This window comes from Ornithorhynchus anatinus, chromosome 18 (assembly GCF_004115215.2).
Source record: "Ornithorhynchus anatinus isolate Pmale09 chromosome 18, mOrnAna1.pri.v4, whole genome shotgun sequence".
Classification (NCBI taxonomy): Eukaryota; Metazoa; Chordata; class Mammalia; order Monotremata; family Ornithorhynchidae; genus Ornithorhynchus; species Ornithorhynchus anatinus.
The window spans coordinates 27,633,807-27,776,757 of record NC_041745.1 but is presented as its reverse complement, the minus strand read 5'-3'; the positions used below and the strand labels follow the sequence as shown (position 1 = coordinate 27,776,757).

The window sequence follows — 142,951 nt, the reverse complement described above, 5'->3', positions numbered from 1 at the left end:
TCCCTCTTAGGCTGTGCGCCCCATATGGGACAGAGACTTTGATTTGATTATCTTGTATCCACACCAGTGTTTAGCAAAGTGCTTGGAACATTATAATAATAATAATAATAATGGCGATGGTTAAGCACATACTATGAGCCAAGCACTGTTCTAAGCCCGGGGTAGATACAAGTTAATTAGCTTTAGACACAGTCCCACATGGGGCTCACACATTTAATCCCCAATTTACAGATGAGGTAACTGAGGCCCAGAGAAGCGACATGACTTGCCCAAGGTCACAAAGCAGACATGAGGCAGAATCAGAATTAGAACCCAGGTTCTATTGACTCCCGTGCTCGCTCCACTAAGCCACATGGTAAGTACGTAACACATTCCACAATTATTAGTAGTCTTTCAGAGAAAGAGAGGGAGAAAAGGAGAGGGAGAAATCGAGAGATAGCATGAGAGAGGCAGAGAAGAAAGGTGACAGAAGCAACCCTGTAAGGGATCAAACAGGCAGAGGAAGTGAGGAAGAGGAGTCCAGGGAGCACTAAAGCCAGGATTTCAGTCCCGCGGAGTTGGCCATTCTTCTCTTACATCCTAAAATCCCACGCTTAGTTACTTCACAGCACTTACTTTCAACCTGCTAAATGCCACTAAATCTTAAAAGTAAACCTCTGATTATGGAATTTCTTTTGATGTCAAAAATGTGGGGATTTAAAAAATATAATTATTCTTACCCTAAGATTTTAATTGTCATCTTCTCCTACTCCTTCCCTCCTCCTCTAACTCTTCCTCATCTTCAAACACCTCCTCCTTTTACCTCTCCTACTCCTTCTCATCCTATTCTTCTTCCTCCTCCTCCTCCACCTCTACCTCATCTTCCTCCTCCTCCTCCTCCTTTTTTTTCCTTTAATGCAAGAATTGCTCCCCTGGTACCTCAGGCAGTACAGTGCTCTACAGATAGTAATCGCTTAATAAATATGATTGAATCAATGTAGAGCAGGAGAAGCAGCGTGGCCTAATGGATAGAGCACGGGTTGGGAGTCAGAAAGTTATGGGTTCTAGTCCCAGCTCTGTCACTTGTGTGCTGTGTGACCTTGGGCAAGTCATTCGACTTCTCTGAGCCTGTTCCCTTATCTGTAAAATGCTCCATATGGGACATGGACTTTAACCAATCCGATTAACTCGTATTTACCCCAGGCCAGTGCTGGGCATGCAGTGTTTAACAAATGCCATAAAAAAAAAAGATGGTAGAGTTGGCATTAAAACTCAGCTTCTCTGGTTCCCAGGCCTGCGATTCAGCCACTAGGACATGCTTCTTCCCAGTTTCCTATGCTGCTCAAAAAAAAAACAACGATTGATTGATAGATTGCTGAACTTGTGTGTTGGGCTTCTTTGTTGTTAAAGGACTCCAGGAAAAGAGATGCCCTGGCCAAATGCCAGCCTGTGTGGTCTAGTGGAAAGAGCATATGACTGGCAGCAAGGAGATCTGGATTCTAATCACTGTTCTGCCATTCGCCTGATGTGTGACCATGGACAAGTTGCTTACCTTCTCTGCGTCTCACTTTCCTAACCTGTAAAATGGCGTTAAATACCTGATCTTCTTTTCTCCTCAGACTGTGACTCTGGGACTGTGCCTGAATGATTATACCTACCCAGTGTGAAGATCAGTGTGGCTTAGTGGAAAGAGCACAAGCTTGGGAATCAGGGGACCTGCGTTCTAATCCCGAACCCACCGCTTGCCTGCTGTGTGACCCTGGACAAGTCGCTTCATTTCTCTGGGCCTCAGTTTGTAAAAGGGGGATAAAATACCTATTCTCCCTTATGTAGAAAGGAAACCGTATCCTACCTGATTATTTTCTAACTACCCCGGTGCTTAATACAGTTCTTGTCATTTAGTTAGCTCTTAACCAATGCGACTATTATTATTATTAGTCTTACACACAGGGTGTGGCAAAGAGTAAGCACTTAATAAATACCACTACAACCATAAACACAGCAAGGGTTTTGCTCTTAGGGTGGTGCGAGAGGGGAAGGCGGGTTTTCTCAGCTACCGTGGAGGGAATAGTAGCAGTAAGCACTTAACAAATACCACGATTATCCTTATTATGGTTATTTCCCTCCTCTTTATCGGCAAGTGTCATCACAGTCACCTCAGCAAAGACCGGGGCCATGTCTGGAAAGGAGTTTATGGGGAGTTCTGATGTCCTGGCTCCCGAGGTCTGGTCTGTCCGGAGGCCATGGCCAGAGGCTGCGAACCGAGACTGATGGCTACTAGCCATGGTGGTGGAGAAGATGGCGGTTGTGGGAGAGAAGCAGCGTTGCCTAGTGGAAAGAGCAAAAAACCGGGGAGTCAGAAGGACCTGGGTTCCAGTCCCGTCTCCACCGCTTGTCCTCTGAGTAACCCTGGGCAATTCGCCTAACCTGTCTGTGCCTCAGCCACCTCATCTGTAATAATAATTATTATTATTATGGTATTTGTCAAGCCCTTACTGTGCGTCAGGCACTGTTGTAAGCGCTGGGGTGATACAAGCAGATCGGGGTGGACACAGTCCATGTCCCAAGTTGGGCTCACAATCTCAATCCCCGTTTTACGGATGAGGTAACTGAGGTCCAGAGAATAATAATAATAATGTTGGTATTTCTTAAGCACTGACTATGTGCAGAGCACTGTTCTAAGCGCTGGGGTAGATACAGGGTGATCAGGTTGTCCCACGTGAGGCTCACGGTCTTCATCCCCATTCTACAGATGAGGTAACTGAGGCACAGAGAAGTGAAGTGACTTGCCCACAGTCACATAGCTGTCAAGTGGCAGAGCCAGGATTCGAACTCAGGATTCAAACGCCTAACCTCTCTACCTCAGCCACCTCATCTGTAATAATAATAATAATAATAATAATAATGATTATTATGGTATTTGTTAAGCCCTTACTGTGCATCAGGCACTGTTCTAAGCACTGGGGTGATACAAGTAAATCAGGGTGGACACAGTTCATGTCCCAAATTGGGCTCACAATCTCAATCCCCGTCTTACGGATGAGGTAACTGAGGTCCAGAGAAGTGAAGTGATTTGCCCTAGAACATACAGGAGACCAGTGGCGGATCCGGGATTAGAACCCACGATCTTTCTGCGAATGCGGGATTAGAACCCACGATCTTCTGACTTTCAGGTCTGTGTTCTGTCCACTGTGTCATGCCGCTTCTTTAATGGAGCCCAAGACTGTGAACCCCAAATGGGACATGGACAAACCTGATCAGACTGTATCTACCCCAGTGCTCAGACAGTGCCTGACACATGTCTACTGTGTGACCTTGGGTAAGTCCCTTCTCTTCTCTGTGCCTCAGTTTCCTCAACTGTAAAGTGGGGATTAAAGTCCTGTTCTACCTCCTATTGAGACTGTGAGCCCCATGAAGGACAGGGATTGTATACTACCTGATTAACTTGTATCTACCTCAAAGCTTAGAACAGTGCTTGACACATAGTAAGTGCTTAACAAATACCATAAAAAAAGTCAACGAAGACTCTGCTGATAACCTTATCCTCAGTTCATATTCTTACACTCTGTTGCTTCGCCTATCTCTAATTTATTTTAATGTCATAGTAATAGTATTTATTAAGCACTTACTCCGTGCAGAACACTGTACGAAGTGCTGGGAAAGAGTACACAGGTGGGAATTAGACATGGACCTTGAAGGGCTCACAGTTTTTCAATGTCTACCTCTCCCCCTAGCTCGTAAGCTCCTTGAGGGCCAGGATTGTGCCTAGCAACTCCATAGTGCCCAGCGCTTAGAACAGTGCTTGGCACATAGTAAGTGCTTAACAAATTCCATCATTTCTATTATCCTGTCCTCTCCCAAGTACTTAATACGGGGCTCTGCACACAGAAAGTGCTCAATATGGTCAGAGGTTCGAGGTCAGAGGTTCGAATCCCAGCTCTGCCACTTGTCAGCTGTGTGACCGTGGGCAAGTCACTTCACTTCTCTGTGCCTCAGTGACCTCATCTGTAAAATGGGGATGAAGACTGTGAGCCTCACGTGGGACAACCCGATGACCCTGTATCTACCCCAGCGCTTAGAACCGTGCTCTGCACATAGTAAGCGCTTAACAAATACCAACATTATTAAATACTATTAATTGGATTGATGGAGACGATTTGCCAAGGAAGACATCCATCCTTGTTTCTGGTAGCCTTCCTCTAAGGATAATCCTCTGCATTATAATAATAATGTTGGTATTTGTTAAGCGCTTACTATGTGCCGAGCACTGTTCTAAGCGCTGGGGTAGACATAGGGGAATCAGGTTGTCCCACGTGGGGCTCACAGTCTTAATCCCCATTTTACAGATGAGGGAACTGAGGCACAGAGAAGTTAAGTGACTTGCCCACAGTCACACAGCCGACAAGTGGCAGAGCTGGGATTCGAACTCATGAGCCCTGACTCCAAAGCCCGTGCTCTTTCCACTGAGCCACGCTGCTTCGTGCTAGCCAGATGCAAAGTGACAAATGGGAAATGAGGCTCAGCCTCAGATTTAACTGAGGTTTCACGGCCCATAAAGGAAGATTTGGGAATTGCAGGGAACGGCACTGAATCTCGGATTTCCAAAGCCAGTTTTCGTGTGCTCTGCTGTCCTCCACTGGGCACTCGCATAATCACTAAACTTCCTTTCCGTAGCTTCTGGTCCTGAAGACCCCTTGACTTTTCAGGCTGCAAGGTGATATTTGAAAAACTGTGGCAGTGATGAGCTGCCGTGGTAGAAAGGGGAGTCCCAACTGCCATCAGTCATTCAATGAGCACTCTCTGCGTGCTGGACACTAACAACAAATAATAACTTTGGGATTTGTTAAGCACTCACTATGTGCCGAGCGCTGTTCTAAGCTCTGGGGGTAGATGCAAGTTAATCAGGTTGGACACAGTCCCTGTCCCAAACGAGGTTCACGTTCTTCATCCCCATTTAACAGATGAGGTAACTGAGGCTCAGAGAAGTGAAGCGACTTGCCCGAGGTCACCCAGCAGACACGCGGCAGAGCCGGGATTAGAACCCAGGTCCTTCTGATCTCCAGACCTATGCTCCTTCTGCTTCTCAGACACTAAAACAGTCACCCAGCAGACATGCGGCAGAGCCGGGATTAGAACCCAGCTCCTTCTGATCTCCAGGCCTAGGCTCCGTCTGCTTCTCAGACACTAAAAGAAGCATATACTAAGACACTGTACTAAGCACTCCTCCCCTGAACCTGTGAACCCAGTTCCTTGCTGGGACCCAACGGGAGATGAATTGGGGTGTGTTTGGTGGCAGGATGATTGCTGAACTATGAGGGGGGAGGAAGCGAAAAGCCCAAGAACAATCAATCGACCATCAATAGAATGTATTGAACACTTACTCTGTGCGGAGGGTTCCTGGGAGAAAATGATAGAGTTAGCAGACATGATCCCTGCCCTCAAGGAGTTGACAGTCTAACAAGAGAGGCGAACCCTAAATTACAGGTTGGGGGAAGCAATGGAATACAAAGGTATGTGGACCCGTGTCCGACCTGATTATCTTGGGTTGACTGCAGAGTCAGAGAAGCAGCGTGGCCTAGTCGATAGAGCCCGGGTCTGGGAGTCAGAAGGACCTGGGTTCTAATCCCGGCTTCGCCACTTGTCTGCCGGGTGGACTTGGGCAAGTCTGTTCCTCAGTTTCCTCAACTATAAAATGTTCACCCTCCTGCTTAGAATGTGAGCCCCATGTGGGACAGGGACTTTGTCCAACCTAATTAATTTGTATCTACCCCAGTGCTCAGGACAGTGTTTGACACATAGTAAGCGTTTAATGAATACCATAAAAAAAAGTAAACAGTAAATGGGGGAGAGAGCTGACCGGATACCTTAAAGCCTGCTCGATGAGGACGGCAAACTGAAACTAAAACCCAGCCCAGTTCCTCAGGGCTCCTTCCCTCAGTTTAGAAATGGCTGGGCAGGCTTCAGATATCTGGCTTACCAATGGGGGTACAGCCCAGCTCCCCCCTAAGTGGCGGAGCCGGGATTAGAACCCAGGTCCTTTTGACTCCCAGACCCGTGCTCTCCCCACTAGCCTACAGTAACGCTAAGCTGCTCACTACATGAGTCTGAGCCGATAACCTCGTGTCTACCCCAGTGCCTGGCACATAGTAAGCACTTACAAATACAATAATAATAACAATAATGATGATACTAATAATTAAACCGTACTTAAACTCCGTGGAATAATGGTTGGTACTGCTGGGGAGGGAACAACGAGGAGCTAATAAATGCTGGAAAAAGAGACGATGGAGTCATTTGGCAAGAGACATCTTTCACTGCAGGACCCTCCCCCTCCTCCCCCAGCCCACCCTGCAATGCCCCAGGAAGAGAGGCAGACAAGAGGCAGCCAGAACTCTGGCTACCCCTCCCGCCCCTAAAAGCTGAGCAGAAACTCATGCCAAGAATGTGCCCTTTTCACCTGGTCTCGACTTTTCTTTCCTGTTTCTCAGAATTAGGGGAGATCCTGCCTTATTTTGCCCAAGGGCCATTTTTTTTTAAAGTGCAGATGAGCCAGACCCCAGATTTATTTTCATCAGCAAGTGAGCACCTGACCGGGGATTGAGCTGACCCCAGAAACAGCATCTCACCTCCTGGAGCCTCAGGGAGGCTAGCGTTTGGGAAGATAGAATGCTCCGATCCTGGGAAAAGGGCTCCCAGGGAGGGGCTGGAAGGGCCCGGGGTGGTGGTGGATGAGCCTGTAACCTGAGGCCCTAGACTCCAGTGGGGAGGGATCCCCCCTTCCCCCCCCCCGCAAGGACCCCAGGGCTGTGTTTGTTGGACACGGCTCAGGGGGCCCAGACAAAAGGGTTCCAGGATCACGGAGGCCATCATCCATCTCCATCTGCCCCAGTACTTCCTTAAACCCAAGCCAAATGGGAACCCTCACCCTGTCAGCCCACCCTGCCCCTCCAGGAACACCTGAGAGCCTCTTCCACTCTCAGACAGACTGGCTTTCAGGCCATTCATCATGGGCCGGGCGGGACCACCACCAGGCCCCCCCGCGACACCACGCATTTGTCTTGTCCCAACCCGAGCCGGTGAAGCATCCGGCCCGCCCGGCCCGAATGGGGCCCGACGGGACACTTTTGGCTTGCAAGGTGACCTCCGGGACTCTACCCCTGCAGGAAAGCAATCCCCCGTGGCACACCAGCTTCTGATCCCAGTGGGAACCTCGACGCCCACTTTGGGGGGCTGGGGGGAAGGGGAATGGGAGACCTGTTCTAAGTGCCGGGGTAGATATTAGTTATTAGATATTAGTTAATCAGGTCGGACACAGGCCCCGACCCACACAGGGCTCAAAGTCTAAAAGGGAAGAACAGGTATTGAATCCCCACCCTTACAGTTGAGGAAACGGAGGCACGGGGAAGTTAAGTACTTTGTATTTACCCCAGTGCTTAGAGCAGTGCTTGGCACACAGTAAGCACTTAACAAACATCATCATCATTATTATCATTATCATTCATTCATCCAATCTTATTCATTGAGCGCTTACTGTGTGCAGAATACTGAACTAAGTGCTTGGAAAATACAATTCAGCAGCAAATAGAGACAATCCCTGCCCACAATGGGCTCACCGTCTATTATTCAGCCCCATTTTACAGATGAGGTAACTGAGACACAGAGAGGTTAAATGACTTGCCCAGGGTCACACAGCAGTCACGTGGCAGAGCTGGGATTAGAACCCAGGCCCGTGCTCTATCCACTAGGCCACGCTGCTTCCTTGTGAGAGACTCAAAACCACCAAGGCTCTTTGTGCCAGAATCTGGTAGCGATCAGCTCTGAGGCTATGTATAGCTGCTGATGGACATCTGTTTGACCGGGTGAAATGACTTAATAATGTTGGTATTTGTTAAGCGCTTACTATGTGCAGAGCACTGTTCTAAGCGCTGGAGTACATACAGGATCATCAGGTTGTCCCACTTGGGGCTCACGGTCTTAATCTCCATTTTACAGATGCAGTAACTGAGGCCCAGAGGAGTTAAGTGACTCGCCCACAGGCACACAGCTGACAAGTGGCAGAGCCGGGATTCGAACCCAGGACCCCTGACTCACTTTCTCACTTTCCACTTAGCCACGCTGCTTCCCTAGCTATTTTACGCGTCTAGTGGTTTTGCACAGAAGGCCCTCACTTCCCCATCACTCACTAGCACGTGCCACATTTTTTTCACTTGTGGAGGAATCTTTAAATTATATATCAGGAATTACTTATTCAGATAAATGTCCATCTCCTCCTCTAGACTGTAAGCTCACTCTGGGCAGGGGATGTTTCTGCTAATTCTGTTGGACTCTCCCAAGTGCTTACTACAGTGCTCTGCACAGAGTAAGCGCTCAGTAAAATATCAGTGATTGATTGAAAGCGAGACCACTTCAGTGCGAAGCGAAGACTGACCTGCCCCTCCCCGCCCACCTTGAGGAAGGACTGGGCATGCTGGAGATTGTTCTCCCCAGACGAGCTCCCCAGCTTCCTCAGGTGTGGCTCATTTCCAGATTTCCTTTACGGCCCTCTCTGTGGCGTAGGTTTTGCGGGTTCTCGGAGCAACCGATCGGGCCGGGAAACCACAGCTAATTTTCTGTGGCGTCTCCGAGAGACTGCGAACCACAGCGGAAATGCAGAAAACCCACCGATCTGGAAATCACGGCTCCCTCCTGTGGGCCTGAAAGTCGGCTCTGGAAAAAGAGCTCCAGAAGTGGTGGCTAAAAATCAGAGGGCCGAGGGCTGGAGAGAATCGGGGAGTTGGGATTTTAGCAAACAACCAGCTCGGGTTTCTGGAAAGGAAACACTGATGTCACCTAGGGAGACAGAGTGACACTGAGGTCAGAAGGCAGGTTGAATTCTTAAGCCCTTCATCACTCTAGTAAAAAATACCCTTTTAGGGTTTCTTTCTTCTAAAGATTCCCCGGTTTTCTACCTTAAAGAAAGAGCCAAAGCAGGCCTGTGAGGCGGGTCAGTGTCATTCCTGACTTTCAGACTGGTAAACACAGGCTGAGAAGAGTCAGCAAGAAATGCTCTCTGCACACATTAAAAGCTCAATAAATAGCATTGATTGATTAATTGATAGATGGGAAATTGGAGAATATAGAATATAGGACCCAGTAACACTCAGGGAATTCAGTCAGAGTTAACTTTTTTTTTATTTACTGGTATCTGTTAAGCACTTATGATGTACCAGGCCCTGTACTAAGCACTGGGGTAGATAAAGCTAATCAGGTTGGATCCCATCCATGCCCCACGTGGGGCTAACAGTCTTTATCCCCGTTTTATAAATGAGGTTACTGAGGCCCAGAGAAGTGAAGTCATTTGTCCAAGGTCACACAGCAGACAAGTGGAAGAGTTGGGATTAAAACCCAGGCCCTTCTGACTCCCAGGCCCGAACTCTACCCGCTAGGCCCTGCTGCTTCTCAACCCCCATTTTGCAGATGAGGATCAGAGAATTGAAGTGATCCGCCCAAGGCCACAAAGCAGCAGACAAGCGGTGGAGACGGGGTTAGAACCCAGGTCCTTCCGATTCCCAGGCCTGTGCTCTAACCACTAGGCCACGCTGCTTCTCGTGGGCTAGACTTCCCAGACAGGGGACCGCCCAACCTCAAATGGGAATACTCTACCGGGATCCCGGGGCAAGGAAAGAACACGGGGGAAAACCGAATCGCATTTCTGGACTGTTATTCCCGATGACTCCCTTCGGCCACAGGACGGGATGTCCGTTCTCTGCGCCGGGCCAGCGCCTCTATCGCGTCGCGCAATATTTGGGTCCAGTTATCCCCTCTCTGCAGAATCGTAGCCCGGGTCTCCATGGTCTCCAAGGCTTTGATCTCCGGTGGGATCTCGGGAAGGAGCTCGGCCCTGAGGACGGCATCCTGGAACTTGACTGCAGAGGCGGGGGCCAAGCAACACCTGGGAATGCTGACGGGGGCGGGGGGGGCAGAGACACAGAGACCGAGAGAGACGGAGACCGAGAGACAGGCAGGGAGAAAGAGCCAAAGGGAGAGCGGTTGGAGAGAGGAAAAAGACAACGTTAGGATATGTGAAAATAAGGGACTTGGATGGTTCTTTGTCCTTACTTCGGCTCTTTAAACAAGCACAGTCTCCCAGTCTGAAATAAGACAGTGGCATCAGCCTCCTTGCTGATCTCCCTGCCTCCTGTCTCTCTCCACTCCAGTCCAAATTTCACCCTGCTGCCCGGATCATTTTTCTCCAGAAACGTTCAGGCCAGGTTTCCCCACTCCTTAAGAACCTCCATTGGTTGTCCAACCACCTCTGCATCAGACAAAAACTCCTCACCATTGACTTTTAGACACTCAGTCACCTCATCCCCTTCGACCTCACCTCGCTGCTCTCCTACTACAACCCAGCCCACTCACTTCGCTCTTCTAATGCTAACCTTCTCACTGTGCCTCCATCTCGTCTATCCCGCCGCCAACCTCTCACCCATGTCCTACCTCTGGCCTGGAACGCCCTCCCTTCTCATATCCAACGAACGATTACTCGCCCCCCACCTCAAAGCCTTATCAAAGGCACATCTCCTCCAAGAGGCCTTCCCTGACTAAGCCTTCCTCTCCTCCCACTCCCTTCTGTGTCATCCTGACTTGCTCCCTTTATTCATCCCACTCCCAGCCCCATAGCAGTTATGCCCATATCTGTAATTTATCTACTTATATTAATGTCTGTCTCCCCCTCTACACTGTAAGCTCATTGTGGGAAGGGAATGTGTCTGTTTACTGTTGTATTATACTCTCCCAAATGCTTAGTTCGGTGCTCCGCACACAGTAAGCGTTCAATAAAAACGAATGAATGAACGAAAGTAAGCATGTCGATAAAAATGGGGAAAATCACTCATCCTGCCAATAGTGAACTTCTTCAGGCTGGGGATGCTTCCTGCCTTTAGGTCGTCCTCTCCCAATAGGAAAGGCTGGGAGGTGTGCCAAGCAATAAGATCAGTGCTTTGCACACAGTAAGCGCTCAATAAATAAGACTGAATGAAGTGTGCCGGGTAACTGCCCCCATCTTTCAGAAGAGGTTGCTCATTATGGGCACGGAACGTGTCTGCTAATTTCTCTTGTACTGTACTCTTCCAAGCACTTAGAAAGTGCTCTGCACAGAGTAAGTACTCAATAAATACCACTGATTGATTGATTGAAGTAGTTAGGTGATTTTTCTGAGGTCTCCTAGAGAATCTGGCGAAACTCCCTAAAGCTTGTGGATCCCTGGCTAATGTCCTTGCAACTTCAGCTCCTGGACTTCCAAAATTAGTCACGTTCCCTCTCCTCCCTACCCCACTATTTGACAAGAAAAGTCATTGCCTGAGGTGGCTTGAGCCCTGGGATCAATCTACGGTATTTACTGAGTGCTTACTGTTCACAGAACCCTACGCTAAGCACTTAGCAGAGTAGGCCCCTTCCCTGCCCACAGGAAAGGATGCCCCTCTCCTCTCTACCCCACCATTTGACATAATTTATTTAATTCTATTAAAGTTTGTCTCCCTCTCTAGACTGTAAACTCATTATGGGCAGGGAATGTGTCCGATTACTGTCATATCATACTCTCCCAAGCGCTAAGTACAGTGCTCTCACACAGTCAGCGTTCAATAAATACGAATGACTGGCTTCAGTGCTGGGAGCAATCAACCAGTGGTATTTACTGAGTGCTTACTGTGGGCAGGAAAGGGGTACTAAGCGCTTAGAAGAGTATAATATATCAGTGTGGGTGGACATGTTCGCTGTGCACATGAAGAGATGCCCTTCTCCTCCCTCCCCCACCATTTGACACGAGAAGCCACTGCCTGAGGTGGTTTTAGTGCTGCGATCCATCAGTGGTATTTACTGAGCGCTCACTATGGGCAAGACACTGTACTAAGTGCTTGGAAGAGTATAATATATCAGCATTGGTAGACATGTTATTAAGCAGCGTGGCTCAGTGGAAAGAGCCCGGGCTTGGGAGTCAGAGGTCATGAGTTCGAATCCCGGCTCTGCCACTTGTCAGCTGTGTGATCGTGGGCAAGTCACTTCACTTCCCTGGGCCTCAGTTACCTCATCTGGAAAATGGGGATTAAGACTGTGAGCCTCACATGGGACAACCTGATTACCCTGTATCTACCCCAGTGCTTAGAACACTGCTCTGCACATAGTAAACGCTTAACAAATACCAACATTATTATTATTATTATTATGGTATTTGTTAAGCGCTTACTATATGCCAGGCACTGTACTAAGCACTGGGGTGGATACAAGCAAATCAGGTTGGACACAATCCCTGCCCCACATGGGGTTCCCAGTATCGATCCCCATTTTACAGATGAGATAACTGAGGCACAGAGAAATGAAGCGAGTATGCCCAAGGTCACGCAGCAGACAAGTGGCAGAGACGGGATTAGAACCCATGACCTCCTGACTCCCAGGTCCGTGCTCTAGCCACTACACCACGCTCCCCACGTGAAGAGATGCCCCCTTCCTCCCTACCCCACCATCTAAGAGAGGTTCAGCGCTGTGATCAACCAGAGACTGCTTGATCTGATCGCAATGTGACAACCCACACCGGGCACAAGATAAGCGCTTAGCAAATGGCATTATTATTATGGAAAAGGAAATGGGCCCACGGAGGGAAAGGGAGTTGGATGGCCCGACCCTCTCACCTGGGCTGCCGTGCCTCAGATTGCTTGTAGTGGTAGAAAACGGCCACCGCAGAGTGAGGACACAGCAGGTAGCGGTTCTCCTCCCAGCAGCGTTGCATGGTGTGTACGATCTCCTCATCCGAAACCGACCGTGAGCTTATCATTTCTGAAATCTGAAATGTGTCAGGGTGAAGGAGGGAAGATCCCGGAAAAAGAGCAGCAGCGTGACTGGTAGAAGGAGCACAAGACTGGGAGTGATGACTTGAGTTCATTCATTCAATCGTATTTATTGACCGCCTACTGTGTGGAGAGCACTCTACTAAGCGCTTATCAAAATCTGGCTCTGCCCCTATGCCTGCTGTGTGACCTTGAGCAAGTCACTTAACTTCTCTGGGCCTCATCTGTAAAATGGGGATTAAATATTTGTTCTTCTTCCCTTTCCCCCATGTGGGAAGGGGACTGTGTCTTAGATTGTACCATATCTCCCTTAATGCCTGGCACATAGTAGGACAGGGAATATGTTGGATAATTCTGTTATATTGTACTATCCTAAGTGCTTAGTACACTGCTCTGCCCATAAGTGCTCAATAAATATCACTGATTATTATCATTATTTTTCTCATTACAAAATTTAATGGACAGGTCCCCAGAACACTGAGTTAACCATGGGGAGAAAAACTGCTTCTTACAGCTGCTCTCCCTTTCCTAGAGAGCATATTTATTGATATTATTGTTGATAATAATAATAATAATGGCATTTGTTAACCACTTACTTTGTGCCAGGTACTAAGCGCTGGAGTGGAAACAAGCAAATCAGGTTGGACACAGTTCCTGTCCCACATAGGGATCACAGTCTTAATCTCCATTATGCAGATGAGGTAACTGAGGCACAGAGAAGTAAAATGACCTGCCCAAGGCCACACCACAGACAAGTGGCGGAGCTGGGATTAGAAACCATTAGAACTTCTGACTCCCAGGCCCGTGCTCTGTCCACGAGGCTACGCTGCTTCCCTATTTATTTTATCCCTTGCATTTCTCACTTCTCTTTAAAAGATTCAGCCAAAGGCCCAATGGTACTCACCTTGTCTCCTTCCCTCCCTTCCTCCCTCCCTCTCTCTCTTCCTCTCTCTCTTTCTCTCCCTCTTTCTTTCTCTCTTCCTCTCTGTGCAGAGCACTGTACTAAGCACTTGGAAAGTACAATCGGGCAACAAAAAGAGACGATCCCTACCCAACAACGGGCTTCCTCACCCCCGATCCTAGTGACAGGCATTACTAGTCACATCACCATCCTCCCAGCCCTAAAGGGCAAAGGAACTCAAAGCCAATCTCAATCACTAACAAATGCTCAACTTGCCTGCTGTGTGACCTTGGACAAGTCACTTAACTTCTCTGGGCCTCAGTTCCCTCATCTGTAAAATGGGGATTCAATCCCCGTTCTCCCCTTCTACTTAGATTGTGAGTCCCATGTGAGACTTGATGATCTTGTATCTACCCCAGCGCTTAGTACAGTGCATGGCACATACTAAGCTCTTAACAAATACCACAATCATTATTTCTCCCAAGATTTGGGCCAGAATTAGCAACTCCATAAACTGAGGTCTTCTGTTTGCAGCTATTAATATTTTTCACTATCATCTAGTGAAGCTGCTCTATCCTAGCAGATAGAGCATGGGTGCTTAGTACGGTGCTCTGCACACAGTAAGAGTTCAGTAAATACTACTGATTGATTGACAGGCCACGCTCCTTCTCTTAATGAATGGGCTTGGCTCCCCATTCACCATCCCCGTGACAGGCTTGGTGACAACTGTCTAAATAGACTGACTGACCTCCCGATGCAAGATTTCTGGCAATTTCACCCTCTTGGTCTTGTCAAACTTCTCCATCAAGGCGTTGATCAAAGTGCTGTCAGAGTCCGACAACAACCAGAAAATCCTCTCCATGTTGTAGGGCACCTGGAAGAGAAAAGGGGGACCAAGGTTGTCTTGGACGTGGTGCGGCGTAAAAATGGTCCGTGGATGAAAGCCCCAGTGATAATAATAATAATAATCGGGGTATTTGTTCAGCGATTACTATGGGGGAAGCAGTGGGGTAGATTCAATCAGTTCAGAACCAGTTCCTGACGCACATGGAGCTCACAGTCTAAGGGGGAGGGAGAACAGGTATTTAGTCCCCATTTTTTAGGTGAGGAAACTAAGGCACAGAGAAGATCATGCAGCAGCCAGGATTCCTGACTTCCAGGGTCAGGCTCTTTCCACAAGGCTGTGTTGCTTCCCTTTTTGAGGATTCAGGGCTGGGGCCAGGGGCTGGCTTTTTCTGTTTTCCTAATACTATCTGTAAAGCCCTTACCACGCGCCAGGTACTATAATAAACACTGCGGTATCTATAAGATTAGGTTGGACAGAGTCCCTGCCCCACATGGAGCTCGCAGTCTTAATCCCCATTTGACAGAGGAGGTAACAGAGTCACAGAGAAGTTAAAAATGACTTGACCAAGGTCACACAGCAGACAAGTGGCCCTCAGCCGTGGTATCTGCCAGCGTCACCCAGGGATTGTCTAGATCAGACCGGAAAGCGGCACGGGAAGCAGCATGGCTCGGTGGAAAGAGCACGGGCCTGGGAATCGGAGAACCTGGGTCCTAATCCCGGCTCTGCCCCCTACCTGCTGTGTGAGCCTTGGGCAAGTCACTTAACTTCGGTGTGTGTCAGTTTTCTTATCTGTAAAATGGGGATTAAGTCCTACTCCCTCCTACTTCAGACTAAGAGCCCCATGTGGGACGGGGACTGTGGTCAACCTGCATATCTCGTATCTCTCCCAGCGCTTAGGACGGTGCTTGGCACATGGCAAGCACTTATTAAAACATCTTGCAAATACAGGGTGGCCCAAGAAGAAGAGGCCTCATTTTGGTTTTGGGGGCTGCTTAATTGTCAGCTACCTAATAAAGCCCAAACCTACTCTACGAACGAATGTGAGGGGGTAAAATTACCTGGCTTTTAAAAACTTGTTGAAACCAATTTCCATCAGCTCAAACTGCAGCTCGGGTGTGTTCAGAGAAGCAGCGTGGCTCAGTGGAAAGAGCCCGGGCTTAGGAGTCAGAGGTCATGGGTTCTAATCCCGGCTCTGCCACCTGTCAGCTGTGTGACTTTGGGCAAGTCACTTCACTTCTCGGTGCCTCAGTTATCTCATCTGTAAAATGGGGATTAAGACTGTGAGCCCCACGTGGGACAACCTGATTAACCTGTACCTACCCCAGCGCTTAGAACAGTGCTCGGCACATAGTAAGCGCATAACAAATACCAACATTATCATTTATGGACCGTCGTGACCTCAAAATCCCTCTCGCCTCCCCAAGAGCTAATGCTTATTAAGGAAATGATTTCTGAGGCTACTAACTAAACTCCGGAGAGTGAGGGAATGGACCACACATGCACGTATACACACACACACGCATGTGCGCCTACCTGAATGTCCATGGCGGACGCCAGCGTCGGCTTAACGCTGTCCGAGAGCGAGAAATCTCCTCTCTCGATGGTCCTGTGGATGATGTCGTTGTCGTTCGCCACCGCGACCAGGCGGAGGGGCAGGCCCATCCTCTGGGCAAGGCACCCGGCTGAAAATAAAAATAATAATTATTGTGGTATTTGGTCAGCGCTTACTCTGTGCCAAGCTCTGTACTAAGCACCGGAGTAAATGCGAGTTAATCGGGTTAGGCACGGCCCCTGTCCCACGTGGGGCTCACAGTCCGAATGACAGCAGGAACTGAAACCCCATTTTGTGGATAATAATAATAATTACGGTATTTGTTAAGCGTTCACTGTGTGCCAGGCACAAACTATAGTGCCGGCGTGAATGCAAGCAAATCGGGTAGGATAGAGTCCCGGTCCCACGTGGGGCTCACGGTCTCAATCCCCATTTTACAGACGAAGTAACTGAGGCCCAGAGCAGTGACTTCCCAAGGTCACACAGCAGACAAGTGGCGGAGCCGGGATTAGAACCCACGACCTCGTGACTCCCAGGCCCGTGCTCCACCCGCTAGGCCGCACATTTCCGAGCGGGCCTCGACCGGGGGCCGGAGCTCGGGAAGGCGCTCTGGACCTGCAAGGTTGCCGGCGGCTCCCGTTGGCACGACGATCTCCACTGGAGGCCGGGGGCGGGTGGTACCCGCGGTGCCCGGGGATGGCAGGCAGCGGAAGTAGGCGTAGAAGTAGTGCGCCATCTGCACCAGGATCCTCGACCAGTTGATTGAATTCAGGCTCATCAGATGATGCGTCCTGGCAAAGTCTCCGTCCGCAAATACCTCCCTGATGGGCTCGTCCAGCTCGTCGCTGTTTCCCTCCACTGTCGGGGGAGGAGAGTCAGTCCGTTGGACTTACTGAGCACTTACTGCGTGCACAGCGCTGGGGAGAGTAATAATAATAATAATGATGGTATTTGTTAAGCGCTTACTGTGTGCCACGCACCGTTCTAAGCGCTAGGGTAGAAACAAGGTAATCAGGAGGTCCCGCGTGGGGCTCACAGTCTTACTCGCCATTTTACAGATGAGGTAATGGAGGCACAGAGAAGTTGAGTGACTTGTCCAAAGTCACACAGCTAACAAGTGGCAGAGACGGGATTAGAACCCACAACCTCTGACTCCCAAGCCCGGGCTCGTTCCACGGAGCCAGGCGGCTTCTCGATTCCTTGTCCACAGGGAGCTTGCAGTCTAGAAGGGGGGATGGACATTAATAGAAAGAAATTGCAGATATGGACATAACTGCTGGGGGGCTGGGAGAGGGGAGTGCAACTCCCAGTAGCTATAATAACCAGATGGTCTGCTGCTCGAGGGCAGGGATCGTGTCTAACCGCGCCGTAACTCTCCAAGTGCTCAGTACAGTGCTCTGCACACTCTAACTACACAATGAATACCACTGCCCCCAACGGCTGGCTCAGCTTGACCTAGTGACTAGAGCCCAGGCCTGGGAGTCAGAAGGACCTGGGTTCTAATCGCGTCTGCCTCACACCTCTCCAGCCATTTCGTTCGTTCATTCGTACTTAGTGAGCGCTTACTGTGGGCAGAGCACTGTACTAAGCGCTTGGAAAGTACAGTTCGGCAACAGATAGAGACGATCCCTACCCAACAATGGGCTCACAGCCTAGAACGGGGGAGACAGACAACAAAACTAAACAAGTAACCAGGTATTAATAGCATCAATGTAAATAAATAGAATTATAGATATATATACACATCATTAATAAAATAAATAGAATAATCGATACGTACAAATATACAGAAGTGCTGTGGGGCGGGGGTGGGTGTAGAGCAGAGGGAGGAGTCCGGGCGATGGGGAGGGGAAGAGAAGCAGAGGAAAAGGGGGCCTTAGTCTGAGCTCAAAACCCACCCCTCCACTCACCCCCAGGGTCTCTCTGCAAACAGTGTGGCCTAGTGGATGGAGCACGGGCCCGGGAGTCGAAGGACCCGAGTTCTAATCCCGACGCTGCCACTTCTCTGCTGTGTGACCTTGGCAAGTCACTTCACTTCTCTGTGCCTCAGTTCCCTCATCTGAAAAATGGGGATTAAGGCTGTGACTGTGGAGGACCTGGACAGTGTCCAACTTGATTAGCTCGTATCCCCGTGCTTAGTAGAGTGCCTGGCACTTGATAAGCGCTTAACGAATGCCTTAAAAAAAAAAGCACACCTACCCACAAACACATGGACATTGTCCTCCAGCACAGTGGTCATCTGCAGTTCCTGTATCTGAGAGCAGTACCCCTTGGGAAGCAAAACTAGGATGTCCATGTTCTTTTCCCCTCGCACGCTCTCGATGGCTGAACTCCCTGTGTCCCCAGAAGTCCCTGAATGGGAGAAAAGAGAAAACCTCAGCCCCATCACACCTGAAAGGGTCAGAGAAATACCACATGGAAAGACCAAGAGAGCAAGATGTAGCCAGTCTTTCTGCTGGGAATGGGTAGGAAACATGTCTGTGCCCTGCACCCAGTGAGCGCTCAATAAATACCACTGATGAGGATGAACGGTCCGGGGTGTCCAACTGCCCTCACAGGAGCCTGGGAAAAGCCTGGGGCTGGCTGAGCTTGGATCCAGAGTCACACCTCAGGACCACCCTGCGATCTCTAAGTGCTTAATACAGTGAGTTGCACACAGTAAGTGCTCAGTAAATACTACTGAATGAATGAACCTATGCCCAGTCATGTCATCTCCCATCTGGCCTGTGGCTGGATCAATACAATAGGCAAACTGCAGGACTTTAAAAAAAAAAATGTACTCAGAAAGTCAGTTTTTTGAATCTGTGACCATCTGAGGTTTTTTTTTTTTTTTTACAAAGACTAGATCAGCTTCTAGCAAAAAATTAATTGAACAAGTACATCTGAGCAAGCTCACTTCACCGATTTTCAATTATCCAATTGGGGGTAGGGTATATGTTCTCTGGACATTCTCCCAACCCACCTGCCACTCACCAGGAACCACCATTCAAGAGAGTGATTTATTGAATGGTCAAGTGCCTTTTGTTTTTGTTTTTTTTACCATTTAAGCCTATGCACTTGTTCATTTATTCCAACTCATTCATTCCATCACATTTATTGACAGCTTACTGTGTGCAGAACACTGTACTAAATGCTTGGGAGAGTACAATATGACAAACATTCCCTGACCACAACGAGTTTACAGTCCAGAGGTGGGGAAGCAGACATTAATACAAATAAATGAATTACAGATATGTACTTAAGTTTCGTGGGGGTAGGAGGGGGGAAGAACAAAGGGAGCAAATCAGGGCAACGCAGAAGGGAGTGGGAGAAGAGGAAAGGTGGGGGTTAGTCAGGGAAGGCCTCCTGGAGGAGATGTGTCCTCAATAAGTCTTTGAAAGGGGGGAGAGTAATTGCCTGTCAGATCTGAGGAGGGAGGGATAACATGTTTGTCATCTAGGTCTGCTGATCTCCCTCTTATTTTATTATCTCTGGGGACAGTCTCCTCTTCTTTCACTTCCTCCTCCCTTTCCCTTCTCACCCCACGTGGATCTGTACCCTTTAAAAACTTGATTTTCACCCCTCCCTCATCCCACAGCACTTTTGTGCATATTCATAATTTATCTTAATGTCTGCCTCCCACTGTAGGATTGTAAGCTCCCTGTGGGCAGGGAATGCCTCTGACTCCTCAGCCCATGCTCTTTCCACTAAGGCACGCTGCTTCTCTATTGTTTTAAGCACTAGGGTGGAAACAAACAAATCGGGTTGGACCACAGCCCCTGTCCCACGTGGGGCTCACAATCACGAGCATCCTTTTACAGATGAGGTAACTGAGGCGCAGGAGAGTGAAGTGACTTGTCCAGGGTCACAAAGCAGACAAGTGGAGGAGCCGAGATCAGAACCCACGACCTTCTGACTCCCAGGACCGTGCTCTATCCACTACGCCATGCTGCCGGCCATCGGCTAGCCACTCCAGAGTTCCCGGCTTTCTCTTTTTCCCCGGCAACCCACCCACGACAATGGTGACGTGTTTCTGCCGCTTCTCCAAGAAGTACTGCAGGAACTGGCCAGTGCAAGACAAGGCCAGGTCCTTAAAGGCGTAGGTGACTCCGTGCCACAGTTCCAACACATTCAGCCCATCCTTCATCCTGGACAGATGGACGACGTCCCGGTGCCGGAACCTGCTGAAGGCTCGGTCAATCAGGCCTGGTGGAGAGGGGCGGAAAACGGCATCGTTTCACCTCTAGACACAAAGCTCGTTGGGGGCTCGGTGTTCTATTGTACTTTCCCAAGCTTTCGGTACAGTGCTCTGCACCCGGTAAGGGCTCAATAAATACCATTGGTGGTTCGATTGATTCTGACATTTACCAACAGAAAATTGGGGGCTCTCCCTGACAAAAAGAGAAGCGGTGTGGCCTAGTGGAAGAAGCAATGAAAGAATGAAAGAAATGCACCTCCATCGTCCCTATCCTAAAAAAAACACCATTCTCTGACCCACTACATCATCCATCTATCGCCCCATCTTCCTCCTTCCATTTAATCAATCGATGGTATTTATTGAGTGTTTACTAGGTGTGGGGCAGTGTACTAAGAACTTGGGAGAGTACAAAGCAATAGAGTTGGTAGATACGTCCCTTAACAACAACAAACTCACATCCCGTCCAAACTCTTCGACTGGGTCGTATACATCTAGTGCTTCTTCCTTTTCCAATCTGGCTTCCGCCTCCTTTCCTCCACTGAGATCCCACTCTCCCAGATCACCGACGAACTCCTTCTCACCAAATCTAACAGCCTCTAATTAATTGCTTATGCCATTTGTTAACTGCTTATCACATGCCAGGCGCTGTTCTAAGCGTTGGGGTAGATTCAAGGTAATCGGGTTTTGGGCAGTCCCTGTCCCATCTAAGGCTCACGGTCTTAATCCCCATTTTACGGATGAGGGAACTGAGACACAGAAAAATGAAGTGACTTGCCTGAGGTCACAGAGCAGACAAGTGGCGGAGCTGGGACTAGAACCCATGATCTTCTGACTCCCAGGCCCGTGTTCTCTCCGCTAGGCCACACCGCTTCTCTACACTGCCCTAAACCTCCTTGACTGTTCCGATACCTTCAACAATGTGGACTATCCCCTTCTCTTGGAAACACTATTCTTGATTTTCCTGCCACAGTTCTCTCTTGGTTCTCCTTTCAGCTCTCTGGCTGATTCTTCTCAGACTCCTGGCTGGCTCTTTTTCTACCTTCCACCTCCTATTCGTCCCGCAAGGCTCCGTTCTGGGTCACCCCTTCTTTTTTTCCAATATGCCTTCACTCCCTTGGGGAGCTCAGCTTCCCACCTCGCTTCCACTTCCACCTCTGTGCGCATTGTGACTCCAGCAGGGTGGAGTGGAAGAGTGCAGGCCTGGGAGTCAGAAAACCTATTCTAATCCCATCTTTGTCTGTTGTGTGACCTCGGGCAAATCACTTGATTTCTCAGTGCCTCAGTCACCTCATCTGTAAAATGGGGATTAAGACTGTGAGCCCCATGTGGTGCATGGACTGTGTCCAACCTGATTAGCTTGTATCTACCCTGCACGTAGTAAGTGCTTAATAAATACCATAAAGAGAAAATTTAACTCTCCAAGTCTGTCATCTCCCCTCTGCAATTCTGCATTTCCTCTTGCCTCCAGAACATCTCTACATGGGTGACTTGCTGGCAACTCAAGCTCACAATGCCCCAAGCTGAACTCCTCATCTTCCCTCCCAGATTCTTTTTTATTTTGTTTATTTTTATGGTATTTGTTAAGCACTTACTATATGCCAGGCACTGTGCTAAGGGCTGGGTTAGATACAAGATAACCAGGTTGGACACAGTCCCTGACTCACATGAGGCTCATAGTTTAAGTTGGTGGCAAGAGGATTTCATTTCCATTTTAGAGATGAGGTAACTGAAGCCCAGAGAAGTTATTTGTCCAACCAATTCAAGCGCTTAATACAGTGCTCTTTATATAGTAAGTGCTCAATAAATACCATTGATTGATTGAATTAGAACCCAGGTCCCCTGACTCTCAGGTCCATGCTCTTCCACTGGGCCACGCTGCTTCCCGGCTCTAGTGCTCACTGTGTGCTGGGACCGTGTTAAGCGCTTGGAAAAGTGTTCATTCACTCAATCGCATTTATTGAGCGCTTACTGTGTGCAAAGCACTGTAACAAGCGCTTGGGAGAGTACACTATAACAATAACGATACGACAAAAAACAGACCCATTCTCTGCCCACTATGAGTTTGAGTCATAGTCAGAGTTCATGGGTTCGAATCCCGACTCCGCCGCTTGCCAGCTGTGTGACTTTGGGCAAGTCACTTAACTTCTCTGTGCCTCAGTTATCTCATCTGTAAAATGGGGATTAAAACTGTGAACCCCACGTGGGACAACCTGATCACCTTGTTTCCCCCAGCGCTTAGAACAGTGCTTTGCACATAGTAAGCGCTTAACAAATACCACCATTTATTTACCCTCGATCCCAAAACTCTTATGAACGTAACAAAATCGGAGGGAAGAGGATTTAATCCCCATTTTAGAGATGAGGTGACTGGGGTCCAGAGAAGCGACTTGTCCAAGCAGCTCAAGTGCTTAGTACAGCACTCGACGCACAAGAGCCTAACAAATACCCCCCATTATTGTTCCCGTTAGCCTTAATAAATGCAATTAACCGATCGACCGATGACGCTACTCTCCGCGGACCACAAGCCCGCTGAAGGCAGATCCCAATTCTCGCAGCGGGTCGAACGGGGGGCGGGGGGGGGGGGGAGTTTTAGACTCACGGTTCAAGTCTTCCCTGGGAATGAGCTCTGGAGTTATGAATAGCGAGCACAGCTCCTTCACCAGCCCGGGGTACGGGAGGACGCTCCATCTCCTCAGCGTGTCCTCGTCCAGCCGGGGGATCTCCGCGGGCACGAACAGGCCTCCGTCGGGGGCGTAGCCGGAGAACAAGGCCCCCTCAAAGTCGACGCTGGGGGTCAGACCCCGGGTGCTGACGTACCTCATGGTCCCGGCAGGCCCAGAGAGCCGACGGGCTGGGGAAAGCCATACGGAAAAACCAGCCGACTCGCACATTCATTCGTTCGATCGCTTTTATCGAGCGCTTACTGTGCGCGCAGCGCTGTACTAAGCGCTTGGGAGAGCACATGCAGCAATAAAGAGGGTCCTTGCCCACAGTGAGCCCGCAGCAGCCTGGCTTAGCGGCAAGACCGCGGGGCTTGGGAGTCGGGGGTCGTGGGTTCTAATTCCGGCTCTGCCACTTGTCAGCTCTGCGACAAGTCATTTGGCTTCTCCGTGCCTCAGTTGTCCCATCTGTAAAATGGGGGTTAAGATCGTGAGCCCCACCTGGGACAACCTGATAACCTCGCCTCTCCCCCAGCGCTTAGAATACTGCTTGGCACATAGTAAGCGCTTAACCAATACCATCACTATTATTTACCGGGAGGGGGGCGGAAATTAGAGAATTCTGCACCCCGACTTAAAGGCGGAAAATTAACCAACGCCAGTTGGGAGTGTGGGGCGCAAATCTACCAATGCAAGTTGGGTGTTTGGTGGGCACTGGTGGTTAACGAGCCCGAGACTTGGCCTCCTCCTCCAATTAGCTCCTCAACTACAGCCCCCCATCCCCACGCTGGCTGCCGTTTCCAAAGCGACGGCTTGGACGGAGTGACGGAGATCTCTGCCCTGGACGTGCTCACCATCTAACGGGTCGGGGCCGGTCACCTCTATTTCCCGGATGGGGGACACCGAGGCCCGGGGCAGACAGGGGTGCCGAAGACCCGCCCAGGAGTTGCAGATGGTCTTTTGAGGATCCTTAAAATCCAACTCTTTTTCATCTGTAAAATGAGAAGCAACGGCAAGATTTCTGTGGGCGAGGTTTCTGGCCCTTTGGGGAAGGATTGGTGGGGTGGGGGGCTGGGGAGGAGGCCGAGGGCGGGCTCAGGGGCTCTTCTGGGGGTGAGGCGGTGCTGGGGGAAGTCAGGGGGTGGGGTGAGGGGCTCTCCTGGGGGTGGGGGTCTGGGGGGGGGAGTCAGGGCGAGGGTCTCGGTGGGGGCTGGGGCTCCCCAGGATCTGGGGGAGGGGCTCTCCTGGGGGTGGGGCAGTGCCGGGGGTGGGTGAGGGTCTGGGGGTGGGGTTAGGGACTGGGGGGTGGTGAGGGGCTCTCCTGGGGGTGGGGCAGTCCTGGGGTCAGGGGGAGGGTCTTGGGGGGGGCCTGGGGCACCCCTAGGTCTGGGGGCGGGGTGAGGGTCTGGAGGGGGGCGGTCTGGGACTCCCCAGGGTCTGGGGGGGGCAGGGGCTCTCCTGGGGGTGGGGCAGTGCTGGGGGGGAGGGACTGGGGGTGGGATGGGAGTCTTGGGGGGGGTCTGGGGCTCCCCAGGGTCTGGGGCGGGGTGAGGGGCTCTCCTGGGGGTGGGGCAGTGCTGGGGTCAGGGGGAGGGTCTTGGGGGGGGTCTGGGGCACCCCTAGGTCTGGGGGCGGGGTGAGGGTCTGGGGGGGGCGGTCTGGGACTCCCCAGGGTCTGGGGGGGGGGTGAGGGGCTCTCCTGGGGGGGGGGGTGAGGGTCTGGGGGTGAGGAGGGTCTGGGGGTGAGGAGGGTCTGGGGCTCCCCAGGGTCCTGGGGGCGGGATGAAGGTCTTGAGGGGGGTCTGAGGCTCCCCAGGGTCTGGTGGGGGGGGTGAGGGACTCCCCTGGGGGGGGGCGGGGACCAGGGCTGGGGCTGCCCTGGGGGCGGGGGGGGTCCCCATTTAGCAAAAGACCCCCAATCCTCCGGTCCCCCCCGCCCCTCCGCTGCCCCCCGCTCTGGTCCGTCCCGCCCCCTCCCTGCACCTGGGCCGGAGCGGGGCTCCCGATCCGCGATCCGCGCTCCGCCTTCCGCCCTCCGCCCTCCGCCCTCCGCCTCCAGGCTCCGGATCCGCGATCCGCGCTCCGGGCTCCGGGCTCCGGGCTCCGCCTCCGCACCCGCCCGCTCCCTACCGCCCCCAGCGGCCAGACCCCGCACCCGCCTCCGCACCCGCCCGCTCCCTACCGCCCCCAGCGGCCAGACCCCGCACCCGCCTCCGCACCCGCCCGCTCCCTACCGCCCCCAGCGGCCAGACCCCGCACCCGCCTCCGCACCCGCCCGCTCCCTACCGCCCCCAGCGGCCAGACCCCGCACCCGCCTCCGCACCCGCCCGCTCCCTACCGCCCCCAGCGGCCAGGCCCCGCACCCGCCCACCTCCCTCCCGCCCAGAACCCCGAATCCGGAGCCCGGAGCCTGAGCTAACAATAATAACGTTGGCATTTGTTAAGCGATTACTAGGCGCAGAGCACTGTTCTAAGCGCTGGGGGAGATCCAGGGTCATCAGGTTGTCCCACGTGAGGCTCCCAGTCTTCATCCCCATTTTCCAGATGAGGTCACTGAGGCCCAGAGAAGTGAAGTGACTTGCCCACAGTCACCCAGCTGACGAGGGGCAGAGCCCGGATTCGAACCCATGGACTCCGACTCCCAAGCCCGGGCTCTTTCCACTGAGCCATGCTGCTTCCTAATGATGATAATAATAATAATTAAGAATAAGAAGAAAGCATGGGTCAGTGGAAAGAGCCCGGGCTTGGGAGTCAGAGGCCATGACTTCAAATCCCCACTCCGCCACTTGTCTGCTGTGTGACCTTGGATAAATCACTTCACTTCTCTGTGCCCGTCACCTCATCTGTAAAATGGGGCGCGAGACTCCCGTGTTTAGAACAGCGATTGGCACATAGTAGGCGCTTAACAAATGCCTTGTTATTATTATTATTATTAATGATATTTGTTAAAAGTGCTTACTCTATGACAAGAACTGTTCTAAGCATTGGGGTCGATACAAGTTAATCATTCATTCATTCAATCGTATTTATTGAGCCCTTACTGTTCATTCATTCATTCAATAGTATTTATTGAGCACTTACTGTGTGCGGAGCACTGTACTAAGTGCTTGGAAAGTACAACACAGCAATAGAGAGAGATAATCCCTGTCCACACTGGGCTCACTGGAGGGATCCGGACCTGGGGCTTCTAATGGTGAGGGGGAAAGAGATTGGGGTGTCCCCCACCTCCTCACTGAGAGACACCCCTGGATCCACCCCAGAGCTTAGTACAGCACCTGGCACCATAGTAAGCACTTAACAAATACCATCCTCATCATTATTAGTATTAAGAGGACCACCGCTGTCTCAGGAAAGAGAGAGGGAACCTATGGGGCCGCAGAACTCCCCACCCAATGCCCCAGAGGACCCATCCCGCCACAAAACGTGACCCACATGGGGCTCATGTCCTAATCTCCATTTTACAGATGAGGTAACTGAGGCAAAGACAAATTAAGTGACTCGCCTAAAGTCACACAGCAGACAAGTGACAGAGCGGGGATTAGAAGCCGTGACCTTTTGACTCCCAGACCCCTGCTCTATCCACTGCGCCATGTTGCTTCTCCTCAGAGCCCAGAACCCTGAGACCCAAACCGGCCCAGACCTGCTGGATTAGTGCGAGGGTCAGGGCAGTACCCGTGAAAGATTCTACAGGATTTCACTTGGAAATCCGAGTTGGAAAAGAAAAGGGGAAGCAAGAGGAATAGAAAGTGCGAGTCGTGGTGGAGAGAAGGCAGAAAGAAATAGCATGTTCTTGCTATTTTTCATCCTGGCACACTCTGCCTAATCCTTCCTTTCCAAGAAGCTCCCACTCTTTGCTTTGTCTTCTTCTTCTCCTTCTCTTTCATCTTCCCCTTCTGTTTCTCCTTCTCCCTCTCCTCCTCTTACTTCCCCTCTCATCCTTCCCTTCCTTCTCCACTTTCTCTTCCCCCTTTTCTACTTTCTTCCCCTCCTCCTCCCACCTACCTTCTTCTCCTCCCATCTCCTCCTCCCTCTCCTCTTCCCTTTTCTCCTTCCCCTCTTCCTCCTTCTCCTCTTCCCCCCCCTTCCATCCTCTCCTTATTCCTTCGATCCCCTTCCCCCCTACCCTCTTCCTCCTCCTTAAATACTCCTCCTCCCCCTCCTCCCTCTTCTCTCCATCCTCTCCCCATTCCTTCAATCCTCCTCTCCCTCCACCTTAATGTTTGCTGAGGACCCATTTGTGTATGGCCCTGATTACAGAACACCGAGGATTACAGACTACAGATTAAGCAGGGTTCTTGCTTAACTATAAAAGAAAGTCAAACCTATAATGCAGCCAATTTACTCACTCGATCTCATCTATCTTGCTGCCGACCTCCCCGCCCCGCATCCTTCCCTTGGTCTGGAACTCTCTCCCTCTTCATAATAACAGACAATTACTCTTGCTCCCGACTTCAAAGCTTTATTGAAGGTCCATCTCCTCCAAGAGGCCTTCCCTGACTAAGCCTTCCTTTCCTCTTCTCCCACTCCCTTCTGTGTCACCCTTGCACTAGGATTTGCTCCCTTTATTCACCCTTCCCTCAGCCCCAAAGCACATATCAGTAATTTATTTATTTCGTCCGTCTCCCTCTCAAGAAAGTGAGCTCGCTGTGGGCAGGAAAAGCGTCTGCAAAGTCTGTTGTACTGCACTCTCCCAAGCACTTAGTACAGTGCTTTGCACACAATAAAGACGATCGATCCGTTGAATATAACCCCAACCCATTAAATGTACTAACCGTTCAAGAGTGTCCCGAGGGAGACGGCCGGACTGGAAATCAAGTTTGGGTTATTGTCTGTTTTTTATTAATGAGAGAAGACTTCCTGAAGCAGGGACTCTGGAGCTGGGATTCCAGAGGGCAGAGTGAGAAGCCATGCAAGACAACCTGAGCAAAGATTCAGAAGAGGCCAAAGAGGCAAGGTTTACAAGGGAAAACAAGATTGAGAAGAGAGAAGGATTAGCCATTAGTGGGGAAAGAGCCAGCAGCTGACGCAATCACGGTTGTACAGGGAGTCTGGAGGAGGGGCGGGAGAGACGGAGGGAGAAAGGAAAGAAGGGAGGGAGGAATGGAAGCAGGGAGGGAAGGAGGAAGGCACATTGAAGGCACATCTCCTCCAAAAGGCCTTCCCTGACTATGACCCCTTTTCCTCTTCTCCCACTCCCTTCTGCGACACCCTGACTTGTTCCCTTTAATTCATCCCCCCTCTCAGCCCCACAGCACCGATTTACCTATCCGGAACTTATTTATTTGTACTGATGTCTGTCTCCCCCATCTAGACTGTAAGCTCACTGTGGGCAGGGAATGTGTCTGTTCATCGTGACATCGGACTCTCCCAAGCACTTAGTACAGTGATTTGCACAGAGCAAGCACTCGATCGATACAACTGAATGAGTGGATGAGTGAAAAGACGGGCGGAATCGGCTCAGATTTACTTCGTAGCGTGAGATGGTGGAAGCAGCCAGCGTGTCAACCTGCTCTCTGGCTCCCGTGGTCCCACCTGGCATTTGCCCGGCCCGGGAAACGTCGGCACTGGGCTCCTTCTGGGTGCATCCAGGCCCACCTGCACTGTGAGCCGGCCAAGGACAGCAGCATGGCCTAGCGCACAGGCCTGGGCCTGGGCCACTTGTCTGCTGTGTGATCTTGGGCAGATCTATTCACTTCTATGTGCCTCACTTACCTCGTCTGTGAAATGGAGATTAAAACTGGGGAATGGGAAATAAAATTGTAAAATGGGGAATAAAATGGAAATTAAAACCGTGAGCCCCGTGTGAGACTGTGTCCAAACTGATTACGCTAGTGCTAAGTCTAGTTGCCTGGCACACAGTAAGTGCTTAAAAAATACCACAAAAAAAGGAGGGCCAGAGGGTCATGTCTAATTCCCAAATAGGTATTCTCTCCCAGAGCTTAGCCTACCTTGAGTCCAAGGGGCTTTCCCCAATTAAGCCCTTTTATCCCTGACTCCCTCTCTCTTCTGCATCATCTGTGAAATTGGACGGGCACCATTTGGGCGTTTGGTATTCACTCTACTCTCAGCCCCAGAGCACTTAAGTCTTATCTCATGCTGCGGAGGCGTCTCTGACCCATAGAGACGCCGTGGACCCATTCTGTCCCAGAACGCCCACCTCCACCTGCAATCGTTCTGGTAGTGGATCCAGCGAGTTTTCTTGGTCGAAATACAAAAATGGTTTACCATCGCCTCCTTCCACACGGTAAAATTGAAGTCCCGCCCTCGACTCTCTCCCATGCGGCTGCTGCCCAGCACAGGTGAGTTTTGTACACATCTATAATTTCTTTATATCAATGCCCGTCTCCCCCTCTAGACTGGAAGCTCGCTGTGGGCAGGGACCGTGTCTACCAACGCTGTTGAACTCTCCCAAGCGCTTAGTACAGTGCTCTGCACACAGTAAGCAGTCAATAAACAGCATTAATTGATCGAGTGATTGTTCCGCACACAAAAGGTGCCTAATAAATACTATTACTTCTACTACTTGCTGCCGCCATTTGGGGAATTTGCTAAACTCTAAGTCCCCTGAGGGCGGGGATCCTTTTTACAAACTCTATTGTACTGTACCCTTCCAGATGCTTAGTACAGGGCTCTGTACAGAGTAAGCGCTCAGTAAATACCAGCGATTGACTGATCTGCACAGAAAGCCAAGCAGGATTGATTACTAGTGACAGGTCACATTGGATTTCCCCCCCTTGATCTGCCTGGAAATTGTGGCAAAGATCCTTGGTAATGTAGGCACCTCTGAGGGGGAGAGAGCAGCTAGTTAACAAGTAGGGGTAGAAGACGAGCTTCCACTAAGGTCACGTGAGCCTTTGCCGAGCAGAGAGGACTTTGGTTTTCAAACCCACGAAGAAATCCTAAGTCAGCATGGTGACGAGAGATATTGACCTTCAAGCTTGCCTGGGCAGAGATGTAATGTGCTGCTATTATCATTATTATATTTGTTAAGCACTTGTTATGTGTCAAGCACTGTCCTAAGTACTGGGCTAGATACAAGTTAATCAAGAAGAAGTTCGGCCTTGTGGAGAGAGGAGAGAGAACGGGCCAAGGACTCAGAAGGACCCGGGTTTTAATCTCATCTCTGCCACCTGTCCCCTGCGTGACCTTGGGCAAGTCGGTTCACTTCTCTGTGCCTCAGTTACCTCATCTGTAAAATGGGGATTAAGACCGGGAGCACCATGTGAGACGCTGTGTCCCGCTTGATTAACTCGTACCGACCCCAGCGCTTTGAATAGTGTCTGGCACAGAGTAAGCACTTATCAAATACCATTAAAAATAAAAGGCAAGAAACCCCAAACTCTTTACCACCGGCTTTAAAACACTCCATCGGCGCTCTCCCTCCTATTTTACACTGCTGATCTCCTACTATAACTTACTTCACACATTTCACTCCTCTACCCTACTGTAACCCACCTCTCATTCTACCTCAATCTCATCTTTCTCACCACTGACCCCTTGCCCACATCCTCCCTCTGGCCTGGAGGTCTCCCCTCCCCACCCCGCCTTCATACCCGACAGACCACTCTTCCCCCACTTCAAAGCCTTATTAAAATCACATCTTCTCCAAGGGGTCTTCCTGGAGTAGGCCTCCCTTCTTCTTTAATGTCTGTTTCTCCCTTTAGTTTGTAAGATCCTTGTGGGCAGGGATCACGTTTACTTACTCCAACATATTACACTCTCCCAAGTGCTTAGTAGAGTCCTCTGCATACAGTAAGTTCTCAATAAATATCTGCGATTGATTGTAAAATGGAAATTCATTACCAATTCCCCATTCTACTTAGATTGTGAGCCCCATGTCCTACCTGATTATCTTATATCTACTCCAGCGCTTAGTACAGTTCTCAGCACATAGCATTTAACAAATACTATGGTTATTCTAATGCAAACTAGATCCAAGATCATGACCTATCTGAGGCCGCATTTCCAAGACCTAGGAGGTTGGATCATAGTACTAACAGTGCTTCAACATTTAAAACAGTGCCTCAGTGCTTAGAACAGTGCCCGGCACATAGTAAGCACTTAACAGATACCATAATTATTATTGGAAAGGCCCCAACTGATGAAGGGGGGAAGAGTAAGCATTAGATCCAGCCTGGGTTTCCCAAACCCAGAGAAGCAGCCAAAGAAGCAGTGTGGTCTAGTGGATAAAGCACAGGCCTGGGAGTCAGAAGGACCTGGGTTCTAATCCCGGTGTCACCACTTACCTGCTGTGTGACCATGGGCAAGTCGCTTCACTTCTCTGTGCCTCAGTTACCTCATTTGGAAGGGACTAAGACTGTGAGCCCTATGTGGAACAGGGACTGTGTCCAATCTGATTAGCTTTTATCTTCCCCCTCTAGAAAGTAAACTCAAGGACGGTGAATGTGTCTATTATATTGTTATAGCACACTTTTCCAAGTGCCTAGTACAGTGCTCTGCACATAGTAAGTGCTCGATAAATACGACTGACTGACTACCCCCGTGCTTAAAATAGTGGCTGGCACATAATGAATGCTTAACAAATACCCTTAAAAAAAAGAAGGAAGACCTAAGAAGAGACCTGTCATTCAAGGGTGAAGACCCAATTTGCCTGGCAGAGACCCGTTTTTATCTTTTATCAAATAAGGACAAGCAGCAAAGCTAATGCCAGCCTTCAACCCAGCAGCCTCCTTATTTATTCATTCAATAGTATTTATTGAGCGCTTACTATGTGCAGAGCACCGTACTAAGCGCTTGGAATGTACAAATCGGTAACAGATAGAGACAGTCCCTGCCCTTTGACGGGCTTACAGTCTAATCAATAACCACCTGCCTCTTGGGCACAAAGATAAATTAACTTGGATATTCAATTTATTTATTCTGATTCCACTCCTTGTAAATATTAAACTTGTCTCTCCTGTAAGCGTGGACGTTTCTTGTGAACAGGAAATATCTGATGCTAATAATAAAAACTGGCATTTATTCGGTCCTCTCTGTGTCATGTGCCGTAGTTGATTCAGATTATCAACACTAATAATAATGATATTTGTTAAGCACCTACTGGGTCAAGCACCGTTCTAAGCGCTGGAGTAGATGAAAGTTAATCAGGTTGGAAGCAGTCCCTGTTCCACAGGGGGCTCACAATCCAAGTGAGAGGAAGAATAACTATTGGACCCCATTTTACAGATGAGGAAACTGAGGCACAGAGAAGTGAAGTGACACAGCACACAAGGGGTGAAGCTGAGATTAGAACCCAGGTTCCCCGACTCAAGGGCCCGTATTCTTTCCACTAGACCACACTGCTTCTCTAATCAGATCGGAAAAAGTCCCTGTCCCACACGGGATACAGCAAGTGTGAGAATCCAACGAATTACAAGCTGCTGTGGCTCCCTCAGTGACTGGGCAATCTTCTTTGAGCATGTATTCCACCAGTGATAAGCGTTCTTTTTCAAACCACCCATGAACTGCTTCATTCAATCCTCCTCGGATTGGCTCAAACCTGGTATCACTAAGTAATGATAATCAAAATTGCGGTATTTGTTAAGCACTTACTGTGTACTAGGCACTGTACTAACTGCTGGGGTGGATACAAGCAAATCGGGTTGGACACAGTCCCCGACCCCCCAGGGGCTCTCAGTCTCAATCCCCATTTTACAGATGAGGTAACTGAGGCCCAGAGCAGTGAAGGGATTAATCAACCTAATATGGTGAATCTGAAACGGTAGAAATTCATAGCTGGCGTAAGTGTTGTTGTACATAAATGGGATGACTTCCAATCCTGGAAGGTTTGGTCATTTTTAAATGCATCATAACTGTTTTCTTTTTTCCCTGAGACTTTCCTTACCTCTCCTCTATGAAGAACTCAGCATTTCCTTGAGCGAGCTCGCTTTATGCAGCCCTCACCTCAAAACCGAGGTTAGGAGATTAAATTTGGAAGTTGATGTGGAAGATTGATAGCAGAAATTAAACAAGGTTTCCCGAACACTGCAATATGTACCAGCAGGAGGCAGTGATTAACGGTTCCTTTACTATTGTATCCTTTGAAATTGCAGAAAAAGAGAAATAAATAACAAGAAACACCTGCCGCGTGCATTATCGTATCTGATTCATAAACATTAAAGTTGAATTAACCGTCCCCATTTTAAATTATTTAAACCTGATTTTTACCTGGGTTAAAATGAAACCTTAGTTAAATATTTTCTAACCCCCTGACTCCCTGCCCCACAAATACTTTGTCTATTTGTGCATCACCCCAGACAGTCTGGCTTTGCGGTAGAGTTCTATATTTACTTGAATAATTTCCCCTTTTATTGCATATTTTTTGCATCCCCCAAACAGGGGAGGGGTTATTGTGGGGGGAAATAACTCTAGGAATAAGGGCAGCAGGAGAAAAAGGAGAAAAAAGGGGGGGGAGTAAAAAGAGGTAGAAGGAAGAGAAAGTTGAGGCCATTTGAGACAGCAACTCTCACTTCCCCTTCTAGACTATAAACTCACTGTGGGCAGGGGACGTGGCTACCAACTCTGTTGTATTCTATCCCTCTCCCAAGTGCTTAGTACAGTGCTCTGCACACAGTAAGTGCTCAAGAAGTACCACTGATTGCTGATTACTTCTATTGCACTGTCCCACAGGCACTTTAAGTCCTAAGAAAATTACAAAAGGTAACCTTCTCTCGTCTCTGTGCCCTAGAGTTCACACAACTCCACGCGACTTTCTGCCTCATTCACTCATTTTGACCCTACTCTTCTTCCATGCCTGGTGTGCACTAAAAACGGTGCTCACAAAAATAATCTATTTACTTTTCAAAAATCCAGTGCGTGGGGGCGAACTGTGCAGTGGAAGCAATTACCTGACTAAATAGGGTATTCCTTCTTCTTCCCCTCATTGAACAAACTCCTTCCTCGGAAGCACTAGGCCAGGCCGCTTCTCAGTGTGCAGTGGAAGACGTATACTTATATTCTTTTGAAACCCACCGACCGGCTACTGGTTTTTACAGGAAAATGATGTTCCTGGGGACCTGAGGAGGCTCTCAGCTTTAATGATCTTAGTTGAGACCAGTCAAGCTAGCTAGAATAAGCTCTGAGAAGCAGAGAGCCCTAGTGGAACGAACATGGACACTTATGTCCATATCTCTAAATTATTTCTTTATATTAGTATCTGTCTTCCTCTATAGACTGCAGATGTACTGTGGTCAGGGAACCTGTTTACCAACTCTGTTGCACTGTACTCTCCCAAGCACTTGGATCAGTGCTGTGCACATAGTAAGTGCTCGATAAATACCACTGATTAAAAATAGTAGTGATAACAATAGTTATATTTAGTAAGCACCTACTTTGTGCCAACTACTGTGTGAAGCTCTGGGATAGATACAAGATAATTAGAACCCACACAGTCTCTATACCATGCAGGGTTTGCAGTCATAAAGTCTGGGGAATGGACAACTTATACCCCTTTTATAAGAGAGGAAACTGAGGCAAAGAAAGATTAAATAACTTTCCCATATACCAGGCAAGTGGCGGAGCAGGGATTAGAATTCCGGGTTCCACTGACTTAATAGATCAATCGATCAGTGGTATTTATTGAGCAGTTACTGTGCGAGAAGCTGCATGGCCTTGTGGATAGACCATGGGTCTGGGAGTCAGAAGTATTGGGTTCTAATTCTGACTCTGCCACTTGTCTGCTGTGAGACCTTGGGCCAGTCACTTCATTTCTCTGTAACTCAGTTACCCTGTTTATAAAATGTGGATGAAGACTGTGAACCCACTGTTGGACAGGGACTGCGTCCAACCCAATTTGCTTGTAGCCATCCCAAAGCTTAGTACATTTCTGGGCACATAGTAAGTGCTTAAGAAACACCACAGTTATTATTGTTACAAAGCACTTGGGCAAATACAATAGAATTGGTAGGCACCATCCCTGCCCACAAGGAATTTACATTCTCCAGAGAGGAGTAAGCGTGTCCCAATCCGACGCTTTCCACTAGGCCCAGTTGTCTCCTTGGGTGATTGGTTGATGGACATATGTTTCCTAAGGAAAAGAATGCTGGGCCTTGGGGGAAGACTGAAGAAGGAAACTGTAAAGTGGGACAGAATGGCAGGAAGAAGGGCCAGCTGAGCGTGTGATGTCAGCGGGAGCTATTTATCTGCCAGTACTGCAACAGGCATCTGCCAGCAGAGAATCAGACCCGTCTAGCAGTACAGAATAAAAGCCACGCAACGTGCCAAAGTTCATGAATTTCACAGCGTTCACCTTTGGCATGGCTAATATCTGGGCACATTATAAAATTATTATGCAATGACATGAGCAGAGATAAGATTTTACCGTCACGGATCTGTTTTATCGCCCGATAGATCGTTGTGCCGTGCCACGCCACAAGGAGACCCTTGGCAGGCGATGAGCCCTATGATTGGCAGGTTTGTGCCCATTTGGGCGGGCAGAATTTCCAGTAGAAAGATGTTTCACAGTCCCTCCAGCTCCTTTTTCTTTTCCCCTCCTGCTCTCCTTCCTTGGATCGAGGAGGAAAGATGAATATCCAACCGAAGGAACCAGGTCGGCGGCAGACAGGCATTAGACAGTCCTCCGACTTGACAGGGATGAGTTCTTGACCAACCTTCGTGGGAAACATATTCCCAAGCCCTGCTGAGAAGCTTGGGGAGAACAAGCCACCAGATCCAAGTCGAGGAATGATATACCTGCTACAAAGATTCCCCCTTCAGTACCAAAGTGAATGAAATTCCCAAGCGGGCAGGATGTTCGTGGCCACAGAATCCCTAACACGGGGATCAAAATTTCAACTGAGCAATAGCTGTTGATTGCTCTTCAGAAGTGGCCGCTCGTGCTTAGAAGAAATTTTCCGCCCTTCTTCAACCATGCCCGTGCATAGACCTGACCTAGATGCTTTCTCTAGTTTACCCACAATACCAGGAGATTCGCTCCCTGCTCACACGATAAGTGAAATGACTTCCTTTTCTTGATCATGAAACCCGGTCCTCTGTCTCCCCCAGGCCTCCAATGGTTGTCAGTCCACATCCACATCAAGCAACAACTCTTGCCCATCGTCTCTAAGGAACTCAGTCAGCTCTCTCCCCGCTAATAACTGTGGTATTTGTTAAGCGTTTACTGAGAACTGTACTAAACCACTGGGACTAAGATAATCTTATCCTCTCTGCATCTCAGTCCACACATTTCTCTCTTTTATTGCTAACCGTCCCTTACTCTGGTCTCTTTCGCCTTCAACCTCTTGCTTACACCTTTCCTTCTACCAAGAACTCCCTCCCTCTTCATATCTAGCAAACAATTACTTTTTCCCAACTTCAAAATCATTCTAAAATCATATCTCCTCCAGGAAGACTTCCCCGCCTAATCCCTCTTCTCCCCATCCTATTTCCTCCCCTTCAGCATCACCCATGCACTGGGTCCTTGACCCCCTAAGCATTTAGATATTCCCTCCCCTTCACCGTAGCACTTAAGTACAGATCTTTAAACTTTGTCGCTTTCCCTACCTGAAATGTGTCGGCTTTTGCCACTAGATTGTAAATTCCAGGGATTACAGGAAGGGCAGGGATGGTGTCTACTAACTCTCCAAGAGTTTATTACAGGGCTCTGCACGGACTAAGTGCTCAAAGATTGAGAATGTGAGGCCCACATGGGACAGGGACTGGGTTCAACCCGATTTACTTGTATTAACCCCAGCGCTTAGTAGAGTACTTGGCACATAGTAAGCACTTAATAAATACCACAAACCCCCAACCTGCTTCAGAGTCATTGAGTTCCCTTGTCAGCTCCCTGTAAAAATGGATGCCCTATAATAATAATGGTATTTGTAGAGCGCTTACTATGTGTCAAGCACTGAATTAAGTGATTTGAGCTTCAGAACTCAGTAGGAGAAACTATGTCGGAGGAAGGCTGGGTGCTGCCAGCCTGATGTCCACGTAAATACTGTACATCAAGGCATCTGGAGTTTGATCCGTTGACAAGCAGCTTGGCCCAGTGGATAGAACAGGGGCTTGAGAGTCAGAAGGACCTGGGTTCCAATCCCGGCTCTACCACTTGTCTGCTTTGGGCAAGTCACTTCACTTCTCTGGGCCTCAGTTACCTCATCTGTAAAATGGAATTAAGACCATGAGCCCCATGTGGGACAGGGACTGTGTCCAACCCAGTTTGCTTGTATCCGTCCCAGTGCTTAGTACAGGGCTTGGCGCTTCGTAAGTGCTTAAGAGATAATAATAATGTTGGTATTTGTTAAGCGCTTACTATGTGCAGAGTACTGTTCCAAGCGCTGGGGTAGATACAGGGTAATCGGGTTGTCCCATATGAGGCTCACAGTCTTAATCCTCATTTTACAGATAAGATAACTGAGTCACAGAGAAGTTAAGTGACTTACCCACGGTCACACAGCGGACAAGTGGCAGAGCCGGGATTCGAACCCATGACCTCTGACTCCCAAGCCCGGGCTCTTTCCACTAAGCTATGCTGCTTCTCTAGATGCCACAGTGTTATAGGGAAGAGACCAGAGGAGAACTGAATTAATGATCTCTTGAATCTGGCCCCAATCACTCAATATCCAGTCTGTTATTTTCAGCCACCAGTCAGTCAGTCGACTGTATTTATTGAGTACTTACCATGTGCAAGAGCACTTTATTAAGTGCCTGGGAAAGTACCATACAATAACAGACACATTCCTTGCCCACAATGAGCCTACCAAGGTTGACCTGATCACTTCAAATATTCATCTGCTCTTACCAGTCAAAAATGAAAGTCCCACCCCCTCCTCCACTCTCACTAGAATGAAGATTCCTTTCCCCTAAACTCTTCCCCGTCAAAAATAAATAAATCCCTGGATCAATATTCTCTGTGACACAGTGGCATTCAATTTCTCCTTGGCGTTTTTCAGGCTATCCCCAGCTTACTCTTCTCCTCACAGACAGACCAGCCGAGCTTCTTGCTCAATCCATGGCTTCTGCCCAAGGTCACCCAGGTCAACAGTAACGGAAACAGGATTAGATCCGAAAGCATCACATCACCAGTTTGTTACTTCGCTCACCAAGTTACAAGGGGGTGAAAAAACTCGCCAGCCCTCGGTGACCCGACTTCAGAACCCAGCTCGCCAACTGCCGTGCTCAGGATTCTCTCAGAGAGAACACGAGACTAGGTCCCGGCTCTGCCACCTGCCTGCTGTGTGACCTTGGGCAAGTCACCTCACTTCTCTGAGCTTCAGTTACCTCATCTGTAAAATGGAGATTACGACTGTGAGCCCCATGCGGGATATGGATTGCGTCCCACCTGATTAGCTTGTATCTACCCCAGAGTTCAGAATATTCATTCATTCATTCAATAGTATTTATTGAGCGCTTACTATGTGGAGAACACTGTACTAAGCACTTGGAACGTACAATTCGGCAACAGATGGAGACAATCTCTGCCCAGTGACGGGCTCACAGTCTAATCGGGGGAGTCAGATGGACAAAAACAAGACAACGTAATCACAATAAACAGAATCAAGGGACTGTACATCTCATTAACAAAATAAATAGGGGAATAAAAATATATACCAATGAGCGCAGTGCTGAGAAGAGGGGAAGGGAGGGGGGAGGAGCAGAGGGAAAGGGGGCTTAGCTGAGGGGAGGGGAGGGGAAAGGGGGAAGGAGGAGGGAGTTGAGGGTGGAGGGGGAGCAGAGAGGGAGCAGAGGGAGCAGAGGGAAAAGGGGAAGCTCAGTCTGGAAAGGCCTCTTGAAGGAGGTGAGCTCTCAGTAGGGCCTTGAAGAGGGAAAGAGAGTTAGTTTGGCAGAGGTGAGGAGGGAGGGCGTTCCAGGACCGCGGGAGGACGTGGCCCGGGGGTCGCCGGCGGGATAGGCGTGAACGGAGGACGGTGAGGAGGTGGGCGGCGGAGGAGCGGAGCGTGCGGGGTGGGCGGTAGAAAGAGAGGAGGGTGGAGAGGTAGGAGGGGGCGAGGTGATGGAGAGCCTCGAAGCCCAGAGTGAGAAGTTTTTGTTTCTTGTGGAGGTTGATAGGCAACCACTGGAGGTTTTTAAGGAGGGGAGTGACATGCCCAGAGAGTTTCTGCAGCAAGATGATCCGGGCAGCGGAGTGAAGAACAGACTGGAGCGGGGAGAGACAGGAGGAAGGGAGATCCGAGAGGAGGCTGACACAATTATCCAGCAGGGATATCATGAGAGCCCGTACCAGTACGATAGCCGTTTGGATGGAGAGGAAAGGGCAGATCTTGGCGATATTGTAAAGGTGAAACCGGCAGGCATTGGTGATGAATTGGATGTGTGGGGTGAATGAGAGAACAGTGCCTGCCACTTAGTAAGCGCTGAATAGATACCATAAAAATATTTGCACTTTGAATGATTTAGTTGGTGCAGATGACTCAGGTCTCCCTCTTAGCATTTGATCTTAATGAATACAAACATCTTGGCGATCAACTCGTACTTCTATCTACACCTAGCATAGATCAGTCGATCAGTGGTATTTATTGAGCTGTTACTGTAAACAGAGCACTGTACTAAGTGTTCCCTTGGGAGCATACAATACAACGGAGTTGATATTCATGCTATTAGTGAACGCACAATGAAGGCACATTATTGAAGCCTTACTAAAGGCACGCCTCCTCCACAAGGCTTTCCCTGACAAAACCCTCCTTTCCTCCTCTCCCTCTCCCTCCTGCGTCCCCTCAGCTTGGTCCCTTCATTCATCCCCCGCTCCCAACCCCACAGCACTTATAAGTATATGGGTAATTCATTTATTTATATTAATGTCTGTCTCCCCCTCTACTGGAAAGAGTATGGGCTTGGGAGTCAGAGGACGTACGTTCTGATCCCGGCTCCGCCACTTGCCTGCTGTGACCTTGGGCAAGTCACTTCACTTCTCTGTGCCTCTGTTCCCTCACCTGAAAAATGAGGATTCAATTTACATCCTCTCTGAGCCCCATGTGGGATCTGATGATCTCGTAGTATCCCAGCACTTAGTACAGTGCTTGGCACACAGTAAGTTCTTAGCAGATACCACAGTTATTATTATTATTACCGCAACCGTTAAGTGCTCAATAAATATGATAGATTGACTGACTATTATTATTATTAGCATCAAGAAATACGCCATACAGAACAGAAGAAGAGGGTGGGTTTTTTTCTCTCCAGGGCAGAGTTTTTCTCTGAGGGGAGCTAAATGTCTGAAGCCACCTCTGGGTGGGATGAGTAGCTACCAATCAACATTTTAGCCACAACCCACATCAGCTATACCAAACCTTTAGCTCTCTCCTGAAACCCCCAGTGCCGCTAGCCCCAGCTTCCTAACCTTATCAATCAGTGGTATTTATTGAGCACTTTCTCCATGCAGAGCACTGTACTAAGAGTTTGGGTGAGCACCACAATGATGGTAGAGAAGATCACTGCCCTCAAAGAGTTTACAGTCTAGCAGAGGAGACAGACATTAAAATTAAATACAGGTTGGGAAAGTGATAAAATAAAAGGATATGGAGGTGGGGCAATCTAAGCGCTTAGGGGTTATGGACTTCAGTAAACAGGGGATGGAGAAGGGAGGGACAATAGGGTGGGGAGACGAGAGGTGAGTCAGGAAAGACTTCCTGGAGGAAATATGATTTTTTAGGAGATTTGGAAGATGGAGAAAGAGGTGGTGTGTCAGATGACCTCGCTAACTATTTTGTCAGGAAAATAGAAACGAACGGGAGTAAACTTTCCACAATTTCTCCCTCACTGTCTTAACACTCTACTGCCCATTTCTCCTCTCCCTTCTTCCCAACTGTCAAAAGCAGACCTATCTTCTGTTGTCTAACTCTTTCTCCTCTACACTCCTATTCCCTCTCATCTCTTAAAATAATCTGCTCCCTCTTTCCGTTAACCGTTAACACCCTCTTTTTTATGGTATTTGTTAAGCGTTCACTACGTGACAGACACTGTACTATGAACTAGGGTGGATTCAAGTTGGACACAGTCCCTGTCCCACATGGGGTTCACAGTCTTAATCCCCATTTTACAGCTGAGGTAACTGAGGCACAGAAAAGTGAAGTGATTTGCTCAAGGTCATAGGGAAGACAAGTGGCAGAGCCAGGATTAGAACACAGGTCCTCCGACTCCCTGCCTTTTGCCCTAGTCGCTTCCCTGCCCACAACAAGCTATCGATCTATTATTGTTATTACTCTCTCAAATCAGACCAACGGTGTCCGTGACCAGAGACGTCACTGAAAATTCTGGGCTTCATCAGGGAGGAGAATGAGCACAAACGAAAGGCGTGTTCCATCTAGGCTCGGAATATCGTGGACCAGGGCAGAGGGTGGCTTCAGTGACCTGAGAGATAGAATAGCTTCTGTAGGAGGATAGAGTGATCATGATTGTATCGTCTTAAAATAGATTCGTTCAAGTGAGTGTAGTGCACCAGATAAAGATATCAGCTTCGAAAACGAGTCTGTCAGCGAAATGTTGCCAGATCCTTGGATAGAGTAACCTAAATAAGTATAAAGTCTGCCCTTGACCTCCATGATGATCGTTGTTATTGTTTTATTGTTATTGATGGTAATGGGCCTTTCAAGGAGAGATGAAGTTCCCCGGGAATATAGCTGAAAGTTACTGGACTTTTCTGGAGGCTGGCAGAGCAGAAGAGAGCAAAAATCCGAAGCTGCACTTAATGCGGTTTTTAGGGGGGTTGTTGGGAGGACCGCAGTTTTAGGAATACAATCGGGGATTTATTCCTGGGTCATGGGGTTTTTCCCAGCCTTCTGTAGTCAGACCCTGACCTCAACCCTAATAAAAATCTCCCTGACGCCACCTAATCTAAGTAAGATAATTGAGAATCAAGGTTCTGCACTAGGGGCTGGGTGATCTCCAGAAAGGGACAGAGGAAAGGGAGCAAGTACAGGCAGCGGTGGCGGTTACGGAGGTTAGGCAATCACCTGTGGAATACGTGTCCTGGCACCCTTGGCCTCCTCCCGCCGATCCAGGCTCCGTGGTCGGGACATCAGCAGGGCATTACCACCTCCCATTCCAAACCCTCGTCTGCCAGTGTCTGCGCCTCTGACCGTGTAAGGCCCTTTGCCCTCTACTTTGGTGAAACGGCCTCTGAGCTCATCACCCACGTCCTCCTTCTGGCCTGGAATTCCCTCTCCCTTCTTATAATCATAATAAACACAATATTTGTTAAGTTCTTATTATGTGCCAAGCACTGTTGTTAGCACTGGGATAGACACAAAGTAATCAGGTGGCCCCGCCCTACATGGGGCTCAAAGTCTTAATCCCCATTTAACAGATGAGGTAATTGAGGCTCAGAGAAATGAAGTGATTTGCCCTAGTCCACACAGCGGACAAGTGGCGGAGCCGGGACTAGAACCCACGACCTTCTGACTTCCAGACCCTTGGTCTATCCATTAGACCGCGGACCACCTATACATATATTTAGAAATTATAAATATCTAGAAATTTTGTTCACATCTATAGATTATAGATGATCAATTATTTATTCATATTCATATCTGTCTCCCCGCTAGACTGTAAGCGCTTTCTGAGCCCGGAACGTCTACCAATTCTGCTGCATTGCACTCTCCCAAATGTCTGCACACATCACTGCAAAAATCACATCTCCTCCAAGAGGCCTTCCCCGACTAAGCCCTCGTTTCTCCTACTCCCTCTCCCTTCTGTGTCACCCTTGCATTTGGATTTGTACCCTTTATTCACCCCACCCTCAACCCCTCAGCACTTAGATGCATATCCGTAATTTATTTAAATGCCTGTCTCCCCCTTAGACTATAAGCTTGCTGTGGGCAGGGAACACGTCTACCAATTCTGCTGTATTGTACTCTCGCAAAAGCTTAGTACAATACTCTGCACTCAGAACTCAAAAAAATGTCACTAATTGATGGATTGATTGATCTCATGAAGGGTTCAGGAGATACATCAATCGATCAATCGGTGGTATTAACTGAGCACTAACTGTGCGTAGAGCACTGTACTAAGTGCTTGGCACTTCATTGAGCTCTTGCCCCTCAGCCTCTTTGCCTCTATTTCCCGCCTACCTTTAATTAATTGTGCTTTGTCTCCCCTGTGAGATTGTAGTGTCAATAGTAATTACTGAACATTTACCGTGTGTAGAGCACTGTACACTGTGTGACCTTAGGCAAGTCACTTAACTTCTCTGGGCCTCAGTTTCTTCAAGGATTAAATCCTACTCCATCCTACTTAGAGGGTGCCATGTGGGAGAGGTACTGTGTCCAACCTGATTAACTTGTATTTACCCCAGTGCTTAGAACAGTGTTTGACACATAGTAAGGGCTTAACAAATGCCATAAATCAAACAAACCAAACCATGATGATGGATTCATTAAGTTTTCATTCTGGGCAGATCACCCTACTAGGCCAAATCAAGAGTCAACCACCAGTAGGTACTGAGTGCTTATTCTGTGCAGAGCTCTAATCGCTTAGAAGAGCCCAATATTATAGAGTTTTTGTAGTCTAGAGGGGAAATCAGACATTAAAATAAATGACAGCTAAGAGAAATGGCAGAGTGGAAGGAGATGTGCACAGATGCTGTTGGCTGAGGGTGGAATGAATATCAAGCGCTTAAGGTGTAAAAATACAAGTATGTAGGCAAAGTATAAGGCCAGATCCTTGCCCTCGAGCTGCGTCCCATCAGAAGGAGGAAAAAAGACACACTCTTTTCTAAGTAGATAGTAAGCCACACGTGGGACAGGGACTGTGTCTAACCTAATTCACTTATATCTACCCCAGCGCTTAGAATAGGGTTTGACACAGAGTAAGTGCTTAAAAAATACCATTAAAAAAAACCCAAAAACTAATTCTAATCTCTTGTAATAAAGTAAATTCGTTGTGGGCAGGGAACGTGTCTATCAACTCTGTTACACTGTACTATCCCTAGCACTTATTTCTAGTGCTCTGTGTGCTGTGAATGCTCAATAAACATGATTGTTTGATAAAGAGTGTTAAAGCAAACAAACAAGGGGCTAGTCTCTTGCTTGGTTTTTTTTTCATCTTCTGCTCTCTGGGGAGCCTCTTCATCAGTGGTCCTATTTATTAAGCGTTTACTCTGTGAAGTTCACTGTACTAAGCGTTTGAGAGAGAACAACAGAGTTGTATTGCCCATAAGGAGCAGGAAAGAGTTTTGGGAACTCTAAACCAGACTAAACTAACTTTTGCCTATGCCTCATTCCTGTAGGTGCAGGGATTTGGTCATGGTGGTGGACAGGGAGGTGAGGAGCAAGGGAATATCCCATCAAGACACACAAACTGAACACTCCTCACTCAGACCGGTCCCTTCTTATGTTTTCACTTTAAGATATTTGTTTTCTGCTTTCTCTTCTGTTTTTATTTTCCACTTGTCTTATTGTCTCGGCATGGGACATCAGAACCAGCACATAAAGGCTGAGCGGGGCAGCATGCCCGAATGGACTGGCTTACTTTTTCTTGGACAGATGTATTATGGAAGTGGAATGGGGAGGTGATATTCTCTTTCCTCTCCTTTGGCTCCTGTAACTAGTTCATATGCCCCACGGGACAGAATCCCTTGATCCCAGATGGTGCCCGCTCCTCCTGCCCCTTTGCCCACTTTCAGCTCAGGCCGAAACCCTTTATTTATCACTAGTTTTGGCACTGGGTCAATCAGAGGATCCAGTGCGCTCGCCCTGACTGACCCAAGAGACTGACAAAGTTCGTTCCCCAAAAAGGAGGTGACAGAAAATAAAATCAGCTTGGATGCCGTTGGCAGATGCCCAATCCAAGAGAATCTTGGCAAGAGCAGGACTTCAAGGGGCAACTCAGTGCGTGCTGACTGTGTGATGCAAGAAACAGTCATTAGCATCAGGTATATTTTATATGGTATTTGTTAAGTGCTTATTATGTGCCAGGCACTGTAGTAATAATTATGGTACTTGTTAAGCGCTTACTATGTGCCAAGCACTCTAGATCCTGGGGTAGATACAAGTTAGTCAAGTTGGACACAGTCCCTCTCCCCCATAGGCTCACACTTTGAATCCCCATTTTACAGATGAGGTAACTGAGGCACAGAGCAGTGCAGTGATTTGCCCAAGGTCTCCTAGCAGACAAGTGGTGGAGTCAGTATTAGAACTTATGACCTTCTGACTCCCAGGCCGGTGCCGTGAGCCATGCTGCTTCTACTAAGCGCTGAGGTGGATACACACTAATCAGGTTGGACACAGTCCCTGTCCCACATGGGGCTCCTCGTCTTAATCCCCATTTTACGATGAGATAACTGAGGCCCAGAGAAGCTAAGTGATTTGCCTAAGACAAATGGTCAAGTTGGGATTAGAACCTAGATCTTCATGAGTCCCATTCCCTTACTCTATCCACTAGGCCATGAAGCTTCATTTTTTGAACTGCATGTGAATATTTACCGGGCAACCATGGCCTAGGGAAAAAAACAAGGGTTTGGGAATCGGAAGGCCTGGGTTCTAGTCCCAGCTCTGCCACTGGCCTGCTGTCCGACCTTGGGCAAGTTGCTTATCCCCTCTGGACTTCCATTTCCTCACCTAAATATGGGGATAAAATGGATTGTGAGCTCAGTGTGGGACAGGGACTGTGTCCGCTCTGATAAACAGATGTCTGATCCAGTATATGGTAAGTGCTTATTCAAAGGCATTATTACTCAATCGAACAATGGTATTTATTAAGCGCTCTGTGCAGAGCAGTGTGCTAAGCACTCAGGAGAGTACACTAGAGTTGGTAGACATGATACCTCCCCCTCAAGGAGTTAATCATCATCATCATCTTCATCACCATCATCCATGCTAAGGAAAGTAACAGTCATACCAGTCAGTGCAGGCAAAAAAATTCAGGGCCTAAAAGAAATCAGTCCACACCTTAAAGAAATCAGGCAGGAGAAAAATGGACTGGGTCCAACCTGACTAGCTTGTATCTACCCCAGCACTTAGTATAGTGCCTGGCACATAAAGCACCTAACAAATACCATAAAAAAAAGAAAAAACCTAGCCCAGGGTGCCTTAATGAAGAATACTTTTAAAAATGGTAGTTGTTAAGCACTTACTCTTCGCTAAGCAGCGTGGCTCAGTGGAAAGAGCACGGGCTTTGGAGTCAGAGCTCATGGGTTCGAATCCCGGCTCGGCCACTCGTCAGCTGTGTGACTTTGGGCAAGTCACTTAACTTCTCGGTGCCTTAGTTACCTCATCTGTAAAAGGGGGATCAAGACTGTGAGCCCCACGTGGGACAACCTGATTCCCCCGTGTCTACCCCAGCGCTTAGAACAGTGCTCGGCATACAGTAAGCGCTTAACAAATACCAACATTATTATTATTAAGCACTGAGATGAATACAAGATATTCAGATTAGACACAGTCCCTGTCCTTCATAAGGCTCTCACAGTCCGAGGAGGAGAGGTAACGAAGCCCCATTTTACAGATGAGGAAATTGCAAACCAGTTAGGTGACTTGCACAAGGGTACACAGCCGGCAGCTAATGGAGCCAGGATAAGAACCCAGATTTTTGAGTCTTGTCCTCTTTCCACTAGGCCACACTGCTGCTTCTTTTTATTTTCAGCTCTTAGCCATCTTCCCTCACTGCTACTTCCATAGAGTTCCTCATCTTAGCGGTGGTACCCGTGCCCGGAGGGTCCTTGCGAGAAATACAAAGTCAAATGAGGGGGCCGGGAACCCCTGAGAGAAACAATCTGGGTTCAGGTGAATTTGAGGTACTCCTGAAAAATGGCCCAGCTGACATCACTGCATTTCCCTGCCTGTTTTGCAGCTCACATTTGACTTGACATGACATATGTTTCTCAGAGTTCAGTATTTTAGGAGGTATTTTAGCCACTAAATACTATGAACTCTAGGGCAATACCTGGCAGCCCCAAAGAACAAGGAGATCCTGGGTCAATGTCCACGTGAGTCCATGGGGGCCAGGCTGAACCTCTGTGGCTCTTACTGGCTCTGAACCGCAACTTTCTGGCTCAGAGCTCAGACTGAGCAAGCAAAATGTCATTTGTAACCAGTTAGGAGAGCAGCAAGAAGAAAGTAGAGGAGCGTTTGTACCTCAATCAATCAAATCAATGGAATTTATTGAGCACTTACTGTGTGCAGAACACTGTACTAAGCATTTGAGAGATATAATGCAACAGAGTTGAGACACTCTTTCCCTGCCCATAAGGAGCGTCAGTTTAGAAGGTGAAATTAAAGGCAGGGAACCTGTCGGCTTATTCTGTTGTGCATTCATTCAGTTGTATTTATTGATCGCTTACTGTGTGCGGAGCGCTATACTAAGCACTTGGGAAAGTACAGTATAGCAATAAAAAGGCAGTCCCTGCTCACAAGGAGCTCACAGTCTAGAGGGACTCTAGTACTGTACTCTCCCAAGCACTTAGTAAGAGCTCAATAAGCATCATTGATTAAAATGGGTTACGGATATGAACATAAGTGTCAAGGGCGAGAGGGTGGGGTGAATAGCAAGTGCTTAAAGGTTACGGATCCAAGTGTCAGAGTGACACAGAGAGGAGAGGAAGTATCCATCACCTGGCCTATAAGTGCTCCTGCCCAAATTTCTTGGGAGTGATTTCTGGGCCTGTCCAGAACCCACCTTCCCAGGATCACCAGTCACCCAAGAATAGCCCTTCCTGCTGCCAGAGAATTGCGGATTTTAGTTATTTTTATTGAGGCTGCAGCAGGGTAACTGTAGAGCTAAACTAATTTTTCTAATTTGCTCTCTACAGAATTGGGGCCCATTCACGCATTCGCTCACAAACCATAATCAACCCATAAAACGTTTCAAAATCGCAAATACGATCGATTGATGGACTGACTGATCGATCTCATGCTAGGCCTCAAGAGGGAGGTTTGTCCACTGAGAAGAGCTCTAGTCAGTGCCTCAGGTTTCTGGGTAGGGGCTTGAGCAATTGGTTGTGTGGAAAGCCCAGAGCGGAACAAACGTTCCTTCCGCCCCGGCGTGATATCAGTCCATAGTTTACAAAAAGGTCACTGACAGTCCACTGACAGTCACTCTCTGTCAATCCCACAGGAACCAAGCTTTGGGGCTTGAACGTCCCCTCGGTCCAAGAACTGACTGAGTCTATGGTTTCAGGCACAAATGAATGTTAATTTTGATGCCGGGTTGGAGCCACCTGGTCTGATCAGTCTTTCTCACCTCATGGGGGTCAAAATGATCTGTTAGAGGTTTAGTGGAAGACATTTTTCTGGATAGGAATGCCCCTTGAACTTTGATTCAGGAATAAGTTTATCTCTTCTTCTGTTTGCTTAGTTAAATAATCATTACCCTGTCACAATTCCACCAAAAAAGATTGATTGATTCTTGAAGTCGGCACTCTTTTCTGTCACCTTGGAAAAGCAGACTAGCCAAACTGAATGGGCTTAAAGTAACCCTGGGATTCCAGGGCTGGGGTGACGTTACCCCAGAGTTGATCTGTCTGTCTGCAAAGGAGACACGTAAGGTCTGTTTAGCTCGGGTATACCAGGGACCCAGATAGTCCGGGATGAAGGAAGACCCTACAGAATCCAGGACCAAGTCATCGGCAACCCCTTAATAATATTAATTGGGTATTTGTCAAGTGCTTACTTTGTGCCAGACACTGTACTGAGCCCCTGAGCCACTGGGGCTTACAGTCTCAATCTCCATTTTACAGGTGAGATAACTGAGGCGCAGAGAAGTGAAGTGATTTGCCCAAGGTCACACAGCAGACAAGTGGAGGAGCCGGGTTTTGAACCCAGGTCCTTCTGACTCCCAAGGCCGTGCTCTATCCACTAGGCCAAGCTGCTTCTCCTTGAGCGGGCAGCATTAGACCAGACACCAGGAGCCCTGGTATTTAGACAAACCAGATCCCAACAGTCTCACTGCTGTGGGTGGCTGCTGCCCTCAGATCTGGCAGCTTTCCAATCAATCATTCGATCACTCGATCGTATTTACTGAGCACTTATTGTGTGCAGAGCACTGAGCACTGTACTAAGCTCTTGGGAAAGTACAATATAATAGAGTTGGTAGGCATGATCCCTGCCTGTAGGGACCTTACATTCTAAACAGGGACATAGACATTAAAATAAATTACAGATAAGCAGGAATATACCAGGATCAGATGACTAAATAAATAACTACATGTACCATTGACTTGCAGTATATAGGTACCTTCATGCTTAGGATGGGCTGGGTTGATTGGAGTGTTGGGAATTATTATTCCTAATTAAAATCAATAATAATAGCGTTTATAAGCACTTACGACGTGTTTGCTACGTGGCAAGTTTTCTATTGGCGAGCCCATTCTCTGTCGTTATGGGTCAGCGATGTTTGTATGCGCTAAGAGTAAAATTGCTTCCAGACCCCTCCCCATCATTCTCCTGGCAGTGAAGTAGAAATGAAGCTGAGGGTGGGGCTTATAACATGCTCTAATGGTGTTAATACACTGAAGCCACCCTTGACTACATTCATTCAATCGTATTTATGGAGAGCTTACTGTGTGCCCATCTGTTCTCAGCATTGCTATCTGATCCTTTCGCCTTAAAGAGTTGGCCTCCTATGGACTTGATTTCTCCATCTGTAAAATGGGGGTAAGTCAGGACTCAGTGCATTATACTCGCTCGGGATTGATCCCGGCTAACAGAGGGCATAATCATAATAATAAATTATATTTTAATAATACATTTTATGATTATGGTATTTATTAAGCTTTTACCCTATGCCAAGCACTGGGGTAGTTACAGGATAATCAAATCAGACACAGGGAAAACAGATATTTAATTCCCATTTTGCAGATGAGGAAACTGAGACACAGAGAAATTAAGTGACTTGTCCAAAGTCACACAGCAGTGAAGTTGTGGAGCCAGGATTAAGACCCAGGTGTCCTGACTTCCACTCCTGTGCACTATCTACTAGACTGAGCTGCCGCTAGAGCAAATACTATGGCTCCACTTCCACACTAGAAGCAGCCATGTCCTTGGATGGCAAAAATATCATTTTTATTTTATTTTATCAATTTAGTTTTCTTGAGGAAACAATTTCAGAAGATTCAGAGTGGAATTGAGTCGGAGGATAGTGGGAGGAAGGGACCCTTGTGATCCTGTTCTATGCGGGGAGGGTGGAGGAACATGGGGTTCTTCCTCAAATTTGGAGACTTCTTGTAGCCCCAGGTTCCTCTGGCACGAAGTGAGGGAGTTGGGTGGCCAAGCCTTTCCCAGCTATTTTGCCTTCACCTGTGATCAACTGTGAGGTCATCCGGGATTTCCCAAGTAGTTGCCATGGACAACTAGGTGACCAGATTCCCCAAACCCTAGGGATAAAAATAGTTGCAAAAGAGTGTTTATATAGTGATTTTCAGAAGCAAAATAAATAGGATAAAGTGACCAGAGTGAGTGGGGGCAAGGTTCTCTGGGGACTAGACTAATCGTCCGAAAATAAGGGAGGGGAGGGAAGGGAAGGAAAAGGCAAGATACGGAAAGACATAGAGAGAGACAGGCGCTCACACTCAGACATCGGAGCCCGAAGCCAAGCCCGAGAAAGTCAGAAACAGGGGCACATGAATGTGTGAAGCAGCGGGGGTCAGCAGAAAGAGCACAGGCCTGGAGCCTGAGGACCTGAGTCCTAAACCCGGCTCTGCCACTTACCTTTGGTCCGACCTCGGCCAAGTCACTTCCCTTCTTTGTGTCTCAGTTTCTTCTTCTGTAAAATGGTAATTCAATATCTACTCTCCCTCCCCCATCGCCTGTGAGCTCCATGTGCAACAGGGCCTGCGTCCGATCTGATTATCTTGTCTTTGCTCCAAAGCTTAGTACAGTGCTTGGCACATAGTAAGTACAGCACTATTATTATTATTAGCAGCTGGGCCCTTCTGACAGTCAGGAAACAGCAGTGTGAATTCAAGAGCCACCAGGGGTGGCCTGGGCTACTCTAACTTATTCCTGCCACTACTTTTTGGCTCCATGTTGCCACTGACTCCTCAGGTAGGGACAAAACAGGTCTGCCGATGCACTAAACTACCAGTTGCTGTGGTTCGCTAAGTTTCTGGGCCACCTTATTTGATGATTTTCCACCAGTTAAAGAGCTGTGCTTTATGGGCCACCATGAGCCATTTCTTTTGATTGGTTCCCCCAGACAGAACCTGAAGGGGTGGGCCCATCTGTCAATCTACCTGTTGAGCTACAACTCCAGAAGGTGTAGGAGGGTTGTTGTTTTTTTCTTGGAACCCAACAACCCTCCAAATAACAAAGCTTTCTATCGGTCCTGGTGAGCTGCCTCACGACAGAATTCCTTTTCAAGTTCTATCCGACAAAGCCGCCCCTGAAATCGGTCCTTTCAGATTCATTATAGAAGTTTTACTGTATATGTCCACTCTCCAGGGTTAGATTGATTCCCAAGTCACCACCCGGGAGTCCACTGAAGAGCGGAAATGCCTTTATTTCAGTCTGCTGTTCTTTGTGGCTCTGAACCACATTTGCCAGTAGCATTCAAGTGGGAGAGCAGCAATAATAATAGTAAAAATAACAATAGTAATAATTGTAATAATAACAGTGGTATTTGGTAAGCACTTCCTCTATGCCAGGCACTATACTGAGCACTGGAGTGGACACAAGGAAATGAGGCTGGACACAGTCCCTGTCCCACATGGGGCTCACACTCTTAATCCCCATTTTACAGATGAGGTAACTGTGGCCCAGAGAAGTGAAGTGTCTTGCCCAAGGTCACACAGCAGACAAGTGTCAGAGCCGGGATTAGAACCCAAGTTCTCCTGACTCCCAGGCCCGTGCTCTATCCGCTAGGCTGCAGTAGAAATAAGGAAACCTCTGTAAACTGCTCGGATTTTCCAAGGGTCCCAGGGGTCCAGTCTGACCCCTCCCATCGCCCTGAACATGCTCCTTTTTTGCCATGGTGACTCCCTATCCCAGCTTGCCATACTCCAACCGGGGGCAGAATGATGGCACCGGACAGCAAGTTTGGCTGGTTCTTGTGCCTCTGTATCATTGAGGAGGGGAGTCGACAGTAACCTTGGTTTCCTCACTTGGGCTGTAACCAGGTGGTCTCGGGGGGAAACTCAGTTAAAATTGGGTCCTCATCAGTCAACTCGCCAGGGTAGGGGACAATCTACACGACCGTTCGGAACCCACGAGAACTGGGAATGTGAGACATGGAGACGTTAACCTACGCGGTCCTCACAAAGGCTTAATACCAATAATAATGATATCTGTTATGTGCTTACTATGTGCCAAGCACCGTTCTAAGCGCTGGGGTAGATACAAGCTAATCAGGTAGTCCCATGTGGGGCTCACAGACTTAATCCCCATTTTACAGATGAGGTAACTGACGCACAGAGAAGTTAAATGACTTGCCCACAGTCACACAGCTGATAAAGTTGGGAGGGAAGGCAGTCTGACAGACTCTGATCCTCCACCTGGTTCCCTCCATCAGGCAATAATCATACAGTAGCCATGATTGTACCAATCAACCTTGGTATATTACTTCAATTATAAAACTCTGCTGAGTTACAGATAAGGCTTCCCTGCATTAAAAAATCATTATAACGACTGACTTCCCCAGTACACTGTAAGCTCCTGTCTGCTTATTCAATCGTGCCTGCTTATTCAATCGTGCTCTCCCATGTATATTTTCCTCAGTACAGTGCTCTGCACAGAGTAAAAAACATTGTTGATGTTAATCCGTCAGTCTGTCAATCTCCGGGACTCGGTTCCTTTAAACACTGACATTTAAATCGGATTGTGTTTAATTATTTCTTTCACATGGAGGTAGAATAGATTGTGAACCCTGTGTGGAACAAAAGTTGTATCTAATCTCATAACCTTGTATCTACCCCATTGCTTTGCCTGTTGCAATGAATGATTTAATTATCATTAAAGCTGAAGGTGGTTATTTGAAATAAAATTCACACAGAGTGGCTACTAAGGGGGAAAGAATTAAATGATGTGAGGACGGTGAGAAAATCAAGAAACTCTAATTGGGGGGCATGAGCAGCGTGGTCTAGAGCCCGGGCCTGGGAGTCAGAAGGACCTGGGTTCTAATCCCAGATCTGCCACTTGTCTTCTGTGTGACCTTGGGCAAGTCACGTCACTTCTCTGGGCCTCGGTTCCCTCATCTGTAAAATGGGGATTAAGACTGGGAGCCCCATGAGAGACAGGGATGGTGTCCAGCCTGATTTGCTCTGAATCCACCCCAGAGCTTAGTACGGTGCCTGAAAAATACCATTTTTAAAAAAATGATCAGAGAAGAGTGAAAATTGCAAAGGGGTCTTTGAAGTTAGCCAGATAGAAACTCCTTTGTGTGAACTATCCTACAGTGTGACACAGAGAGACCTCAAGTTTCCTCAGAATCAAAGTTCTCAACCTCTGTCTCTGGAGCACTACCACAGAAGGATTTGAAGCACGGGATGGTGCAGATACTCGGGTTTATCTGAAAGTGTCCTCCTGGTAAGAGCATGGGCCTAGGAGTCAGGAGACCCAGGGTCTAATCCTGGCTCTGCCGATTGCCGGCTGTGTGACCTTGGGCAAGTCACTTCACTCCTCGATTTCCTCATCTGTAAAAGGGGGATTTTATTCTTTTTTCCCCTTAGACCTCAAGCCAGGGATGGGGACCGTGTCCAACCTCATTATCTTTTACCTTCCCCCGGGCTCACTAAATACCATTAAATTAATGAATCAATTCCTGAAACATTAAGGTCTTGAGCCGTAGAGAAGGGTAGGGATTTGGGGATGGGAGGTTAGGGAGCAAGATAATGGTTTGCAGACAAAAGCGGGGAGACTGTTCCGATCGCTAGAGACAGCTTGAGCTGTTGGAAGTAAGTTACATTTTGGGAGGAGTTGCAAGAAGGCAAGAGACTGGAAGTGTATCTGTTTACTGTTGTATTCTTCTCTCCCATGTGCTTAGTACAGTGCCCTGCACGCAATAAGAGCTCAATAAATATGACTGAAGGAATGAACAGAGAATCCAAGCTGGGGGCATAATGGATTCAGTCAATCCTTGCCACGGACTGAGCAACAGCTTGGCCTAGTGGAAAGAGCACGGGCCTGGGAGTCAGAAGGACGTGGGTTTTAATCCCGTCTCAAACACTTGTCTGATGGGTGACCTTGGGCAAGTCACTTATCTTCTCTGTGCCTCAGTTTCCTCATCTGTAAAATAGGGATTAAGACTATGAGCCTTATGTGGGACAGGGACTATGTCCAACCTAACTAACCCAGCGCTTAGAACAGTGCCTGGCACATAGAGAAGCAGCATGGCCTATTGGCTAAACCACAGACCTGGGAGTCAGAAGGATGTGGGTTCTAATTTCGGCTCTGCCACTTATCTGCTGTGTAACCTTGGGCAAGACGCTTCACTTCTCTGGGCCTCGGTTCCCTCATTTGTAAAATGGGGATTAAGACTGTGAGCCCCACGTGGGACAAAGACTGTGTCCAAACCGATTAGCTTGTATCTACCCCAGTGCTTAGAACAGTGCTTGGCACATAGTAAGTGCTTAACAAATACCATCATTATTGTTAGTAGTAGTAAGCGCTTAACCAATACTACAATTATTATTGAGTGTTTACTGTGTGCAGAGTACTGTACTAAGTGCTTGGGAGAGTCCAGTACAACAGAGTTGATAGATCAAGGCCCATAGCCTGCTTAGAGATCACTGAATGAAAGACACCATAGAGATATTGAATAATGACCACAACTCAAGGTCACTCAGTCATTAAGTTACTTGGTGGAGCTCAGAATTCAACTTTGATCCAAGCGATTTCTCACTGTTGCGAGCATCGCCCCCTCAGTTTCCTTCAGAACAAATAAAGCAAGTTTTATATGTCATTTTGGGTTCTCCAGCTATTTCCCTATTGCAAGAGCATTTGGTTCAGTCACCAAGGGCTGTTAAAGGAGTGACATTAGAAGAATCCCTAGAAAAATCAGGTGCTTGGGATCTATCAAACGGTTGACTAAATTATTACCATGCCACTTATTAGATTGCTATCTCCCGGTGAGCCTTTCATTGGTTTATGGGTCCAAAGTTCTCCAAGCAGGGTGACCACATGTCTGCGTGGCGGCCTGGTTGTCAATAGACTCGGGTTCTAGTTCCAGCTCCACCAATTATGTGACCTTGGGCAAGCCACTTAACTTCCCCATGCCTCAGTTTCCTCATTTGTAAAACGGGAAGTCAAAACCTGTTTTCCCTCCCCCTTAGACTATAAGTCCCATGGGGGACAGTGTCTATGTCTGATCTGATTATCTGTCTACTCCAGAGCTTAGTACGGGGCTTGGCACATGGTAAGTGCTTAATCAATGGACAGTTAGTATTACTTACCAGGGGATTCTCAAATTCACCTACTGTTCTAAACACTGACATTTAAATCTGGGTCGGTTTAATTCTTCCTTTTCCAGACCAGAAGGAGGATGAGGAGCGTGGTTCAGTTTGGGATGAACTGTTTACTACCAGACATGTTTGACCTTGGGAGACTTTGATTCCAGGACTGGCATACTCAGGGAGTGGTATGGGATCCTGAAACAAGTCCTCTCCTCCTTTCATACCAATCCTTGTGTCCCTTCTACACCAGTTCCTACTTCCTATGTAATAGAGTTTGAATTTTTTTTTAATGGTACCTGTTTAGGCCTTACAACGTGCCGGACACTGTACTGAGCTCTGGGGTAGATACAAGACAGGTTGGACACAGCCCGTGTCCCACACGGGACTCATAGTCAATCCCCATTTTACAGATGAAAGAACTGAGGCACCGAGAAGTGACGTGACTTGCCCAAGGTTACACAGCCAAAGAGCGGCAGAGGCAGGATTAGAACCCAGTCCCTTCTGCCTCCCAGGACTGTGTTCTATTCACTAGACCACGCTGCTTCTCTACTGGATCAAGTAACAGTGAAGTGCACCGAAACCATAACCATCTATTTACTGAATGCAAACACTCCCCATGGTATTTATTGAGCTCCCAGTGTGTGCAGAGTATTGTTATTATAATAATGGCATTTGTTAAGCGTTTATTATGTGCAGAGCACTGTTCTAAGTGCCGGGGAGGATACGGAGCGATCAGGTTGTCCCAAGTGGGGCTCACAGTCTTAATCCCCATTTTACAGATGAGGTCACTGAGGCACAGAGAAGTTAAGTAACTTGCCCAAAGTCACCCAGCTGACAAGCGGCTGAGCCGGGATTTGAACCCATGACCTCTGACTCCCAAGCCCATGTTCTTTCTACTGAGCCACGCTGCTTCTAAGCGCTTGGGAGAGTCCAGTACAACAGATTTGGTACATACATTTCCTTCCTGTCCTCAAGGAGCTTATAGTCTAGAGGGGAAAGAAGGGACCCTTCGAAGACATGTTGCTAGCGGTGACACTGTTTCTTCAATGGTGTTTGTTTAGCGTCATTATGCGCCAGGCGATGTACTAAGAGCTGGGGGTAGATACTGGTTAATTACATTGGACATAATTCCCGTCCCGCATAGGCCTTCACGATCTTAATCCCCTTTTTTCAGATGAGGTAGCTGAGGCCCAGAGAAGGTGTCCAGGTCACATAGCAGACGAGTGGTGGAGCTGGGATTAGAACCCAGATTCTTCTGACACCCAGGCTCATGGTCTATCCGCTAGACCATTCTGCCTCTCTTAAGACACTTTAGATGATGAAAAGCAGAGGAGAGCCAAGTGAGGAAAGCTGACCGTAAGTGCAAATGCTGGCTTCTTTTACCCATTCTTCATTCTGTAATTGTTTCATATGCTTATCCCCCAAGTGCCGAGCACTTTATTTGAAACAAAGGGAGCTGATCATTATTTCAGGTGGGAGGAACCAAACCTTGCACTTTGTGCTCCTGGTGGTTATTATTATTATTATCATTATTACTGGAAGGAAGGAACTGAAAGGGGTCCAGATCCCATGATACCCTGAGATCCAGAAGCTGCCATCCTCCAGACCCATTTTCTCAAGGTGAAAAGGTGCTTCGAGGTTCAACCGTCTTCCTCTGCATATCAAGCTCCAGGGACTTGCTGTGTTTCAAGAAAGATCTGGTGCCAACTGAGCAGAGTTACCGCCTCAGGAGGAAAGGAGGCCTGGTAGAGGAGGCTCAGAGAAAGACCGTGGCCTAGAGGAGAGAGCACGGGCCTGGGAGTCAGAAGGACCTGGCTTCTAATCCCAGCTCCGTCACTTGTCTGCTGTGTGACCTTGGGGAAGTCACTTCACTCCTCCAGGCTTCAATTTCCTCATCGGTATAATGGGGATTCAAAACCTGTTTTCCCTTCTGCTTAGACTTGAAGCCCCATGTGGACAGGAACTCTGTCCAACCTGATTATCTTGTATCTAGCCCAGGGCTTAGAGCAGTGTTAAACAACTAGCACCGTTATCATTATATTTTGTGGGCCCATTAAGGTATGTGGCGAAGTCGCTCCAGAATATCTTGGCTGTTACTAAGTCCTCAAGACAACCAGTCCTCCTGGAAGGGTGAAAGATCCCAACTTTTCTACCCCCGTTTAATTTTATTTTATGGTATTTGTTAAGTGCTATTACATGTCAAACACTTTTCTAAGCGCTGGGAAAGGTACAAGTTAATTAGGTGGGACATAGTCCCTGTTCTGCATGGATCTCACAGTCTAAGTAGGAGAGAGAACAGGTATCCCTATTTGACAGATGAGTGAACTGAGGCCCAGAGAAGTTAAATGATTTGCCCAAGGTCACCCAGCAAAGCAATTGGCAGAGCTGGGATTAGAACCCAGGTTCTTTTGACTCCCAGGCCTGTGCCTTATCCACCATGCCATGCTGCTCCCCTTGACATCAATCCATCCAACAAGCCCCAAGAGCTTGTTTGTGGGCAGGGAATGTGTCTGTTCGTTGCTACCCTGCACTCTCCCAGACGCTTAGTACAGTGCTCGGCACACAACAAGCCCTCAATAAATACGGTGGACGGAATGAATGTTGACCCCTCAAATGTCAAAGAAACAAACAAGATCCCCTGTCCTCCTTGCCCTCCTGTGCCCTCCGCAACAATAGAAGCACTGGGCATTAAAGTGGTTTCCTCCTGACCAGCTTCTGCAAAATGTGCCCGGTTTACAACTTCTCCACAGCCCCAACCCCAACCCCAGCTCAAGGCAGAGTCGATGCTTTGGTTGGAAAGCTTACTGCTCTTGGTCAAAGTGGACAGAGCGGTACTGTACACACCCCATGATCTGCCTCCTACTCTTTTTATCACTGACCTTTGCTCCAGGGTGAGTAAATGTTTGAGCCAATCCACAAAGCTATTGCATCACCGAACCAACAATTAGGGTGGAAGGGGTTCTATAAAGCCTAGGCTCAGGCTTCTGCCAAGACATCTTCTCTCCCGTGGTGTGAACAGAAGAACCTTCACCATGAGCTTCTCGGGCAAATACCAGGTCCAGAGCCAAGATAATTTTGAAGTCTTCATGAAGGCTATCGGTGAGTGGCTGAAAAAAAAAAATCCCCGACCCCTGACCCTGAATTTTGCTTTACAGGTTGCCTAGAATACAGCAGCTTAATGAGAGGAGTGCATCACCCACTGGCTTGGAAATCTTGCATTTGACTTTCCTCTCTCCTTCCAAGACAGCCCACTCTTGCTGGTGCTTTGGAATTGAATTTGGTGGCAGTGGACTGCCCCTTAAGTAGAGTATTGTCTTTGAAGTGGTTTTCTTTATGGTATCTGTTAAGCGCTTACCATGTGCCAGGCACTCTACTAAGTGCTGGGGCAGATAGAAGCTAATCAGGTTGGACACAGACTATGTCCCACATGGGGGCTCACAGTCTTTATCCCCAATTTACAGATGAGGTAACTGAGGCACAGAGAAGCGAGTGACTTGCCCCAGGTCACACAGCAGACAATTGGACAAGTGGCAAAGCGGGATTTAGAACCCAGGTCTATCTCTATCTACTAAGCCATGCTCCTTCTTTGAAGGCAAAAAAAAAAAAAACCAATCTGTACCAGGAAATGATTCCAGACTTCGGTCAAGGCCCCTGGGGATTAGGGATCAGAAGGTCCCCAGGGATCAGAAAAATTTCCCAACCTGAGGAAATAGCTGCCCCAAGTTGGGGGACTCCAGGCCTCAGTGGTTTCTCAATGTCTGGATTTGGGGCTCGTTGGCTGAGGGTTAGACATAAGGAAGGACTTCCTGACAGCAAGCTTTGTTAGATATGGTTTTCCAGAGGAGGCTGAGGGCTCTCCTCTCTGGGAGAGTTACAAAACAGGAGTCTCATCTGCTGAGCTGGGTGAGCACAGGTCCCTTTATCTTGGGGCAGTGACAGGGTCCCTCTTAGCCTTGAGGTGTTCATTCATTCAATCATTCATTCATCCAATTGCATTTATTGAGCACTTACTCGAGTCAGTGAGCTTCTCTAGACCTCTGGGAACTAGGCCTCTGAGCACCACAAACCATATCCTCTAAACCATAAAATCGCTGTGAGCAGCGAATGTACCTGTTTATTGTTATACTGTACTCTCTCTGGCGCTTAGTACAGTGCTCTGCACACAGTAAGTGCTCAATAAATATGATTGAACGACTATCCTTAGGGCTAGCACTTATCATCCCTGTCTCTCTCAGGGACTCTCACTCCATCATTGAAATAGTTATGGTATTTGTTAAGCACTTCCTATGTGCCACGCACTGAACTAAGCGCTGGGGTAGATACAAGATAATCGGATTAGACACAGTCCCTGCCCCACATGGGGCTCACAGTCTTAATCCCCATTTTATAGATGAGGAAAGTGAGTCACAGAGAAGTTAAGTGGCTTGTCCATTGAAAGCCACTGCCTGGACCTCTCAACCCTCAGTCGCTCTAGGTGACCTGAGACTCAAATAAGGCTGGCTCCAAAAGGCCCGGAGTCCAACTGTCTGGTGGACTTTTTCAGGCAAGTCCATCTGAGTGAATTTAGAGGAGCAGTTTCAGTCAAATCTACAGGTCGCTGACAAAGAGCATTGGAATCCACTCCAAACAAGGGCAGGGAAGAGGTTCTGAGAGGAGGATAAAGATGTCAAGGGGAAGCAGCATGGCTTAGTGAAAAGAGAATGAGTCTGGGAGTCAGAGGATCTGGTTTCTAATTCCAGCTCTGCCACCTGTCTTGTCTGTGACCCTGCGTAAGTCACTTAACTTTCCTTTGCTTCCGTTTCCTCATCTGTAATATGGAAATTAAATCCTACCCCTTCTTACTTGGACTCTAAGCCCCATGTGGGATGGGAAATGTGTCCAACCTGATTATCTTGTACTTACCTCAGTGCTCAGTATGGTGCTTGGAACACAGTAGGTGTTTAGCACATATCACAATTAATGAATTAATTAGAGGGGTGGATGAGGATGTTAAGCAGGCCATGACACCTTAAAAAAAATCCCAGGAAGGCAAGGGTCCGTGCAGAGTTAGGGGTTGCACTCACAGGGAGCAGCACGGTCTAGTGGCTAGAGCATGGGCCTGGGAGTCAGAAGGACCTGGGTTCTAATCCCACTATGCCATTTGTCTGCTGGGGCAAGTCACTTCACTTTTCTGGGCCTCAGTTCTCTCATCTGTAAAATGGAGAATTAAGACTGTGAGCCTTCTGTGGCACAGGGACTGTGTCCAACCCGATTAGCTTGTACTTACCCCAGTGCTTAGAACAGGGCCTGGCACATAGCAGGTGCTTAACAAATACCACAGTTATTATTATTATTCCATGGGAGAAAGAGCAGAAAACAAATCAGTGGTCCCTTCTCTAAGCTTTCTGCTCTCAAGCCTTCCTTAGGCCTTTCCCCTGTGATGATGATAATGGTATTTGTTAAGCGCTTATGTGTCAAGCACTGTTCTAAGCACTGGTGTAGATGCAAGCTAATCAGGTTGAACACAGATAAGGTAACTGAGGTCCAGAGAAGTTAAGTGACTTGCCCAAGGTCACAAAGCAGACAAGTGGAGGAGCCAGGATCAGAACCCAGGTCCTTCTGACTCCTGGGATTCAGAATGTAGAATTCCCACCCAACCGTTCAGTCTCGCTGGGTTTGGTTGGGATTACCCAGTTGAGCCCTCCGATACTTTGAATCTCCACTTCTCTTCCCACGCTTCCTCCATCCCCCTCCTGGCTCCTCTCCTCCTTCTCCGCCTGCCTCCTGACCCAGTTTCTATTTCAATCAGGGGTTCCTGATGAAATTATCCAGAAAGGGAAGGACTTCAAGGGAGTATCGGAGATCGTGCAGAACGGCAACCACTTCAAGCTGTCCCTGAACACCGGCACCAGGGTGCTCGTCAACGAGTTCACCCTGGGAGAGGAATGTGAGCTGGAGACTCTGACCGGAGAGAAAGTCAAGGTAAGAAAGCCCCAGCTCCAGCTAAGCCAAGATCACCTCCAAAATGGACCACCGGCCCCTGGATAATCGAAGGCGGTGGCAGAAACCCAACCCAGTCACTACCTTCATGCCTCAATACTACATGTCCATTATTTTAGGCCAAACCAAGGAGCCAGAATCGGACTCATCAGTCCAATTCTCTTCCCACCACCCGGGAAGGGTTGAGCAAAGTACCTTCCTGGGGTGGAAGCTAGGAGGCTCAGCATCCTTCTTGGATTTCTTCCTGATCCAAGGTCAACCCCGTCAATTAATGCTATTTAGCAATTACTGTGTGCAGAGCACTGTATTAAGCACTTGGGAGAGTTCAATACAGTAGGGTCGGTAGACATAATCCCTATTCCCTCAAGAAATTTACAGTCTAGTGGGAAGCTTGCAAATCTATCCGGAGAGGGACAAGACCGGGTATAGGTACAGCAACCCCTGCTGAGTATCCATGAATGTGGGAGAGATGGAGGGTGAAGAGGGATGTAAGCGCTTCATCGGCGGGGAACGTGTCCACCAATTCTGTCGTATCGTACTCTCCCAAGTGCTCGGTTCAGGGCTCTGCACACAGTGAGCGCTCGATAAGTGCCACTGACTGATACCATTGAGGATGGGAAAGTATGGGGGGGAGGAGTTACTGAGGATGGGGAGGGATGGAAGATGAGGGATGAGGAAGGACAGAGGATGGGGAAGGATGGAGCCCCAGGAGAGGCAGGAACTATGTCCTGTGTGATTATCTTGTATCTACCCCAGCGCTAAGTTCATGGCACGGGACATAGAAAGAAGCAGCGTGGCTCAGTGAGAAGCAGCGTGGCTCAGTGAGAAGCAGCGTGGCTCAGTGGAAAGAGCACGGGCTTTGGAGTCAGGGCTCATGAGTTCAAATCCCAGCTCTGCCACTTGTCGGCTGTGTGACTGTGGGCGAGTCACTTAACTTCTCTGTGCCTCAGTTCCCTCATCTGTAAAATGGGGATGAAGACTGTGAGCCCCACGTGGGACAACCTGATTCCCCTATGTCTACCCCAGTGCTTAGAACAGTGCTCGGCACATAGTAAGCGCTTAACAAATACCAACATTATTATTATTATTATTATTACCATTAAAAAGAGAGTGCTTGTCCTGGGTGTGTGGCTTTCACCCAACCATTGCATGACCCTCCTGGGAGAAAATGGGAATGTCTACACAGCAAGAACATCTTTAACCTCTCAAAGGGCAGGGATGGTCCGCGGAGCCCAGGGTGGGGAGTCGTTTGTCCAACGGCCACAAAGCCTTCTCCAATGGCCTTTTCATCCCCTTTCAGACCGTCGTGGAGAAGGAAGGTGACAACAAGCTGGTGACCTACATCAAGGGCATCAAATCCGTGACTGAGCTCTGCGGAGACACCATCACCAACGTGAGTTGCAACCCCGGGGCGGGGGCGGTGGGCTTCTCGGCGGCAGAGTCCTAGGGAGAAGAGAAATGTGAGGCCCAGCGGCCTGGGCAGTTGCCAGTCCTCTCTGAGCTTCTGGTTCAGACTACAGCCCTGAAGAAATGTGGGTCAGAGGGACCCTCCTCCTTCAGGGCGGCCCTCTGGGTGGCTCAGAAACCACCCGCAGCCTGGAGAAATCCCGCAAAGCAGGCTGAGCTGACAAACTTTTCCTTATCTTGGAAGATATTCTTAACGATCTCCTCCAAGAATAATTATTAGTACTATTACTACAACAAATACTATTATTACTATCACTCCCACTACTTTAGAACAGTGCTTTGCACACAGTAAGCGCTTAACAAAGCCATCATCATCATTATTATTACTACCCCCCCACCCCCCCCACTGTCATACAGAGAGAAGCAGCGTGGCTCAGTGGAAAGAGCCCGGGCTTGGGAGTCAGAGGTCATGGGTTCAAATCCAGCTGACTGTGGGCAAGTCACTTCACTTCTCTGTGCCTCAGTTACCTCATCTGTAAAATGGGGATTAAGACTGTGAGCCTCATGTGGGACAACCTGATGACCCTGTATCTACCCCAGCGCTTAGAACAGTGCTCTGCACATAGTAAGCGCTTAACAAATACCAACATTATTATACTATAAATACTACTACCACAATTTTGTTAATGAGGTGTATATCTCCACGATTCTATTTATCTTGATGGTGGTGTCTTTTTGGTTTTGTTCTCTTTTGCTCTGCTGTCCGTCTCCCCCGTTTAGACTGTGAGCCCGTCACTGGGCAGGGATGGTCTCGATCTGTCGCCCAATCGTCCATTCCAAGCGCTTAGTCCAGTGCTCTGCACACAGTAAGCGCTCAATAAGTACGACAAGGAATGAATGCTACTATACTGCTATTCCCGGAGTAGTAGTGGAAAGAGCCCAGGCTTGGGAGTCAGAGGTCGTGGGTTCTAATCCCGGCTCCGCCCCTTGCCAGCTGTGTGACTTTGGGCAAGTCGCTTCACTTCTCTGGGTCTCAGTTACCTCATCTGGAAAATGGGGATTAAGACTGGGATCCCCACGTGGTACAACCTGATAAGCTTGTATCTACCCCAAGTGCTTAGAAGAGGGCTTGGCACATAGTAAGCGCTTAACAAGTGCCATTATCATTATTATTAGAACAGGGCTTGGCACATAGTAAGCATTTAATAAATACCATTAGTATTATTATTATTATTACCACTACCATACTATAAATACTACTCCCATAACTACTCTTCTTCTACTGCTATTCCTATTCTCACGGCAACTACTATTTCCTCTATTACTACCACCATATTATAAATTCTACCACAACTACTCTATTACTACCCCTACTACTGTTTACTATATGCCAGGCACTGTACTAAGCGCTGGGGTGGATACAAGCAAATTGAGTTGGACGCAGTCCCTGTCCCACGTGGGCTCGTGGTCTCGAGCCCCATACAGATGAGGCACAGAGAATTGAAATAACTTGCCTAAGGTCACACAGCAGACAAGTGGTGGAGCTGGGATTAGAACCCATGACCTTCTGACTCCCAGACCCCGTGCTCTATCCACTAAGCCGTCAATATGTAATGGTCCCCTTCCCTATTTTCCAGGCCCCCCACTGAAGCCACCCCATCCACAGCCATTTCCCTCCTCTCTTTCTCCCCCGATGACTAGCCACAAGTCCAACAGGGGCTGTCTGCAGCAAATAAACAAAAGAATTTCAATTTTTGCCCCAACCCCATAGAAAATAAACCTAAAAATCCGCTCCAACCTCCAACACATGTGCCTCTATGCAAAAGATGTAAATTAAAAAACTGTTTTTAGGGAATTTAAAAACTGGAGACTTACTGACCCTTTAGACGATAAGCTCCTTCGGGGCAGGGAATGTGTCTACCAACTCTGTTACATAGTACTCTCCCAAGGGCTTACTAGAGCGCTCTGCACACAGTAAGCGCTCAGTAAGTTTCATTGACTGATTGACTGATCTTGTCTTCTACTGTTGTGACAGGTTTTTGAAATGACACTGAAAGCTCTAAGTCTTTAAGGCCTAGGTTACCGGAGGTTTCTTGTAAGAGGTTACATCTCATTCAGGCCCTTCGTCCCATTTTTAAGTGACCCAAGTCCTGACTCTTTTCATGAACACAGGATCAATGAAGTTAGATTGCAACCAATACCCTGTGTTTCCAAACTGAAATTTAACATCTCTAGTGTAGAATACTAAATATTTGCCCTTCCTATAGCCCATTAATTATTGGATAATGTTTTGGTATCACATCTTCTGCTACGCAGAATTTTCGCTCAGTACAATACTCTGCTCACAATAAGCACTCATAAATACCTCTGATTGAGGAAATTTTTCAAACTAAAATGTTCATATTAAACCATCAAATGTACTGTGAGTCTATTTCTGATACTTACAATGCATAAAACCCTCACTATGAGACGAATAATTTTGTAACTTTTGTCTGTTCTTTAGACCATGACCCTGGGGGACATCACCTTCAAGAGAATCAGCAAGAGAATCTGAGCCTGATTTCTTCTCATCAACTCTTCATTTAATGGCATGTTTACAATAAAAACTACAGTTTGAAAACTGTAACAAAATCTATCATCCGCCCTTGGCTGTACTGAAGTCAGGGACATTGGTGTTAAATTTAGGGCAGACAAGTGAGAAAGAGGATTGAGCTAGCGGAATCGACTTCTGAAGTTCCTGGGGATTCAGGCTACTGTTTAGGGGACCCAGGATTACCCTAGGGGATCCCAAACAAAGTTGGATGGCAGGGTCACTCGATTGCCTTTATTTAGTGCCTACTGTGTGCAGAGCCCTTGGAAGAGTACACTATAACACTAAGAGACAGATTCCCTGCTCACAAAGAGTTTACAGTCTAGAGGGTCACGGAACGAGACACAACAAATACGCAATAAAGAACAACCTGAACTCTGGGCATTGGGAGGACTGGAACTCACTCAGCTCCCCAGAGTAATCGGGCTTCAGGGGGTCCCAGGACTATGGAGCGCCCCCAGAATCTGCTGCTCCAAGAAGTAGACCTTCCCACTCCAACCTCCCATAAACACTAGTCCACATCAGACTTGGTTCAAACGCAGGAGATACTTAACTTTGGGTGAGTCACGGGATCATTTTTCTACCAAACGGTTCAGTCCACGTTTCGCCACTCCTCAAGAGCCTCCGCAGGTTGCCCATCTAACTTCCCTTCGAACAGAAATTCCTTACCATTGGCTTTAAAGAGCTTAATCACCTTGTCCTCTCCTAACTTACCTCCCTGAATTCCTACTACAACCCAGCCCACGCACTTGGCTCCTCTAATGCCAACGTACTCACTGAATCTTCATCCCGTCTATCTCGCCGCCGACCTCTCACCCACATCCTGCCTCTGGCCTGGAACGCCCTCCCTCTTCACAACCAACAGACGATCACTCTCCCCCTTCAAAGTCTTATTGGAGGCACATCTCCTCCGAAAGGTCTTCCCCAATTAAGCCCTCATTTCCCCTCCTCCCACTCCCTTCTGCGTTGCCCTTGCCCTTAGATTTGTACCCTTCGTTCACCCCTCCCTCAGCCCCGGAGCACTTAAGTTCAAGTCCACAGCTTATTTATATTACTGTCTGTCTCCCTCTCTAGCCTGGCGGCTTGCTCTGGGCAGGGAATGTGGTTTACCAACTCTGAGATATTGTACTCTCCCAAGAGCTTAGTACTGTGCTCTGCACACAGTAAATGCTCAGTAAATACAATCAATTGATTTATTGATTGCACGAAGCACGGACGCAAGCTGTCCGGCTCCAGCTCAGCTCCCATTCAGGAAGCATCCTCGGGAGATAATTAAACATCCTCAAGGAGGAGGAGAAGCAGCATGGCCTAGTGGATAGAGCACTGGTCGGAGAGTCAAAAGGGTTCTAATTCTGGCTCTCCCACTTCTCTGTTGAGTAACTTTGGATGAGTCAATTTATCTGTGTCTCTGTTACCTCATCTGTAAAATGAGGATTCAGACTGTGAGCCTCATGTGGGACAGGGATTGTGTCCAACCTGATTAGCTTTATCTACTGCAATACATGTCCCACATGGGGCTCACGGTCTGAATCCCCATTTTACAGATGAGGTAACTGAGGCAAAGAGAAATTAAGTGACTTGTCCAAGGTCACTCAGCAGACAAGTTGCAGACTAGGATTAGAACCCAGGTCCTCTGACTTCCAGGCCCGTGGTTTTTCCCCTAGATCATGCTGCTCCTCTAACTCACACATAACCTGGTAGAGGGCTGAGTCTGGGGACATGTAAGTGTGACAGCAGAGACGGCAAGCACTTGGGAGAACATTTTCCACCTCTCTGCCCTTCAAAGGGCTGCTTTGAAGTAGGCAAAAGTTTGACTTCTGCTTACCAGGGGCCCTTTGTATTTGCTTCACCACTTAGCTAGAATCCAGCCAGAACAGCAACTCTGTGACCATCACACAGGTGAAAAAGAGAAACAAAAGAAGGCATCAAAAAAAACCTGTTGAGCCTCTCTCCCTATGGACATATCTTCTCTGTAGAAAGATAGGATCGAGTTTTGGGGTTGGGGAAACACAGAAGTGACCAACTGAAGGAGTGGCTTTATAAGCCTCCTTTTTTTTCAGGACACCAGGCTAAAGAAAGGGACGTTTCAGGACAAACAGTGAGGAAGCAACTCTGCAACTTCTCAGAAACATCCAATCCTACCCAGCTTCATTTCTAAAGCCAGTAAATTGATTACCGGGTCGCCTCTCACCCAGTTTCCACTGGGGCAATTGTCTCAAGCCCATCACCTTCAGGACCTCCTTTCTCCTCACCAGATTCTGGCTATGAAAAGTCAGGGTTTTTTTATAGTACGTGTTAAGCGCTTTCTCTGTGCCAGGTACTGTTCTAAGCGCTAGGGTAGAAACAAAGGAATCAGGTTGGACACAGTCCATGTTCCACATGGAGTCAATCCCCATTTTACAGATGAGGTAACTGAGGCACAGAGAAGCGAAGTGACTTGTCCAAGGTCACATGGCAGACAAGCTGCATAGCTGGGATTAGAACCCAGGTCCTTCTGACTCACAAGCCCATGCTTTCTCCACCAGGCCACACTTCTTCTCCTTTACTGCCAACCTCCTAGCCCTCCTTGTTCCTGCTCTTACCTGTACCATGATGGAGACATAAATGGTGGGGGGCAGAGCGCCGATGTAGAGACAGAGTTAGGTGCAGAGGTCCTCTGAGGAAGTGGGGCTTGAATTTGGACTCACAGAAGGTAGAGTCAACCATCTTCCCACTCTCTCCAGGCCCACAGGGTCCTTAATCAGGCCCCACCCAACCCCTTCCCGAAATAAAGACATGGAGAGGCTCAGTTAAACACAACCTTTGGATTCCAGATCTCAGGTCCGGACTAATCTCACTGTGTCTTCACGTACATCCCCACTTTCTCGGAAAACCGGTAGCCGAAGCCCCTGGCACAAAACAAGACAAGCAGCAAGCAAGATCCCCAACAGATAATTGTATTGGTGATCCACAAGCAACCCAGGAGTCCAAGGGACACAAACACCCGGCGCCCTCAAGGCAACGCAGCCGAGCTCTGCCCTTCTTCTTCTTCCCTGTACCGTCCCCTCCTCCTCGGGGAACGTGACTGGCTGCCTCTTCTGCCCTCAGAAGCCGGGCCCCTCACTGCTTCTTGTGGAACATGGCCGGGGCAGCGTCGTTGTTGGGTTCGGCCATGATCTGCATCTTCTGATTGGTCAGGGCGGCCTCCCGCATCTTGTGGTACATGAACTCATTCTGCCGGAACATGCGGAGCTCCATCTCCGACTGGACGCGCATGGCCTGAGGGAAATATTGTAAAGTGAGGACCCAGGAGAGGAGAGTCAAGGAGGTCCCTTTCCCAGAGGACAGGCCGGAGGCATCTCTCACGTCTCCAGAAATGTCCGTCCCGCTGAGTGGGGCTCCTCAGCCAGAGGTGTGCACGCTTAGTACAGTGCTCTTAACACAGTAGTCATTATGGTATTTGTTAAGCGCTAACTATGTGCCAGGCACTGTTCTAAACACTGGGGTACACACGAAATAGTTGGATTGGACCCAGTCGCTGTCCCACATAGGGCTCGCAGTCTTAATCCTTATTTTATAGATGAGGGAACCGAGGCCCAGAGAAGTGAAGTGACTCGCCCAGAGTCACACAGAAGACAAGTGGTAGAGCCGGGATTAGAGCCGATGACCTTCAGACTACCAGGCCCACGCTCTATCCACTAGGCCACGCTGCTGAATGAATGAGCTCCCTCTGAGACCGTTTCCCCGCTTAACTTCCAGGATGCTCGGCCCCACCATGGCACATATTTTCAACACATGTTTTGGCAAGAGCACAGAGACAGAATTAGGGAAAGTTCTTCCAGAAACACACTTCGATCTGGATAATATTAATAATTGTGGCATTTGTTAAGCAACTACTATGCTCCAGGCACTGTTCTAAGCACCGGGGTAGATATAAGATAATCAGGCTGGACACAGTCCACATAGGGTTCACAGACTTAATCCCCATTTTTACAGATGAGCGAAGTGGGGCACAGAGATGTGAAGCGACTCATCCAGGTTCACGCGGAGCCGGGATTAGAACCCAGATTCTTCTGATTCCCAGGCCCGTGCTCTACCCACTAGCCCACAGATGCAGTGCGAAGTGATGTTGGAAGAAACGGCCGTACACAGGTGCAAGGCATTGGATATAGGGTGAATGTGACGGAGTGGATTCCCCTGGATGAATGGTTTTGCAACACAACTCACGCGTTACCGGAGAACCGAGTATCTTTATCTGGAGGCAAGCCCCCAGGTTTCCGACCCAATCCCTCCCCGCTCCTTAGCCTTCCTCGATCACCTCCCCAACGTTAACGCTGACTGACGGTACGAATATTACGGTTATACCATCTACCTCGGTCCCCACCTGACCACCCTCCCCATCCTGAGGCAGGTGGACCTTTGGGAGAGGAGGGCGGTGACGGCGACGACCGTGGTGAGGAAGCAGGCTGTTGGCAGAGTCGGTCAGTCGACTGTATTTATTGAACGCTTACTGAGTGCAGAGCAGTTACTAAGCACTTGGGAGAGTACAATATAATAATAAACAGACATATTCCCTCCCCACAGCCAGCCATGGAAGAAGATGCCAATCAAGCTGAGTTTCCTCATCCGTAAAATGGGAGTTAAATGTCTGTTCTCCCTCCCCCTTAGACTGCGAGACCCATGTGGGACAGGGACTATATCTGATCTGATTATCAGACAGTGTTCAGTACAGTGCTTGGCACAAAGTAAGTGCTTAACAAGCACCACAATTATTACTATAGGCACCAGGCACCCTACTAAGCCCCGGGATAGATACAAGTTAATCAGGTTGGACACAGTCCCTGGCCCACATGACAGTCACAGTCTTAATCCCCGTTTCATAGATAAGGTAACTGAGGCACAGAGAAATTAAGTGACTTGCTCGAGGTCACGCAGCAGACAAATGGCGGAGCTGGAATTGGAACCCAGCTCCTTCTGACGCCCAGGCCCATGCTCTATCCACTAGGCCAAGCTGCTTCTCTTATATATACAGTGTAAACGATGAACAAATACCACAATGACTATTATTACTATTATAATTATTACTTCCAGGACCACATCTTCAGCACTTATTCAGATTTTCCTGCACATGGAAAATACATGACTTGTATTACAGGAGGAGTGGGGAAAATCAAAGTATATACTTTAATCCTCCCGGCAGATCAGAGGGAATGAGCATTACTCAAAGGACACCTTAAGATCTTTTCATTTCTCTTAATCTAAGGAGGCTCTACCGCTTATGGATTTCCTGGCCGTAGCTGGTTGTAAAGTATGAACTGAGAGCCAGGGTTCCCAGCACTGAACTAGGCAGTTGAAAAAATAAAGTCACTCCACTGGGGCTCTCTGTTGGTAAAGAGTTTTAAAAGCCTCTGTCGATTAGTTTTCACTAGGCCCACCCCGACCTAGGCAATGACTGCTCTCTGGTCCTTTGTAAGGTAGAATGGGTTATGAAGGTGAAGTGACTTTCTCAAGAACAGAGAAGCAGCTTGGCCAAGTGGATAAAGCACAGGCCTGGGAGCCAGAGGACCTAGACCTGGATTCTAATCCCGGTTCCTCCACTTACCTGCTGTGTGATCTTGGACAAGTCGCCTCACTTCTCAGAGCCTCGGTTTCCGCAACTGCAATAACGGGATTCAGTGCCTGTTTTCCCTCCTTCTTGACTCTGATCTGCATATGGGACAGGGACTGCATCCAGTCTGATTATCTTGTATCTACCTCGGTGCTTAAGACAGTGCCTGGCACATAGTAAGTGCTTAACAAATGCCATTAAAAAAGTATAACAAGCATTATGCTATGCATAGATAATCAGATCAGACGTAGTCCCTGTCCCACATGGGGCTAACAGACTAAGAGGGAGGGAGAACAGCCATTTAACCCCCATTTTACCAACGAGGAAACTCTGCTTGACCATCATCTTCTTCCACGGCTGGCCGGCCACCCTCCTCCTCAACGGCCTGCTTCTTCCCCACCGCCATCATAGTGAACCCTTAACAAATACCATAAAAAAAAACACCCAGAATTCCAGGGGCTGACTCAAAATGGGGCTGAGAATTCAATTTTCTTGAATCCAGCCTCGTAGATAACCTTCACCGTCAAGACGCAACCGATCAACTGATCAACTTAGTTTTTTACTCGGGGATCTGGCCATTTTAGCCCGTGGCCTTCAATGAGCAAACTGAGCCAAGTTTCCTCCCTTCCCGTTGTGTTGGAGCGCTAGGATTAGCGGCCCAGTATCCACCCAGAAACGTCACCGGTTGCTGGGAGAGGCCAGAAGTCTAAGGGACCACCTACCTCGAGGTCCTTGGTGATGGGGTGGGTGGGTCCATGGGTCACCAGGAGAATGGCGTAGGCCTTGCAGATCATCCCGTGCCCCACCTCAATGAGGCCAGCGTGCCAGTGGGTCACCCCCGCCCGCATCACCGCCATGCCCAGCTGGGCGTTATTGGGATGGTAGAGCTTCCTGAAGGAACAACAGAGAGTCTTCGTGTTCACGGGCAAGGTTAAGTCGAGCCACCCCGATCAATCGATCGTTGGATGCTATTTATTTTAGCGCTTACTGTGCGCAGTGTTCAACTGTATTTCATTCAATTGTATTTATTGGGTGCTTACTGTGTGCAGAGCAGTGTACTAAGCGCTTGGGAGAGTACAATGCAATAGAACTGGTAGACACACTCCCTAGCCACAAAGAGCTTACAGTCTAGAAGGGGAGACTGACATTAAGATAAGTTATAGATAGCGCAGTTCCCCTGACCCACACCAACCATTGGCTGCCAGACAAGTGTCCGCTGATGCCCGTGGTCAACAATGGTCCGAACACTGGACCCTTCTGAACGCCCCCGCATCCCCTGCTGGGCAAAGCATAGCTCCCTGCTGGTCGGAGAAAGCACTGTGGCCTAATGGATAGAGCACACGCCTGGGAGTCGGAAGGACCTGGTTTCTAATTCATTCATTTAATTGTATTTATTGAGGGCTTGCAGAGCACTGTACTAAGCACTTGGAAAGTACAATTCCCAGCTCCACCCCTTGTCTGCTGTGTGACTTTGGGAGAGTTAACTTCTCTGCGCCTCAACGATCTCATCTGTAAAATGGGAATTAAAACTGTGAGCCCCCACACGGGACAGGGACCGTGTCCAACCCGATCAGCTTGATTCTACCCCAGCGCTTAGTACGGCAGCCGCTCGGTCGGAGGATGACTTACATGTAGCCATCGACCATCTTCTTGGCATAGTCCGAGGCCTCCTCGAAGCTCTGCAGGTAGGAGAGCACTTCAGAGGCAACGCTGAGTATCCGCAGCAAGTAGATGTTGGTGTCGGCCAGCACCGGCTCCTGCTTCTGCAGACACTCTCTGCACAGCTTCACCACCTGGAATCAGTCCGTCGTATTTACTGAGCGCTTACTGTGTGCAGAGCACTGTACTAGGCACTTGGGAGAGTACGATATAACTATAAACATTCCCTGTCCACGTCGAGCTTACGGAATCAGTTGGAGACAGGAGCAGGGTGAGAAGTACCACGGCCTAGTGGAAAGAGCCTGGGCCTGGGAATCAAAGGCCTTTTTTTAAATCGCATTTGTTAAGCGCTTACTATGTGTCGAGCACTGTTCTAAGCACTACGGTAGATACAAGTTGGACACAGTCCCTGACCCATGTGGAGCTCACAGTTAAAAGAGAGCAGATATTGAATCCCCATTTTACAGTCGAGGAAACTGAGGCACAGAGAAGTTAAGCGCTTGCTCGAGGTCACGGAGCAGACAAGCGGCAGAGCCACTTAGAACTCAGGTCCTCTGACTCCCAGGCCTATGGTCTTTCTACTGGGTCACACTGCTTCCCTGCTCTGTCACTGGCCTGCTGTGTGAGCTTGGACAAGTCACTTGACTTCTTTGTGGCAAAGTTTCCTTATCTGTAAAATGGGATTCACTACCCGTTCTTTCTCCCGCTTAGACTGTGAGCCCCTTGTGGGAAAGGAACTGTGTCAATCTAATAAGATCACTGTGGGCAAGGAATGTGTCTACCGACTCTGTTGTATCGTACTTTACCAAGCGCTTAGTACGGTGCTCTGCACACAATAAGTGCTCAGTAAATGCCACTGATTGCTAGCTGTTCCCTTCCTAGGCAGACTGCCCATTCATCTCTCGGGTGCCTCTTGGGAGAACACTAAGGCCTCGAAGTAGCACGGTTAGTGAAAAGAGCACAGAGCTGGGAGTCAGAGAACCTAGGTTCTAATCCCGGCTCTGCCACGTGACTGCTCTGTGACCCTGGGCAAGTCACTTCACTTCTCTGTGCCTCGGTTACCTCATCTGTAAAATGGGGAACACATCCTACTTCCTCCTTCTTAACTGTGAGCCCCTGTGGAACAGCGATTGAGTCCCAGCTGATTAACCTGTATCTACCCCAGCACTTAGAACAGTGCTTGACAAATAGTAAGCGCTTAACAAATACCAGAAAAAAAGATAAACTTACCTTGTCTAACTTAAATTCCTGCTATTGCAGAGTAAGCCCGTCCCTTTTCTAAATGAATGTAGAGAATAATTGTCCATCCCCACCCTCTTAGATCATCCCTTCTGGGTGACGCGGCATCTCTTGCCTCAAACAGGGGAAAACGTGTTTGTGTCTCACAGTCGTACAGAAAGCAGCGTGGTCTAGTGGACAGAACAGGGGCCTGGGAGTCAGCAGGACCTGGGTTGTAATTCCAGCTCCGCCGTTAGTTTCCTGTTTGACCTTGGGCAAGTTACTCCACTTCTCTGGGCCTCAATTATTCCAACTTTAAAATGGGGATTAAGACTATGAGCCCATGAGGGACATGGACTGTGCCCAATCTGATTACCTTGTATCTACCCCCGGTTCTCAGTCTAGGGCCTGGCACATAGTAAGCACTTATCAAATACCATAAAAAAGGGAAAGAAACGTCAGCAGATCCCGGTCCTCTTACCTCATGGTACACCCCTTCGGAACGAGCCTTGTCGATCTTCTCCAAGGCGTCTTTGGAAAACTGGATGACCTCCTTCACCACATCCTGGGACGGCTGGAGAGAGAAACCGGGGATGGTCAAGCTTCCAGGTCCCGCTAGAAGATCTCATTTTTCCCTGTGACTTCAACAGCCTGGCCCTCGGGGCAGGTTCACTTGCCTGGTAAAGATTCAGCTGCCTCTCGTCGTTTCTGTGGGCATTTATGCCGAGGGTGTTTTGTCTGCTCTACTTCCCCCGTCAGACTGCAAGTACTTAGGGGACACGATCCAGGTTTTCTCTCGATCGAGTTCTCACTCTCTCCAGCGCTGCACGGCCACCAGGCACTCAATTAAGATGCTTTGATTTGCTGTGGCAGAGCAACCAGAATCAATCCAACAATCGGTGGTACCGATTGGGCACTTACTGTGTGCAGAGCACTGTACCGAACGCTTGGGAGAGTACAATACGACAGAGTTGGTAGGCACCATCCCTGCCCACGCAGAGTTTAAAATCAAGAGGGAGCAGCGTGGCCTGATGGATAGAGCACGGAGCTGGGAGTCAGGAGGACCTGGGTTCTAATCCCAGCTCTGCTACTTGTCTGCTGTGTGAACTTGGGCAAGTCACTTCACTATTGTGAGTCTCAGTTACCTCATCTATAAAATGGGGATTAAGTTTGTGAGTCCCATGTGGAACAGAGACTGTGTCCAACCTGACTAGCTTGTCGCTATCCCAGCACTTAGTACAGTTCCTGGCACAAAGTAAGCACCTAATTAATATGATTTTTAAAAAAATAGTGGAAAGAACACTTCTCTTAAGTCAACTTTCCTTTAGTTTTGGGCACTCACTCTGGACCTCAGGAGGGACTCCTATTCATGCTGATACATCCTTGTGAAGGGGCTAGGGTTTTTACTCCTTCTCCAGAGAACAGGGCCTTTGGAGAAATGATTTTTCTTATGGGGGATCCAAGGGTCATGTAAAAGTCACAGTACAGGTAGAGGAAGGTCAGAGAAAATAGGAGGGAAAGGGCACCTGGTTTAGGACAATCCAGAGTGCTTACTCCCCTGAAGACCTTCCCTGATTAATCTCTCATTTCACTACCCTATTTCTTGCTTCCCACCCACTGCCACTCAGTACTAGCACAGTACATAATAACAGTAATAAAATAATGGTATTTGCTAAGCACTTACTATGTGCCAACACCGTTCTAAGAGCTGGGGTAGATACAAGGTAATCGGGTTGGACACAGTCCCTGTCCCACACGGGGCTCACAGTCAGAATCCCCATTTTACATATGAGGTAACTGAGGCCCAGGGAAGTGAAGCGACTTACTCAAGATAGCACAGCAGACAAGTAGCGGAGCTGCGATTAGAACCCAGATCCTTCTGACTCCCAGTTCCATCCACTGGGCCATGCTGCTTCCCTAAATGCTTAAGTATCCACAAACTCTCCTTTCCAGTAGCACTTATGTACAAATCTTTTAACTCTATGTCTTCCCCGGATCTGGAATTAATTTCAGTGTCTTTCTCCTCCATTAGTATGTGAGTTCCTCAAGGGCAGGGATCCTGTCTATTGTACTCTCTCAAGGGCTTACTACAGTGCTCTGCAAAGAGCAAGTGCTCAACAGATACTCTTGATCGACTGATTGAAGGCACCAGGTGGAAAAATCTACTCTAGCTTACGTTGCCAAATGACCCATTGCCTGTGGTTTTCCAGAATTTTCTTGCTTTAATTGGCAACATGGCTTAGTTTAACAGTCTGTTGTCCTCTCCTCTTTCTCCAGCCAGATGGGAGGGGAAGCGGTGGCAATGACTGCCAGACCTCTAATGCCAGACATCACCCCCGAACCCACTGGGTGGGAGTGGGCACTGAGCACAGTTCGCTGCCCAGAGTGAGCAACCAACAAATAGCTACTGATTGATTCAACAATATGTGTCACATTTCCCAGCGAAGCAGGCCGGGTTCCCGGAATAAGTTCCTCCCGTCTCCACCTCCGGCGAGGCAGACCAGGATCCTGAGGGCATTAGCTCGTCGTGGGCAGGGAACGTGCCTACCATCTGTTTTATTGCTCCTGTACTCTCACAAGTACCGTACAGTGCTCCGCACCCAGTAAGCACTCGATAAAACCACTGATCCATCGATCGATCCCGGACCTAGGGATCGGAAACGGGCAGGGTCTTTGGAGATTCAGGTGCCAGGAACCTATCTTGGCGGGCACAGGGAGAAGAGGATGAAGCTGAGGAGAAAGAGCGTCCACTGTCCCACCCTACCATATTCGGGCCGTACCTTGGGCTCGTCTTTCACCCCTAGGAAGAGGTCATCTTTGATCCCTTTCTCGCAGTGCTCGCACGTGCAGTCGAAGTAGTACTGCTTCTTCAGGAGCTTCTTCCTGTCCGCGCTGACGTTGAGAAAGTCGATGTAGGACACGGTCAGCTCCTCCCCTTCGGAGATCTTCCCAAGGGCCCGCAGCTCGATCCTAGGGTATTAACAATGAACATAATAATGGCATTTGTTAAGGACTTGTTATGTGCCAAGGACTAGGGGAGACACGACGTAATCGGATTGAACACGGTCCCTGTCTCGCGAAGGGCTCACGGCCTAAAAGAGAAGGGATGTATGTCCCCCTCGTGAATGAAGACCCTGAGGCCCAGAGAAGTTGTTACTTGCCCAAGGTCACACAGCGGGTAAGTGTCTGAGCTAGGATTAGAACTCAGAGCCCCTGACTCTCACTCCTGTGCTCTTTCCTCCAGGCCGCACTGCTCAGGATGAGAGGGAAAGTGGAAATCATCAAAGTGGTGCCTCGAATTAGCAGTGAGAATATCCTGGTGATCCCAGAATTTATCATGGGGCTCTCCACCCCAGATTGGAGGAAACAGCTAAATAATTTCTTCAAAGGAGCTCAATCGAGATGGTAGCAAATGGCTAATGTGTTCATTAATGAATCGCAGTCCTGCTCTATGTTATATTTGCTGTACTGTGATTTTCTCAGTCGAATCATGTCCTGTCACATCTACTTTTTCCTGAAAACTGCCTCCATTTCAACACCATCCAAGGTCCTGCTATTCTATTAATGGTCCCTATGTACAGTTTTCCACCAGCATATTCTGCCTTAAAGATGTTCAAAAGAAAACTCCAACACAAAATGGATATCCTGCCGAACAAGCTAATTGGCACAGTCGCCCAAGATACCACTAGCCAAATAAATTAGCCCTGACCCACAGCCTGAAAGATATCCCCGTGTCTAAGAGAAATCAGTATCTGGGCCCCTTTGTAGCAGATTGAAGTCTCATTCCCCCAACTCTGAACCTAAGCTCTAAGGGGGTTGAGGGTGCCTTCTGCTATCCAGGACTTTTTCCCAAGGACATTGTTAAGTGAGGGAGGGAATTGTTTGAGGCTTATCTGCAAGACTGAACTAGAGATTTGAAAAGGAGAAGAAAGGAACGTCAGACCCATCTAAGGTGCTCAATAAGATGGAACGATACTTTCACTGGATTGATTCCCAGGAGAACCACAATATCTTGTTTTCTGCACAGCTTTCTGCACTTTTCCAAACTCCTTTCACATCGTATATCTCATTTTATTCTCAAAACATCCCTGTGAGATAGAGGCAGGCACTTATTATTCCCCCCATTTAACAGATAAGGAAACTGAGGCCCACAGTGGTTAAGTGACTTGTCCAAGATCACCACATAGCAGGAGGATGGCAGAGCCGGGATCAAACCGTGGGATCTCCTGATTCTCAGCACCTTGCTGTTTCACTAGCCCACACTTATGCTTCAGCATGGAGAGGGAAATGAGGGTGAACAGGATTATTACTGCACAATAGTCCTGGGAATATAAGTGGATGATGTGAAGCTGTTTATTTTTAGGATGCTACAATCACAGGTATGGGTGTGTGTATGCAAAAGAGAGAGAGAGAGAGAGAGAGAGATCCTTTCATCAGCAAGATTAGGGCTAAATTCCTGATTCTCCAGATATAGGAAGGAGACATGTAAAGAAAGATATTCAGCTGTAAAACCATTACATTATTCCCTCAAGCAACCTGTCGTTACTGTGGGAGTCAGAACCCTGGTCTGGACCAGACCCTGGTCTGAACCTTTTTCCTCTATTCCTCCTCCCCTCCCCATCACCCCTACTCGCTCCATCTGCTCTACCCCGCTCTGTTCCCCACAGCACTTGTGTATGTACATTTACATAGTCATAATTCTACTTATTTTATTAATGTTGTGCATATAACTATAATTCTATTTATATTGATGCTACTGATGCCTGCTTACTTGTTTTGATGTCTGTCTCCCCGCTTCTAGACTGTGAGCCCATTGTGGGCAGCCACAGGGCTGAATTGTACTTTCCAAGCACTTAGTACAGTGCTCTGCACACAGTAAGCGCTCAATAAATATGATTGAATGAATGAATAAATTAATGATGGACCATTCTTCTGACCCACTAATAACTTCGCTAAAGATTTTATCTTCTTCTGAGCAGGCCTGATCGACTCCACTCTCCCCGTTTACAGATGAGGAAACTGGGGCAGGGTAAAAAAGAGTGGTCCAGCCTCAACCAGTGACCATGTTGGGATTCAAACTTCTAAGCCCTTCCTTGCCCCCCAATTTTTTTAATGGTATGGGTTAAACACTGTTCTAAGCTCCGGTGTAGATAGAAATTAATCGGGTTGGACATGGTCCCTGCCCCACACTGTGCACAGTATTGAATCCCCATTTTTGCATTTGAGGAAACTGAAGCACAGATCAATTAAGTGGCTTACCCAAGGTCACACAGCAGACAAGTGGCAGAGACAGTTTTAGAACCCAGGTCCTCTGACTCCTGCTCTTTCCAGTAGGCCATGCTGCATCTCACAGTTCCATGTCTAGCCACGTAAACCCCAGCGGCTGACCAGGAATTTGGCCCAGACCTCCACTGCGAGCTCGGATGAATACAGCTAACCCGGCCATACCCCATCCAAGGCAGGTGGGGTTTACCAAGGGATTCACAAATTCAACGAACCTTTTCAAACCCCCTCAAGGCCAGCAGGAGGAAAAACATCACACAGCCGTTGAGCCGTTTTGTCTCGGCGGACCCACAGACCAACTTGCAAAGGTCCTCAAGCAACAGAGGGATAGGGAATAACTTCAAAAGCATCACACTCGCTCGTGCCAGGCTCGGTGATGTGTCGTGGGGACTGTGGGTTATCGGGAAGCAAACGGTCCTTTAGTAAGTCAGTAAGTCACAGGAAGTAGAGGCTGCTGGAATCCCTTCTATTTTACTAGCTCAGCTGCGCTTCCTGGGGCTTCCATGCATACAGATAGGAGAAGGAAGGAGTGCAGAAGGGAGACAGGGAGGGATGGGGTAGAAAGGGATCGGAAAAAAAGGAAAGGGGAGTAGGCTGCCTGCAAGGGATCGGGGGTGAATTTTCTTCATTGAAATGTTCATTTCTGACCAGAATCTGCATGAGGCAAATCTATATGAGCAATTATGGAGAAAGCAAGGGTAAAGGTTTGTGAAGCCCCAACCCAGTATGCATTCCTGCTCCATCCTTGCATCCACTCTGATCAGCTCAGACAGCAGCCCACACAGCAGGCAGTCGCGAGGCCAAAAACCCACGTCCGCACAAGCTCAGGTGGCTTCCAGCTGATTTGGAAAAATCCCCTCAATAAAGAACTCGGTGCTGGCCTTTGACCCGAAAACGAGGCTGCTTCCGATTGGGCCATCGAGAATTATGAGCGTTCAGGGTTTTGGGGGGGTTTGCCCCAGACTAAGACCGGCTTTGCTCCATGCAGATTCTGCCAGAAGTATCGGGTGGGGTGAGGAACGGTATTATGGGTTGGAACCCAAATCTAAATGCAGCGGCCATACCGGATTTAGCAGGATTTGGGGGAGCTTGGAGGGAGGGTCAAGGGGAGAGGGAACTCTCTATGCAGCACACTGTGGACGGTGGCTGACCTCTAGCAAACCAAGCATGTGAGTGGGAAAGATCAGAGGACAAAGTATACTCAGACAAGACGGACCCACCTCATTTGCGTGTGAAACATTGATTTCACAGCCTCATGACTGAAAGACAAAACAAACACACACGGTTTACGCAACCACAGTGGCCGGAGCCTCCAGAAACAATAGCAACGGGAAGAATTGGCACATACAGTAAGGCAAGGCATTCTAACTACAAATCAACCAATCGGTCAGTCGGTGGTATTTACTGAACGCTTGCTGTGTTCAGAGCTCTGAACTAAAGTGCTTGGGAGAGTACAATAGAAGAGTTGGTGCACATGTTCCCTGCCCACAGTGAGCTTATGGTCTAACAGCTGAGTCGCCTCCCGATGGCAGATTCCCTTGGGCGGAAGAGGATTTGGGGGAACACCCTTTCAGGGAACACCACGTTTTCTGGGATTATTACCTCACTTGGATCCCAGTTTTAACCTCCGCAGGGAGGTAATAATAATAGTACCAGTCACGACAGGAATAATAATAATAATAATTCTGGTATCTTTTAAGCACTTACTATGTGTCAAGCTCTGTACCGAGCGCTGGGGTAGACACAAGATCATCAGGTCCCACAAGGGTCCCACCAGGTCCCACACTGCAAGTACGAGGGAGAATAGGTAATGAATCCCCATTTTACATAAGAGGGAACTGAGATCTAGAGAAGTGAATTGATTTCCCCAAAGTCACACAGCAGGCAAGTGGCAGAGGTGGAATTAGAACCCAGTTCCTCTGACTACCAGGCCCGTGCTCTTTCCATCAGACCAGGTTGCTCCTCCTTTGAAAATCTCCAGCCTGGACTAAGCCCTCCTTTCCTCTTCTCCCACTCCCTTCTGCATCACCCTGAATCGTTCCCCTTATTCATCCCCATTCCCAGCCCCTCAGCACTTATGTATATATCTGTAATTTACTTATTTGTATTAATGTCTATCTCCCCCTCTAGGCTATAAGCTCGTGGTGGGCAGGGAATGTGTCTATTGTCACATTGAACTCTCCCAAGCGCTTAGTGCAATACCTTGCACACAGTGTTCAATAAATACAAATGACTAACTGACCACAGCCCTCTGGAAATAATGAGGAATGAAGCAAAACAGTCCCATAGCTGCATCTGGTCTTGGCCACGGTCTTTGCCCAGGACTAAGACCAAAAAGGAGGTCACATTCCAACATTTCCCATCCCTGGGGCGTGTGTTGCCCGATGCTTATGATGCAAAAATCCAATCGGACCAAACAGAAGATGGAGAAGACTCTCCTTCGCCGTTATCCCTAGCGAGGTGGCTAAACATTCCCTACCCCACATCCATAACCTGTACCTCACCTCTCCTGGAACTCACAACTCTGCTACTTGTCCCCTCCCTCCAGATTTCCAGCCATGTGAACTGGTCCTGTGTGGCCTAGCGGAAAGAGCATGAGTTTGGGAGTCAGAGGACCTGGGTTCTAATCCGGACCATGTCACTTGGCTGCTGTGTGACCTCGGACAAGACACTTCGCTTCTCTGTGATTCAGTTACCTCATCTGTCAAATGGGGATTATGACTTTGAGACCCTGGTGGGACACGGACTATGCCCAACCTGACTACTGTGTCCAGCCTGAGAACCCTAGCGTTTAGTACAGTGCCTGACACTGGGACATAGTAAGTGTTTAAAAAATACCATTTAAAAAAAAAAAAGAAAGAAATGGGTAGTGGGCCTGTTCCCACCTTTCAGTCAGGCTCAGAAGACAAACAGAGGGACTTAGAGATAGCAAAGCAAATATTCACTAATTCTGGGATCCTGATGACCAGGACCTGCAACTATTTGGTTAAAGTCACTTCACTTCTCAGGGCCTCAGTTACCTCATCTGTAAAATGGGGATTGAGACTGTGAGCCCCACATGCAACAGGGGCTGTGTCCAGCTCGATTTGCTTGTATCCACCCCAGCGCTTAGTACAGGGACTGGCATGCAGTAACTGCTTAGCAAATACTATCATTATTATTATTACTATTATTTTTATTATTATTAAAGGCCTTTTGAAAGCCACAGGTCAATCCCCACAGTCCCTGGGGAATAACCCAAGCTCCTGATAGGGGTGTCCTTCTAGTTCAGGCCCCGACAGTTAAGCTATGAAAGGCAAAGCCAAACCCCACCAAGAACCCAAATTCCAATCCCTATCGCACATACACGCACACGCGTCAACATAGCCACCACACGCTTACTGCAAAATAGCCCCCAAAGCGAAGTAACTTTGACTGATCCTAAGAGTCCGGTTCTAATTGCTTCCTTTTTGGACTCCTATGCTGCTCTGGAGAATACATGTTGGCTTTCAGGTCTGAAATCAAATGCAGGGAATCCCAGGACTCCCTCCCTCCTCCCCGTCGGCCCCCTCTGCCCCTCCCGGTGCCCAAGAAAGGTCTACTCACTTGCCGTTGTTGAATATGACGGTGCAGTTGGGCCAGCAATCGTGGTTCACCAGGCAGAGGTTGGGAAAGACGCCCACCCCGACGGCCTGCAAACCTCTCTGGTCACTGAGAGTGAAGCCGTTGCAGTTAATCTGCCAAGAGAGAGAAGAGAAAATTATCCCCGAAATGCTCAGATCAATCAAAGGGAGAACCCGCTTGGCCTAGTAATAATAATGACTGTGGCATCTGTTAAGTGGTCACTCTGTGCCAGGCACTGTACTGTGCACTGGGGTAGATACAAGCAAATCAGGTTGGTTACAGTCTCTGTCTCACATGGGGCTCACACTCTTAATCCCCATTTTACAGATGAGTTATCTGAGGCCCAGAGAAGTGAAGTGACTTGCCCAAGTTCACAGCAGATAAGTGGCAGAGCCGGGATTAGAACCCAGGTCCTTCTAACTGGCCTAGAGCACGGACCTGGAGTCAGAAGGACTTGAATTCTAATCCCAGCTCAGCCACTTGCCTGCTGAGTGACCTCAGGAAAGTCACTTCACTTCTCTGTGCCTCAGTTACCCTATCTGCAAAATGAGGCTTAAGACTATGAGCCCCATGTAGGACAGAAACTGTGTCCAACCTGATTAGCTTGTCTCTACCCTAGTGCTTAGCACAATGCCTGGCACTGAGTAAGTGCTTAACCAATGCCATAAAAAACAACCAATCAACAATATTTATTGAGTGCATATTCTATACAGAGTACTGTAATACATGCTAGGTAAAGAACAGTAATAATAATAATAATAATGTTGGTATTTGTTAAGTGCTTACTATGTGCAGAGCACTGTTCTAAGCGCTGGGGGAGATACAGGGTCATCAGGTTGTCCCACGTGAGGCTCACAGTTAATCCCCATTTTACAGATGAGGTAACTGAGGCACAGAGAAGTTAAGTGACTTGCCCACAGTCACACAGCAGAGTTGTATATACATGCTAGGTAAAGAACAATATACCACGAGACCAGGTTGCTCCACCTTTGGAAATCTCCAGCCTGAACTAAGCCCTCCTTTCCCCGTCTCCCACTCCCTTCTGCAACACCCTGACTTGCTCCCCGTATTCATCCCCATTCCCAGCCACTCAGCACTTATGTATATATCTGTGATTTATTTATTTGTATTAATGTCTGTCTCCCCCTCTAGGCTATAAGCTCACTGTGGGAGGGAATGTGTCTCTTTATTGTTATATTGAACTTTCCCAAGCTAGGTAAAGAACAATATACCAGAGTCGGTAGGCACGTTCTTTAACTCTTCTTTAACCCGTTCTTTAACCGTTCTTTAGCACGTCCTTTAACTCCTTTAACAAGGAGTTTACAAACCACCTTAGAGTCAGGGATGGATTAATCTAAGGGTTTGGGGGGCAACAGTCTCGGAGCCCAGATTGAGAGGGGGTCCTGGATGTCCCCTCATCACCTAGAAACACCACTTCAGACGGCCACCTTGTGCCTTCTGACTCTGACATCGTGGCCGACGCCTGGGAGGGAGGGCCGCGGTGTTGGAATTGGCCTTCAGTCCCGCCGGCCGCCCAGTCAGTGCCCACGCTGCCTCTGACGCCGTGCCCGTGTGGTAGCCATTTTAGATTTCTCCCCTCTGTGAAGGAGAGGGTGGCGGACAGAGGAATGTGGGGAAAGAGAGACCCTCGGAGGAACCGTTGACTCAAAACTCAGACCTGGCCCCCAAGCACTATCCTGGCATGGCCCTGGCTCTGTCGCCACCCTCCAAAATCCTTCTGCTCCAAGTCAGGCAGGCTATTTCTTGAGGGGATCATGACCCCTCAGGTGGCTCAGCTGCAGCAGGCATGGGCGGCCCAAGAGGAGAGTCCGGTTGACAGTGGGTTTGGAGCCGGCAGATGAGGTATTCATTCAATCGTATTTATTTAACGCTTACCGTGCAGCACTAGTACAGTAGAGCACTGTACTGAGCGCTTGGGAAAGTACAATACAACAATAAACAGTGACATTCCCTGCCCGGAATGAGCTCACAGCCTAGTGGGGGAGATACACATCAATACAAGGAGTTAGGTGTGCGGGCTAAGTTGTAGGAGAGAAGCGAGGTGAGATAGGAGGAGGAAGGTGATGGAGTACTTTAAAGCCAATGGAGCGGAGTTTTTGTTTGATATGGAAGTGGATGGGCAACCACTGGAGTTTTTTGAGGAGTGGGGTGAGGTGTCCAGAGCGCTTCTGTAGAAAAATGATCCAGGCAGTAGAGTGAAGTGTGGACTGGAGTGGGGAGGGACAGGAGGCTGGGAGGTCAGCAAGGAGGCTGGTGCAGTAATATAGGTGGGATAGGATGAGTGACTGGATTAACGTGGTAGCAATATGGATGGAGAGGAAAAGGTGGATTTCAGCGACGTCGTGAAGGTGGGACCGACAGGATTTGGTGATGGATTGAGTATGTGGGCTGAATGAGAGAGAAGAGTCATGGATAACGCCATAAGGTATGGCTGTGGGTTCTTCCCCAACACCCCAGACCTCTGCAAAAATGTGTCAGAGGAAGGAAGACCCGGACAGGAGGGGAACAGTGACATGTGGCTTCTGCCAACGGAGATGGCCACGAGTCTCCCTCACTCAACTGACTCGCGTCAGTGGCCAGGCCTGGGACGGTCTGCCCCGAAGCAGGGGCCAAACAATGACATTCCTGAGCCGGCCCTGTGCAAGGTGTCAGTATAAAAGATCTCAGAAGTATTCATTCAATTGTATTTATTGAGTGCTTACTGTGTGCACAGCACGATACAAAGAGCCTGGGAGAGTACAGTACAGCTAATAAACAGACACATTCCCTGCCCACAAGGGAATGTGGTCTAGACAGTCTAGAGGGGGAGACAGACATGAAAATAAATCAATACACTACAGATATGTACATAAGTGCTGTGGGGCCTGGAGGGGGCTTGAACAAAGACAACAAGTCGGGGTGACACAGAAGGAAGTGGGAGAAGAGGAACTGGGGTCTGGGGAGGGGGGCTTAGTCAGGGAAGGCCTTTTGGAGGAGACAATTAAGGAAGAGTAATTGTCTGTCGGATTTGAAGCGGAAGGACGTTCCAGGTCAGAGGCAGGACATGGGCGAGGGGTCGGCGGGGGGATAGACGAGATCAAGATACTCCCTTTCTCCAGGACTGTGGGCACCCGAGAGATCCCTAGATAGAGCTGAAAGTTATTTGCAGGACATCACGACCTCCTTGGGGAATTTCCTCCCCCATCCCATGCTGTAAAAGCCCCTCGTTCCACTGATCTTTGGGGACTGGTGCAATATGAACCATTTGAGTTTGGCAATCCTTACCCCCTAAATACCTTCTCTACTCTCTCCTCTGGCCCCACTCACTTGCTCAATGTGGGCAGGGAATGTGTCCATTTATTGTTATATAGTACTCATCCAAGCATTTAGTACAGGGCTCTGCACATGGTAAGTGCTCAATAAATATGATTAAATGAATGAATGAATGAATGAATGAATGAATGAATGACTTTTGAGCCCAGGCTGTTTTCACTGTGCCGTTAGACCAGCTATACAGTGGGAACAGGTGCATCTTCAATAAATCTAATAAACATATTGGTGCATTAGCAGGCAGGACTAGGCAGTGATCTTTAGTCCCCACCTTGGGGAACAGAACAACTGCTCTCCCGGCGACAGATAGAACCACCTTTTTTGTCAGTGTTATTTGTTAAGTGCTTACTATGTGCCCATCACTGTACTAAGCCCTGAGGTAGACTCAAGGAAATCAGGTTGGGCACAGTCCCTGTCCCACATGGGGTTCAAAGTCTTAATCCCTATTTTGCAGATGACATAACTAAGGAACAGAGAAGTGAAGTGACTTCCCCAAGGTCATACAGCAGACAAGTGGCAGAGGAGAGATCAGAAACCAGGTCCTCCTGATTCCCACATCTGTGTTCTATCCACTGGGTCACGCCACTTCCACCTTTCCTGGAATATCCCCCTGTTCTCATCTGGATCAAACCACGCCTCTTTCCCTTCTCCGAAATGCTACTGAAAGCCCAGATCCTCCTAGATTATAAACTTTCCTGACCGGCCACTACAGTTGTCCCGGACACCCCCAAATACATACATTTACCTCTTGGGCATGCGTGTCCCTATTTCCTCTCTTCTCTTGGTTCGACATCTTGTGCTTTATGACTACTTCAACATCTGGGCATTTGCTTTTGTTGGTCAATCAATCAAAGGTTTTATCCAGCATTAACTGTGTAGCGAGTAGCAGGCTAAGCGCTTGGGAGAATACTATAGAATTCGTGGACTTGAAACCTACCTACAAGGAGCTTACAATCAAATGGGAGACTTTCCCAGCTCAGACTGCAAGCTCACACAGTCCCTGTGAAGCTCCCTACCAGGAAACACCTGTCCAAAGCAGCTGCAAAAAACACCTGGCCTCTTGGGGTCTGGGATTTTGCACACAAGAAGTGCTCAGTAAATACGAACGAATGAACTACGTACCTTGGAAGCTTTAGAAGGCCAGAAGCCCCCAGATTTGAGTCCCAGACCTGTCAGGGATGTTCTCCACCCTCTCTTCGCCTCTCGCTATATTGTGTGATGTTAGGAAGGGTGGATTCCCAAGCCAGGAATCCTGAGGGAATTTATTTGGGCTCTGACCTGAGTTGTTCCACAGAAATAGGGAAGAGCGTGGCTTAGTGGATAGCCCACTGGCCTGGGAGTCAGAAGGACCTGGATTCTAATCCTGGCGTCTTCGCCACACGTGTACTGTATGACCTTGGGCAAGTCTCTGAGCCTCAGTTACCTCACCTGTAAAATGAGGATTAAGAGTGTGAGCCCCTTGGGGGACAGGGACTGTGTCCAAACTGATTAGCTTGTACTTATCCCAGTGCTTAAAACAGTGTTGGGCACATAGTAAGCGCTTAACAAGTACCACAATTATTATTATTATTAGAAATAGCATTATGTAGCCAGGTGACCTACCACGCCAAAGATGTGCGAGATGTACTGCATGCTGAACTGCTGACTCTGAGGAGGCCAGAAGTGCAGAAAGCTCTCCACATCCAAGCGCAGCTCCTTCTGCTCCTCTTCGCCAAAGCTGTCCACGTGGTTCTGCAGGTCGTCGATGGAGACCAGGCAGCCCTCTGTGAGGCCGGTGCCTTCTCTCTCTATCCGCCACATGATCCGGGCCGCCAGCCTGGGGAGAGGAAGGGGCAGAGCAGAGAGTCAGAAAGCAGAGCACCCTCGGAGTGAAAGCAACCGGTTACTCCCACCTTCCGAATCACCACAGAGGGTCCCAACTCCCGAGGTGCTCCGATAGCCACGGGGCTATCGGCTGCTACTGAGCGCCAACCACCCTGTCTTCCAGGCAACCGGCACCAGCTCCCCACCACACCCCTAAGGAGACTCCGTCCCATCTTGCCTCTTGCCACCCCAGGCCTAAGGCCTTCACAAAGCCTCGGGAAGACCTGTGGCTGCTGTAGAGAAGCAGCGTGGCTCAGTGGAAAGAGCACGGGCCTTGGAGTCAGGGGTCATGGCTTCGAATCCCGGCTCTGCCACTTGTCAGCTGTGTGACCTTGGGCAAGTCACTTCACTTCTCTGTGCCTCAGTTACCTCATCTGTAAAATGGGGATTAACTGTGAGCCTCACGTGGGACAACCTGATGACCCTGTATCTACCCCAGCGCTTGGCACATAGTAAGCACTTAACAAATACCAACATTATTATTATTAGAGGATGCTGAGCCTTGAGGAGTCTGACATTTTGCTCCTCTCGCCACCGCATCCGGCTGATTTTGGTTTTTATTTTGTGTATTTGTCCTTGTTTTGATAGTGCTTTAACATTTTACTGTTTCATCCTTTCTGATGGGTCTGTCCATCTCCCTCTCTCCCCAACATATGCTCTTAGACTGTGAGGCCCCCCAGGGGGCAGAGATGATGTCTAAATTCTCACCTGTGTAAGCGCTCTGCACAGATTGAGCACTCAATAAACCCTATCACTACTACTAATCCTAGGAAACCTCAGTAGATTGAAAAGAGGTTTTTCCAAATAGTCCAGGGCTTGGAACAGGAAGTGATCAGGGAATATGTGGCCTAGGCCCAGGGTGGGGATTCTTCACCAAATGAGATATCCCTAGGGGAGTGAGTGATTCATTCCTGATCTGGCTGCCCTGGATTTGACCAGATGAAGAAAGAAGATATATCAGCCATAAGTTATTAGTGAAATTTTCCCTATATGTAAAGGATTTCTGCCCAATTTGATTGATCTGCAGCAAGAGGGACCTAGATTAGCTACCTTCTAAGTTTGTGAAATGTTAGAATTTGTAATTTAAGGAGGCCATGGGGTCGTTTTCTTTGAAGATTTTTGAGGAAGGGGGAGGTGACTTTCTGGATGGGATGATCATCACCGTCTTCATCCTTAACTAGTATTGATTGAGTTTGATGATTATATACAGTTCTTCTCCTGTGGTATTGTTAAGTGCTAACTTGTGACAGGAACTGTACTAAGCACTGAGGTAGTTAGAAGCTAATCAAAATGGACACAGTTTATGTCCCACGTGGGGCTCACAGTCTTAATCCCCATTTTACAGATAAGGTAGCTGAGGCACAGAACAGTTAAGTGGCTTGCCCAAGGTCACACAGCAGACAAGTGGCAGAGCCGGGAATAGAACCCACACCCTCTGACTCCCAAGCCCGGGCTCTTTCCACTAAGCCACGTTGACCCTGGGCAAGCCACTTTGCTTCTTTGGGCCTCAGTTACCTAAGCTGAAAAATGGGTGTTAAGACTGTGAACCCCATGTGGGACAGGGACTGTGTCCCACCTGATTTGCTTGTATCCACCCCACTGCTTAGGACAGTGCCTGGCATATAATAAGAGCTTTAAAAATGCCACCATTTATTATTACTATTATTATTATTATCCAGACCAGAAAGTGGTCCAGTAGAGGCATGTCCACATCTCTCCCCAGTGGTCTGAGGCTCCAAAACAGGTAATCCAGTGGTCCCAGCAACGGTGCAGCACAACGCCCCAGTTCTCACCGGATGTTCTCATTAGGAGCCTTTCCGTGCTTCTTGATGGCCGAGCACTCGTTCTTGTGGTTCAGCCAGGCGTCTTTCTGACAGGTCCGGTCGCAGTAGTGGGCGAATTTACACTGACCGCAACGCTGGAGCTTCTCCTGCCTCTTAAAGCAGGTGTGGCACACAAGGTGGGTGAGGCTGAAGAGGGGAGAAAAGAGCCATCAGGGGAAAAAATACCCACAGATCCCAAACAATGGGATGGAAAGCTGATAAGAGATGATAGCCAAATCTAATAATAACGATAATCGTGGTGTTTGTTAAGCGCTGCCTACGTGCCGGGCACTGTCCTAAGCTCTGCGGTTGAGAAGATAATCGGGGGTTGGACACCGTCCCTGTCCCACATAGGGCTCACAGTCTTAATGCCCATCTTACAGATGTCCTGCCCACAATGACTTTAAGTCTAGAGGGAGGTTTTTTAGGTGCCAGATGATCATCCATGACCCTCAGTAGTTTCCACAAGATCTTCACTTTCTACTAGCCTCACAGAGCCCTAAAACCAGATCCTATTTCATTCCAACGTAGAACATAATACACTGACCCTGAGGCAAAGGGGAAACCTTCCATAGCAGTGGCGGTGCTGATTTCAGTGATAGGCTCCGAGAACCCTTAGCTATATCTACAGTCAACCGATCGATCAATCAGCGGCATTTATTGAGTGCTCATCCTGTGTGGACCACTGTCCTGAAGACTTGGGGGAGTACAATGCAACAGAATTGGTAGGTACGATCCCTGCCTTAAAGGAGCTTTCAGTCTAGTGGAGCCAGCCTGTCTGGGGTCCATTTCGAGATGGAGGTCAACTGGGATGGAGATGCAATGTGGGGTGAGCATTGGACAGACACTAATCCTCCTACGGAAAAATCAGTGCAATTGTTTCTTGCCTGATGTGGAGGAAGTCAAAGACACATTGGATTTGGACTTTGGCACACCTTCTCCCCTCTGGACTGCAAGCTCGTTGTGGGCAGGGAATGTGTATTGTTGTATTGTACTTTCCCAACCGCTTAGTACAGTGCTCTGCACTTAGGAAGTGCTCAATAAATACGTTTCAATGAATCCCCCCCCCCCAGTATAAGCCAGACCACCACTCTCCCCACCTTCAAGGCCTTATTAAAGTCACATCTCCTCAAGAGGCTTTCTCCAACTAAGCCCTCATTTTCTCTACTTCCTCTCCCTTCTGTCTCCTCTGTATTTGGATCTGTACTCTTTAAGCACTTGATATTTACCCCACCTTCAGCCCCTCAGAACTAGTGGACGGCTATTTATTTATATTAATGCCTGTCCCTCTCTAGACTGTGAGATCCTTATGAGCAGAAACGTGACCCAGACTAAGTCCCCCTTTTCCTCAGCTCCCCCCACCCCCGACGTCACCCTGATTCTCCCCCTTTGCTCTATCCTCTTCTCCCCGCCCCACAGCACTTGTGTAGATATGTGCTATCTACAACTGCATTTGTATCGATGCCTGTTTCCTTGTTTTGATGTGCATACACCTATAATTCTATTTATTTATATATTTATATTGATGCTGTTTACTTGTTTTGAAGTCTGTCTCCCCCCCTTTCTAGACTGTAAGCCCGGTGTGGGCAAGGATTGTCTCTCTTCATTGCTGAATTGTACTTTCCAAGAGCTTAGAAAAGTTCTCTGCACACAGCAAGTGCTCAATAAATACGACTGAATGAATGAACGTATCTACCAACTCTGTTGCATTGTACTCTCCGAAACGCTTAGTGCGGGGCTCTTCACACACAGTAAGCACTCATTTAATACCATTGATTGACTGATTGACAGCACATATGCCATTCAGTCTCACTGCCCTCTGTGTGTGAGATGGGTAAATCGATAACAGTTATATCTTAGATGCCCACAGGCTCGTAGGACGGTATAGCTCAGTGAAAAGGACAATAGACTAAGCGTCAACCCCCAGCTCTGCCATGAATTGGCCCTGTGATTCCAGGTCAGCGTCATAACCTCGCTGAGCCTCGTTTTTCTCAGCTATAAAATCAGGATAATAATAGCCTGTATCATCCTTGCCACCTCAATCACGGATGGAAATAGTCCTTAGATGGAGGCTCCATGAAGTCAGGGTGCCGTCACCGACCTAAATTAAGAACACAAAGGTATGTGGGTGTGAAGTCCCCAACTTCATCTCAGGTCTTTGTTTCAGCGATGGCACCCGTCACTGAACCCACAGATGGGGTTGAGTTATTTATGGATGGGTTAATCTGACCTTGGAAGCCAGGGAACGAATGCTGGATCTAAAGAAGTTGCGTGGTTCGTGTGCCATGGCGGGGCGAATATAAATTAGAGGCAACAGGGAACATTTCTGCTAATTCTGTTGTATTGTACTCTCGCAGGCAATTAGTTCAGTGCTCTGCGCATAATAAGTGGAAAGAGCCCGGGCTTGGGAGTCAGAGGTCATGGGTTCGAATCCCGGCTCTGCCACTTGTCAGCTGTGTGACTGTGGGCAAGTCACTTCACCTCTCTGTGCATCAGTGACCTCGTCTGTAAAACGGGGATTAAGACTGTGAGTCTCACGTGGGACAACCTGATTACCCTGTATCTACCCCAGCACTTAGAACAGTGCTCTGCACATAGTAAATGCTTAACAAATACCAACATTATTATTATTATTATTAATAAATATCATTGATGGATTCGAGATAGAGGCCGCCTCCAGTAAAAAATAATCAAATATCACAAAAGGGCCACAAGAGGGTAGCAGCCACCCAGATTAAGAAAAAAATGGCAAAGCATGTTTTTGAAAAGTAACTTTTGAATGCTGTGATCAATTTTTTCAGTTGTAGAATTTTATCTTAACTAACAGATCATTGGAGGGAGAGACAGGTTAGTCAACATGGAAGAAACAGGACAGGTGGAAGAGATAATATCCACATTTCAGCTGTGGAAAAGACTGTCTTCTTCAAATGTGCCAGGGGAAGGGATTCCCCATCACCCCTTAAACACTCTATTCCTGCTTCCTTATCCTTCTCCTGCTCTCCAGCTGCCTCTCAAGAGATCTCCCACCTAGTCCATAAAACCAGCCTTTCTACTTACACCTCTAACCACATTCCCTCTCATCTCCTAAAATCATTTGCTTCCATTCTCCTCCCTTACCTCACTGCATCTTCAACCTCTCCCCTCCCTAAACCTGCTCCTCCCCCTAGGTTTTCCATTTCAGTCGATAACACCACTATCTTCCCAGCTCCAGAAGTCAGCGATTTTGGTGTCACCTCTATTAATTGTCCTTCAGCTCTCGCAACTGACTCCATGGCCAAATTCTGCCAGTTCTTCCTGCACGAGTCTCCCCAGATGTCAGCCTTCTTCTCCACCCAGAGTTTATTCTCTGGTACAAGTACCGTCCTTACCATGGCTAGACTACTAGAGAAGCAGCGTGGCTCAGTGGAAAGAGCCCGGGCTTGGGAGTCAGAGGTCATGAGTTCGAATCCCAGCTCTGCCAGTTGTCAGCTGAGTGACTGTGGGCAAGTCATTTAACTTCTCTGTGCCTCAGTTACCTCATCTGTCAAATGTGGATTAACTGTGGGCCTCACGTGGGAAAACCTGTGATTCTAAGCACAGTGCTCTGCACATAGTAAGCGTTTAATACCAACATTATCATTATTATTATTACTGTACCAGCCCCCTTGCTGGTCTCCTAGCCTCCAGCCTCTCTCCACTCCAAGTCTGACTACAAGCTACCGCACGGATCATCTTCCTAAAGCGTCTCTTGACCCCTACCTTCCTTCGCCCCGAAACCTTCCACAGGCTTCTCGTGGTTCTCAGCATCAAACACAATCAATTTAACGGCTCTCCACCATCTGACTCCACCTCACTTACGTGCTCTCTTCACTCGCTGTTCTCCAACAAACTACCAACGTTCCAGCTGTGCCTTGCTCTCGCCTCTTCCCCCTCATTCACACTTTCCCCACTGGATTAGAACTTCCTTCCTCCAGCAAGGCCCCAGCTCTCACCCACATTTAAAGGAACTATTTCAACTGGTAAACACTCCATAAATGATTGTATTTCCCTTTAGTCCATCACCAATGGGATCATGCAGGGATCGGTTCAAACAGTGAGACCTGACCAGCCTCCCTTTGAGCAGGTGTGATGGGCCATCAGGAAGAGTCAGTGGGATGTCAAGACTGTCAGATCCCAGAAGGTAATTTGACCGGTGGAGGATTTAGTACCCGTGGTGATTTTGTGGCATTCTGGCTGCAATGTTGAGGAGTGATTTACTACATCTCAGTGGCCAGGAGAGCCACGGGGGAACTGTTCCAGCTGCCTAGGGCTAAAGTGTCTAGTCGCCCATTTTTATACCACACAGTCCAAGGTATGGGGTTTTTTTATGGTATTCTCTAAGCTCTTACTATGTGTCAGGCACTGTACCAGGTGCTGAGGTAGATACTAGTTAATCAGGTTGGATCCAGTCCCTGTTCCACATGGGGCTCACAGCCTTAAACCCCATTTTTTACAGATGAGGTGAGGCACAGAGAAGCTAAATGACTTGCCCAAGGTCACACAGCAGACAGGTTCTCCTCTACTAGATGAGACAGGGACGCTGTCCAATCTGATTATCTTGTATTTTCCCCAGCATTTAGCAATGTTCATTAAATAGTAAGTTTTTATTAATAGAGAAGCAGCATGGCCTAGTGGAAGAGCATGGGCCTGGGAGTCCGAGGACCTGGGTTCTAATCCCGGGTTCTCCATTTGTCTACTGTGTAAACTTTGGGCAAGTCACTTCACCTCTCTGTGCCTCAGTTATCTCATCTATAAACTGGGGATTACAAATGTGAGCCCCACATTGAACATGGACTGGGTTCAACCTGATTGGCTTGTATCTACCTGAGCACATAGCACAGGCCTTGGTACATAATAAGTGCTTAACAAATACCATAAAAATTCCACAATTATTAGAAAAACTCCCCCTTAAGAGCAATGGGAGAGACCAGCGCTCAGCAGAGGGAGGAGAGTTGACTTATTCCTCCACCTAAGAGCAGGTGTTTCTCCCAACCCCCACCTTCCTGAACTCTATCTTTTCTCATGGAAGGACAGAAAAGTTGACTAAGGATTTTGGTCCCATATCAGAAAGGAAACTAAGAAGCCTTCTAAAAGAAGCTTCAAAGCATCCCCAAAACATGATTTACACAACCAACTCCTCCAAGAAATCAACAAGCCCCAGGTATTCCAGCCACCGTAGTAGCTGTTTATCATTTTCATTCATTTATTCATTCACTGAATTGCATTTATGGAGCTCTTACTGTGTGCAAAGCACCATACCAAGTGCTTGGGAGAGTACAATAAAACAATCAGCAGACAGCACACTCCCAGCCCACAACGAACCTACAGTTTAGAGGGGGAGACAGATGTTAGAATAAATAAATTACAGATTTGTGACTATGTCTGATTCCTTTGCATCGTACTCGCCCAAGTGCTTAAGGGAGGGCTCTGCACATAGTAGTGCTCAATAACTAAGACCGAATGAATGAAAGACAAGAGCTATTATTATAAGTACACGGATGTTTTTGCATGTTCAATCATTCATGAATGTTTCATACTCTGCCCCTTGTTTTTTTCTGTTTACTTGTGTGTCCTCTATAACTATCAGACATTGAATTCACGTTGCTGGCTGATAGGGTAATAGAGAAGCAGCATAGTGTAGCGGATAGAGCACAGGCCTGGGAGGCGGAGAGTCATGGGTCCTCATCCCGTCTCCGCCACTTGCCTACTGTGTGACCTTGGGCAAGTCACTTCAATTTTCTGTGCCTCAGTTACCTCATTTGTAAAATGGGGATTGAGACTGTAAGCCCCACATGGGACAGGGACTGCGTCCAGTTTGATTTTCTTGTATTCACCCCAGGCACATGGTAAGCGCTTAACCAATACCATCATTATAGGGTGGCATCTAAAACGGGAGAAGTGGTTCCCCAAACCTTAATCCTGTAATCTGCCCTGCCCACACCATTTTTCCTAGGAAAGCTCTGAATATCCTCCTTTGGAGTCTGGATGGTGCTTCTACTGGAGAAAGAGACGGCAGGAATTCTGATTCATTGTCCTAGCTCTAGAGGTCAGAGGGGAACAGTGATGAGGTCTAGCACGTCGAGCGGCTTAGGGTGATAGGCTCCCACTATCGCTCGCTCTTTCATTTACGGGACTCATGTCGGGGGCCTTTCGGGCCGGGGCCGGCTGGCTAATGTCAGCTGTCAAGCCAAAAGGGCAGGAAGATGAAGTAGAGGCTCGTCTCCTTGTAAGGAAAGGAACAGATAAAAACAAGGAGGGTGTGGCCTGCTAAGGTCCTGAGGAACAACTGGAGATACTCCCCGGAAAACTCTCGAAGAGTCTTTCCTCGCTATTCCCGTTCTCCCTCTCACTTAAAATGCGAGCCCCTGGGGGAGGGGAACTGTGTCCAAACTGATTAAGTTGTATCTACCCCGGTCCTTTGTACAGTGCTTGACACACAGTAAGGCTTAACAAATGCCATGTTTATTATTATTATCATCATTATTATAACTGTTATTCCGAAGGAGACCTTCCTGGCCTCCTTCTCAGAGGATGGGTTTTTCAGAGGAGAATATAAATGGCATATCCTTTTGGCCTTCTTCCATCCATAAATTATTTTAGAGTCTCCCTGCTGATATTGTAAAATCCTTGAGAATGGAGGTCACGCTGAGTAATTCTGCTAGTACAATCCCAAACGCTAAGTACAGGGATCTGTACAGAAAAAGCCCTCAGTAAATACTACTCGTTGATTGATTGCGGGAAGAAGCAGGGCAGTGGATAGAGCAAAGGCCTGGAACTCAGAAGGACCTGGCTTCTAATTCCCACTCCACTACTTGTCTGCTACGTGACCTTGAGTAAGTCATTTCACTTCTCTGGGCCTCGGTTACCTCATCTATAAAATGGGGATTAAGATTGTAGGCCCCATGTGGGACAGAGACTGATTAGGTTGTATCTACCCCAGCACTTAGAACAGTGCTTGACACATAGTACGCACTTAACAAATACCATTATTATTATTATTTGATTGACTCCCCTTATAGAGAGGCCAGGTTCAAATTCTTTGGTCAGAAGAAAGCCAAACATCCTATATGAGGGGGGATAATTCAGATTCCCACCTGTCTCGCCTTCTTCATGCCCCAGCTGTTTCAAAAGAAGCCAACCTCTCTGCATTCCCTTCACCACATTAAAACTGTCATTGAGAGTGGTGGCTCTACAAAGTGAGTAAAAGCAGATACAATCACAGGTCTCAAGAATCTAAGACACATTACATGGAAAATATTCAGGAATCTGGAAAAACATTAAATTCATACTTTCCAAGTGCTCAGTACAGTGCTCTGCATGCAGTTAGCGCTCAATAAATACGATTGGATGAATGAAGAAATGAAACATAAATACCGTTATTAGCCTCGAGTCATATGCCCATATTATGGGGAAATGAGGTTAAAATAAAGCCTTGGAAGTCATTTGTATAAGCAAGCTGAGGCCAGGGAAAGAGAGAGACAGAGAGTGAGAGAGAAAGAGAGAGTGTATATTTTTATTATCCTATTTAAAAAATAAAATAAATTGTGGTATTTGTTAAGCGCTTACTATGTGCTAAGCACTGTTCTAAGCGCTGGGGGATACAGGGTGATCAGGTTGTCCCACGTGGGGCTCACAGTTTTTTAATCCCCATTTGACAGATGAGGTAACTGAGGCACAGAGAAGTTAAGTGACTTGCCCAAGGTCACACAGCTGACTAGCGGCAGAGCCGGCATTAGAACCCGTGACCTCTGACTTCCAAGCCCGTGCTCTTTCTACTGAGCCACGCTGCTTCTCAAATTAACACAATGTATTTTGTTAATGAGATGTACATCCCCTTGATTCTATTTATTGCTATCGTTTTTGTCTGTCTGTCTCCCCCAATTAGATTGTAAGCCCGTAAATGGGCAGGGATTGTCTCTATCTGTTGCCGAATTGTACATTCCAAGCGCTCAGTACAGTGCTCTGCACATAGTAAACGCTCAATAAATGCTACTGAATGAATGAGTGAATGAATCAAGGGTCCAGCACTGTCTCTTCGCTGGTTTTCTCTTAGGAAGCCAAGAGGCAGATACTTCTGCAGTCAAGTTATCTTCACTCTGTGGTGCTGACATAGATTATATATAGCCCTTAACTCCGAGCCTTGACTCTCCTTCCCCTAGCTTTCCTTCCTCAACTTCCCCTCACATGGGTCTGAATTTCTCCGACCTCTTACAACAAGGTCACAGGAGAAACTGACCAAGTTTCTATTTGGAGAAAATAAAAATTCAAGGGTCACATCTCTTTCTTGGCTTAAGACCTGTGTGTGTGTGTATGTGTGTGCATGTTTACATATTTCCAGAAAACTTTATCTTTTTATGATAACGCGCATATTGTGAGCAATATGAACATATTGTTTTATATTGGTGACTTCAAATTTTTTTTTTTATGCAGGAGTGACCCCTCTCCCACAGGAGAGGCTACCCCTTTCCTTCAGCTCAAAGTAATAACTCGTTGTGGGCAGGGAATGTGTCTGTTTATAGTTGAATTGTATTCTCGCACACCCTTAATACAGTGTTCTGCACACAGTAAGCGCTCAATAAATACGACTGAATGAATGAATAACAATTGTGGCTTTTTACTGTACGCCCAGCACTGTACTAAGCACTAAGCAGGAGAAGCAGCACGACTCAGTGGAAAGAGCAGGGGCTTGAGAGTCAGAGGTTATGGGGTCTAATTCCGGCTTTGCCACTTGTCAGCATGTGATTTTAACTTTTCTGTGCCTCATTTACCTCACCTGTAAAATGGGGGTGAAGACCGTGAGCCCCCGGGAGTCAGATGTCATGGGTTCGAATCCCGGCTCTGCCCCTTTGTCAGCTGTGTGACCCTGGGCAAGTCACTTAACTTCTCTGTGCCTCAGTAACCTCACCTGTAAAATGGGGATTAACTGTGAACCTCACGTGGAACAACCTGATTACCCTGTATCTACCCCAGCGCTTAGAACAGTGCTCTAAAAGTAACTGCTTAATAAATACCATTATTATTATTACAGAGAAAAGATCAGCAGATCAGACACAGGCCCTGTCCCCCAAAGGGCTCACAGTCTAAGGAGAAGAGAGGACAGGTATTGAATCCCCATTTTCCAGATAAGGTAAATGAGGCACAGAGAAACGAAGTGACTTGCCCAAGTCACACAGTGGGTAAGTGGCAGTGTGCGGAATAGAACCTAAGTCCTCTGACTCCCAGGCCCCTGCTCTTTCCACTAAGCCATATTGCTTCCCTGCCCCTCCCCACACACAGACTCATACATTCCCCCCAGGATTTTAGCAGAGAAGCTCTGCGGGCACTGAACCTCCCGACCTCCGGGCAAAAGACCGGAGAGGAGAGCCCACCAACCCAAAATCCCCCGCCTATTTTCTGAAGGTGAAAACCTATTTGGATCGGTACCAATGAAGTCATTCTTTCATTCATTCAAGTGTAATTATTGAGTGCTTACTGTGAGCAAAGCACTGTACTAAGGGCGAGTACAATATAAGAATAAACAGATACATTCCCCGCCCGCATAGAGTTTACAGCCTAGAGGAAGAGACAGACATTAATAGAATAAATAAATAAATTACAAATATGTACATGAGTGCTGTGGGGCTCGGAGGGGGGAATGAATAAAGGGAGCAAGTCAGGGCAATGCAGAAGGGAGGTGAGGAGAGGAGGGCTTAAACAGGGAAGGCTTCGTGGAGGAGCTGTGCTTTCAATAAGCCTTTGAAGAGGGGGAGAGTAATTATCAGTCGGATATGAGGAGGGAGGGCGTTCCACGCCCGAGGCAGGACGTGGGCCAGGGGTCGGCGATGAGAGAGACGAGACTGAGGTACCGTGAGAAATTAGCTTTAGAGGAGCCAACAGTGAGAAATTTAGCTTTAGAGGAGCCAACTAAAACCACTGAACCAGGGAAGGTAACCAGATGCAACTCAAATGAGACTGGTGCTGGCTCGGGCCCACTGTGATTCCTCAATTACATCATGCTGAGCTCTGGGACAGAGCAGGTCTGCTCCGCCGCTGCCTCCCCAGGGCCACTTTGCCAATAGCCATCCCCCCGACACGATGTCTAAATGTCTTGTGATCGGAGAAAAATGGGTGGCTGAATATAAAATTTTCAAATTGGCTTGGTTTGGCAGGACTTTACTAGCAAGCCTGGAGAAATCTCCATTCCTCCATTGCTCAGATGTGCTTTTATTTCAGATCTGGATTTCCCATCCTCTTTCTCTCCTCTCCCGCTACCAGGTTGATCCAACATCTGAGCTCGCTGTGGCTCGACAATGCGTCTACCACCTCTGTCGTATTGTACTCTCCCGAGAGCTTAATATAGTGTTCTACGCACAGTAAGCAATCAATAACCATGACTGATTGACTGATTATCCTATCCCACCTTGACTGCTGCATCAGGCTCCTGGCTGATCTCCCAGTCTCCCGTCTCTCCCCACTCCAGTCCATACTTCACTCTGCTGCCCGGATCATTTTTCTACACAGACGTTCGGTCCATGTTTCCCCCCTCCTCAAGAACCTCCGGTGGTTGTCCAGCCATCTATGCCTCCAACAGAAATTCCTTTCCATAAGCTTTAAAGTGCTCAATCAGCTTGCCCCCTCTTACCTTACCTAGTTTATTTCCTAGTACAACCCAGCACCCCCCTTCACTCTTCTAATACCGACCTATGCACTGCACCTCGATCTCGTCTATCCCACTTTCCCACATCCTGCCTCTCGCATGGAACTCCCTCCCTCTTCATACACCACTCTCCCATCTTCAAAGCTTTATCTCCTTGAGGTCTTCCTTGACTAAACCCCCATCTCCCCACCTCCCTCTCTCTCCTGCATCACCCTGACAGATTTGTACCCTTCAAGTACTTGATATTCACCTCAACTCACCCTCATCCCCACACCGCCTAGGTACATAACCAAAATTTATTTTAATTTCTGTCTCCCCGTTTAGACTGTAAGCTCCCTGTTGGAAGGGAACATCTCTGCCAACTCTGTTGTATTGTACTCTCCCAAATGCTTAGTACGGTGTTCTATACCCAGTAAGTCCCCAGTGAATACAATTGATTCACTGATCGCCAGAACCGAAAACCCTCTAACCAGAAAGTGAGGATTGGCTTTGCATAATGGATTGAGCTTGAAACTGACTCAGTGTCTTACTCCCTTTTCACGGCTCTTACGGAACTGGTAGTGTTTTTTTGTTGTTTTGTTTTTAATGGTATTTGTTAAGCGTTCACTCTTATATGCTTAGAGAAGCAGCGTGGCTCAGTGGAAAGAGCATGGGCTTTGGAGTCAGTAGCTCATGAGTTCGAATCCCAGCTCTGCCACTTGTCAGCTGTGTGACTGTGGGCAAGTCACTTAACTTCTCTGTGCCCCAGTTCCCTCATCTGTAAAATGGGGATGAAGACTGTGAGCCCCACGTGGGACAACCTGATTCCCCTATGTCTACCCCAGTGCTTAGAACAGTGCTCGGCACATAGTAAGCGCTTAACAAATACCAACATATATATATATGTGAAGCACTGTACTAAGCACTGGGGTAGATACAAGAAGCAGTCCCTGTCCCACATGGGTTCAAGTCCAAGTATCAAACAGGAATCAAATCCCCATTTTGCAGCTGTGGAAACTGAGACACAAAGAAGTCAAGTGATGTGTCCGAGGTCATACAGCAGGCAAGAGATTGGAACCCAGGCCACCTGGCTTCCAGGCTGTGCTTTATCCACTAAGCCACACTGAAACACCAGCAAAAAAACTTTCTCGGTAGAGGATCAGTCAGTCAATCGTATTTATTGAGCACTTACTGGGTGCAGAGCACCGTATTAAGTGTTTGAAAGAGAACACTATAACAATAAATAGACACATTCCCTTCCCATAATGAGCTTAAAGTCTAGAGGGGGGTGTTTTATGTGGCAGGAGGTCATCCATGACGCTCAGTAGGTTCCACAGATCTTTACCTCCCACTAGCCATCCAGAGCCTTAAAACAAGGAATTCAGAATCCTCTCTCCTGGGATCCAATTCCACTCCTAATGTCGAATCTAATACACTGGCCCCGAGGCAAAGGGAAAATCTTCCATAGCAATGGCAGTGCCGATTTCAGTGACTCTGCGATAGGTTGGGAGAACGCTCAGCTATATCCACAGTCAATCAATCAATCAGTGGCGTTTATTGAGTGCTTACCATGCGCGGACCACTGTCCTGAAGATTTGGGGGAGTACAATGCAACAGAGTTGATAGACTCGATCCCTCCCCTCAAGGAGCTGCCAGTCTAGTGGAGCCAGCCTGTCTGGGGTCCATTTCGAGACCGAGGTCAACTGGGATAGAGGTTGCTCTGATGACATACTGGGCTGAAATAATAAACTAATTGGGCAAATTCACTTCAAATGAAAACTCCTTCTTTATGCTATTTGTTTAGCACTTACTAAGCACTAGGGAGAAACAAGATAATCAGGTTGGACACAGTCCCTGTTCCACATGGAGCTCGAAGTCTTAATCTCCATTTTACAAATGAGGTACTGAGGCACAGAGAAGTGAAGTGGCTTGTCCAAGGTCACACAGCAGACAAGGGGTGGACCTGGGATTAGAGCCCAGATCCTTCTATCTCCCAGGCCTGTGCTCTCTCCACTAGGCTACATTGCTTCTCTTTGTCTTTGATTGCAATCTTTGGTTTCCAGTTGAGGTTCCATGAAAAGGGGCATAAAATATAGTGGTTAGGCTTAGCCACTACACAACCCCCCGCATTCCATCTATATATATTATCCTTGCCTTTAACATCAAAAAACAGGTGCGAATCCCCAGCCCTGTGATCGTCTCACAGCTGTTCGGCCTGGACACGTTGCCTCACTCATCCGGTTCTGAGAGTTCGCGTTCAGAGCTGAAAAGGTCCAAAATGGTGGCTTTCTGACCTGATAGATTTCCGAAGCTTAAACCCGCCCACTCCCCATCTGCCCTAAAATTCTCCGCCAAACTCAAGACGGCACCAATGTCAAGAAATATTTAAGGACTCGCTGGGCCCCAGCTCGATCCTAGCTTTGATCCTTCCACAGACCACCCTCTCCTCAGTGTCGGCGGGAGCTGGGCCGGTTTGAGGAGAGCAGGGTCGGGGTCTGGATCCGTGGTGCTAATGCGATGTTTCTGCTCAAAGTCGAAACGGAGCACTCTTGCGATGTCATGATGTCATCTTCCTAATTTAGGCGTCTGAATGAAGGCCCGTGGCATCCCATTCAATGCGCTTCTCAAGCAGGGAAAATGACTGGCTTGGAAAAGGACCAACATGAATCGGGAGGTGCTACTTTTATAGAGGATGGAGCAAACCTTCTCCCTTCCCTTCCTCGAAATTCACTTCAAATTCGAGGCCTTCCTCTGGATTTCCGATCCTCTCAGTCTGCCCAAGGACACAGGTGTCAGTGTTTTCCTTTAATGAAAAGCTCCATCGGGTATTGAAATACCCTGGGAAGATCAATCAATCAATCATATTTATTGAGCACTTACTTTGTGCAGAGCACTGTACTAACCCTTGGGAGAGTACAACATAATAGAGTTGGTTGACGCATTCCCTGTCCGCGGTGAGCTTACAGTCTAGTGTGGGAGACAGACAATAATATAAAGAAATAAATCACAGAAATATACATACATGCCATGGGACTGAGGGAAGTGTAAAGAGTGAAAATTCAAATCAAGGGTGACCCAGATGGGAGTGGGAGAAGAGGAAATGAGAAAGACCAGGCAACTAGTCAATATCTGTAATATATTCATTTATTGATATTAATGTCTGTCTCCCCCTCTAGACTATAAGCTTGTTGCGGTCAAGGAATATATCTGTTTATTGTTATAGTGTACTCTCCCAAGCGCTTAGTACAGTGCTTTGCACACAGTAAACGCTCAATGCATACTACTGAATGAATGAAAGACCAAAACAAGGAATGCCACTGAGCCCTGTTTTCACGCTAGCATTTATCTCTGTGGGAATTTACACCGTTATCCACTATTATCACTATCACCAGCACTAGGAATTCACATGACATTTTATGATTGCAGACATTTTATAATTTTATGATAGGTCTCATAAGAACAATACTGTAAATATTTCTTTCCCCATTTTTTCCAGGAAGGAAATGGAAGCACAGAGCAGAAAAATGCCTTTCCAAGATCACACTTGGGCACCAAACTGATTTGGTGTGAGAGGGATTGTGTCTACCAACTCATACTGCTATATTGTACTTTCTCAAGGGCTCAATACAATGTCCGCACACAGTAAGTGCTCAATAAATATGATTGATATCTGCACTCAGAACCCCTGAATTTCTAGACTCTTGTTTCACCAATTAAGAGTCACTGCTTCTCTACATCACCACCTTAAATCAAAATCCAGGTTCTCCATGCACCTAAAAGTTTGTTGAGTAGTAGAGAATGATTGGCGAAGCAGTGTGGATTAATGGATAGAGCCCGGGCTTGGGAGTCAGAAGGATCTGGCTTCTAATCCTGTGTCCACCCCTTGTCTGCTGTGTGACCTTGGGCAATTCATTTCACTTCTCCGTGTCTCAGTTACCTCATCCGGAAAATGAGGATTAAGACTGTGAACCCCACGTGGTACATGGACTGTGTCCAACCTGATCATCTTGTATCTACCCCAGCACTTAGCACAGTGCCTGGCACATAATAAGCACTTAACAAATACCATTAAAAAAAAAAAGATTAGGTACATTAGCAAATCACAAAGTTCTCTTACTGTGAGTAGAATTAGAAGAGGAATACCCTCCCACCCCAACTTCTGTTTGAAGATTTCCTGGAATGGGCTCATGAACAATAATCTGGGAAGGGAATTATTTTTCTGATTTTTTTTTACAGGGACCCATAAAATAGGCAAGGCTTTCTTTCAGAACCGTACCAAGTCCATACCCCAAGATAAAAATATATTACTTCCTCGCAAATTCTACACCAAATGTCTTTCATTTAGGATGCTAAGAAATGTTAGTCTGGGAATCTTTTTTAAAATTTGCCCTAATTGTTCAGGCATCTAACAAAAAAAAAAAATAGACAGCCGGGACTTCATTGCAAACGCAGTCCCAAAACTGTATCCCTAAGTGGCTTCAGATCAAAAAACGATAAAACTATTTGTACTTAGCATCGGTTACATAGGGTAACAAGCCCATATGTCTTTCTCTCCCATCCTGACCCGCCTCCCCACCACATTACTATCCCTTCACTCTGTAGCAGACAGGGAGATTCCTGAGTGTTCAATGACAATTGAAAAGGAGCATGACCTAGAAGATAGACCACGGGCCTGGGAGACAAAAGGACCTGGATTCTAATCCCCGCTCCACCACGTCTTCCTTGTGATCTCGGGCAAATCACTTCCCTTCTCTGGGCCTCAGTTCCCTCATCTGTAAAATGGGGATTAAGATTGCGAGCCCCATGTGGGACACGGATTGTGTCCGACCAGACTAGCTTGTGTCTACCCGAGATCTTAGTCCACTGCCCTAGTAAGCACTTAACAAATACCATCAAAATGATTCAGCTTGAGCTTTCCGCTCTTCTTCACCGAACAGACTCCAGGGCGACTGAAGACTCAGCAAATCAGTGACAGTAAATCAGAATAGGGTCTGATTAGGTGCCTCGGAGAAAAGCCTTATCAGCAGTGGAGGACAGAGGAATGTCTGCAAGCAAAATGTCTCGCACTAACTGACTGTAAAATGTCTCTGTGTTCAAGGGCTCCATGTGAGACATGAACTGTGTCCAACCTGATTAACTTTGATTTACCCCAGCGCTTAGAACAGTGCCCAGCACATAGTACGGCACTCGACAAATACCATTAAAAAAGAAGAGAACTATGGGATTCCCTCCTTTAGTCACCCTCCCTCAGCCAGACAGCACCATATCCATAACTTATTCATATTAACGTCTAGACTGTGCGCTGGTTGTGGGCAGGGAACCTCTCTACCATCTCTGTTTGGGAAGCAGTATGACACAGTGGATAGAGTATGGGCCTGGGAGTCAGAAGGTCAGGGGTTCTAATCCCAGCTCCGCCACTTGTCCGCTGTGTGACCTCAGGCAAGTCACTTCACTCCTCTAGGCCTCAGTTACCTCATCTCTAAAATGGGGAGTGAGACTGTGAGCCCCATGTGGGACAAGGACTGTGTCCAACCGGATTTGCTATTGTTCTTGTCCGTCCGTCTCCCCCGATTAGAGTGTAAGCCCGTCAAAGTGCAGGGACTGTCTCTATCTGTTACCGATTTGTACATTCCAAGCGCTTAGTACGGTGCTTTGCACATAGTAAGCGCTCAATAAATACTATTGAATGAATGAATGAATTTGCTTGTATCCCCCCCAGAGCTTAGAACAGTACTTGGCACAGAGCAAGTGCTTAACCAGTATCATCATCATCATTATTATTATTATATTGTACTCTCCCAAGCACTTAGTACAGCGCTCTACACATAGTAAGCACTCAACAAATACGACTGATCGACCTATCGTTTTTTCCCTGCTTACTGAGGCCATCTCCGATTGCCCCCGATCTCCCTCCGGGCCAAGGTGACCTGTCACTTACCTGTCGAAGACCACGGCAGAATAAGCCCTCTCGGAGAAGATGAGGTCCGCAGCCCAGAACTCTTTGGTGGCCTTCAACCCCCTGCCTTTGCTTTCGGACGTGAACACCTCGACCTTCTCCATTCTACTTATTGTCATTGCAGAAACCCCGGGGGCCCCAGCAGCACAGGTTTAAATACTGAGCCAAACCTCTTGTCCTGTCTTCTATTTGAGCACCTTCAGCACCCGGAGAGCAATTGATTCTATAAATGGACTCACATCTCCCTCCTCCCCCCACTAGGCTTCCCTCCCCCCCCCCCCCCGCCTGCACGATTTTCCACAGGGCTGGGGGGTGGGGAAAGGGAGGAGGAGAGGAGGAATCTTCTGAGAGTGCTCTTCAGCTTATTAGAGAGCAGAGCTTAAAAGGCAGTAAGGGAGCATGGACCGGTACTGTTTCACGACTTCGGGCCAAAGGCATCTCAAAAGCGTTTCTTAAGGACAAACCGTTTGTATACATTCAACCCAGAGCCCAACTCACGCTCCAACTTCTGTTGAAATAGGGAATGTTTGGTCAGGGGTGTATTTTTAGCCACCAGATGCTTCTGTCTATCAGAAGTCAACAGCTGAACGGTGGTAAGAGGGGAATCGTTTAGGCTGGTATTTGCATCTCTGGGACCTTTGGTCTGTCATGTTTTCCATCGGAACCGGGCCAAGCTCTTTCTTCTTTTTCACTCCCGTTTATCAGGACCCCGAGGCAGCCCACCTCAGCCACCGCAGGTTCTAGAAAACCTGGATCGGACAGCACATCTCGATGCCAGGAGGTTGCTGGAGTGGAAGAATCGAAGGAGCTGACATCTGCTGAAGGAACAGGTGAGAAATGTTAGCTCTTCCCTACAGCGGATCATAAACCCAGCCCGGGCCCAGCCTGACATACAGGAGTGCAATTGCCTGGGTCCAATCTGCAGATGCTTAAAATAAATGGAATGGTGGCTCTGGACCAGGCTGATTTTTTTTTATGGCATTTGTTAAGCACTTACTATGTGTCAAGCACTGTTTTAAGTGCTGGGGTAGGTACAAGATAATCAGGTTGGACACAGTCCATGTCCCACATGGGGCTCACAGTCAATCTCATTTGAAAAATGAGGTAACAGGCACAGAGAAGTGAAGTGAGTTGCCAAGGTCACACTACGGACAACTGGCGGAGACGGGATTAGAACCCAGGTCTTTCTGACTCCCAAGTCCATACTCTCTTCCACTAGGTCATGATTTTCCCCCTTAAACATTCCTCCCCTCTTATCAGCTACCTCAGCACTCTTGGATTTTTCAAGTTATTTCCTATTTCCTTGTGCCCAGAATTTCTTCTCTCACTTTTAACTATGGTGTAGTCATCGACTTAGGTCTAGGAGCTAAAAGAATCATATCTTTTCCTTCTTTTTCCTGTAAACCAGCCTTTCCTTGAAGTTATCCAATCCTTCCCTGTAGTTTTCCAAACTTTCCTGGAAGAGATTCAAACTGCTCTTGAAACTATCGCTCGCTTTGGCCTCACCACTCCTTGGCATCACCACTCCTTGGCATTTAGTACAGTGCTCTGCACCTAGTAAGTGCTCAGTAAATACTACTGATTGGGTTCACAGGGATATGCGAAGGGAATACTCCTGAGGATCCAGAGCAAGTGGAGGGAGTCAGAGGGCCCTTCTGAAGAAATACTGTAAATTCAGAGGACTGCAGAGCATTTCTGCAAAATGGCACATAATGATGTCATCACATAATGTCGAGTACTTGACGTAACGCATGAATGTCTCCAAGCCCTAAGGTCCGGCCTGTATGGGTTCTCTGGGCTTCGTGAAGTTACAGGACAATGAGGAAGACTAAACTACCACTGCCTCAAAGTACTTTCCAATAGTTCTTGGTTTCTTTGAGGTGTCATGGAGAAACCGAGAAAAGCTGCTTCCCGGTGATTCCAAAGATTGTTAAAAGCTGGGCTGGGTTTCAGAGGGGGGTTGTGGATTATCGTTCACTAGATGTGCCTCAAAAGGGGAGCAGTGTGCAGGCCTGGGTTCTAAACCCGGCTCCGCCACGTACCTCCTGGGTGACCTCAGGCAGATCTTAACTTCTCGGTGCCTCAGTCTCCTCTGTAAAATGGGATTCAATACCTGTTGTCCTTCCCACTTAGACTATGAGCCTCAAGTAGGACAGGGACTTGTTCACCTTATCTTCCATCTACTCCAGTAGATACAGTAATACACTACTTGGAACATAGTAAGCACTTAACATGATGATGATTATTATGATTACTATCAAGATAGAACAAGCTGGGTGGCTGTATTTTTTTTTATCAGGATGGTTGGCCAAAAGCAGAGGGACAGATCAGATAATGACCCCTTCCTGCTTCAGCTGGAGGATTTTCTGACTTTTCCATAAAGGGGCAGTAAACCGTGAGCCCATTATGGGCAGGGAATGCGTCTGTTTATTGTTATTTTGTATTCTCCCAAGTGTTGGTACGGTGCTCTGCCACAGTAAGCGCTCAATAAACGTGATCGAATAAAAAATTATTATTTGGGGGAGCAAAACACGGAAGAAACAGGTGGTTGTGGGCCACAGAGAAGTAAAATATCACTCTACGTAGTGACGAATTAGGGCCTCACAGACTCGTGGGGATTCCCTGTTGATTCGAGAGCCACTTGGAGGAGTTCGTGTAGGTGGAATTTAGTTTTCATTCATTCGTTCAATCACATTTAATGAGCGCTTACTGTGTGCCGTAAATGAGATCGTATTTTTCTCTTTTCACCTCCCCACCTCGGCTCCCCAGACGGCTTACACCTGTCAGCTAGGAATTCAAGCCCACTGGGGCTACCGGTAGCCTGATCTCTGTTTCATTCTGATGCAAAGAAGATCCACACGGAGGCAAAGAAACAAGAGAAAGAAATGGTCACTATCAAGTGGTGACGAGAGGCGAGAGGAGGTGATGGATGGGAGCAGATGGGAGAGAGTGAGGGCTTTGAGTCCAGCTGTGGATGGAAAGGTTCTGGGAGTAACATGAAGGGGAAGCTGCGTGGCCAGTTGGTTAAAGCAGCGGTCTGGGAGGCGGAGGGTCCTGGGTTCTAATCCTGGCTCTGCCATTTTTCTGCTGGGGGACCTTAGGCATGTCACTCAACTTCTGTGTGCCTCAGTTACCTCAACTGTGAAATCGGGATGAAGACTGTGAGACCCGTGTGGGATGCCTCACATGGGACAACCTCATTCCCCTGTATCTACCCCAGCGCTCAGAACGGCGCTCTGCACGTAGTAAGCGCTATACAAATACCAACATTATTATTATTATTATATGGGACTGTGTCTAATCCGACTAGCTTCTACCTACCTCGGTTGATAGTACGGAGCCTGGCACATTGTAAGTGCTTAACGAAAGCCATTAAAAAAAGTTCAACATCGCAAAAGCTCACTATTTTCAGAACTAATTTTCAGTATGTTATATACGCGGCACCCCCTGCCGACTGCACAACTTCATCTTCATCTGACTCTTCATCTGACTCTTATCTTCATCAACCTTCATCTGACTCTTTGAGACTGAAGCAGAGAAATGAAAAATAAATTGCGGTATTTGTTAAGCGCTTAGTATGTGCCCAGCACTGTTCTGAGTGCTGGGGGATTCAAGGTGATCACGTTGTCCCACGGGGGCTCACAGTTTTAATCCCCATTTGACAGATGAGGGAACTGAGGCACAGAGAAGTTAAGTGACTCGCCCAAGGTCACAGAACTGACCAGCGGCGGAGCCGGGATTAGAACCAGAGAAGGGACGTGGCTCGGTGGAAAGAGCACGGGCTTGGAAGTCAGAGGTCATGGGTTCAAATCCCGTTTCCGCCACTTGTCAGCCAGTCACTTACCTTCTCTGTACCTCAATTACCTCATCTGTAAAATGGGGATGAAGACTGTGAGCCCCACGTGGGACAACCTGATTACCTTGTATCCCCCTCAGCGCTTAGAACGGTGTTCGGCACATAGTAAGCGTTTAACAAACACCATCATTATTATTATTATTGGGATGTCGCATTCCGGGACTGTGCATGGATCAGACCTGAGCCAGTTTGGGTCCAGCTGCCCATTTCTAACCCACGAAGCATTTCAATTTGCAGAAATGCCACTTCACCTCAGGAGCCACAGGACTTTGGTTGGAAGAAAACATGCCTTGGTCTGATTTCTACCACCCCGTTTCTATCAGTTGCTTCAGTACTCCAGCATTCCACTGTCAGGATGCACCTCTTGAAACTCTTTTTCAATTGGAGCTAAAGAAGGAGCGAGGGACGAAGCGATTGCCCTGCGCCAACAAAAATAAAAAAAGATGAAGATCTAGGTTTAGCACTCCTGTCCCTCTTGAAGCTAAAAGCTGCAGGAGAAACAAAGTCTCTCATTCATTCATTCAATCGTATTTAATAATAATAATAATAATGTTGGTATTTAAGCGCTTACTACGTGCACTGTTCTAAGCGCTCGGGTAGATACAGGGGAATGAGGTTGTCCCACGTGAGGCTCACGGTCTTCATCCCCATTTTACAGATGAGGGAACCGAGGCACAGAGAAGTGACTTGCCCACAGTCACACAGCTGACAAGAGGCAGAGTCGGGATATTTATTGAGCGCTTACTGTGTGAAGAGCACTGTACTAAGCGCTTGGAACGTACAATTCGGCAACAGACAGAGACAATCCCTATCCAACAGCGGGCTCACGGTCTAGAAGGGGGAGACAGACGAGAAAACAAGTAGACAGGCGTCACTGCCATCAAAATAAATAGAACCACAGATAAATGCATATCATTAATAAAATAAATACAGCAATAAATATGCACAAATATATACAAGTGCTGTGGGGAGGGGAAGGGGGTAGAGCAGAGGGAGGGAGTAGGGGCACTGGGGAGGGGACTATAAATCATGGTGGGGAAGAACTGTATCTTCCAATTCTGTGGTACCGTACTCTCCCAAGCGCTTAGTACAGTGTTCTGTACACAGCAAGTGTTCAATAAATACCGTCGATTAATTAAGGAGTACCCTGTCTTTCCATATACTCTACACAAAATATTCTGTATTTAAATAACCACTTCAGGTCTTTCCCAGTTTCCTGATTTAGGGAGTTCTGTTCTGCCTCCTGACAGACCTGGGGAAGAGAACGAGAGAGAGACAGAGAGATTGTGCGTACACCGGACAGAACATTTCATCTGTGGACATGCTAAGTTCTTGGGAGAGGCAATATGATAATAAACAGACACATTCCCTGTCCACAGTGAGCTGATCCTGATGACGCTGCATCATTCCCAGAACTTGGTGCGGTGCCTGGCACATACTAAGTGCTTAGGAAATGCAATTAAAACCCCAAATGGCACAGTATGACGCATCGGGGCTGTGAAGGTGCCAGGCTGCAGGCCAGGTGGAGGGATGAGCAGCAGCATGGCTTAGTGGAAAGAGCAGGGCTTCGGAGTCCGAGGCCGTGGGTTCGAATCCCGGCTCTGCCACTTGGCAGCTGTGTGACTGTGGGCAGGTCACTTCACTTCTCTGAGCCTCAGTGACCTCATCTGGAAAATGGGGATTAAGAAGAAAATGGGGATTAAGACTGTGAGCCCCACGTGGGACAACCTGATGACCCTGTATCTCCCCCAGCGCTTAGAACAGTGCTTTGCACGTAGTAAGCGCTTAACAAATACCAGCATCATCATCAATCCGTGGTGCTTATTGAGCGCTTCCTATGTGTGGAGCGCCGTAGGCCCCTAGAAGCAAAGTGGCATAGCGGGTAGAGGCTGGGCCTGGGAGCCAGAAGGTCATTGGTTCTAATCCTGGCTCCACCACTTGTCTGCTGGGTGACCTTGGGTAAATCACTTCACTTCTCTGTGCCTCAGTGACCTCATCTGTAAAATGGGGATTGAGACCCTGAGCCCCACGTGGGACAGGGACTGAGTCCAACACGACCTGCTTGTATCCCCCCCCCCAGCGCTTAGTACAGTGCGTGGCACCTAGTTAAGCGCTTAACAAATACTATAATCATTATTAATTGCTTGTATCCTCCCCAGCGCTTAGTACAGTGCCTGGCACATAATCACTTAACAAATACAGCAATTATTATTTGCTTGTATGCTCCGCAGCGCTTACTACAGTGCCTGGCACATAGTTAAGCGCTTAACAAATACTACAATTATTATTATTTGCTTGTATCCTCCCCAGAGCTTAGTACAGTGCCTGGCACATAGTTAAATGCTTAACAAATACTGCAATTATTATTTGCTTGTATCCTCCCCGGCGCTTAGTAGAGTGCCTGGCACATGGATAAGCACTTAACAAATACTATAATTATTATTTGCTTGTATCCTCCCCAGCCCTTAGTACAGTGCCTGGCACATAGTTAAGCGCTTAATAAATACTATAATTATTATTTGTTTGCATCCTCCCCAGCGCTTAGTACAGTGCCTGGCACATAGTTAAGCGCTTAACAAATACTACAATCACTTGTTTGCATCCTCCCCAACGCTTAGTACAGTGCCTGACACGTACTTAAGCGCTTAATAAACACTATAATTATTATTATTTGCTTGCATCCTCCCCAGCGCTTAGTGCAGTGCCTGGCACATAGTTAAGCGCTTAATAAACACTATAATTATTATTTGCTTGCATCCTCCCCAGCGCTTAGTACACTGCCTGGCACATAGTTAAGCGCTTAACAGATACTATAATCACTATTATTTGCTTGCATCCTCCCCAACGCTTAGTACAGTGCCTGGCACGTACTTAAGCGCTTAATAAACACTATAAGTATTATTATTTGCTTGCATCCTCCCCAACGCTTAGTACAGTGCCTGGCACATAATTTAGCGCTTAATTACTATAATTATTGTTAGTGGCTGGTATCCTCCCCAGCGCTTAGTACAGTGCGTGGCACATAGTAAGCACTTAACAAAGAGCGTAATTATTATTATTGAAAGCAAACAAAACACAGCCGGAGGCTCCAGCCCCGCTGAGCGCCTCCGCCTCCGCTCTATGACGCAAGCAGATGGATGACGTCAGCGCGAGGAGGCCCCGCCCAGCTCGCTGTAAAAGGGCTCTCCGTGTGACGTCAGCAGGCGGCGGTTTTTTCCCCCCCCCTCCCGCGACGCCGTTGGCGGTGACGTAAGCGCGCAGCGGCTCCGCCCCGCGGGTCGGAACGTCTCTCTCTGTGACGTAAGCGCGCAGCGGCTCGGCGCCGGCCAATAGGAAGAGCGGACGAGCGATGGCAAGGGGCCGGGGATGGCAAGGGAGGGCGGCGGAGGCCTCCTCTTGGCGCAGGCGCAGTGGCGTCGGGGCCTGTAATGGCGGGGAGGGAGCCCCTCAGGGCCTCGCCTTCTTCTTCTCCTCCTCCTCCTCCTCCCCGATGGCGGCGGCGGGGAGGGGAGACGGTAGTAGTAATGTAGCCCCCCGCCCCTGCCTCGAGGAAGGTGAGTGCGGGGCTCAGGGGCCACCTCAGCAGGGCAGGTCCTGGCAGGTCCTGGCAGGCCAAGGGGCCAACTGTCACCACACAGCCTGTGGGTCATCATTATGGTATTTGTTAATTAATAATAACGTTGGTATTTGTTAAGCGCTTACTCTGTGCTGAGCACTGTTCTAAGCGCTGAGGGAGATCCAGGGGCATCAGGTGGTCCCACGTGAGGCTCCCGGTTCATCCCCATTTTACAGATTGGGGAACTGAGGCCCAGAGAATAATGATAACGTTGGTATTTGTTAAGCGCTTACTCTGTGCTGAGCACTGTTCTAAGCGCTGGGGGAGATGCAGGGTCATCAGGTGGTCCCACGTGAGGCTCCCAGTTCATCCCCATTTTACAGATTGGGGAACTGAGGCCCAGAGAATAATGATAACATTGGTATTTGTTAAGCGCTTACTCTGTGCAGAGCACTGTTCTAAGCGCTGAGGGAGATGCAGGGTCATCAGGTTGTCCCACATGAGGCCCACAGGCTTCATCCCCATTTTACAGAGGAGGGAACTGAGGCCCAGAGAAGTGAAGTGACTTGTCCACAGTCACCCAGCTGACAGGGGGCAGAGGTGGTATTCGAACCCATGACCTCTGAGTCCCAAGCCCGGGCTCTTTCCACGGAGCCATGCTGTTAAATGCTTACTATGTGCCAAGCGCTGTTCTAAGCACTGGGGTAGATATAAGGTCATCAGGTTGTCCCACGTGGGGCTCACAGTCTTCACCCCCTTTTTACAGATGAGGGAACTGAGGTGTAGAGAAGTGACTTGCCCCAGGTCACCCAGCCAAGTGGCGGAGCCGGGATTAGAACCCACGTCCACTGACTCCCAAGCCCGGGTTCTTTCCTCTAAGCCACGCTGCTTCTCTACGGACAAGGCAAGGAGCGTAGGGGTTTGGGAGTCAGGGGTCCTGGGTTCCAATCCTGACCCTGCCACTTGTCAGCTGTGTGACTTGGGAGAAGTCTCTTGAGGTCCCTGGGCCTCAGTGCATCTGTAAAATGGGGATAAAGACTGTGAGCCCCACGTGGGACAATCCGATGGCCTCCTATCTCCCCCAGCGTGTAGAACAGTGCTTGGCACCGAACAGTTTAACAAATACCATCATTATTATTATCCACTGTGCCACTCTGCTTCTAGGGCAGATTATTACCTTATTATTATTAGACCTTCAAGGAGGAGAAGGGGATGAAGGAGGGTCAGGGCGGGAATGGGCAGTTGGGGGGCCATGTGGGAGAAGAACTGCCACGAGATTCGGGAGGGGGGGAGAGGGAGAGACAGTGCATAATTTCAGTTCGGGGGGTGGGGGACGACCGGCTCAGCTCCCTGGACCCTGGAAAGGAGGGAGTGTGTCAGGGCGACAAGGAAAACTTTGCCAACTTAATAGTAATGATAATTATGGTTTTGTTAAGCGCTTACTATGTGCCAGGCACTGTTCTAAGCACTGGGGTAGATGCAGGATAATGAGGTTGGACACAGTCCCTGTCCCATGGCTCACAGTCTTAATCCCCATTTTACAGATGAGGGAACTGAGGCATAGAGAAGTAAAGCGACTTGCCCAAGGTCACCCAGCAGATACATGTCGGCCCGGGCTCTATCCACTGTGCCACGCTGCCTTTCCTAACTTGTCGGGCGGGGCGGTGCCCTGCGAGACTAAAATGGGTAAATCCTCAAGAGCAGGTGGAAGTGAACGCACTAGAAAAGCATCCTGGCACTAATCGGTGTGACTTCGCGGTTGCTTTGGGTGGGTGCTCAGTCCATATCGCCCCCCTCAACACACACAAACACCTTCGTACCGTCACAGGTTAACTCGTACATACCGAGCTGCCTTGATTGACCCATGTGGAATGGGATCTCCATGCACCCTCTCCAGTTTTCATGACAAAGCAAGCTTCCTTCCCCCTGGAAACCATCGAGAGAGATGCCTTCCCCTGGAAGTGTTTTGAGGCAGTTTTGAGTCGTCACTGATGTGGATTCCACCACAGGAGATTTGATTGAAATGAATGGCCTTCAGATCCTTCATTTGGACTTGCAGTGTGAAGCATCCTTTTTGAATAGTCTACTGACATAGGCTGCTCCGCTTCTACGGCATGAAGGAACTGTTCAAATGAATCCCAAGAGAGGATGGGGGATGAAATTTCAACTTTAATGAAAACAGGATCAAGGTGGGATTTTTCCGATCCACCTCTCCACCACCATCACTACCGTGAAAAAGAGAATGGTTTCCCCCTGAGTTATGTCTGAGACCAAGTGGTCTGTGTTGTATCCTTTATCACATTCATGTCTTTGAGATGGCAAAGCAAGGAAACTGCAGTACCAAGCTTAATAAACTTTGCCTTAATAGACATGTTAGTAGCATATACAATTTTAAGCCAAAGGCATAAGGCGTAGAGGCCCTTGCCACAGAATCTAGTTATTTTTTTATTAAAGCACCTTTTAAGGAGCACAGGAATAGTGCCATCGTGGCTATGCAGTGTTCTCTTTTGTGTTCAAAGATGACATTGCTCATTTAATTTCCTGTGCCTGCCTTTACTCTTGTCAGCAAAAGAGTAGTTTGAGGTTTTAGATAATAATTGTGTCTCCTCTTTCTGTCATGTGGTGTAGGACCAACCTCTTATAGAAAATTTCATCACTTAGTAAAGATTAATATTCTCAAAGCATTTAATCAGTAATGAAAATTGACAGTCTGTTCTTTATCACATACGTCTACAGTTTCGATGTTCTCTCAATCATGGCACCTCCTTACATGAGCATAGTACCTGAGAAACTTTGAGACAGCATGCATCACAATTCCTAGTTACTGACATTCCCGAAAGCAGTGTGTTGGTTTAATCTGATGCATTATGAGACATCAGCATTGGAAAAGTTACAAAATGGAATGCCACCTAACTGGTCCCTTGCTCTTTGTTTCCAACCTCTTCCAGCCAAATGTGGGCATGGACAAGTAGGTTTCTCTTTCACTTCAAACTAGTGTCCCTTTTAACAAATGAATAATTTCTAATTCTGCTGTCCCAAGTTTCAAAGCACCTTTCAATGGTATGTTTTGAGTAAGGATAAAAATCCCTAACTTGTCCCTAGTTCTGGAGTGGAAAGGAAAAACATATTCCTTGGCAATCTGGCAGGGCATTTGCATTGTGTATTGCTCTTTGGGTGTCCAAGGAATAGAGACATTCATATGTCCATCCCCGACTCCCCAAATCCCGATCGGACCATTATAGCAAAAGTGACTTGAAGTTTTGCTCCTGATCGGTTTTCAACTACTAAGAAAATATCTTTTTCAATCTGCTTGAGCTATAATGGGCCGCTAAACATCTCACTGGTCTTGTGGAGAACAAGAAACAGAGTTCAAGGGGACTAGAACTCATCTGTAAAGGGTCCAATCAGTGGAATTTAGTGAGCGCTCACTGCATGCAGAGCACTGTTCTGAGCGCTTGGGAGAATACTGTATAAGGGAATTGGTAGACAGAATCCCTGCCTCGGGGTGCTTCCAATCTAGTGAGACAGAAATGGAAACTGAAAAGTTATAAATGGGAAAGAAGACATAGAGCTTAAGAACGAGAAAAGAACAATAAAAAACAGAAAGATTGAAGAGATTCACATGAAGAGAAGCAGAGATACAAAGAGCTCATGGTAAGAGTGATCTTGGGAGTTGAGTGGGATGGTTCAGATATTTGTTTCACTGCAAGCAGATAGGTTTCACCCATTAGAACTGCCCAGCCGAACCGATCGATGATGAATTTTGTCATGTGGTTTCCTCCCATTCCCATTTAAAGACAAAAAATTGATTAATAGAATCTTCATTTGACGGGTGAATGAAAGAAAATTCCTGACAATAATTTAGACAGTAGAGCTTCTCAAAATACTCCTGTCTTCACACCGAGTTAGTTAGAAAGGGTGAAGAGATAGGACTGGGTGTAGAATCGAGGCACTCTGATTTCTCATTCCACGCTCAACTCCTAGTCTGCCTTCCAATATAACAAGAATATCTCCACCCAGTCTGTGACCATCCCTGCCTCGGAAGCTGTGGCATACATGCCATGGAGCCTACAAAGGCTCCCACCTTTCTCTCCCTCCAGGCATTGCCAGAGGTTGGGGTGACCTCAGACCCTCGACGCCTCGTGGGGCGAGGAGAAGGTTGAGCGAGATGGGGTGATTCTGCCACCCCCAGATTGCTCCAGTCTTCCTTCTCCTTCATTCCCCCCTCCTTTCCCTCCAGTCTGAAAAACCAGCAAGGGGAGGTCAGAACCACCATACCGGTCTCCTTCAGGGAGACCGGAAAGGTACCTTGAGCAAGGTACCTTAAGATCACTGCAGACTAATGGAAAATCTCTGCTAAAGCTGGAAACTCAAAAATTAGTGTATTGTTGAAAGGGCTGTTTTTTGGTGTAGCTCAACCTTAGGTGACTTGAGTTACACCTTGCCACCGGTAGCATGGCATGGCAAAAACGTGCTGTATTTTCAGCATGCCTCCTGTCAGCTTAGAGCATTTCTTTCTCCCCTCCCTTTAAATAGGAGACGTTTGAGGGCTTGATTTAGTTTCTTAGGGAGTGATACCTCCAGGTGGTTCCCCTAAGACACAACAAACTTTGCAGGCACCCTTGAAACCAAGTGGTTTTCTTTAAGGTACTGCTTCAGAGATTTCTAAGACTCAAAAAGCGAATGCGTATTTTATGTTCAGGGCTGTGGGAGGAAACACTTACAAATCGTCCCCACTTTATACTCTATAGGAATGGTTTTCAGACCATTTATCCATGGTACACTTGAGGCAAAGTTATATTTTCCAAATATATTGCTTCAAGAGCACCTTTACCAGACAACTCATTTCTTTTAATGCCTTTAAAGACAGCAAGCCTATTCTCTAGACTGTAAGCTCATTGTGGGCAAGGAACACCTCCACCGACTCCCTTATATTGTATGCTCCGAAACACATAGTACGGTGCTCTGTACAGAAAGCTCTCAATAAATACCACTGATTGATATTATTTTTCCTAGTACGAGCAGAACATTGGTTGCCCCTGGATAAAATCAGATTTGTAAATATTGAAGAATACTTTTTAAAAACGACTTCAAAATACTGCATGGCAAAATTTGCCTATACCAAGGATTCAGACTACTATTGAATTGACACAAGCTTTGTTTATGGTATTTGTTAAGCGCTCACTATGTTCTAAACACTGTACTAAACCAGCTAATCAGATTTGACACAGTCCAGGTTCCACGTGGGTCTCAGTCTTAATTCCCCAGATAGATGAGGTAACCCAGGCACAGAGAAGAGTATTGACTTGCCCCAGGTCACACAGCAGACAAGTGGCAGAGCCAGGATTAGAACCCAGGTCCTTCTGACTCCCAGGGCCATGCTCTGACCACTAGGTCATGGTGCTTCAAAACTTACGTTAAACCTCTGATCAGGTTGCCCAAAGAAATGTCTTTCACTCTGTAAAGGATACAATTATCCTTCATTATTAAGTCTGTTTAGAAAATTCCTTAAAAACCAAAGACTTGCATGCAGTGATAATTTTTTTTAACTTGTATTTCTGGTAGGTTCGGTCACAGTGTACTGTCATTGAATTAAGGGTAGCCAAAAATATTTGCTATAGGAAAAAATGCATTTCCATTTGGAATCAACACATATTTGAGGTCATAGTCTCCCCAGAAATGAGGCTGTAGGGAGTGACAGGTGAAATGGTTTAAAGTCATTTCAGTTTAGCAGTTCACAAACGCTGCCGAGTTACACTGAACAGAAAGATGGCACAGTCTCTTACTTGATTCCATCCAGATCTTTTATTGAGTTCAATTTGAGCTCATCCTTGAAAGGAGATTTAAAAAAAAGAAAAACCCACTCTCCACCTGTGCCCTGAATTACCTGTTGGAAATAGGGGCGGGATGGCAGCAATGGGCCCGGAAAGGAACGAGGCAGGGGGAGGAGACCCGGCTAATCATCGCATCTTCCTTATGCCTCAGAAGGCTTGAGGAAGCCGCCCCAGTAGCCCCACTATTAAACAGGTTCTACAGCTGTCCTCCAGGGATCTTGACGTAGTGGCTAGAGCACGGGCCAGGGAGTCAGAAGGTCATGGGTTCTAATCCCAGCTCGGCCCCTTGTCTGCTGCTGTGACCATGGGCAAGTCATTTCACTTCTCAGGGCCCCAGGGACCTCATCTGGAAAATGGGGATTGAGACGTCGAGGCCCACGTGGGACGGGGACTGTGTCCAACTCGATTTGCTAGTGTCCACCCCAGTGCTTAGCACAGTGCCTGGCACGTAGTAAGGGTTTAACAAGTACCATCGTTATTATCGTCTGCAGAGTGCAGGGAGCTGGAGGAGGAGAATGAGTCTCCCGCTCATCAGACTTTGAAAATAAAAATGGCAAAGGCTCCCAGTGGAATAGCCGGAGATCCCGTAGGCAGTCCCTAGACTTTCCTTATCTCCACTAAGTCACCCGGAGAGGCTGAGAGGGCTCACTCCTCCTGATAGGTGGCAAGCGATCATCCAGTTTCCTCCTTGTACCTGAGCCCTGCACTTGAGTTGCCAAAGCTAAAACACTGCTCTGCCTTAGAAAGTAGAGACCATGATTTAAATTCTAGACCCGATTTTGTGTGTGTGTGTAGACTTAAGTTTTTAAGTAATTTCCCTTGCAAAACTTAGTTTTAGAAAAGCTCTAAGAACAAAGACATTTCAAATCACTTCCAAGAAGGCAGTCAGACCTTTGTAGAGGCCCCGAGGTTGGTCTCCTCCTTGATTTCAAATTTGAATGGAGTTATGCAGTTTTCCATCCTTCAGGTTTACTTAGCTTTATTATTTTCAGTCCCAAGAGTGTGGTTAGAATCTCGTTACTTGTGTCGGCAGTGCCGTCACTTCAGAAATAATCGATGGTGTGTTGGCTAAGTAAGTCTGATGACAAGTTGAAAAAATACACTGAATTCCTTTTGTCTCTTAAGCTCACCTGACTTAACTCAACCACCTACTGAAAGGGGATTTAGTTGGTAAGTCATTGATAATTGCAGATCAGGATGGCAAGGGTTTGTATAGTAAAACACACAGACACAATATCTTCCTTACAGTTGCCCTAAAATCACCCAGAATAGGAGCAGGGACCAGGACAAGGATAAAACGGGAAAAACAGAAAAACTATTCAAGTTCCTGAGGGGAGCTGGGAGCTGAGTCTGATCAATCGCTAAATATAGTGCTCATCACATAGTAAGCATGCAGTAAATACGAACGATTGCAGGGTTTTGTGATAATGATTGTGATCCATTCATCTATCAATGGTATTTACTGAGCGCTTACTGTGTGCAGAGCAAGGTATTAAGCACTTGGGAGGGTATAATGCAACAGAGTTGATACACACCTGCCCAGCCCAAAATGAGCTTACAGTCTAGAAAGATAACTACTTTCTATGTGCCAAACAGGACTAGGTGCAAGATAATCAAATCGGACACAGTCCCTGGACCACATGGGGCATGGCTATTTCACAGATGAGGAAACTGAGGCACAGAGACTTGAAGCGACTTGCCTAAGGTAACCCAGCAAGCAAGTGGAATGGCTGAAATTAGAAGTCAGGTCCCCTGTCACCCAGAACCCACGCTGTGTCCAGTAGCCACACCGCTCATTTTTTCGACACAGTTGAAGCCCTAACTTTAGGAGAGTGTAGATTGTGACGTTAAGCCCAGTTTAAATTCCTAGAAAATATTAGAACCCTAAATGGCAACCCGGGTCAGACAGAATAGCGGACTGGATAGCCCAGTGAAATGGCAACATCATTAGAGTCAGCCAAGTCATGCAGGGGCAAAATTAACACTGGGAGCTTTCCATATCTTAGAACATCAAGACATGCTATTCTGTCTCTGACAGAAGGAAAGGGATGCTTGAGGGGAGCTATGTGAAGTTGGCCTTCCAGAACATCTATCCTAATAATTTGGAATGTCCCATCTAACGTGCCTAAGTTTCCCTCTAGAAACCCACCTCTCCCTTGACTATTTCCTATGTCCAGTCTTTCCCATGCAAACAAATTTCCTCAAGCTCCATACTTGCCAAATGAACAACTCTTTCCTCTTATTTTCTTTAAACCGACCTCCCTCCATTTAAGGAAGGAATCTTAATCTGATTTTTTGAGGGAATTACCAAATTTAGCAAATAACCGCCCTCACCCTGGAGTGGCCAAATTTGGCAAACAACCATTCTGACCTTTCCTGTTTATAAATTTCAGCCCTGTCCCATTTCAGCCTCTGGCTGTCCAGACTGAAAAATCCACATCCGCCACTTCCCTGCTCCATGACTTTGGGCAAGTCACTTAACTGCCCTGGGCTTTAGTTACCTCATCTGTAAAATGGGGAATGGATACTTGTTCTGCCTCCCCCTCTGACTGTGAGCTCCGGGTGGGAAAGGGACTGTGTCCCTCTCGGCTGTTAACTCATTGTGGGTAGGAAATGGGTTATATAGTTATATTGTACTCGTCCAAGCCCTTAGTACAGTACTCAATAAATACGATCTACTGACAGTCTAATTGTATCTAGTCCAATGCTTATTCAGGGCTTGACACATAGTAAGCACTGAGAAAATACAATAATAATAGTAATAATTTTCCATAATTGACCTCATCTTCCCAGAATCCAGAAAAGAGTTGACCCAGCCAGGCTCGGTCCAGATCTTCCCGGCTCCTGAGGTACAAACTGAAGTAGAGTGCTCTAAAGTAATCAATCAACCAATCAATCATGTAGCAAGGGAAAAGCTACCAGATTCACTGCTCCCTATATTCGTGCCAGCAACTCTTCTTAAGTAATATTTCTCTGATTTTCTCAGCTTCCTTTCTGTATAGCCTATACTCATTACTGTCTCGTGCTTTAATTCACAATTTCCGAAATGCTATAAAGTTCATCACCCTGGAAAATTAATGACAGCACATTTGGAGAATCCCTGAATCTAAAATATAAGTAGCCTTGGGGGGAATCAGCATCACAGTGTGGAGATTTTGCCCCTGAGTCGTTTGAAAAGTAATTTGAATGCTTAACTTTGATAATGAAGCATTTACTGGGCAACCTCACGGCTAGGCGTACTGAATCCTTCTAGAGTGTGAGCCTGTGTGGGCAGGGATTGTCTCTATTTGTTGCTGAACTGTACTTTCTAAGTGCTTAGTACAGTGCTCTGCACCCAGTAAGCGCTCAATAAATACGATGGAATGAATGAATCTGAAATAGTCCTGCTACGCATTGGATGGAAAATGAAAACCCAACCCTGAGGAGAAGCATTCTGAAACATTTGGCAGCATGGAGGCCTGAAAGTCATCAGCTGCTGTGGATCAGGAGCCTACCTGAATTATACTTTCCAAGCGCTTAGTACAGTGCTCTGCACACAGCAGATGCTCAATAAATACGATTGAATGAATGAATGAAAAAACCTTAGTTATCTCAGCCTATTCTTAGAAGGGAGGCATAAGCTTTGCTGACAATCTTGTGTGAAAGGTTGAATCACTCACAGACTCTCATCCCAATTCTAGCCCTAGATATGGGTTTTCTGTGACAAAATTCCAAACGCTGGAAAATATGGGGTGGGATGGAGTTTAAAGATACGGCCCAGCTTTCGAATGTGCAATTAAGATTTTTTTTTCCCACCTCTCACTTTTGAATCTCACAACCAGCATTTTGAAGAAATGGGCTGTAGTTGGAAAATCTGTAAAACGACAATTGCCACATAAGGGAATTTATGCCCTAGGGTGATGACTGGGTCAAACCTAAACAGTATGTAAAGGGTTTGGATCTAAGTTAATGTTAAAAATCGAGTAAATCCTATGAAATCGAAACGTAAGCGCTCAAGGTTTTTCTTAAATGTTTCTGTTTCCGGAACCATAGAACAAGCAGTGTATATACAATTGAATGAATAAATGAATGATGTACGCCTTCCCCTCTACTCTTGTTGCCCACCCCCTGACCACCACTCTACCTTCCCAAGCGCTTAGTACAGTGGCCTGCACATAGCAAGTACACAAGGAACTTGATGAACAGCTACAGAAGACCACAAATGACACAATGCAAAGCATCAACGTTCATCAGTCCCTTCTTGCAGGTTCTTGGTAATGAAGTCGGGACTGAGGCAAAGCTCAGCCATCATTCTCAAAGGGAGACTCCATTTGTTATAGCACTTATTTATTCACATTAATGTCGGTCTACCCCTCTAGACTGTAAGTTCATTGTGGGCAGGGTTCGTGTCTGCTAATTCTGTTGTGTTGTGCTCTCCCAAGTGCTTCGTACCGTGCTCTGCACGTAAGTTCTCAATAAATATGACCGATTAATCGATAGCATGCTAACAGTTTGATTTAATCTCTGCATCTCTCCTGGAGCTTTCCCTGGGAGTCGGAAGGACCTGGGTTCTAGTCCCGGCTCCACCACTTGTCTCCTTTGGGACCTTGGCCAAGTCACTTCACTTCTCCGTGCCTCGGCGACCTCTTCTATTGAATAGGGATTAAGACTGTGAGCCCTATGAGGGACAGGGACTTTGTCCAACCCGATTAGCTTGTATGGACCCCAGCGCTTAGAACAGTGCCTGGCATATATTAAGTGCATAATAAATACTATTATTATTATAAAGAACCTATAATGTACAAATTTTGGCTTGGGGTTCCCCAGTTTGGCGTGGGTTCTTCTTTGGCAGCTGTGGCTACCAACTCTTCCCGTACCACCCCCGACCCAGCCCCCATGCCCTTCTAGACTGTGAGCCCGCTGTGGGCAGGGATTGTCTCTATTTGTTGCCAAATTGTACTTCCCAAGCGCTTAGTACAGTGCTCTGTGCACAGTAAGCACTCAATAAATATGACTGAATGAATGACTCTACTATATTGAAGTCTCCTAACCACTTAGTATAGTGCTCTGCACATAGTAAGTGCTTAATAAGATTGATTAATTGATCGAAAGTGCCATGGCATGGTACTTGGGCAAAACATGAGACCAGCCTGGCTTAATGGATAGAGCACAGGCCTGGGAGCTAGAAGGACTTGGGTTTTAATTCCGGCTCCACCACTTGTCCGCTTGGTGACCTTGCTCAAGTCACTAAACCTCTCTGTGCCTTAGTTACCTCATCTGTGAAATGGGAATTAGGACCAGGAGCCCCATGTGGGACAGGGAATACGTTCGATCTGATTAGCTTCTATCTACCCCAGCGCTTATTACAGTGCCTGGCACATAGTAAATGCTTAACAAGTACCATTACAAAAAATTTGGATCTTGGGCAGATTCCTGTGGGTCATAATTCCAGGGGGGACTGCAAAGCTCTGACAATGGATAGACGGAAAAATCCCTGCCCAGCTTTTCTAGATCAATCAGGCAATGGTACCCACTGAGGCTAAGCCCTTACTTGCTTGAGCATTATTAGATCATGCCCCCACCCACCACCACAAGGCTCTCTATCAAGTCCCTTACACCCCTGGAGAGCAGCCAAACAGTCCTTCGCCTTCATGACCGGCCAAATTGCAAATTACAGGCCGGGCTCTCACCCCTACCCAACTCAACTGACTTCTTGGAAAAATCAAGCAATTTTTAGAGAGCCGTAAAAAAGAAACTGTATATACCACCAGATGCATTTTTCGATTCATTTCTTTTCCCACCCCGCTGCACTGAGTTCTTTGAAAAAACCAAGCGGCTTTTAGAGAGCCGTAAAGAAACTGCATATTCTACCAGGTGCATTTTTCACTGCCCCCACCGCTGAACTGAGTTCTTTGAAAAAAACAAGCAGTTTTTAGAAAGCCGTAAAGAAACTGCATATAGCTCCAGGTATGTTTTTCGATTTTTTCCCCATCTTGCTGCGCCGAGTTCCTTGAAAAGATCAAGAGTCCTTTGCGAGCCATAAAGAAAGTACATATATCATATATACAAGCATTTTTTGCCCACAAAAAAAGAAGGAAATAAACTAGGAGAAAGGGACCAGTGCAAAAGGGTTTTTTGATATTTTACCGTCTTATATGGAAAGCATGCAACGGGGTACTCCCAAATCAACGGTTCTACAGTCGTCGTTACATTTCATCGTACAGGCTCGCGGAAACCTTGCCTAGAAACCCTTAGTGGGTAATATACTCACAAGCCCACCCTCTCCCCTTCAATAGTCCCCATGACCTGGAGAGCAGATTGAGAAAGTAAAAAAAGGGCCAAATGTAGAATCGTGACATCGTAGTGCTTTGAGCCATGTGCAAGGGCTGATTTTCCACAGTGCATTTGTGATAAACGTTTGGGGCTTTAATGGTAAGGAAAAGCATTTGAATCCCCCCGGCCCGTCCAATCTCCTCCCCATCTTCAGACAGGTAAGAATGTGTTTCTTCAACTATTCTCACTTCCCAGCCCTGGATGGCCCTCCCCTCATCATCCTCACCCCGCCAAAAAAAAGAAACGAAGGCATTTTAGGTGGCTTGGTCAAAGTGACATCATTCTTGTCTGTCCGTCTCCCCCGACTAGACCGTGAGCCCGGCAAAGGGCAGGGACTGTCTCTGTTACCGATTTGTACATTCCAAGCGCTTAGTACAGTGCTCTGCACATAGTAAGCGCTCAATAAATACTATTGAATGAATGAGTGAAATCATTCGTGATATCTTCCTCGTGTAGATATTTCTCATCTTCCTGCTGCAGCACCAAATCCTCACCTTAGCCAACAGCCAGTGCTATTGAGCCATTGTGCCAGGAGAGATTTGGGAAAATGAACAGAAAAATTATTCGGCGCTTAAGTATAAATCCCGTGTTGGCTGGCGCGGAGGGGAGGGGGGATCCAAGCAAGTGGAAGCGGTGTCGTCCAGTGGATAGATCCCGGGTTTAGAAATCGGAAGGACCAAGTTCTAATTTCATTCAATAGTATTTATTGAGCGCTTACTATGTGCAGAGCACTGTACTAAGCGCTTGGAATGTACAAATCGGTAACAGAGAGAGACAGTCCCTGCCCTTTGACGGGCTCACGGTCTAATCCTGGTTCCACCACTTGTCCGCCGCGTCCCTTCATTTGGGCAAGTCACTTCGCCTCTCTGTGCCGCGGTTACCTCACCCGCAAAATGGGGATTAAGATTGTGAGCCCCAAGTGGGACACAGACTGTTTCCAACCTGATTAGTTTGTATTTACCCCAGTACTTACTACTGGCACATAGGAAGCACTTAACAAATATCATTAAAAAATCAACCAGTGGTTATTATTGAGTGCTTACTGTGTGCAATAAGTGCTGGGAAAAGTACAATACAATATAGAGTTGGTAGACAATCCCTGCCCACAAGGAGCTCAATGCCTAAAGGAATACGCCTTTAAACAGGAAAACAACAATGAGGTGGTTGATTCTTATTTCTGATTTGTTTCTTTTACATGTCAAATGTCAACACAGTGGCAGTCTAACAATGTCATCTGAATGGTCATAAATTGCAGAGCATAAAAAGTATTGTCCTTCGCCCAGGAAACTCACCTAAATATATAAAGAACATCCAACTCTCCAAGGAAAGACTTTTTTAAATTATGGTATTTGTTAAGCGCTTACTATGTGCCAGGCACTGTGCTAAGCGCTGGGGTAGATAGAAGCTAATCAGGTTGGACACAGTCCCTGTCCCACATGGTTCTCATAGTCTTAATCCCCATTTTACAAACGAGGTAACTGAGACACGGAGAAGTTAAGTGCCTTGCCCAAGGTCACAGAGCAGACAGGTGGCAGAGCTGAGATTAGAACCCAGGTCCTTCTGACTCCCAGGCCCATGGGAGTCACCTGGAATTATCACCTTTGCCTTTCTTTATTCATTTGTGCCTTTGAAAAACGTGTAATAAATTGCCCATCATTTCCATCAGTGACTATTCCCCAGCAAGAGCTCTATTATTAAATCAGATTTTTTTGTCTGATAGTGCACAGTTTTGTGAACTTATTATATAAACCAAGATCTAAGAATTTTTCTTATAGTCATTACCATGATATTTGCATTTTTCAGCAGAGGGATGGGGAAATGATAGAAAATGAAATACAACTATGACTCAAAAGAGATGAGAAATGTCTAAGGCAGGGAGTGTTAGAAATAACTGTCTAGCTGGCATTGAAGACATAAATCTTCTAAAACGAAAGATCCATACTCATTTGATTTCTTTCGCTGGGTTGTTTGCCAAAATTGTATCTTGGAAGTTGACACGGAGATCTTTTCAGAAATATATTTTGGGTGCCTTCTTTATTACGACTTAGCTTGGAAGAATGGGGATGTGCTCTCGGTCCTTGCAGTCAAGTTAAAATCAATGTTCAAGGTCTGTTCCACAACGGAAAAGGTTAATGAACACTGATCTAAGGAACGCTACTATTGCCGTGTTCGCTTTGTGTGAATTCATCAATCATATTTATTGAGTGTTTACTGTCTGCAGAGAAATGCACCAAGTACTTGGGGGAGTCCAACATAAACAGAGTCGGCAGACATGTACCCCGCAGAGAAGCAGCGTGGCTCAGTGGAAAGAGGCTGGGCTTCGGAGTCAGAGATCATGAGTTCGACTTCCGGCTCTGCCACTTGTCAGCTGTGTGACTGTGGGCAAGTCACTTCACTTCTCTGTGCCTCAGTTACCTCATCTCTAAAATGGGGATTAACTGTGAGACTCACAGGGGACGACCTGATTACCCTGTATCTACCCCAGCGCTTAGAACAGTGTTCTGCACATAGTAAGCGTTCAATAAACAACTCTGATAGATTTCTGAGCATTTATAATAATGTTGGTATTTGTTAAGCGCTTACTTAAATACCAACATTATTATAAATGCTCAGAAATCTATCAACGTTGCTTATTGAGCGCTTACTATGTGCAGAGCACTGTCCTAAGCGCTCAGGAGAGCACAGTGCAACAGAATTAGAGGAGACGTTCCCTGCCCATAATGAGTTTAGGGAACTAGTTCATCAGGGCCAACGTGGAACATATGAGTAAAACCAAAATCGGTTGAAAAGAACCCAACAGATCTCTCATTCTTCTGTTATAGTTCAGCCCATCGATGGAATTTGAGTGCTTACAATCTGCAGAGCACTGTACTAAGCGCTTGGAAGAGTACAATAGAGTTGATAAAAACAAACCCTACCCTCGAGGAATTTACAATCTAGTCGGGGAGACAAACATTAAAATAAATCACAAATAGGGGAAGCAAGGATGTCTACATAAGTGTTGACACAAGTAAAAATGATCCTGTGTTATTCAAGACACGCTTAATGCTAGGTGAGGATTCATATTCTCTGAAGAGACAGGTCAGCCAGTAATTCATTCATTCAGTCGTATCTACTGAGTGCTTACTGTGTGCAGAACACTGTACTGAGTGCTTGAGAGAGTACAATACAACAGAAAACAGATGCATTCCCTGCCCACAGTGAATTTACAGTTTAGAGGGAGAGACAGACATTAATATAAATAAATTATAGATATGTACCCAAGTGCGGTGAGACTGGGATGGGGGGATGAATGAAGGGAGCAAGTCGGGGCGACCCGGAAGAGGAGGGAGAAGAGGAAAAGAGGGCTTAGACAGGGAAGGCCTCTTGGAGGAGGTGTGCTTTCAATAAGCCTTTGAAGGGAGAGAGAGTAACCGTCTGTCAGATTTGAGGAGAGAGGCAGGCCAGAGGCAGGACGGGGGCCAGAGGTTGGCGTTAACTCTGGGTAGAAGGGTTGACAGCAGGAGTGAATGCTTAAAGTTTCTATTTCCCTTGAGGTACATCTTGGAGCTTCCAAAAGGTATCAGCTGGATGGATTACTGAAGCTTCCTCATACTCACTGGAGGAGGAAGTGTTTAGTGAAATACTTGGAGGAAGGGGGTGGATGTGGTTGGGCGTGTTTGCATCAGCTACTGATTTTTGGTGAAGATTTGAGGTGGGCAGGGAATGTGTCTACCAACTGTCTTACGTTGCACTCTCCAAGCGCTTAGTACAGTGCTCGGCACACAGGAAATGCTCAGTAAATTCCATCTATCGATGGATTCTGGATAATTCTCAGGTAGCAGGGATGCAGTAGCTGGAAATCGTTGCCTATCTTAAACACACCGCCTGCGTGGTTCAGTGGAAAGAGCAGAGTTGGGAGTCAGAGGTCATGGGTTCGAATGCCAGCTCTGCCGCTTGTCAGCTGTGTGACTGTGGGCAAGTCATTTAGCTTTTCTGGGCCTCAGTTACCTCATCTGTAAAATGGGGATTAAGATTGTGAGCCTCACGTGGGACAACTTGATTACCCTGTATCTACCCCATTAGACTGTAAGCCCGTGATTAGACCGTGAGCCCGTCAAAGGGCAGGGACTGTCTCTCTCTGTTACCGATTTGTACATTCCAAGCGCTTAGTACAGTGCTCTGCACATAGTAAGCGCTCAATAAATACTATCGAATGAAATGCCATGTACTGAGTGCTGGGGAGTGTTCAATATAAAAGTTGATAAACACAATCCCTACCCACAGAGAGCTTACAAATCTTCTCTCCTAGCATTACTCTTTCTCAAGGGTGCATTGGGGATTCGCTAATAGACCAGATCCTTGTGGATGCCTTTCAGTACTGTTATAAATGCCTCTGCAGACCTAATCCCCTCGATAGCCCAACGCTTTTGCTTTTCTAATACTTTCCATTTTATCAAGAAAGCTAGCTATGCTAAGCCTGAAATGATAGGTTTTCCAGAAGACAGAGAATGGAATGTGGAAATGCCGATTTCCAGAAAATTGGAGGGTAAAATGGGTTTAAAAAAATGGGTAAAAACAACTTATTGGGTGTTTTTTACAACCTGATTTGAGGAAATATTTAGAAATAGCAAGTGGCGGGGAAAGGAAACCATCTCTTGGGAATCATTAAGATAAGACTGAATTTTCCGATCTCTTTGCTCTTTAGAGTCTGTTTCGGATGGACAGAAAAGTAGCCCCCTTTTTACAGACAACTTCTGCAAAGTGTGTGGGGCAGTGCTGCAGTTTGAGTCTCAAAGGATTTCTCATTATGAGGTGAGGAGAAAGCAAAGGTCCTGAGGTCCTCCTGCTGGTTGGTTGGTTTTTATGTTGATGCTCCCTTTTTAAAAATGGTATTTGTTAAGTGCTTTCTATATGTCAGGCACTGGGGTAGATACAAATTTATCAAGTTGGACACAGTCCGTGTCCCACATGGGGCTCACTGTCCTAATCCCGATATTACAGATGAGGAAACTGAGGCCCAGAGTAGTGAAATGACTTGCCCAAGGTCACACAGCAGACAGTGGCGGAGCTGGGATTAAAACCCGGGTCCTTCTGAGTCCCAGGCCTGTGCTCTATCCACTAGGCCAACGCTGCTTCTCAGTGAGCCTTTCCTGGATGCACAGCCTTGTACTAGGCATTTGGATCCACAGAAATGAAAGACTTGTGCCCAGTCTTTAAGGAATTTATAGTTGGCACAGTTCTTTCAGTTCATACATTGGCTTTTAATTTCCAATTTTTCGTGTACACTTCCCAGCCCCCAGTACAAAGCTTTGCACAAAGTAAGCATTCAATATTCATACCGATGAATGGTTAAATTAAATTTCAATGGAAAACCAGAAAAGGGCTGAGTTCTGTAACACATAAGGCTGTTTAATCCTTTAGTTTGTGGAGATTGATCTATGGTGGTTTCACTCAGAAGGATTGTTTCTCTGCTCTCTTTTCAGGGTAAAAAACATGCTCAAAAAGTTCGACTTTATTTTCAAATGCGGGGGGATCAAAAGGACGCAGAAATGCCTGACAAGAAATTGATGACTGATGCTTTGAATTTTCAGGTAAGCGTTTCACCTTGATACTGAGACATTAAATACATTCAAGAGTTGTTGAACTTTTTTTATAAGTGAGATTGTCTTTGATTTCAGATGGATGGGAATGGAGTAGTGGACACAAACAAGTTTTGTGATCTCTGCAACATGATTTTTAGTTCCCCTGTTGTTGCTCAGTCTCACTATGTGGGAAAAATCCATGCCAGAAAGCTGAAGCATTTATCAGGTGATCAAGCTCAGACGTCTCCACTGAATTCTCAGCCAAATAAGGGTAAGACCCCCATTTACTTAGTAATCCCCATCCCAATGACCATTCGTTTCACTCCTTTTCAGTCATTTTGCCAGATTCCCTCCAGAATCCTGGAGCTGTTCATTATTTTGGTAGAGAATTGCTTTGAGAGTAATATATAACTGTGGTCTTTAAGTGCTTACCATGTGCCAAGCCCTTGTACAAACAGGGCATCAGGTTAGACATAGTCCCTATCCTACACAAGACTCACTACCTACATAGGAGACAGGTATTGAATCCCTATTTTACAGATGAGGAAACTGAGGCACCAAAATACCCAAGGTGAGACAACAGGCAAGGGGCAGAAGCAGGATAAGAACCCAGGACCACCGACTCTCAGGACCCTGCTCTTCCCAGTGGACAGACCATGCTTGCTCTTCAAATAATAATGTTAATAATGGTCACATTTGTTAAGTGCTTACTAGGTGCCAGACACTGTAATAAGCACTGAGGTAGATACAAGCAAATCAGGTTGGACACAGTCCCTGTCCCACATGGGGCTCTTAATCCCCATTTTACAGATGAAGAAACAGGCCCAGAGAAGTGCAGCGTCTTGCCCAAAGTCGCACGGCAGACAAGTAGCAGACTTGGGATTAGAACCCAGGATCATTCTCTTTCCACTAGGCCATTCGTCTGATCCCTCCCCAGTGAATTTAGAGATAATAATAATAATGGTGGTATTTGTTAAGCACTTACTATGTGCCGAGCACTGTTCTAAGCGCTGGGGTAGACACAAGGGAATCAGGTTGTCCCACATGGGGCTCACAGTCTTAATCCCCATTTTACAGATGAGGGAACTGAGGCACAGAGAAGTTAAGTGACTTGCCCACAGTCACACAGCTGACAAGTGGCAGAGCTGGGATTTGAACTCATGAGCCCTGACTCCAAAGCCCGTGCTCTTTCCACTACGCCCCGCTGCTTTGTTTTATGACCTCCACCCCCACTTTGTGGGGCTGCTTGTTTAATATACAAAGTGAAAGAAGGTGTTTTTCTCTGAAGTGAAGTGTTTCTCTAAGAAAACATGGCTGGCCTGGGCTAAGATGCCTCCCCTCCCCAGTCTGAAACAGAACCAAATTAGAGGTTTCCACCCATCCGATGCTACTGTCCTTCCCTCGTGATTGTTACCTTTGGTTTCCCTTGCCAGGTGTTCTTCAAATTCCATTTTGGCCCACCAGATTCCTTATCTGCCCATAACCTGTCACTCTTTCTAGACTTCGCCATTCTCTTCACTTGGATAAATTTTCCAGTTAAGGACAATCTAGTGACCTCTTTTCCCCTGTCCATTAGCCACGCAGGGTTTCCATCCGGTTGCCTCGCTTTTGCGTTCTGTGGCACACATTCTACCAGGGCCTGTAAAACGGTGTGGTTTTTAAAAGCCTGTTAGCTTCTCGATTTGTTGATTTTAACTACTCCTTTCGGCTTCTTCTATGATTAGCATTTTTTTCTTTGTAGTTTGCTTTTCAACTGTAAGCTTACCTGGTGCTTTAGTTAATCAGTCGTGTGTATTGAGCACTTACTGTGCGCAGATCACTAGGCACTCGGGAGAGTGCCCTACAACAGAGCGTTGCTGCCCACAACAAGCTTACAGTCTAGAGTCTACAGTCTAATGCGTGAGCCAGACAGTCGAATAGATGCTCCTCACCTGAAAAACGTCCTTCGTTTTTGTTTCACTAGATCCGACCGCTATGCCGTCGGCTACGCCGGAATCCCAAGAACCCAAACCTGAGCGGCCTTCTCTGGATGTGACTTCTGAAGAGACCTCCCCCTCGCCCTCATCCCCCTCCACCAATACTTTGGATTCGAATGATCCAGAGAAAAACTGCGAGCTCTGCTCAGCGTCATTTAACAGTCCGTTAATGGCCCAACAGCACTACGTTGGGAAAAAGCACAAAAGGAACGAGGCCCGGAAGAAGATGATGGAAGAAATAGGGCCCGGGGCTCTTCCCGAAGAGTCCAGTGCCAACGGTAACAAGCCTTTTCTGGGACACCCTCTTGAATAATAATATTGAATAATAATTATTATTATGATGATATTTGTTAAGTGCTTACCAAGTGCCAGGCACTGTACTAAGCAAATCGGGTTGGACACAGTGCCTGTCCACATGGGGGTTCGCTGAGAGTTTGTACATCGATATCGGTGCATTTATTCATTCAATAGCATTTACTGGATGCTTACTGTGTGCAGAGCACTATACTAAGCCCTTGGGAGAGTACAAGAGAAGCAGCGTGGCTTAATGGAAGAGTCAGAGGCTTAGGAGTCAGAGGATGTGGGTTCTAATCCCGCCTCCACCACCTGACTGCTGTGTGACCTTGGCCAAACCACTTCGTTTCTTTGTGCCTCAGTTACCTCATCTGTAAAATGGAGATTAAGACTGTGAGCCCCACGTGGGACAGCCTGCTTATCTTGTATCTACCCCAGCGCTTAGAACGGTGCTTAGCACGTAATAAGTGCTTAACAAATACCAACGTTATTATTATTATTATTATTACAAAATAACAATAAACAGGCACATTCTCTGCCCACAACGAGTTTACAGTCTAGAGGGGGAAGCAGACGTTAATAGAAATAAATTGCAGATATAATGAATCACGGATATAATAAAGAAGTTACAGTTATAATAAAAGAGCACTGGTCGAGCTTAGAAAAGGAGTCAAAGAAGGACCTAAGTGCAGATATAATGAATCACGGATATAATAAAGAAGTTACAGTTATAATAAATAAAAGAGCACTGGTCGAGATTAGAAAAGGAGTCAAAGAAGGACCTAAGTGCAGATATAACGAATCACGGATATAATAAAGAATTACAGTTATAATAAATAAAAGAGCACTGCTCGAGTTTAGAAAAGGAGTCAAAGAAGGACCTAAGTGCAGATGTAATGAATCACAGATATAATAAAGAAGTTACAGTTATAATAAATAAAAAAGCAATGGTCGAGCTTAGAAAAGGAGTCAAAGAAGGACCTAAGTGCCGGCAGGAAATCAAGCTACAAAGACCGGAGTCCTCCCAAACACATCTGGGGGAAAAACACTTTTATATAGGTCTCATCTTCATGGAGAGAGGGAGTGGGGGATGCACCCTTATTTGGACATTTCGACAAGAAGACCTGGAGAATAAGGTGATAACACAGGTGGGGATAAGGTGACAACTAGGAGGAGGGGGTTCAAGGGGCGGGAGACTGGGGCGGGCCGGCCGGAGCCCCTCCCCGGCTAACTCAGTCTGAGCCCCAGAATCAAAGGGGTCGGCATGTAGAGCTGGACAAGCTCTCCCCATTGTGGACACTGAGCAGGCCTCTCTTTGGACTCCTGGTTTCGTCTGAGTTTGCTTGTTTTCGTGAAGGTTGGTTTGTTTCTGTTGTGTTTGTCATCTGACCTCCCAAACAGTCTCAGCTCAGTGACTCACTAAGGAAGGTGGGCCGGAGGGGGAGTTTCCTTTATTATTTTGGGTATTGCCTTTTTGTCCTTGTCCCTTATGCTGGTTTCCGTTTCACTGCTCCTAATGGGTCTGTCTCCAGTCCTCCCTCCACTCACCCATCCCATTTTAACCAGTCAGCGGTGTTTATTTAGTACGTACTGGGTGCAGAGCACTACACTAAGCGCTGGGGGAGTACAGTACAACAGAGTTGGTAGAAAGGCTCCCTGCCCACCACAAGCTTACAGTCTAGAGGAGCAGAGATTTATTCATAGTTGTGGGTTCTTCGAAGGGCAGGGTATACCAATATACACTTTCCCAGTGCCTACTCCAGTGTTCTGTACACAGTAAGTGCTTAATACACACTTTTACTTCTACTAATAATAATGATGGCATTTGTGAAGTGCTTACTATGGGCAAAGTACTGTTCTAAGCGCTGGGGGATACAAGGTATCAGGTTATTCGCTCATTCAATGGTATTTATTGAGGGCTTGCTATGTGCTGAGCACTGTACTAAGCGCTTGGAATGGACAAATCGGTAACGGATAGAGACAGTCCCTGCCCTTTGACGGGCTCACGGTCTAATCGGGGGAGACGGACAGACGAGAACAACGGCAATAAATAGAATCGAGGGGAAGAACATCTCATTAAAACAATAGCAGATAAATAGAATCAGGGTGATGTACATCTCATCAACGAAATAAATAGGGTGATGAAGATATAGTCAGTTGAGCGGACGAGTACGGTGCTGAGGGGAGGGGAAGGGAGAGGGGGAGGAGCAGAGGGAAAGGGGGGAGAAGAGGGTTTAGCTGAGGAGAGGTGAAGGGGGGTAGAGGGAGCAGAGGGAAAAAGGGGGGAGCTCAGTCTGGGAAGGCCTCTTGGAGGAGGTGAGCTGTAAGTAGGGTTTTGAAGAGGGGAAGAGAATGAGTTTGGAGGAGGTGAGGAGGGAGGGCGTTCCGGGACCGCGGGAGGACGTGGCCCGGGGGTCGACGGCGGGATGGGCGAGAACGGGGGACGGTGAGGAGGTGGGCGGTGGAAAGAGAGAAGGGAGGAGAGGTAGGAAGGGGCGAGGTGATGGAGAGCCTCGAAGCCTAGAGTGAGAGGTTGTCCCACGTGGGGCTCACAGTCTTGACCCCCATTTTACAGATGAGGGAACTGAGGCACAGAGAAGTGACTTGCCCAAAGTCACGCAGCTGACAAGTGGCGGAGCTGGGATTAGAACCCATGACCTCTGACTCCCAGGCCCGGGCTCTTTCCACTGAGCCACGCTGTTTAGGCTGTGAGCCCGTCATTGGGTAGGGATCGTCTCTATCCCAAGCGCTTAGTACGGTGCTCTGCACATAGTAAGCGCTCAATAAATGCTATTGAATGAATGACTACTACTACTAGAGAAGGAGCATGGCCTTAGTGGATAGAGCACGGGCTTGGGAGTTAGAAGGACCTGGGTTCTAATTCCGGCTCCGCCACTCATCTGCTGTGTGACCTAGGGCAAGTCACTTCACTTCTCTGACCCTCAGTTCCCTCATCTGGAAAATGGAACTCTGAGCCCCATGTGGGACAGGGACTGTGTCCAACCCAATTTGCTTGTTTCCACCTCAGTGCTTAGTACACACGTAGTAACCACTTAAACACCATCATTCTTATTATTTTTACTGACATTCATTCTATTCACATCTCCCTCATCTTCCCCCCAAGTGCTGAGGGCAAAATAAGGCTTTCGTGGGTAAGAAAGACCTAGCAGGGAAGGAAAAATGAGAGAAAGGGGTTCGAGAGGATTAGGGTGGTGTATAAAGGCTACTAAGGGAAGGAGTAAACATCGCCAAGATCCGCCCTTTCCTCTCCATCCAAACCGCTCATCCTACCCCGACTGGTTGACCGCATCAGCCTCTTTTCTGACCTCCCAACCTCCTGTCTCTCCTCACTTCAGTCCATACTTCACTCTGCTGCCCGGATGATCTCTCTACAGAAACGCTCTGGCCATGTCACCCCACTCCTCAAAAATCTCCAGCGGTTGCCCATCAACCTCCATACGAGACAAAAACTCCTCCCTCTTGGCTTCAGAGCTCTCCGTCACCTCACCCCCTCCTTCCTCACCTCCCTTCCCTAGTTCTACATCCCACCCCGTACACTCCGCTCCTCTGGGGCCGCTAACCTTCTCGCTGGGCCTCGTCCTCGCCTGTCGCACCGTCGACCCCTGGCCCACGTCCTACCTCTGGCCTGGAATACCCTTCCTCCTTAAATCCATCAATCACATCTCCTCCCTTCAAAGCCCTACTGAAGGCTCATCTCCTCCAGGAGGCCTTCCCAGACTAAGCCCCCCTTTTCCTCTGCTCCTCCTCCCCTCCCCATCTCCCCGACCCGCTCCCTCTGCTCTACCTCTCCTCCCCGCCCCACAGCACTTGTGTATATATATACATATCTATAATTCTATTTATTTTCATTAATGCCTGTTTACTTGTTTTGATATCTATATATATAATTCTATTTATTTATATTGATACTATTGATGCCTCTTTACTTGTTTTGATGTCTGTCTCCCCGCTTCTAGACTGTGAGCCCATTCTGTTGCTGAATTGTACTTTCCAAGCGCGTAGTACAGTGCTCTGCACACAGTAAGCGCTCAATAAATAGGATTGAATGAATGAAAGAGCACGGGTTTGGGAGTCAGACCCGTGTCAGCTGTGTGACTTTGGGCAAGTCACTTCACTTCTCTGTGCCTCAGTTACCTCATCAGTAAAATGAGCATTGAGACTGTGAGCCCCACGTGGGGCAACCTATAACCTTGTAGCTACCCTAGTGCTTAGTACAGTGCTTGACACATATTATAATAATATTTACAGGACTCATTAAGCACTTGCTGTGTGCCAAACACTGCCCTAAGCGTTGGGGTAGATATAAGTCAGTCAGGTTGGAGTGTGTCCACACAATCCCTGCCCCACATGGGGCTCACATTCTTAATCCCTATTTTACAGATGAGGTAACTGAGGCCCAGAGAAATTAAATGACGTGCTCCGGGTCACACAGCGGGTGGAGCCGGCATTAGAACACAGGTCCTTCTGACTCCCAGGGCCATACTCTATCCACTAAGCCACGCTGCTTTCGCTTAACGAATACCACAATTATTTTTATGATGGCATTTGTGTCTATTCTGACAGTCTCTTCTCTCTCTTTCAGCCCTTGGCGTGGGTTACTACGTATGTCCCATTTGTAGTATTACCCTCACATCTATGGAAATGTACCAGGCCCATTTGCAAGGAAATAAGCATCAGATTAAGTAAGCCACTTTGCCCAAATTGTTCCTGTGCCATTTTCTTTGGACCGTTTGATCCTCAGAAATTTTCATCGTGCTCACCAATTTAGCTTCCCTGCGAATATTATTTTCCCTTCTTCGATTGCTAGGCGGGGGCAAGACCTTCTGTAACTCAGAGACTGCATCAACATCGTCCATGATTTTATCACAATTTCTCCAAAACTTAATTCATTTAACCAACTTTCTAACAACCCTCAGGTGGTAGAAAGACATAAGAAAGACGTGAGGCTTTTGGAGCTGCAAAGAGCCTAAATCTCCAGAAGCAAAAGACAGATGCCATCCAAGAGAAGGAGCGTAGACTAGGGGATAGAGCATCGACCTGGGAATCAGAAAGACCCGGGTTCTAATTCTGACTCCACCATTTGTCTGCTATGTGACCTTAGTCAAATCACTTCGCTTCTCTATCTTCAGTTTCCTCAACTATAAAATGGGGATTAAGACTGTGAGCTCCACGTGGGACAAGGACTGTGTCCAACCTCATTACCTTGTATCTACCCCACCGCTTAGTACAGTGCTTGGTACCCAGAAAGCGCTTAACAAATACCATAAAAAAAAGGAGAATGCAAAAAAGGCTGCTCACAGCAGCTCCTCATATTCCAGCAGCCCGATGGCCTAGTTTGGGAGACAAAATAGAACTTAGGCCTTATAGCCCTAACTATCCAGTTCTGTTCAAAAGATTCCCTGGGGTCTAGTATTGGAGATGGGTTTAGAGATAGAAGTGGTACTTAACAGTTGCATAACATTTTGACCCCCCCCACACACACTCAATACAGCGGGGTCTGGCAAATTACCAACTGAGGTAGGCCAGGAAAGTAATAGCCATCTGGGAAGCTCGTGGACCCTGTGCTCGGACCCGTTAGCACTAGGCTCGGAAGTGACTCCGGAGCCTCCGACCCTATCCAGAGGACTCCCAGGCAGGTTGGGTCTCAAACTAAAGAAGGCTTCCAGGAATTCCAAAGAGAAACAGCAACAGAGCCACTTGTGTGCTGTGTGACCTTGGATAAATCACTTAACTTGTCTGGGCCTCAGTTACCTCATCTGCAAAATGGAGATTGAGGCGGTGAGTCCCAAGAGGGGCATGGATGTTGTCCAAGCCGATTAACCTGTATCTACCCCAGTGCTTAGTACGGTGCCTGGAACACAGTAAGCACTTAACGAATTCCTTAAAAAAAAAAAAAAAAGTCCAGTGGAACCAATTGGCACTTGCATTGGGTTTCAGAAAGTGACTGGTTCTCTGGGTTTCCCTGCAATAGCTGCCACCTGAGAAACGGGAAGGTTTGCACTTCCCCAGATGGAGCCTCAATCAATCGATAGCATTTATTGAGCACTTACTGTGTGCAGAGCACACCACTAAGCACTTGGGAGAGTACAGTACAACAGGGTCGGTAGACAACGTTCCCTGTCCACAAGAAGCTTACAGTCTAGATGGGGAGACAGACATTAACACAGATAAATTACCGACACGCACATAGCCTCAGCAATGCGCTTCAGATCGCAGTGCGTAAAATGTTCATCGGAGAGATCTGTGGATAACTAAGACGAGACACTTTAAGATGGATTAACTGTCTTGTCATGACAGGAGACGGCACATATCTCGTAAAACGGCAACACTTTATGTAAAATTGATGGGCCACAGTGCTCTCGTGTTTCATTTGCAATGTGGAGAAGCTGGGTTTCTTAAAAATGCAAGCATTTTCTGTTTATTTCCCGCTTCTCAGCAGATGTTTCCCTAGCTGGTCTTTCAGGTTTTAAAAGCTTGGGAACTGAAATTTCCTGAGCACTATTTTAGTCACACTCAAGTCCTTTTTTCTTGTGGAGATACAGCCAGTAGTTCTGCGTCAGCAGTGACTTTGGAGTCCTCAGTCCCAGCCGTCCTACTGGAAACGTGGAAGGTGTTCAACTCATAAGGTTTTCACCACCAACACAACTCCGCTAACAAATTCATTGGCATCCCAACTGAAAACTGACAGTCTTGGTTTTTGTTCAACATCCATCACTGGTTCCTAAGCATATTCATTTGACCGGTCTGTGAAATAGATTTTGTTTCATCCAACCCTCCTCGAGCCTCTTAACCCCGCTTGTGGTAAACGTCATAGCAGTTACGGGAGGGGAAATTGAGGAATGTGAAGATGAAAGAATCTGTCCTTGGAGCCAAGGAGGAAGTCAAGGGAATGTAGCTGACCCCAAAATCTGATTCACCTGTCATAGGGACTCAACCCAGAGAAGGTATCTGAAGAGTTGATTGCTCAGTTTTTGAACTACATAGGGAAATTCAAACCGGGCAACACAATTCTGGTGCTCCTCACCTATTCCAACCAATCCCTTTTGTATCTAGACTTGACCCCAGAAAGGTGGGGTCAGCCATGTCCAAAATAATTACCACCACCATAATAATAATGGTAGTTGTTAAGCACTTTCTGTGTCAGACGCTGTTCTAAGCACTGGGGTAAATACAAGTCAATCAGGTTACAGTCCCTGGCCCACAGAGATCTCACACTCTTATCCCCATTTTACAGATGAAGAAAATGAGGCACAGAGAAGTGAAGTGACCTGCCAAAGGTCACCCAGCAGACAAGTGACAGAGCCAGAATTAGAACCCAGGCCCTTGTGTCTCCCAGGGCTGTGCTCTATCCACTAAGCCACGGGCCATTTCCAACCTAGACTCTGGTGGGTGTTTTTGATAATGCCAACTGTTGGAGAACTGGGTTTGGTGGGTGTTTATTCCTGTTACAGTCTACCTATCGGTCCTGTATGTTCTTGTATTTTATATTTTAGATTCCTGAAGCCTGGCTTCTTGCACCGTATGTCAAAAAAAACCCTTTCAGTACAGCCTAATTTGGTAACCAGAACCTTTCTCCTCTGTTTCAGAGAAACCCTGGTTGTCAACCTAATGAAGAATTCAAAGCAAACCTATGACTCCTTCCAAGACGAACTTGCTGATTACATTAAGGTACAGAAAGCCCGAGGGCTAGAACCAAACACTTATTTTAGGAAAGCGGTGGAGGAGTTGGAAAGCTATGAATATGAGGAGGAGGGCTTCAGCGGGCATGAAGATGGCGGGTTTGATCGGACACTCCCGTTCGAGCGTTTTGAGGCCTTTCCGGAAGCCTGCACCCTATACCGTACGGTTGAGAACCGCCCACCTCATCGGTCAGCGGGTCAGGACAACCAGTTAAGACTTGAATCCCTGACCCAGTGTCAATTCAGCAAGGACTCTTTGAAGGCCCGGCCCCCTCACCACGAAGACACTTGTGGCCCCTCGGGCCTAAAATCGGAGGACGCTATCCATATCTCTTTGGACAACCGCTCCAGTTCCTACCGAGTAGGACAGAAGTTCCAACGGGAACACCACGAAAGGAAAAGGCATCGAGAGGAGGGAGAAGAGAAGGAAAGCGATGCGCTCCCCAAGCAGAAAAGGAAAATGCTCGCCGAGAGAGGAGATCCAGGCAAGGATCACCATAAGATGAGGAAGAGGAGGACAGAGACAGACTCTGTCGATGGAGAAAAGTCAAAACACAGGAAGGGAAAAAGAAACCAAGAAGTATCTACGGACAAAGGGGACCGAAAACACAGAAGAGATAAAAAGAAGGAAACCACGGAAGGACGAACAGAAGAGGAGATGCTTTGGGATGAATCCATACTCGGATTTTGAAGCTGCTTTTTCTAATTTGACCCAGGGGAATGATTGAGTATGCAGTTTGAAACATCTCCTAAACCCCCTCTAAAATGGAGAAGGACCTTATGGTTGCACTTTGGATCCATTTCACCAAAACACATTATTGCCTCCAAAAATGCTACCTGAGTTAGCTCTATTTTTCTTCCCAACGTGTCATTGATACTGAAATTTCTTACCCTTGGTATACCATATATTTAAAGGAGATCCCAGAATACTGATAGATTTACTTCATGGTGGGTTGTTCTCTTTGTTTTAAGGAAAATATGAAGTAATTTAAGTTTCATTTCTTTACTTATTTGTAATGTGCTTTCCAGATCCGAAAGTAGAGAAAAGCAGTGGTCTTTCATATTGTATTTGTACAAGTATAAAATTGTTAAATATGGTCTCTCCTAGTCCTGACCCTGATTTAATTTACATTCAGGAAATTTTGATATTAAAGAGCTCTAAGTTTCTGTGCTGTCCTATGTAAGTGACCTGAAATGAATTCCCAATCATTGATGATCATCTTTCGTTTCTGCCAGGCCGTGTTATATTTTATATAAGAAGTTTATTCCTCTGGGAAAGATTTCACTGGAGGCCACAGGTATACACCAACAATGACATTAAAGAATGCCTCCTTGTTCTCCCTCTTAGACTGGAAGCCCCATGTGGGACAGGAAGTGTGTCCGACCTGATGAACTTGTATCTGCCCCGGCACTTAGAACAGTGCCTGTCACATAGTAAGCACTTAACAAATACCACATTACTAATAACAACTTTCCAAGGTCAACAAAATGTAGTAAAAGTCACACCCTGCCCTCAAACGATTAGGCTGACATTCCACTACTCTCATCTTCACAATCAGCTTTTGAACATCCCTGCTCTGCCATTTGTCAGCTGTGTGACTCTGGGCAAATCAGTTAAATGCTCTGTGCCTCAGTTACCTCATCTGTAAAATGGAGATGAAGACCGTGAGCCCCATGTGGGACAACCTGATAACCTTGTATCTACCCCAGCGCTTAAAA

The 142,951-nt window shown here is 47.5% G+C and overlaps 4 protein-coding genes across 11 annotated transcripts; 2 read left to right on the top strand and 2 right to left on the bottom strand.

The window, feature by feature from the left end:
• Positions 1-9,497: 9,497 nt before the first annotated feature.
• Positions 9,498-27,911, bottom strand: THNSL2 (threonine synthase like 2). Of its 6 annotated transcripts, none has more exons than XM_039914696.1 (10): positions 27,710-27,911; positions 23,792-23,929; positions 22,877-23,128; positions 20,091-20,285; positions 18,300-18,452; positions 16,716-16,958; positions 16,082-16,230; positions 14,450-14,575; positions 12,645-12,796; positions 9,498-9,910 (listed from the first exon to the last, which is right to left on the bottom strand). In XM_039914696.1, exons 3-10 carry the CDS (start codon positions 23,097-23,099, stop codon positions 9,679-9,681), a joined length of 1,473 nt encoding a protein of 490 aa, XP_039770630.1. In that variant the 5' UTR covers positions 23,100-23,128; positions 23,792-23,929; positions 27,710-27,911; the 3' UTR covers positions 9,498-9,678. The 6 variants fall into 6 exon arrangements, with proteins under 6 accessions (XP_039770630.1, XP_028938774.1, XP_028938775.1 ...); XM_029082941.2 differs by having other exon boundaries at positions 9,498-9,919; positions 27,710-27,902; XM_029082942.2 differs by lacking the exon at positions 27,710-27,911 and adding an exon at positions 24,921-24,941 and having other exon boundaries at positions 9,498-9,919.
• Positions 27,912-58,154: 30,243 nt separating this feature from the next.
• On the top strand, positions 58,155-65,230 carry FABP1 (fatty acid binding protein 1). The gene is made up of 4 exons (XM_029083460.2): positions 58,155-58,308; positions 60,998-61,170; positions 62,489-62,581; positions 65,099-65,230. The coding sequence occupies exons 1-4, from the start codon at positions 58,242-58,244 to the stop codon at positions 65,147-65,149; spliced, it is 384 nt and encodes a 127-aa protein (XP_028939293.1). The 5' UTR covers positions 58,155-58,241; the 3' UTR covers positions 65,150-65,230.
• A 2,744-nt stretch (positions 65,231-67,974) lies between these two features.
• On the bottom strand, positions 67,975-106,379 carry SMYD1 (SET and MYND domain containing 1). Of its 2 annotated transcripts, XM_001510437.4 has the most exons (10): positions 106,123-106,379; positions 89,522-89,698; positions 87,468-87,681; positions 82,518-82,648; positions 80,153-80,191; positions 76,430-76,619; positions 74,131-74,223; positions 72,402-72,565; positions 71,495-71,663; positions 67,975-68,443 (listed from the first exon to the last, which is right to left on the bottom strand). In XM_001510437.4, exons 1-10 carry the CDS (start codon positions 106,257-106,259, stop codon positions 68,285-68,287), a joined length of 1,473 nt encoding a protein of 490 aa, XP_001510487.1. In that variant the 5' UTR covers positions 106,260-106,379; the 3' UTR covers positions 67,975-68,284. The 2 variants fall into 2 exon arrangements, with proteins under 2 accessions (XP_001510487.1, XP_001510515.2); XM_001510465.5 differs by lacking the exon at positions 80,153-80,191 and having other exon boundaries at positions 106,123-106,378.
• Positions 106,380-113,331: 6,952 nt separating this feature from the next.
• Positions 113,332-142,399, top strand: KRCC1 (lysine rich coiled-coil 1). 2 transcript variants are annotated; one of them, XM_029083457.2, is made up of 7 exons: positions 113,332-113,550; positions 130,386-130,492; positions 131,164-131,271; positions 131,359-131,533; positions 133,226-133,516; positions 138,136-138,235; positions 141,140-142,399. In XM_029083457.2, the coding sequence occupies exons 1-7, from the start codon at positions 113,346-113,348 to the stop codon at positions 141,921-141,923; spliced, it is 1,770 nt and encodes a 589-aa protein (XP_028939290.2). In that variant the 5' UTR covers positions 113,332-113,345; the 3' UTR covers positions 141,924-142,399. The 2 variants fall into 2 exon arrangements, with proteins under 2 accessions (XP_028939290.2, XP_028939292.1); XM_029083459.2 differs by lacking the exon at positions 113,332-113,550 and adding an exon at positions 122,038-122,235.
• The last annotated feature ends 552 nt before the right edge of the window (positions 142,400-142,951 follow it).

Bases quoted from the DNA above. Each gene is read 5' to 3' on its own strand.
- THNSL2 (XM_007671899.3), bottom strand. From the start codon at position 23,099: ATGAGGTACGTCAGCACCCGGGGTCTGACCCCCAGCGTCGACTTTGAG. The intron at 16,231-16,715 runs GTCCAGAGCGCC...TTTTATTTTCAG, and splicing joins AGCCGCCGGCAACCTTGCAG to CCGGGTGCCTTGCCCAGAGG. The intron at 12,797-14,449 runs GTCAGTCAGTCT...GACACATTTCAG, and splicing joins CAGAAATCTTGCATCGGGAG to ATTTCAGAAATGATAAGCTC.
- KRCC1 (XM_029083457.2), top strand. From the start codon at position 113,346: ATGGCAAGGGGCCGGGGATGGCAAGGGAGGGCGGCGGAGGCCTCCTCT. The intron at 130,493-131,163 runs GTGAGGAGAAAG...CTCTCTTTTCAG, and splicing joins AAAGGATTTCTCATTATGAG to GGTAAAAAACATGCTCAAAA. The intron at 138,236-141,139 runs GTAAGCCACTTT...CCTCTGTTTCAG, and splicing joins GGAAATAAGCATCAGATTAA to AGAAACCCTGGTTGTCAACC.
- FABP1 (XM_029083460.2), top strand. From the start codon at position 58,242: ATGAGCTTCTCGGGCAAATACCAGGTCCAGAGCCAAGATAATTTTGAA. The intron at 61,171-62,488 runs GTAAGAAAGCCC...ATCCCCTTTCAG, and splicing joins TGACCGGAGAGAAAGTCAAG to ACCGTCGTGGAGAAGGAAGG. The intron at 62,582-65,098 runs GTGAGTTGCAAC...TCTGTTCTTTAG, and splicing joins GCGGAGACACCATCACCAAC to ACCATGACCCTGGGGGACAT.
- SMYD1 (XM_001510437.4), bottom strand. From the start codon at position 106,259: ATGACAATAAGTAGAATGGAGAAGGTCGAGGTGTTCACGTCCGAAAGC. The intron at 82,649-87,467 runs GTAGGTCACCTG...CTCTCTTGGCAG, and splicing joins TCTCGCACATCTTTGGCGTG to ATTAACTGCAACGGCTTCAC. The intron at 80,192-82,517 runs GTGAGTAGACCT...TTTGTCTTTCAG, and splicing joins GTCATATTCAACAACGGCAA to TCATGAGGCTGTGAAATCAA.